Source organism: Sphaerodactylus townsendi, linkage group LG17 (assembly GCF_021028975.2).
Source record: "Sphaerodactylus townsendi isolate TG3544 linkage group LG17, MPM_Stown_v2.3, whole genome shotgun sequence".
Lineage (NCBI taxonomy): Eukaryota > Metazoa > Chordata > Lepidosauria > Squamata > Sphaerodactylidae > Sphaerodactylus > Sphaerodactylus townsendi.
The window spans coordinates 7,955,774-8,097,260 of NC_059441.1; the positions used below are offsets into that span (position 1 = coordinate 7,955,774).

At 54.2% G+C, this 141,487-nt stretch overlaps 2 protein-coding genes across 8 annotated transcripts in view; both read right to left on the reverse strand.

Annotated features, from left to right (window-relative positions):
- Positions 1–3,100: 3,100 nt before the first annotated feature.
- TPM1 (tropomyosin 1) lies at positions 3,101–44,483 on the reverse strand. 7 transcript variants are annotated; one of them, XM_048519646.1, is made up of 10 exons: positions 44,157–44,477; positions 42,727–42,852; positions 42,406–42,531; positions 26,837–26,970; positions 24,522–24,639; positions 23,548–23,618; positions 23,159–23,234; positions 17,986–18,048; positions 16,533–16,602; positions 3,103–4,090 (listed from the first exon to the last, which is right to left on the reverse strand). In XM_048519646.1, the coding sequence occupies exons 1-10, from the start codon at positions 44,268–44,270 to the stop codon at positions 4,008–4,010; spliced, it is 981 nt and encodes a 326-aa protein (XP_048375603.1). In that variant the 5' UTR covers positions 44,271–44,477; the 3' UTR covers positions 3,103–4,007. The 7 variants fall into 7 exon arrangements, with proteins under 7 accessions (XP_048375602.1, XP_048375599.1, XP_048375603.1 ...); XM_048519639.1 differs by lacking the exons at positions 3,103–4,090; positions 42,727–42,852 and adding exons at positions 11,694–12,040; positions 15,383–15,461 and having other exon boundaries at positions 44,157–44,472; XM_048519642.1 differs by lacking the exon at positions 42,406–42,531 and having other exon boundaries at positions 3,102–4,090; positions 44,157–44,483.
- An 84,441-nt stretch (positions 44,484–128,924) lies between these two features.
- Positions 128,925–141,487, reverse strand: part of TLN2 (talin 2) — a 118,248-nt gene continuing 105,685 nt past the window's right edge. The window contains 5 exon segments of the mRNA XM_048519708.1: positions 128,925–130,397; positions 133,404–133,529; positions 135,072–135,254; positions 136,610–136,672; positions 139,751–139,876. Of these exon segments, the coding sequence (XP_048375665.1) occupies positions 130,269–130,397; positions 133,404–133,529; positions 135,072–135,254; positions 136,610–136,672; positions 139,751–139,876 (627 nt within the window). The 3' untranslated portion in view covers positions 128,925–130,268.

Sequence of the window (141,487 nt, forward strand, 5' to 3'; positions counted from 1 at the left end):
CCCGATTGGCGGCTCAAGACTTCAAGGTAGCTGGTTGTTGTGGTTTTCTGGGCTGTGTGGCCGTGGTCTGGTGGATCTTGTTCCTGACGTTTCGCCTGCATCTGTGGCTGGCATCTTCAGAGGTGTATCACAGAGAGAAGTCTGTTATACACTGTGTCCAGTGAGAAGGCAATGTTTAGTGGGGTATATTGTATGTACATTCCCTTCTCACTGGACACAGTGTGTAACACACTTCTCTCTATGATGCACCTGTGAAGATGCCAGCCACAGATGCAGGTGAAACGTTAGGAACAACATTGACCAGACCACGGCCACACAGTCTGGAAAACCCACAACAACCAGTTGAATCCAACCGTGAAAGCCTTCAACAATACTTCAAGGTAAGATCACCTCTGGTTAGTTACCAAGACTGGACCCTTCATGAACAGCAGGAATCAGATGCACTCTATTTTATCTGGTCTTAACCACCTATATCCCATCTTATATGAACACACTCACGGCAACGGTGAAGCTCAGATATAAAGCTAGCAATTTATCCTGCATAAATAGCAGCAACCTACTGCTAACATGGATCAATTGATTAGGGGATCACCCTCAGTTCCAACAGACAAGGTACGCTCAGAGGTGGGATCCAGCAGGTACTCACAGGTTCCCGAGAGTAGGTTACTAATTATTTGTGTGTGCCGAGAGGGGGTTACTAATGGGTGATTTTGCCACGTGGTTTTGGCCTTAGTTACGCCCCTCCTCTCAGCAGTAGCGCGCAGAACTTGGAGCAGTCTAGCAGGAGGTGCACCGGCGTGCGTGGCAGCCTGCGCCTGCGTGCATTCGTTTCCCGCCCAAGGACTGGCGCAGTGGCTGCGTCCTTGCCACAGCCCCGCCCCTGGAATGCCCCGCCCCCATCATGCCCTGCCCACCACCTGTCGTGCCCCACCCAGCCCCATTGGCGCTACACCACAGTTTGAATCCCACCCCCATGGGAACCTGTTACTAAAATTTTTGGATCTCATCACTGGGGACACTTACCCTGCTTTGACTTATACAACTGCCCAAACCACACCTGAGCAGCCTGGCCACAGGGCTGACCAGGTCCAGAAGGAACAGAAGCACGTTCAGACCAAATCTGTTCCCACTGAAGGTTACCCACTTCTAAACTAAGTGTCAACACGTTGCCCAATTTACATTTCTACAGCAGAAGCAGTGGAGGTGTCCCTGTAAAGACTGAAGCGGGATTTAATGAAATATATATATATTTAAAAAATGCTTGGAAGATGTCACTCCAAGCTCAGAGCCAAAAACCTTTTCACTCTTCACGGGTCTCATTTGCAATGCGACTACCAATGCAAATTAAGATGAGATTATTTTCATTTGACTGCACGGCCCGAGTAAATGGCATTTGCATGATATTTGTAAAGGGCTCTCTGCTGTTTTAGAAGACCCTGCAGACAGATTTAAATCAACATATTAATATCAGAACAGGACGAAAGCTTTAGGACTAATTCCTTTGGGTCAAACATGACAAATACAATTTCCCAGCGGCTTAATGGATGACAGTCCTTCTCACAGTGGTGGGATTCAAATAATTTAACCACCGGTTGCGGTGGTGGGATTCAAACAATTTAACAACTGGTTGTTTACAAGCACCATTTTAATAACCGGTTCTGCCGAGGTGGTGCGAACCTGCCGAATCCCACCACTGCCTTCTCAACAAACATTTTAACAGTGTTTTTTTTAGCTGCACAGTGAAAGAAGGCTCTGAATTGGATGGGTTTTCTTTTATACTGAATGATTCTTGTGTAGAAGGGAATTCTGGACTACTTTTTCGCAGCTGCTCCGGAACCAGACAGGAGCGCAGACACCTTGGTTAGTAGCAGAACCGGCCTTTGCCAATACTGCCGCTAAAGTTGTATCTCTAAGAAACGAAGGCTTAGACCCGCTTACACCTCTAATCACTCGATAAATGTGCTATATAAATTATGTATTTCTGTGCACTACATTCTGGGATGTAATGACTGCCGACAGTTGCTTCTCTTATCAGTTTTTTTTTTCCAAAGGGTTGGATACGTTTTATTGATTATTTGCATCATATTTCGCCTTTCTTCCTGAGATTCAGGGCAGACTACCGAGTAATAAATAGGGTGAACATCTAATAAGCAATGCAATAAGATTAAGACTGCACGAATCTGAAATGTGTAAGGAGCACAGGCCTCTCTTTGTTCCTAGCAAACAAGACTTGCGGATTCAAAGGCAGCATGAGAAAGGTGTTCGCAAGCACCAGGGTGCCCACTATGTTGAAGACCCCTGCTCTAGTGAGATACTTTTGATTCAGACTCTTCGGCCAGTTTGTGTAACTGCTTTTGGCAAAGACTCTGCTGTACTTCCATTTCTGACATTATTAAATGCTCTGTTAGTTCAGGGCAGTGCTGAAGTATTTCCAGGGAACAGTGCACCACTACTGGTGTGTGTGTGTGTGTGTGTGTGTGTGTGTGTGTGTGTGTGTGTGTGTGTGTGTGTGTGTGTGTGTGTGAGTGTGTGTGTGTGTGTGTGTGTGTGTGTGAGTGAGTGAGTGAGTGAGTGAGTGAATCCCCTGTATTCCCCCTCCCCACTGACACCACAAATAGCAACGATGCTCGAAGGACTACATCTCACCTTGCATTTTCACCACTATACAGAGAAGTTTTTTTCCCCTCTTTCTCACAGGGGGCATCCATTGAAAATGCTGGGGGGAAGAATTAGGACTAATAAGAGGAAACACTTCTTCACGCAACGTGTGATTGGTGTTTGGAATATGCTGCCACAGGAGGTGGTGATGGCCACTAAATTTAAAAAGGGCTTGGACAGATTGATGGAGGAGAAGTCGATCTATGGCTACCAATCTTGATCCTCCTTGATCTGAGATTGCAAATGCCTTAGCAGACCAGGTGCTCAGGAGCAGCAGCAGCAGAAGGCCCTTGCTTTCACCTCCTGCAGGTGAGCTCCCAAAGGCACCTGGTGGGCCACTGCGAGTAGCAGAGTGCTGAACTAGATGGACTCTGGTCTGATCCAGCTGGCTTGTTCTTATGTTCTTAAGCTGTACACACCAAAATGCCAGAAATAAAAACCAGGAAGCAGCAGGGTTTTTTTTTTTTACAAAAATGTCCTAGGGTGTGTGTTTTATTCCATTATCAATTATACAATGTTTACATACAAGATGATTCTTAAAAACTGTTCAAAACAGAACCAAAAAGAGCGTGTGAAACAAACATGTGGCAAACACCAAACTTAACCGATTCCCTTTTGTTTGAGACAAAGAAACAGAACGCAACCAGAATTCGCCAATGTAAAATATCTCAGCCCCAGCCCCCGCCCCCCAATTGTAGAAGATCTTAAAAACATCAAATGGAATGACCCAAAAATGCGGTCTTACAATTTTTAGCAAGCCGTAACGCCGCGCACGTTCCTGAACTCAAGGGTTAAATTGTGCAAGGCGCGACTTGCAGGTCCGTGTCATTCTTGAACTTAGAAGAAGAGGAAACGGGGAGGCCAAATTTTCACAGCTGGAGGCTCCTCTCCCAAGAAAACCAATTTGCTGTGCTGGACAAGCAGCAGAATAACATCAATACCAGTCAAAGGACCACGCCAAATACCTTCTTAAAGGTCTGCCCACCCCCTCTCTTGGGTTTCAAGCATTCATGCTCGTTTAAAATCTAACTAGCAGCCCTAGAGGAAATCTCTGTGCCCCTGACCAATACAGTCCGCTTGCTGTATCACTGGACTCGAAGCCAGATGAGGTGGTCAGAGGGTATGGCACATCTGGACTAGAGAAAGAGAGAGAGAACTCGCTGTGTGCATCTACATGAAGCTTTCTGACACCTCCCCATTCCTCAGCTCCATGCCTGGGGGTTGAGCAGATGATTTTTTGAACGTGACAACTTGGAAAACACAATAAAAGACACATCGAAGGGGTTTTTTTTCATGGCAAAGCAGGTGCTTAAAAGAAGTGTGGTGGTCACAGCTAAGAAAAGGGAGTTTCACATGTTGTTTAGCTCCAGTAAAGTTTGATCGAGCATCTGGTGCATGTTGAGGTTTTCTTCTTTGGCATGTGCCACTTTCTCTGTGTTGGGAGTAGAAAAAAAAAAACCAAGAGGTGAAAAAAGTCCTTCGCACAGATCTGCTTATTTCAACGACATGGAAGTCAGCAAATGCCGCCACGTAAGGCTATGGGATGCATGTGCCAGGATTTCCCAGCCCTGATCCTTAGACCACCAGTAAACCCCAAAGGCAGCCAAGCAAGCAGTTTTGACTCACCTGCTTCGGAAAGCCATCCCCAGAAAGAACTCTCAGGGGAATGTCCTCTAGCCCACTGATGGCAAACCTATGGCACGGGTGCCAGAGGTGGCACTCACAGCCCTCTCTGTGGGCACGCGCAAACAGAGTTCATCATGTGGGGGGGAAATTGCCCACACACACACACACACACATCTAGGCTGGCCTGGGCCGCTGGGCTCGATTATTAGCATTAAACCTAAGACCTAGTTTTGGGGAAGCAGTGTAGGTAACGCTGTTAAGCGCTGTTAAACCCCACTGATTTTCACGCAAAGAACTAAAGCGCGATCCTTTACCTGGGAGTAAGCTCGGTTGCTGGCAATGGGGCTTGCTTCTGAGTAAACCCTCCTAGGGTCATGATTCACCCGTTCGAAGAGTTGCATGGTTGTTTCAAAGCAAAGCCAACAACTACCACCAAGCTTACTCCCGGGTAACGCACGCCTTGGAGCCAACGTTTTTTTCTAAACTGAAACCTCAGCATTCAGGTTAAATTGCCGTGTTGGCACTTTGCAATAAATAAGTGGGTTTTGGTTTGCAATTTGGGCACTCGGTCTCGAAAAGGTTCGCCATCACTGCTCTAGGGGATGGGCTATAGGGCAGAGGTCATGGGCTATAGGGCAGAGGTCACGGGCAAAGCCCGTTTGTGGAACCAAACTATTTTCTTAATTTGGCACCAAAATGAATGCTGCAAAAACGAGGGCGAGGCAGCAGCAAAGGGTTTTTTTTAATGCATCATGAAAGCCATTAAAACCAACAAAAGTCACAGCCCCTTAAAAACAGACTAGGTTCCACAAAATGCTTCAGACTCCTTCCAGTGGTGGCGAACCTTTGACACTCCAGATGTTATGGACTACAATTCCCATCAGCCCCTGCCAGTATGGCCAATTGGCACTCCAGATGTTATGGACTACAATTCCCATCAGCCCCTGCCAGTATGGCCAATTGGCACTCCAGATGTTATGGACTACAATTCCCATCAGCCCCTGCCAGCATGGCCAATTGGCACTCCAGATGTTATGGACTACAATTCCCATCAGCCCCTGCCAGTATGGCCAATCGGGACTCCAGATGTTATGGACTACAATTCCCATCAGCCCCTGCCAGCATGGCCAATCAGCACTCCAGATGTTATGGACTACAATTCCCATCAGCCCCTGCCAGTATGGCCAATTGGCACTCCAGATGTTATGGACTACAATTCCCATCAGCCCCTGCCAGTATGGCCAATTGGCACTCCAGATGTTATGGACAATTCCCATCAGCCCCTGCCAGTATGGCCAATTGGCACTCCAGATGTTATGGACTACAATTCCCATCAGCCCCTGCCAGTATGGCCAATTGGCACTCCAGATGTTATGGACTACAATTCCCATCAGCCCCTGCCAGTATGGCCAATTGGCCATGCTGGCAGGGGCTTATGGGAATTGTAGCCCATAACATCTGGAGTGCCAAAGGTTCGCCACCACAGCCTTATGCTGTTTCTGAAGGAATCCAGCCAGGCAATCTTTCAACTTCAAAAAAATAGTAACGCACAATACGTCAAACAGTCAATAGCAGAGGAATTCCAGGAGGAGGAAACAGGAACATGTTCTTTAAAATGCAGATTTCAGAAGCAATTCTGCACTCAGGATGTTTTAACAAGCAGGAAAGTGTGTGTGTGTGTGGGGGGGGGGGGGGGACAACATACCAAACCCATTTTAAGTGCTTGGGAAAATCCCCATTGGCTTGTTTGAGCAGCAAAGTGCAAAGGTGAGGAAGGGACCTTTTGCAACAGTTGGCTTTCGGTTAACATGCATACTTTCTTACAAACGACCATGAATGCATGCTGTATACCAAACACAACATTCCGGAACCACAGAGCACCAAAGTGTCACCGACAACTTCACAGGAATGCAAGAGACACCTTCACACCAATCAGAAGTTATCAACAGGACAGGTTTGTCATTCGGGCAGCGGACGTTGTAACCCAACACAAAGCTGACTTTCTGGCAAACTCCAACCAGTAAATTCACACTCCAGGAGTGAGACCGACTGGGAAGCAATTTCAAAGCGAATGTTTGGAACCAAAGTTTGCATTTTCAAAAGTTTGCATTTTCCATCAGCCAATCTAATGGGCAGATTTCAAAAAATCCCACAACATAGGAGACTATGTGTTTGTAACTCAGGGGAAGTGGACTCTGCACTACATATTTTATTGCATTGTGAACTCCATAAAGGGGAAAGGGAGGCTTTAATTCATCCATTGTTTATCCAGTACAGAAATTTAACTAGAGTTAATTCCGATTCAGTTCTTGTGAGAACTTTGCTGGAAGACTGAGTTTCTCTTATATCTCAGCAGGTAGCTAAATTTTGTATGCTGGCATATAGTAAGAGAAGAATCATGTTGGGACCAAGAGCCAGACCACATGAGGGTGACCGTAATAATGCTACAAGCTGATGATATTTTTTGTGTGGATTTCTGTATCGTGGATTTCTGTACAAATTCGATTTTTCTTTTGTTTATTGTTCCTCCTTTTTCTTGTTCTTCTCTACTCTTTTTTGCTGGCCTAATGGCCGTAATAAAACTGAAAACTAAAACTGATTTTCAAAAGGCTTCCCTGGTTGCTTATAAAAAAAACTCTGGAACACTGAGCTACAGGCTGCTTGGTTTGTTTCTAAGCGCACCTGGTGCCGTGGAAGGCATGGAAAAATCTAAACCGTCGGCAACTGATTGGGCAGCTTTGCCAAGCCAGCTTCATGCCAAGAGACAACGGAAGATCCCTCGCGCTCTACACAGAGGCTGCTTCTGCATATTCCCACTGGCAAACGAGTCGTGAAACACATCTGTTAAATGGTCTATCCGTACTAAACGTTAATCTTCATTCAGAGCCAACTTTGGATTCGCGGAAGGTTAGAGGCTACCGGCTCTTTGCTCAAGCTTCGGTAGGTAGAGCGCTGGTCTGTGCGAAGTCAGCCGTTTAGTTACGGGGTTAGAAGAGAAAGGAGAGAGAGAGAGAAAGGCAGAAAGAACACAGGGTTAGCGACAGCAAAGGTAACGGCAGAGTCACAGAATCCAGGAAGGCATTCCAAAGTATGCTTACTGGGTTTTTTTGTCATCTGGCAAGAATCTCCTTTGAAAAGCTTAAGGAAACAAGCATTTAGAAACGCTACCTTGTTGAGGGACAGCACCGCAGAACGGAAGGGGGTGAAAGCACAGTTCCACAACTGGCAACAGATCGAGCATAGAAGAAACACCTTGGAGAATTGCCACTTGTCAGAAGCAAAGCGAGAGAGACAGAGCCAGGCCACGGGGCCCGATTCACCAGGAAGTTTATCTGCACTAGCCCCACTGAAACAAACGAGGACAGCACTGCGATCATGAGGGCAGCCCTGTATTTGGAGCCACGGCTGTTGGACATGATTTCCATACTATTTTCAAAGGAAGGTGCTTCCTGAAGCCGCCAGGTGTGCTCCCTTTGTCCCCACAACTGTCAACCTTGTATTCATCAGGTGAAAAACTCTAGAAGGTATGTGAACCGTCCAAAGCCTCGCCATAACTTTTCGGAGATTTAGGCGTGCCCGTTGCCCATTTGGAGACGACGGTAGACCCTCTGAACCCCCACCTCAATCAGTTCTTCCTTGGGGATTTTGACTGTTCGCTCCCATGTGTATCTTTCCAAGTTCACACGGAAAGGAGAATAGCGGAGGAACACAAAAATGGAGAGAGAACTGTGCCAAAGCCTCTCTCGCTGGCCCCTTCCGCACACGCAGAATAATGCACTTTCAATCCACTTTCAATTAACTTTGAAGCTGGATTTTACTGTGCGGAATAGCAAAATCCACTTGATTCACTTTGCCCTTTGTCCTATTCAAAAGCTTATAGAAAATTAAAAGGTCAACTATTGGATAGAGAGTTCTCTACCCTAATCACCGCAGCCAAGAAAACGTGCTCCCCCCTGTATTTTCCTCTCCCATTTGAACGGGGCCACTTGGCACACTACCTGTATTGCTTAATAAACCCTGCTCAAAGGAGAGCCATAATGCTCGCCAGGTTTAATGTTATGCCTTCTGCCTTGTTACATGGCAGATTTAATAAGCAAGAAAAGGCTAAAAGATTGTGCCCATGTAACGATGGCTCAGTTGAATCTCTGGCCCACCAATTACTACACTGTCTCAGATTCAAGGAAATCAGATCCAAGTATGTGAATCTTACTCCTCTACATTTACCCGATCTCCCCGATTTAATTAGATTACACTACTTGTTGGACAATCCTGATCCTTCTCTCTGTATGATAGTGGCAGACTTTCTCCTGGAAATTACTAAACGCCAGTGGATTTCCTCCAACCTAACATTTATTTCCTGTATATGCTTTTTAATCCGTTTTTTATTATTGTTGTACTGTTGTCTATTATTTATTTATTATTAGTTTTATATACCGCCCTCCCCCTGAGGGCTCAATAAAGGTTTGCCAATAAAGGTTTGCTATGATGCAAAATCCACTTTCAAACAATTGCGAAAGTGCATTAAAAGTGCACTGTTCCTCGTGTGCGGAAGGAGCCACTGTTCTTACGGGGAAGAAGGGGACCGAAGAGTCCTTTGCCCGCCTCCCGACCCCCCGGTCGTATCCCTGCTCTCAACTCCAGAACCCCACAATACCAGCTTGTCCTGGGAGACGGTAGAAATCCTCTGCAGACAGAACTGCAGCGACTGACATTTCCCAGACTTCTGCCCTCAAATACGGGACGTGTTTGGGAAAGACACCCTTTGATTTAATGCAGTTTCTCTTCAAGGAAGTTGTGCACAAGATTAAATCTGCAGTCGGAATCGATCTGCCTCAAAGGTTCTACAGCTCCAGCCCGCTCAACACAAAGGGAGACAGTCGATCTACCCCCTTTCGGATCTTAACAAGTCACTCCCACCGGAGAGGGGCACCCTTTTCCAAAATACGGGCATCGTTCTTTCTCATGTAACTGCAAAGCATCCCAAGAGACCCTCACTCCGGGGACTCCCTTTCTGAAGAGAAAGTGATGGAATCCAATTGGCAAGCAGCCCACTTTATCAATGGGATGGGGTCCAAATATTGGAGCAATAAAAACCTCCGTTTGTGCATGAGAAAGTCAGGCAGGGGCTTTCTGAATAGCAGGACACCGTTAGGGACTTCTGTCCTCACCCACTTACATTAGGAATGAGCCCTCTTTCGGGGAAAAAAACTATTGAGGTTTGTTTGTTTTGACCTTTAAAAATCTATGTGGCTTGGGACCAGGGTGTCCGAAGGACCGTCTTCCCCCACACATCCCTGCCCAGGAATTAAGATCCCTCTTAACCCTCCCATCGATCAAAGAAGCTCGTCCGGGGTGCAGACAAGACCTTTTTAGTGGTGGCCCCATGATTGCAGAACCACCTCCCCAGAGAGATGGGCCTGGTACTCACATTAGAAGGCAGCTAAAAACAGATTGGGGCTGGGCTTAGTTAAACTCGGTAGCAGCACTGAGCGGTGATTTTTTACATTTAGGTTTTATGTTTGTAATGTACTCTGTTCTATGCGGTCTATTTGTGTTTGTGAGCCACCTAGAGCCCTCTGTAGAAGAAAGGCAGATAATAATGGTGGTTTTTAAATAAATAATCTAGGAAAGGGGAAACGTAACACTGCCCCCTCCCTCTATGCCAGTGATGGCGAATCTATGGCACCGGTGCAGAGGTGGCACTCAGAGCCCTCTCTGTGGGCATGCGCAAACAGAGTTCATCATGTGGGGGGGAAATTGCCCCCCCCCCACACACACACATCTAGGCTGGCCTGGGCCGCTGGGCTCGATTATTAGCACTAAACCTAAGACCTAGTTTTGGGGAAGCAGTGTAGGTAATGCTGTTAAGCGCCGTTAAACCCCACTGATTTTCACGCAAAGAACAAAAGCGCAATCCTTTACCTGGGAGTAAGCTTGGTTGCTGGCAATGGGGCTTGCTTCTGAGTAAACCCTCCTAGGGTCATGATTCACCCGTTCGAAGAGTTGCACGTTTGCTTCAAAGCAAAGCCAACAACTACCCCCAAGCTTACTCCCGAGTAACGCACGCCTCGGAGCCAACGGTTATTTCTAAACTGAAACCTCAGTATTCGGGTTAAATTGCCGTGTTGGCACTTGCGATAAATAAGTGGGTTTTGGGTTGCAGTTTGGGCTGCACTCGGTCTCGAAAAGGTTCGCCATCACTGCTCTATGCCTTTATGGATGTTTTGCCTGCAGGGCTCCAATTCAGGAAGAGGGCCAAATTGGAGGAGAGGCACTGAAATTAACATAGCCTTGAAAAATAAAGTGAAGGAAAGGGGAAGGCTTCATTCCCTTTTCCTAGCCCCTGGTTTACCTCAGAGGCATAGCTCCAAGGGGACAGGGGGGCGCACCGCACTGGGCGCGCGCCCCTGTGTGGGCGTGGTGGGGGCGTTCCGGGGTGAAGGACGCACCGGTGCATCGGGTGCTTTTCCAAACCCTTGCTACGCCTCTGGTTTACCTTTTTATGTGTATAACTCCACCAAAGATGCACCATGCCCAGTCCTCCCCAGGTTATATCTAGAGTTCTGATTTCTACTCTGAATTAACCACGCAAAAACCAGGACCCAGCTGACAGAAGACTGTCAGGTTCATCTCAAGATGGCCAACAGGCTTTATCACAAGTTTTTCCTTGTTTCTCCTTGCAGACCTGCGTCTGCCTCGACAGTGTCTGTTGCCAGCCCAAAAATGCCGTGACTAATCTGCACTCACAACAAACACCCTGTGGCATAGGGGGTTAAGAGCTTGTGTATCTAATCTGGAGGAACCGGGTTTGATTCCCAGCTCTGCCACCTGAGCTGTGGAGGCTTATCTGGGGAACTAGGTTAGCCTGTGTACTCCCCCACACGCCAACTGGGTGACCTTGGGCTAGTTACAGTTCTTCGGAGCTCTCTCAGCCCCACCTACCTCACAGGGTGTTTGTTGTGAGGGGGGGAAGGGCAAGGAGATTGTCAGCCCCTTTGAGTCTCCTGCAGGAGAGAAACGGGGGATATAAATCCAAACTCTTTTCTTCTTCTTATGCTGTTCTCTGGTTCAGGACACTGAGTTTTGTTGATTCTTTTGACCGCTTTTACCTCTGACAGGAAGTGAGCGGGGGCAGAATTGTTTTAGACAACTAAATAAAATTTGGCCTTGACCCCAATTCTTGAGAAGCCTCTCTTAACAGCTGTCCTCTGGCTGCTAGAAAACGAAACAGTCAAAAGAAATCACAAAGGCATTTTTTTCCCCATCCAACAACCTGGGCCCTCCGCAGTGGTTTTGCATGACTCGTCAGAAAGCAAACGATTTGCGAAATGGCATGGAGAAGCCGGGAGAAAGAAAGAAAGAGGCGAGGAGAAAAATAAAAATGACAGTGGAAAAAAAGTAAACCTCGATTGGCGAGAAAGCAGATTTATTATTATTATTATTATTCATATTGGAAATGATGGAAATAAATAAAAGGCTGAAGGAATTAGCAGAACAGATAACGGCTTCCGCAGCAGGATTTTTTTAATTTTACACTAAAAGTGGGAGAGTTTCTGTACAGTCCACAGGCACCACGAGAGCGAGCCCCACGTCCCGCGAGAGAGAGCGAGGAGGAGGAGGAGGAAGAGGAAGAAAGGCTTCAAGGGATGCGGGAGGAGGACAGGGCAAGGAACTGAGAAACAGCTGCGAGCTGCAGGAAGATGGAGAGTCCAGCGGCACAAAGGAGTCTTTGGCGAGGTGAAGCAAAGACATTTATCTGCATGAAGATAAAGAGACAGAAAATGAAAATGGCATCATGGAAGGGGGTGGGGGGAGGTGAGAGGAGAGGAGAGGCAGCAAACACAGCAAAATGGAGCGTAGCTGGAAAAAAGGAACCACCACCCCCCCCCCCACTTCACACACACACACAAAACCACAGCCAGGGCTGTCTGCGTGCCCACACTCCAGGCAAACTCAACAATGCCCCACCCCAAAAGCCAATGCTTGCAAATTAGTACAGATTTCTGCCAACCTGCTTGCTTTGCATGCAAATTGCTTAGGCTCATTCCGCACATGCAGAATAATGCACTTTCAAACTGCTTTCAGTGCTCTTTGAAGCTGTGCGGAATAGCAAAATCCACTTGCAAACAGTTGTGAAAGTGGTTTGAAAACACATTATTTTGCATGTGCGGAAGGGGCCTTAGTTTGCTTCGAAGGCCCTCCCTGAGCACCCGCAGATATATGAAAATAGGGAGAGGAAGGAACAGAGCCCCCGTCCCCCGCAAATTGCCAACCCAGACTTCCCTCACCATGAGAAAATAATCAGAGGTCCTCATACTTCCTATACACAGGAAGAATTGCCCAGTGCCTGATGAGTCTATCTTTCATACATTTCTGCGCAAGTTTCTGTTCTGGGGCTGCCAGGAGCGGTGACTCACACAGAGCAGCTGTGGGCAGCAACTTTGAGCTCAAATACATGGTTTGGGGGGGGGGGGTTGTGGGACACCATTTAGAAAGGGCAGAGGGGAAAGATGCAGTGTGCTGGATGGAGGGACCGGCCAGAGGGGCAGAGAGATTAGATTAGATATTTAATTTATATACCGCCCTCCCTCGAAGGGCTCAGATGGCAGTTAAGAAATCACAGGGAAGCTTTTGTTTCCCAAACATCTCCTGCGAATGGGTCTGTGCACATTTTTAAATATATGCACAACTACAAAGACTGGAATTTAACTTTTCATGCCCATATTTGCAGCGTTCAGCAGATAAATTCTACACACTCAAGTTATTATGGGGAGCAGGGACGTAGGTATAGATTTTTATGGGGGGGGTTCGGGGGTGGGGCCACACCCCCACCCGCCCCTAGGGCATGGCCACGCCTCCCCAAGCCCCGCCCCTGGCCTAGCGCTTATAAAAGCAGCTCTCCGAGGTCGGGGATGGCAGACTCCCCTGCCCTGCCCTGCCCTGCCCCTCCCCTCTGGCCAGAGGCATAGAGGGAAAATGGAGCCTGGTGCAAAATCTGAGTTTTGCGCCCCCCCCCCCCTTGGGCAGCCACTGTGATGCTGGAATCCACCCCCAAACAGCATAGCTTTGGACTCCCTGGACCAAACTTCACAAAACCTGGGTAGAATCAATAAGGGACTCTCCTGATAATACATCCCAGGTTTGGTGAAGTTTGGTTCAGGGGGGTCCAAAGTTATGGACCCTCAAAGGTGTAGCCCCCATCTTCTATTAGCTCCCATTGGAAACAATGGAGGATGGGGGCCCCCTCTTTGGGAGTCCATAACTTTGGACCCCCTGAACCAAACCTCACCAAACCTGGGTAGTATCATCAGGAGAGTCCCCCAAACAATCCCTGAAAGTATGGTGCTGCTAGCCCACACATTGCGCCCCCTGCAGGCCAAAAACCAAAAAAGCCCTAAAATGTTTTAAAACCCCACAAACGGTTGGGCGGAGCTTCGGACATGAATGGGGGGGTTCAAACCCGAGAAACCCCCCCTTTACCTACATCCATGATGGGGAGGAAGGCGAAAGGCCCCAGTTCTAGCAAGAGCCTCACTGAGCGATCAGCTGGTATTCGGGGTCAACACTTGTAATGCTGACCCCTTCCAAATTCTTTTTCAACAGGGAGTTGAGCGGGGGTGGGGGAAGGGGGATCCTTCATATCTTCCAGCCATAGAGGACTGGCCCCAGCCAAGTATTTTCAAACTGCATTTCAGCTATGTGCTAATGGCTCATGAGGGTGCCAGGTGATTTGTGTGGAAGTATATAGAATTAAAACTTGGGAAACTGACCTTTTTTGGATTGGAAACAGGAACCCAAAACAAACAAAAACCCAACCTTGCAAAAATATTACGCTCGGGAATATGTTTTGTTTGTAACTGTAACGGAGGAAGGAAATGCACAACAAACAAAACTAAAAGGCACAGGTGATATTTGTTTTTTTTAAAAAAAGACTAACTAAAATTAAAGCTTGGAAATCCACGTCAATATCCAGCTCCGTGATGCAGGAAGAGCCTCCCTGCCTCCGTTTTGGTTCCCCACGATTCAACTTTTCCTTCAAGCCCCGGTTTGGTTATGCTAACGTTACCAAGAATCAGAGCCAAAGTTACTAGAGCAGCAGAGCCGACTCCTCTTTCCGGCTTCTTCAATTATTAGGCCGCACGGGACGAGGGTCCCAATCCCAAGACACACTGGAACATTCAGCATTCTTGTACCCAACACTCGTGCCTTTCACGAGATTAGGCGTAGCTCGGCCAGGTACGTTCTTCAAAGAAAACGTTCCGCCTTTTTCTTCCGATTAAACAAAGGCATTAACACCCTTGCCCGTGTAATTGCACACTTTTAGCAACCGCAGCCTACCAAAACGGGCACTGACTAAGATCCTTGGGCAGAAAAAAACAAAACCCCTCAACTTGACCCATGACCTACAAGGACAGCACGCAGCAAGAGCTTCCCAAACCTAAAAAGGTGCCTACTGACTAGGAAGCCTATCCTTTTAAATACTGACCAAGTTGTTCAGCAAGTAAATGCAGTTAGGGTAGCAACCTCTGAATCAGAAGAAAACTGAAAGAAAATTTAAAAATCTAAAGCATAACCGCGGGACGGGAGGGGGTTGCAGGGATCAGGCGTTTGAAAGCAGAAAATCAGGGGAAAGTGAGTCTTGCAGAATGTTAGAGGAAGTCCAACTCAGCAAGGAAACCTGCCCACTCTTTAAGGGGAGAGAAACGTTCCAAATGCCAGCCCAATTTCCTCTCTGCAGAGTGAGGGGTTGGCTATGTGTTTGGAAAGATCCCAAGCACAAGGACTTTAAAATGCCTTTTAAGCATTTCTGCTCCTTTTTAGAGAGCCAGTGTTAATCAATTTCTCCTTTTAGAGAGCCAGTGTTATCAATTTCTCCTTTTAGAGAGCAAGTGTTAATCAATTTCTCCTTTTAGAGAGCCAGTGTTATCAATTTCTCCTTCTAGAGAGCCAGTGTTATCAATTTCTCCTTTTGGAGAGCCAGTGTTATCAATTTAAGCTCCTCTTCCAGAAAAGGGATGGACACTAAAGAGTGAGCAAGCTTCGTTTGCCATGCTGTTGTTGAGGAGTGACAGGGTAGCCAAGGCAGGAGGCCATTTACATGGAAGTCATGTCGTTGAGGGCGTGGTCCAGCTCTTCGCTGATGGCTTTGTACTTGAGTTTCTGAGCATACAACTCGTCTAAGAGTCACCCGGGGGAAGGCGGAAGTGCAAGTGGTGGGAGGGAACGCCATCCAGAAACCACAAGGGCGCAAAGAGGAAGATGTGCAGAAGGTGGAGGGAAAGTGAGAGAAATCAAACAGAAAATCAACAGCAGGAGTCAAAGCAAATTCAGAAGGAATCCCACAACTGGACTAAGTCACAGGGGTGTGTGGGGGGGGCGGGGAGGGAGATTAATACAGTGTTCGTAGACACACCAGCAAGCAGCTAGAGTGGACGTGAGGAGGGAGCAATTCTCCTTTCCTTTACACCCAAAGGAGCCTTCTTCTAATGGCTCTTTCCCCAAGAGGTTTCCCACATATTGCTTCTTTTAAGGGGGTGGAAAACACACAGACTTGGAGGAGAAAAAGAGGGGAGTTCCAACAAACAGAAAGAAGACCCCCCCCCCCCCCAAACGTATCAACACATCCCTGGATGCCAGGTTTTCACAGTGGACAGGCAAGAGACTCCCTCAAAGTGCTCCCTTCACAAGAGATGCCCTTCCAGCCTATAAATGGCAAAAGCTAAAGGTGAAAGAGACACAGGTTCTTGGGGTGTAGGAGATTAAGAGCTCATGTATCTAATCTGGAGAACCGGGTTTGATTCCCAGCTCTGCCGCCTGAGCTGTGGAGGCTCATCTGGTGAATCAGATTAGCTTGTGCACTCCCACACACGCCATTTGGGTGACCTTGGGCTAGTCACAGCTTCTCGGAGCTCTCTCAGCCCCACCTACCTCACAGGGTGTTTGTTGTGAGGGGGGGAAAGGGAAGGAGATTGTCAGCCCCTTTGAGTCTCCTTCCAGGAGAGGAAGGGGGGATATAAATCCAAACTCTTCTTCTTTTTCTTCTTATGAGCAACACTCAGGTATCACAGCACCTGCCTTTCCACAAGGGCAAAAAGATATGTCCTGCCTCGTGTTCTTAGCAAAAGACAGGCGAACTAGAGCAGGGCGGGGGTGGGTGGTGGTGGGGGGGCATTGCTATTATCTCCAGCTTCTCAAGGAGTCTTCCAAAAGAGACACTGTGCCAAAAAAAGACACCTATGAAAACGTACCTTCTAAGTCATCGATGCTCTTTTCCAGCTTGGTTACGGACCTCTCAGCAAACTCAGCTCGGGTCTCAGCCTACGAGGAAAGCACAGGTGTAAATAAAAGACCGGCACAGAATCTGCGGGGAACGGGCAGCTGCATTTGGGACCGGAAGCAAGGAAAGGGGGCCGGCTGGAGGAAGTGCAACCATCCGAATGCATAAAAATCACACCTCTGCCCCGGAGTCAGATGGACCGACCTTTCATTTGCAGGGGCTTTGAGGAAGGAGAAAGCCGGTAATGGGGAAGGGATACAGGACTAGAAAAACAATGAGGAAGGAGAGGCCGGGATCCCACGATACTCAGAACCGGCTGGCTCTTCCACCCCTGGCTAGCAGTTTCTAGCAGCGAAAGTTAGAAAAAAAAATCCAAACGCAGTTCCCATTTTAAAAGCTAAGCTGTAATATGGCTAGTTTTTGTGTTCCCGTTTTTGGTACACATAATAGGATTCTATGTCAGGTTCTGGTAATCTTAATATTTCGTGGTTTAAATGTTTTAAAGGGTCAAATGTCATTAATTTTAGTTACTGGTAACTGGATTGATCATTATTTTTCTCGTTATAGCGCAGTGGTGGCGAACCTTTGGCACTCCAGATGCCATGGACTACAATTCCCATCAGCCCCTGCCAGCATGGCCAATCCCCATGCTGGCAGGGGCTGATGGGAATTGTAGTCCATGACATCTGGAGTGCCAAAGGTTCGCCACCACAGTTATAGTGGCTAAGTGTGATAAGGCTTTTATAGACCCCTTTTGGTACAGAAATCCAGATTTTACGCCATGTTTGCATAACTATTATTCTACAATTCTTCAGGATTAATGTTTTTAATTAGTCGTAGGTTGTTAAAATTACAAACAGCAATTCTGAACCAACTATCTTAAAAGCACAGTGGCAAACAGTCTTAAGTTTTAATAAGTGTTTATGGATTCTATAGCTTACGCTGTTAAGGTTAAATGTTTCTTTGTGCTATTTATTGATGGTTTATGATTATGTATGCGTATATGGCCTTTGGTTAATAAACATTTATTTACACACTCCCATTGACTAGCAAACTGAAAAGACAGAGAGAGGCCTTTTCGATGACATAGGGGACTTTCAATCCACTTTCAACGCATCTTTCGCAAGCTTTATTTTACCTTCGTAAGCGGAATAGCAAAATCCACTTGCAAACAATTGTGAAAGTGGATTGAAAGTGCATGATTCTGCATGTGCGGAAGGGGCCAGAGAGACTCTGGCTTGGACAGGTAGTGCAATCGCATCGCCAGAGGTTCTCCGCTTTCAGTAAGAAGACTCAGTTCACCTACTCAAAGAAAGGGAAAGTTGCCCCAGAGCAGAGAGCGGGCTTCACACACGCGCCATTCACTTCCCCCTGGAGACGTAGCTTGGTTCCCTTTTTAGGACAAAAAAAGGAGGTCTTCTTACCTCTTTCAGTTTGTCAGTCAGGACCTTAATCTCCTCTTCATACTTGTCTTCCTTTTGCGAATACTGCAAGTCAAAAGCAAAGAAGAGCAACCACAGGCGTCAGTTCCCTCGTTGCAGAGAAAGGGCAAGAACCACGCTGCACCAGAAAGAACATCAGGAGAGCCCTGCGGCATCAGACCGGGTTCCATCTAGTCCAGCATTCTGTTTCACACAACTGCTCTGCAAAGTCAATAAGGTACAGAGGCCTTTCCCTGATGTTGTCTCCCAACTCTGGGATTCGGAGGTGAACTGCCACTGGATGTGGAGGTTCCCTTTAGTCCCCATGACTAGTAACTGCTGATAGACCTAGCCCAGTGAGGGCGAACCTATGGCACGGGTGCCAGAGGTGGCACTCAGAGCCCTCTTTGTGGGCACGCCAAGCGAAAACAGAGTTCAATATGTGGGGAAATTGCCCCAACACAATAATAATACACATCTAGGCTGGCCTGGGCCGCTGGGCTCCATTATTAGCATTAAACTTAAAACCTAGTTTTGGGGAAGCAGTGTAGGTAACCCTGTTAAGCGCTGTTAAACCCCACTGATTTTCACACAAAGAACTAAAGCGCGATCCTTTACCTGCGAGTAAGCTCGGTTGCTGGCAATGGGGCTTGCTTCTGAGTAAACCCTCCTAGGGTCATGATTCACCCGTTGGAAGAGTTGCATGGTGGTTTCAAAGCAAAGCCAACAACTACCACCAAGCTTACTCCCGAGTAATGCACGCCTTGGAGCTAACCGATTTTGCTAAACTGAAACCTCAGTATTCAGTAGTTAAATCGGCCGTGGTTAGCGCTTTCGGCGAAGCATAAATAAAGCTGGTTTTTTTGTTTTGCAATTTGGGCTGCACTCGGTCTCGAAAAGGTTCGCCATCGCTGACCTAGCCTCATGAATCTGTCTAACCCACTTTTAAAGTTGTCCTTGCCTGTGGCCGTCGCCGGTAGCAAAATGCTGACGACCACACCTTTAACAAAGTCCAGATCTGATCGGGCTGAATCAACAGATTACAACAATACGACGACGTGGCCTTTTAAGCTAATTAAAACCACGGGCACCTCTAAAAAGGACCCAGGAGCCTGACACCTAAAGGATCCCAGGTCCAATAGGAGCTCACCCATTAATTAAGATAATTAACAGGCCTTAATGAAGTACCCACACCTTTGGGACCTAGGCAGGTAGCAACTCAAAAGAGGCAACCAGAGTGTGGAATACCTCCTGGGCGCAATCAACACTGCCCGTCACACACCAGGCTAAGTTCACCCTGTCTACCTTTTAATAGCATTTAATATTGAAATAGCTGCACCCTATTATTTACTGCCTTACCTATTGTTTATCTGGGTTAATCTACCTTAATGATTCACTGAGGATACCTGGACACGGAAGTTTTCAGTCTCAATTCCTTGGTAGGATGCGCCTCCGAGGGTGTTTAATTCATAACTGAAACGAGGGATAGCTGAACGGATTAGATCTGGTTGTCAGTGAGCAGGAGAAATTTTACGATAGCAGGGAGAGCTTTTTAAAGCTGTCAGGGAGAGGGAACTTGTTCCAGAGGGCAGGCCAGACTAGTGTGCCTCTTTAGCACAGCTGCTGGGGCAGGGGAAGTATCTCTGAGGGCAAGGCTTGGGTTAGGCAGGGCTGTGCTGGAGCCCCAAGCTGTTATGCACCTGGCCCACAGGTTGAGAGGGCAGAAAGGTGAGAAGATCTTTCTGTGAAGCGACTAGCCTTGGCGTAGAGACTACCAGTGGAAGGGATCTGGAAGGGCTAGGATCAGTGGTGTGGGCAATTATTTTTTTCCATGGGGCCTTTGATAAGAAACAGAAAATATTCGCGAAAGGGCATTGGGCCTGAGGCTTGCCTGAATATAGCCCTGCAGAAGCCGGCAGCCAAGGCAAATCCGGCTTCTGGCGGGTTTTCTCAAAGATGCCCTCGCTTCCCCAGCACGGCAGGGGGGCCAGTCAGGGTCATCCGGCGGGCCGGATAAGGCCCGCGGGCCGTATAATACCCAGGTCTGAGCTAGATCGTGTAGAGATCAGTTCTGGAACAAGTAGCTTTGCAGGATTCTGGGATCTCTTTCTTTCCCACAAAACAGCACGCTTGCAACTGACCTCCGACCGACAAAAACTCAAGGGTAGCCCTTTGAGGGGGGGTCCCCAAGGCTAGTATCACACTTTGGCAGCTGGAGCTACAGTCCACTCTTGAACACACGCATACATACAATGCATACGGTCAGTGCAAACTGGATTAGCTTCCTCCTGCCAGTGATTCTAACTGCTGGTGTTGACTCAAATGTGTAACATACAAGAGATCCCAGTCACCAGCAGAACTGTAGTTTCATCTGGTTCTGGTGGGCTTTCCGGGAGAGTGGACGAATGAGCCTGGTGGATTCATTCCTAACGCTTCTTGCATCTGTGGCCAACATCCTCTGGACACAGCGTGTAACAGACTTCCCTCTGTGATAGACCTCTGAAGATGCCAGCCACAGATGCCTAGGCGAAACGTTAGGAACAAGATCCACCAGACCACGCCATGCAGCCCGAAAACCCATCACAATCCCAGTTGAATCCGGCTGTGAAAGCCTTCGACAATACATTGTGGTTTCATCGTTCGATTGATTCATGGGATCTTTTTTATTGTTTTCACTTCGAGCCACTTCTCAGCAGATGCTAAGTTCAATAGATAGAATTCCTGATTAAAAGGGTCACCGAGACGCAGGTGTTGGGAAAGACCCGTCCCTGCGTGCCGAGAAGAGGGCCCAAATGTCTGCGCTATCGGGCTTAAATAATTTTCCCCGCGATGGCATTGGTGGGGTGGAACAGACAAACCACAGAGTGGTCTCTTTCCAGCTTTGTGCCTTGACAGCCTGCTGCCAGAACAACACACAGTGAGCGATTCAGCGAGTCCTTCTCAAGGCACAGAGGTTTGAGTTTGGGAAAATGGCGGTGGACCCATTTTGCCCGCCGGAGCCCTCTCCCAGCCAAAGAGTCGGTCAGTATTTCTCAGCTACTGGAGCTTCCGAGCGACCTCAGGTTGTTGGTCAAGCAGTTGTGCCTTTCAACTCCTCTTCAAGTTCAGCACACATTTGCTATCATTTTGGGAAAGGGTCGGAGGAAGATCAGTCAAGCGAAAAGGGGAGGGGGGAAAAAAGGAGGAGGGAGGGAAAAGATAGAGAAAAATGAAAACTGAATCTCAGAGCAAAAGGAGGCCGGAAGGGGGGCTGGACCCGTCTGAGACTGGAAGAGGCCATCGGCCGCCATGCCCAAATGCGCACACGGTGAGCTCCGGACCGTGCCGAACCACAGAAACACACCAAAGTGAAAATGAAGAAAAACTCTGTACCAAACAGGCTACAATAATGACTTCAGGGGTGTTGTTCCATTGAGTAGCAATTTCATTTTAAGTGACCAAAATAACTTTTGATATTTGGTCTTAACAATCAGTAACCAAACGTTTTGAAAATGGCTCAGCTTACATTCTTTCTTATTGAGGTTAATATATAGAAAGAACGTTAGAACGCATGCATCGGTAATCGGTAAATAGTAGCCGCCAGATTCTAGATGATAAACCAACTGGCCTCGTAAAACTTCACGGCTGTTAAAGCTGCAGGCTCAGGGTTTTTCAAAATACAATAATGGTCACAATCAGGGAGGACAACGCTGTGCAATTGGTTTGTTCTTATGCCTCTCGAAACGTCTTGAAAAACCCTGACCTGCCTTTAACAGCCGCGGTTTAACGAGGCCAGTTGGTTAATTATCTAGAATCTGGCTAGCTGTTATATTTATATTAGATTACGTTGCCGTGCCGTTCTAACTTATGTTTATATATATTACTCCAAAGGGAGAATGTAAACAATTTTTCCAAAACATTTGGTTCCTGTTTGTAAAATTATAAAATTATTTTGGTTACTTACAAGTAAATTGCTACTCCAGTGGGAGAACTGATTTTTTGACTCCCTCGGAATACAACCAAGTTACAGAGCAAGAGCTAAATATCTCTCATCTCTGTTATCCATTAACCAACGTCGCGGCATTCATGCTAGCACGCCTCAACTATTTTCCTATCAGCGGAAAACCTTCAGGGAGATACCTCCAGATCCCTAAACATCAGAGACTATGCCGCTATGATGGATCTATAGAAACCATAACTCATATTCTTCTGGAATGCTGTCTTCACAGTAATCATCGCGCATGATTTTAATTACACCCTTCGCTACTTCCAAGACTTGAGCACTCCAAGTTCCAGACCACTCTGCTTTCTGCTAAGTGACTGTAATCCATCGATCACCTTGGCAGTGGCTAAATTCTTGGAAAGCATTTTAAAACACCTCGTGATTTAAATGTCTTTAAAAAAGTTTTCTCTTTTAATGTAATATTGTCGAAGGCTTTCATGCGTTGAATCACTTAGGTTGTGGAGTTTCGAAGGGAATACGTATCAGCAGTATTCTCTCCGACGCCGCCACTAAGCATCTGTGGCTGGCATCTTCAGAGATCCACAGATGCAGGCGAAACGTCAGGAGAGAATGCTGCTAGAACACGGCCATACAGCCCGGAAACCACACAGCACCCAAATTTTCTCTTTTAAATGGAAATATGCTAATAATTTATATGCCATTAAAGGTTAAAATGAAAACGAACTAATTTTTTGAAATCAATATTGTAGCCTGTTGGTACAAGTTTTACTTCATTTTCACCAGACCGCAGAAACAAGCATCTCAATTGGTTTTAAACGACTCCAAGGGCTGCTTTAGATCTGCCGGTCTTCTGCGTGTCCCGGAGGACACGTCGCTCTCACGCTCACGTATACCACGAGACACGGATTAAATCCACCCGAGCAACTGGGCGTGACCCCGGGACCCAAATCCGTTCAGAACCAGTCCACGAAAACCTTTTGAAAGCCTCAGACAGCTCAGCTCCCCTTCGGGACTGGATCAGCCGCAAAAGGTTCATCGCACACGCACACCAACACCCAGACACAAGCGCAACGGAAGGCCGAAGGAGAGCCACGCAAGCCCAACGCAAAGTGAAAAGCCACAGGGAGACGACATCACTACTGCCAGAGGGGGCAACGAGCAGGTTAGGGGTGGACAGCTGAGAGGTCGGGGCTACCCCTACGTCGGGCATAAGGTGTTTGCGGGCGCCAGTACCTTCTCCTCCGCGGCCATTAATGCTTTCAGCGTTTGATCCATTATCCTTAACTGTTCCTCCAGCTGTCGGACTTGGCTGTTAGTGGATACATGAAAATGCACAGAGCCATTCACAAAATTCAGTGAGCCAATCACAAGCGTGCAGTGATCACCCCCCCAACCCCTTCCTGCTCTCCCCCTCCCTCCCTCCCTCCCTCCCCCCGCCCGCCCCCCCGGGATACTACCTCTTGACACGCAGCCACCACACACACAGAGACAGACGCCACGGGGATTGGTGCACACCGCCGCCACGTCACAGTGCAGAGCTGGACACCGACAGACTGCCAGATAAACGGTCATGCTCAGCCGCAGCACCCAGGAAAGCTCTACACACAAGGGGTGGCGCTTACCTTTCTGAGAGTTCGGCCCGCTCCTCAGCCCGTTCCAGGTCGCTCTCAATGATCACCAGCTTACGAGCCACCTAGAGCAAGACGGAGAGTAAAAGGGGACTGATGGCAAGTGCAGGCATATTCGAACTAGGAGGAGAGCTCTCCGCCATCTGATGGATCGGCCGCCACAGGCAAAGGAGCCTCTCTCCCCACGGCTGCTGCTCTCTCCCCACGGCCCCGGGTTGACCAGATTTCTCCACCCTCAGGTGCACTCTAATCTGGAGAACCGGGTTTGATCCCCTGCTCTGCCGCTTGAGCTGTGGAGGCTTATCTGGGGAACTAGATTAGCCTGTGCACTCCAACACACGCCTTGGGATAGCCACAGTTCTTCGGAGCTCTCTCAGCCCCACCCACTTCACAGGGGGTTTGTTGTGGGGGGGGAGGGCAAGGAGATTGTCAGCCCCTTTGAGTCTCCTTGAAGGAGAGGAAGGGGGATATAAATCCAACTCTTCTTCTACACTGCCCCTTTCCCAGACGGTCACCCCTCACTCGCCCACTCACAGGTCTACGTCGTTCCCCCCATCCTGATCTCAAGGTCCTGTCTACTCCCCAGCAGCTACGGACAGGGTGGGAGTGGAAGAAGAATGGTCCAAAAGTCTCCAAGAGGAGAGGCCGATTTCACAACCGGGAGTGCACAAATGAAGGATAATTCAGCCTAACGCTGTCGTTTTCTTGGGGAGAGATTTCCAAACTCCTGGAACTGGTTTATTCTTTTCTTGTGGGGACCCCAACATGACTGTGCAGAGGGCCAAGAACCGCTCTTTACAGTCGCCGGGAAAAACATTCTTCCTTTTCAACACCCCACAAGAGCTCCACTAGCACAGCAGTGGTTCTCTCTCAAACAAACTGACTCCCCAAGTCCAGATTTCCTTGGCCCCAGGGAAGGCAAACTGTCCAGAGCCCCCAAGAGGCCTCAGCCGCCCTCAGGAACTGACCTCCTCATACTTGCGGTCGGCGTCCTCAGCAATGTGCTTGGCCTCTTTCAGCTGGATCTCCTGGATCTCCATCTTCTCCTCATCCTTCAGGGCTCTGCTCTCAATGACCTTCATTCCTCTGGGAAAGGCGGGAGAGAGAAGCAAATTGGAACTCTGTCCCCAAGCACTGCAGACTCCGCGCCCTGCAGCGAGATTTGAGTCCAGTAGCACCTTAGAGACCATCCAGCACCTTTGCTGACCCCCACTCAGTGTTCCTAGGAAGGGGATGGGGCCAGGCAGGGGTTTACCACGTTTCCCCGAAAATAACACAGTGTCTTATATTAATTTTTGCTCCCAAAGATGCGCCATGTCTTATTTTCAGGGGATGTCTTATATTTCTGTGTTTTGTTTGTCAGGCATGCTTCCAAACAACAACTTTGCTACGTCTTACTTTTGGGGGATGCCTTATATTTCACACTTTAGCAAAACCTCTACTACGTCTTATCTTCCGGGGATGTCTTATATTCGGGGAAACAGGGTAGTAGTTAAGAGCAGGTAGATTCTAATCTGGAGAACTGGGTTTGATCCCCCACTCCTCCAACTGAGTGGCGGAGGCTTATCTGGTGAACCAGATGTGTTCCCGCACTCCTACGTTCTTGCTGAGTGACCTTGGGCTAGACACAGTTCTCTCAGGACTCTCTCAGCCCCACCTGCCTCACAAGGGGTCTGTTGTTGGGAGAGGAAGAGAAAGGAGCTTGTAAGCCGCCTTATTTATTTGTTTGTTTGTTTGTTTGTTTCATATACCGCCCTCCCCCTGAGGGCTCAGGGCGGTTCACAAGAGGTTAAAACATACATTAAAACATAATTTAAATACCAATTGCATAAAAACAGAACCCATTAAAAAATGTGGACGGCGTCTGGCTACCCCCTCCCCACCCTTGTGCCCACGGGAGGCCAGATGACACGGTAGATGTATTTGTAGATGTAGATGAGTCTCCTTACAGAAGAGAGAGGTGGGGTATAAACCCAAACTCTTCTCTTCGACTTTTGCAGATTTTTGAAGAGATTTGGGCTGCCACCACAGAGCAAGAATTTGAACGGTGTGATTGTGAAGTGAAGGTCTGGCAGTCATGTTGTGGATGGCATTGCCTCCTGTGATTGGTTCTCATCACGTCAAAATTCCAAAGGTGCCCACAGGATCAAAAAGGTTGGGACCCCTGTGCTAATACACCGTGGACTTTTTGGGACCCCTGGGGTGGGGGGGTGGGTGGGGTTACATCTCTCTGAATACACAAATGTAGAATGCAAAGTGTTCCCGTAATATTAACAGGCTCTTTCTCTGCAATGGCATACTCCTGCACAGAGCCCCAACTCCTACACCGAGCTCTTCGGGGGGGAGGGAGGGCTAGAAGACCAATAAATTTAAAAAAAAAATAAGATGAACAGGCATTTTGCCGATTTCTCCGTGAAATCCGGAGTTTCCCCAAATATTGTTGCGGTTAAGAGCAGGTGCACTCTAATCTGGGGAACCGGGCTTGATTCCCCACTCCGCCACTTGAGCTGTGGGGGTTTATCTGGCGAACCAGATTAGCCTGTGTACTCCCACATACACCAGCTGGGTGACCTTGGGCTAGTCACGGTTCTGTCAGGGGCTGATGGGAATTCTAGTCTATGAAAATCTGAAGTGCCGTAGGTTGGTCACTCCAGGGGCATCTTCATTCAGCTATGTGAATTCACAGGTGTCAAACTCGCAGGCCCTCCAGATGCTATGGACTACAGTTCCCATCATCCCCTGCCAGTATGATGCTGGCATGGGGATGATGGGAACTCTAGTCCACAACATCTGGAGGGCCGCGAGTTTGACACCTATGCCGTAGCATAACAGGCTCTTTCTCCGCAATGGCATACTGCGACACAGAGCCACCATCCGGAGAAACCCAGAGTTTCCCCAAATATTGTTGGGGTTAAAAGCAAGTGTACTCTAATCTGGGGAACTGGGCTTGATTCCCCACTCTGCCACTGTGGAGGCTTATCTGGTGAACCAGACTAGCTTGTCCACTCCAACTCATGCCAGCTGGGTGACCTTGGGCGAGTCACAGTTCTTTGGAGCTCTCTCCGCCTCACAAGGTGTTTGTTGTGAGGGGTGGGGAAGGGAGATTGTAAGCTCCTTTGAGTCTCCTTACAGGAGAGAAAGGGGGGATATAGATCCAACTCTTCTTCTCCTTCCCCCATGCACGAAAATATCTCCTGCATCTTGCAATCGACCCTGTGACGTCCATCTTGTGCTCAGCCGGGCCCAGGCTGCCAGGTGAAAAAGGCAACCGGCTCAGCCCTACCTCTCGCTCTCATCGGCCGCCTTCTCGGCCTCCTCCAGTTTCTGCAGGGCGGTTGACAAACGCTCTTGGGCACGGTCCAGCTCTTCCTCTACCAGTTGGATGCGCCTGTTCAGAGAAGCCACGTCGCTCTCCGCCTGCAGGGAGGGAGGGAGGGAGGAAGCAGGTGCATCAGGAAGGGTGCATCGGGCCCTCACTGGCAGTTCAGAGGACTGAAGGGCAGAATTACCGAGGAGCAGAATTACGAAACCAAAAGGTGCCGGAAGGACTTGGAGAAAGAATCTGAGAGGTAGGCAGGGAAGCAAGCCATTCTCAACAGGAAAAGATGCTCTGGAGCACAGGTGTCAAACTCGCAGCCCTCCAGATGTTATGGACTACAGTTCCCATCATCCCCTGCCAGCATCATGCTGGCAGGGGATGATGGAAACTGTAGTCCACATCTGGAGGGCCGCAAGTTTGACACCTATGCGGGAAGGACAGTTTTGGTTTCCACTAATCTTCTCCAGCACCAGATTTCTGGTGATACATCTGAACAGTGGCAAATCTGAAAGAGGACAGTGACGTCACAGAACACCTCACCTGTTTCGAACCCATGCACTAGACTGAACACTGTGTCATGTTGGGGTGGTGCTACCTTTTCAGCACACATGCCGGCAAAACTATGTCTACCTAGAACATCCTGACCCAGGCGAGCCCAATCTTGTCATAACTTGGAAGCTAAGAAGGGTTGCCCCTGGTTAGCCCTTGGATGGGAGAACACCAAGGAAGTCCAGCATCTCTATGCAAAGGCAGGTAATGGCAAACCAGCTCTGTTACTCTGCCCGGACCTGAATGGCCCAGGTTAGCCTGATCCTCGGAACTAAGGAGGGTTGGCCCTGGTTAGTTCTTGGATGGGAGAACACCAAGGAAGTCCAGCATCTCTATGCAAAGGCAGGTAATGGCAAACCAGCTCTGTTACTCTGCCCGGACCTGAATGGCCCAGGTTAGCCTGATCCTCGGAACTAAGGAGGGTTGGCCCTGGTTAGTTCTTGGATGGGAGAACACCAAGGAAGTCCAGCATCTCTATGCAAAGGCAGGTAATGGCAAACCACCTCAGGCAATGGCAAACCACCTCTGTTACTCTGCCCAGACCTGAATGGCCCAGGTTAGCCTGATCCTTGGAATTAAGGAGGGTTGGCCCTGGTTAGTTCTTGGATGGGAGAACACCAAGGAAGTCCAGCATCTCTATGCAAAGGCAGGTAATGGCAAACCACCTCAGGCAATGGCAAACCACCTCTGTTACTCTGCCCAGACCTGAATGGCCCAGGTTAGCCTGGATCCTCGAACTTTTCAAGGAGTGGCTGGCCCTGGTTAGTTCTTGGATGGGAGAACACCAAGGAAGTCCAGCATCTCTATGCAAAGGCAGGTAATGGCAAACCACCTCAGGCAATGGCAAACCACCTCTGTTACTCTGCCCAGACCTGAATGGCCCAGGTTAGCCTGATCCTCGGAACTAAGGAGGGTTGGCCCTGGTTAGTTCTTGGATGGGAGAACACCAAGGAAGTCCAGCATCTCTATGCAAAGGCAGGTAATGGCAAACCACCTCAGGCAATGGCAAACCACCTCTGTTACTCTGCCCAGACCTGAATGGCCCAGGTTAGCCTGATCCTTGGAATTAAGGAGGGTTGGCCCTGGTTAGTTCTTGGGTGGGAGAACACCAAGGAAGTCCAGACTCTCTATGCAAAGGCAGGTAATGGCAAACCACCTCGGGCAACGGCAAACCACCTGTTAGTCTGCCCTGACCTGAATGGCCCAGGTTAGCCTGATCCTCGGAACTAAGGAGGGTTGGCCCTGGTTAGTTCTTGGGTGGGAGAACACCAAGGAAGTCCAGACTCTCTATGCAAAGGCAGGTAATGGCAAACCACCTCGGGCAACGGCAAACCACCTGTTAGTCTGCCCTGACCTGAATGGCCCAGGTTAGCCTGATCCTCGGAACTAAGGAGGGTTGGCCCTGGTTAGTTCTTGGGTGGGAGGTTCACCGGGCGAAGTCCAGACTCTCTATGCAAAGGCAGGTAATGGCAAACCACCTCGGGCAACGGCAAACCACCTGTTAGTCTGCCCTGACCTGAATGGCCCAGGTTAGCCTGATCCTCGGAACTAAGGAGGGTTGGCCCTGGTTAGTTCTTGGATGGCAGCCCACCAAGGAAGTCCAGGGTTGCTATGCAGAGGGTTAGGGCAAACCACCTCTGAATGCCTCTTGCTAAGGTTGTTGTAGCTCCGTTGTGACTTGACAGCACTTTCCACCTACCTATAAAATGTCCACCAAACAGAACGGGGGGGGGGGGGGAAGCAAGTGCTGAAACACTGGAGCAAGCTAAGCCCCCAGAGTGCCCCCAGGACCAGAGGGCCTCCCTTCAGAGACAGCCAGGAGCCGTGAGGGAGGGTCCAGGAAGTGACAGCGGGCACAAGCCACGCCCACTGGCTTCTCCCACGACCCCCAGCCCCATGCGCATGGCGGCCATCTCTGGTTCCTGCCTCAGCAGCCAGGCAGAGCAAAACCGTCAGGGGTGCCCATATGCGCAGGGGTCCAGCTCGCCCTATAACAGTGGTGGCGATCCTTCGGCACTCCAGATGTTATGGACTACAATTCCCATCAGCCCCTGCCAGCATGGCCAATTGGCAGGGGCTGACGGGAATTGTAGTCCACAACATCTGGAGTGCCAAAGGTTCGCCACCATGGCCCTATAACAATGAGGATTTAGCAGTCAGCCAATGGAAAGCCCTTCTTTTCCTCCCAAGGGAAGCAACTCTGCCATGCTCCCTTTGCAGGCGTGAAACTATTAGGTAATTCCCAAGGTAATTCCCACTGGAAAATCAAAACAATTCCAGCTCCTTCTGTGGTGGTCCACGTGGCGCCTGCAGGCGTTTTACTCGAGAGTAACTGGAGCACGCACATTTCTCTTGAATTGACACCAGCAACGAGAATTCCCAAGAAAGACGGGTCTGTTTTAAGGGACACAAGAGGAATATTGTTTTCGTGAAGGAGACGCGGGTCCCTGTTCCCAAAGCGTTCCAACTCACAGGAAGGGCCCCCAGGCAGAAAATCTAGGGAGAGGTCACAGGGGGCAGGAAATGGTCACAGAATCTGCTGAACAAAAGAACATGGCATGTGTTGTTCTTGGGTGTCCTTCCGATGAGACACCTCCCCTCTGCTAAATCCACACTGTAAGCTCTGCGGGGCAGAGATCTCTCCTCTGAGCACGGTACTTCCTTACTACAAATAACAAATTAAAAAGTGCAAATGGCCATTTCCATATCTCGTTGCTCTTATTTTTACACTGCGTAGAAATTTGGCCTTCCGTCTTGCAGTCACTTGGATGCCCGTCAACATCCAAGCATCTGGTTTACCTGGAACATGCCCCAGGTACAATGTGGTACCCAACAGCTCCAGACACTGAGCCTGTGCAGTGGGCAGAGTGTTTGCACAGGTGCTAGGAGACTCAGGTTCCAATCCCCATGCCGTCAGCTTAACCTACCCCAAAGGGTTGTTGTGAGGATGTAAGGAAGAAGGCAAATTATTTAAGCTGCTCAGAGTCTCCACTGGGGAGAAATGCATGGTATAAATGAAGGAAACACTATTGTTTACGTGCTACAGTCAAGGGCACTAGTGGCTTTGACTGGCACAGATTGCCCAAGCGGGGAGACACACAGAAGCAGGACGGAGCCGAGCGTCAGAGAGCTCTGCGCACCCGCCTGGCCCCCAGTTGGCCAAACCAGAGACCAACCATGAGTGGCCGTTGGACTACAATCACATGCGCACACACTGGAATGGCCCCATACAGTTGCCCTACTTTTCCTTGGCTGCCACTTGACAGCGCCAGTCTAGACGGCGGGCCTCGGAGGTGGCTCCACACGTCCAGATGGGCTACGAGGACAGACGGACGAGGTCTCCCGAGCAACCAGAATAGTTGAGGGGGGGGGGGGAAGGGCTGTGGAGGAATGCAAGAGACTCCGCTCCACTGAGAAGCCCTTTCGGGGCCATCTTTCCAGATTTCGATTTGCCGTCGGCCACTCAGATATGCTGGAAATGCAGCTTTTAATAACAAGCCCAACTAATTTGCGAGAGGGCGCGAACGAAGAAGCCACAACTTGGCGCGCTTTTATAGCTGCAGCTCGCGAAATATAGACATCTCCACCTTTCCCAGCCTGTGCAGGGATTTAAGAAAGAAGCCAAGCGTGGCAGCCTCCCAGTGCCCACTTCACCGGGAAATTCCCTTGCACACGCGCGTGGCACAGTCCCAGCAGAAAGTGTTTACACCCACCCTCGGTCAGGACTGCACCGGGGCTTGTGAGGGAATCCGGGGAGATCAGCCCGCCCAGTTCCTCCAATGGAGCAGAAGTCAGATAGTTTGAGGGGTCTGCAACCTGCGGCTCTCCAGGTGCTCATGGACTACAATTCCCATCAGGCCATGCTGGCAGGGGCTGATGGGAATTGTAGTCCATGAGCATCTGGAGAGCCACAGGTTGCAGACCCCTTTCACTTTGCAAAACACACTGTTAAGAACGTTTCAGGCTATAAAAGCTGCTCTTCCGGGAGGGGAGAGCTGGCAAAGAAAAAACGGGGAAAACCATTTAACAGCACGTTAATAATTACATTAGGATCTTTCCCCCACTGCTGCCTCTCTTCCCCAGAACGATTAAAGGTCAGCTCCCAACTTCCTGTTCCCAAAACAGCCACAGGCTCTCACTACCCTATAAGGGGCAAATCACTACTTCTCTGCTGGCTGTTTTTCCACTGTAAAGCAGGGACTTTGCCTTATATGGTAAACAGAAATACCGAAGCCCAACGCCGGGCACTCCCTGGACTCCCGGATAGATACACACCAGCGGCTCCCTTTACGTTTGCTTATTTGCGAGACAGTTTCATAATGACAGAACCCTGAGCGGGTCACAGAAGTTAAGTGTTGCTACCATGAAAGGAAGACAGATTTCCTTCCCAGGTTTAGTAGCAGAAGCCCAGGAAGTGACGGAAAACAGGCCCTCGCTTCAAAAAGATCTGGGGCTCAATTCACAGAAGTGTATTTGGAGAAAAATGCAGCCCGGTGCAAGATCTGAGTTTCCCACCCCCTGTATGGGCGGCTGCCCTCTCCCACCGTCACTAAGCAACTTTTTTTGCACCAGGTCATCTCAAAGGAGGACTCCCTGAATGTGTTGCTCAGTACGTTTTAATCTCATCCTTTCCCCAAGGAGAACGGTTCCCCTCGCTTCTGTGGTATCCTCATATCCACCCTGTGAGGCAGCGGTGGCGAACCTACGGCACGGGTGCCAGAGGTGGCACTCAGAGCCCTTTCTGTGGGCACGCGTGCACAGAGTCCGACATGTGGAGGGGCGGAAAATCACCCCTCACGCACACACACACATCTAGGCTGGTCTGGGTGTGATCGTTTACCTGGGAGTAAGCTCGGTTGCTGGCTATGGGGCTTGCTTCTGAGTAAACCCTCCTAAGGTTGTGATTCACCCATTCGAAGCATTGCATGGCTGCTTCACCAAGCTTAATGCCGAGTAATGCGCCTCTAAACTAAAACGTCAGTATTCAGGTTAAATGGCCGTGTTGGCACTTTGAGATAAATAAGTGGGTTTTGGGTTGCAATTTGGGCTGCACTCGGTCTCGAAAAGGTTCGCCATCACTGCTGTGAGGCATGTTAGGCTGAAGAGAGTGTGTGTGTGTGGGGGGGCCTGCAACAATATTTTGTCGAAGGCTTTCACAGCCGGATTCAACCGGTTCTGGTGGGTTTCCCGGGCTGTGTGGCCGAGGTCTGGTGGACCTTGTTCCTAAACGTGAGGAACAAGATCCACCAGACCACGGCCACACAGATGGGAAAACCCACCAGAACCAACTGCAGCAATATTGTCTCTGACACGTGTCCTGTGGAACACAATGAGCCTTTCCTCCTGAGCAAGGAATTTTATTCCTTCGCACCACAGCCTGAACGGCAACCCAGTTTTAGTTGCAAGCCCCTGATTTCGTCTGACTAGGCCTCAGGGGACAGTTTCTCCTCTCCCTTGCAGTAGCTTGCAGCTGCACCTTGCAGAGAGAAAACAACTAGGCGGGCCACATGCCAACAAGTCAAGCACAGGAGGAAGGGCCAAGTCCGTGCCTCAGGCAGCGTTTCCGCCCCGGCCTCCTTCCAGGACACAAGAGGGTGGCGTGAGTGCGATTTTAAGGCCACGCAAAACCAATCCAGTATCTGTCGTCGCAATCGCGAGGAGGGGCGGGGCGACAGAGTTCTACATTCAAGGTTGGTACGGGCTGGACGCTGACAGCTTTCTCTTTAAACGGAACAAGCTGAGAATTGGGATCCGGTTCTTAGTTCTAGGACAAAGTTCTTCTGAACGCTGGGAAATGGCTTCTGAGTAAAAATGGATAAGACCACAGGTAAACACAAACGGTTAGCAGAGCTCAGACACACCTGGGTGTCAAATCATGCAGAAGCTGTGTTTGTGTGGTACAAAGAAGGTGGGGGAGAAAGATCCCCCCACTCCCAAACTCCTCACCTGCACAAGTCCTGTGAAGTTTGGTCACTGCAGCTTCCTATCAGCTGCCTTCTACTGAGTCCAAGTATGGTCGATAAAGGTTAATCCTGGCTAGACTTCAGTTCCCACAGATTCCCGGCAGCACTCTTCCACGCCACAGACTACCTGGGCCTAGAGGTGCCGCTGACTGAATTTCGAAGGGCCTTTAGCGCAAAGGAAGCGCTCAGCCTCTGGGCCACAGCCCCTTCCCCCTTCTGGATGGATCTCAGAAGCTCAGTGGCGAATGCACGCTTGCCCAATCCAAGCCTCTATCGTGGAAATAGAGAAAACTCACAAGCAGTTTTTAGCCCAGTGGTTCTCAACCTGTGGGTCGCGACCCCTTTGGGGGTGGAACGACCCTTTCCCAGGGGTCGCCTAAGACTCTCTGCATCAGTGTTCTCCATCTGTAAAATGGATAAATGTTAGGGTTGGGGGTTCACCACAACATGAGGAACAGTATTAAAGGGCTGTGGCATTAGGAGGGTTGAGAACCACTGTTTTAGCCAGTGTGATGTTGTGGTTAGAATGTCTGGGACATACAATTCCCATAGGCCCCTGCCAGCATGGCCAAGTGGCCGTGCTGGCAGGGACTGATGGGATTTGTAGTCCATGAACATCTGGAGAGCCGCAGGTTGCAGACCCCTGGACTCTGGGAGATCCAAGTTCCCGGCCCCATATCTGCCATGGAAGCTGGCTGGCCCAGTGACTTGATCCCAGCAGTGATTTTGGATGCGGGTTAAGCCAGCTGCTACCCTCCCAGCCTTGCCTACCTCACAGGATGGTTGTAAGGCTAAAGCGGCGCTCCTCGCATGGGCAGCCAGGCTAAACCCTGAGACAAACATTTGTAGGACCCCTAACTGCTGCTCTGGGATATCCGGATGACCCGCTGTGACAAATCTGTTCCCTGGCACCCCAGAGATAACTCCCCAGGGCCTACTCGGCATCACAAGGGTGCCCACTGCAAACCTGCGCCGCAGGTCCATTAAAACCAGTCAAAGGGGAAACCACACTAAGCTCCAACTGGAGGCCCTCTTCTCGAGGAGAAGGTCAAACTCTTCAGAAAACCATCCCCAGCCCTCAGCCAACTTAACTCCTCAAGCCCTCACCGGAGCTGCCTTCCCAAGCCCTCTGGCCCCCACCTCAGGCCCATTAAAACCAATCAAAGTGGAAACCACACTAAGCTCAGAGTGGAGGCCCTCTTCTGGAGGAGAAGGCCAAACTCTTCAGAAAACCCATCCCCAGCCCTCAGCCAACCTAACTCCGCAAGCCCTCGCTGGAGCCGCCTTCCCAAGCCCTCTGGCCCCAACCTCACCCTGAACCTTTCAGTGCAAACAGATTGTCTTGGTCAAAAGCAGGTCCTGTGCAGGTGCAGGTCAAGGGGGGCGGGGGAAGGCAGGCCCAGGAAGGTCAGCGGGCGCCCCCTCCCCCCCCCCCACCTTTGGCTCTCTGGCTCCAGCCTCTCCCTTTCAGGTTCCTTCCAGGAGAAGGAGCAGGAGGGCAGCCTGGAGCAAGGCAAGGCAAAGGCAAAGGAGGAGGTTTGGCGGCGGCTTTGTTTGCTGGCCTCCTCCTCCTCCTCCTCGGGGCTGGCGAGCCCCGACCCCTCCCTCGCCAAGCCGGGGGGGGGGCCCCTCTGGAGGGCCCCAGCCACGCGCCCCCCCGGGGCCCTCCCCGCCGCCGCCAGCCACCGCCGCCGCAGGAGGCGCGCCACCCAAGCGGTGCGTAAAGGCGCAGAGCCGGGGCGCGCCAGGCTCCTACCTGCTCGCGCAAGGCCCGCTCCTCGTCGAGCTCGCGCTGCAGCCGGCCGGCCCGCTCCTCCGCGCCGTCGGCCTGCTCCTGCAAGCTGCGGATCTTCCTGCGCACCGCCTCCAGCGAGCTCAGCCCCGCCGCCATGGCCCCGGCCCCGCACCCCGGACGCACGCGCGCGCGCACGGCCCCGCAGCAGCCAAGCAAGCGGCGGCGGCGGCGGCGCTCCAAGCCCAGGCGAGCTCCGCCTCCCTCTCCAGCCGCCGGCTCCACCGGGACGCGGCCGCGGACCAGGCCGGGAGACGCCCTCTGCGCGCTTAAAGGCCGGCCGCAGGCGCGCCGCCAGCCCGACCCTCCGACGCCGGAAGCTGCGCGCTTCGCTGCCTGCCCGGGGCCGCCGGGATCGGGGCCGCCGCCCCGCCCCCGGAGCAAGGAGCGGGACACACAACACCCCCGCCCCCGCGTTTCTGCACGGGCTCCCCCGGAACCGCGTCCAAGCCCGGGGCTGCGGATGCCCCCCACGCGCCCACCCCCTTCCCGTTTGCGCTTCCCCGGGCTGCAGAGTTGCACTGCCTCGCCAGGAACTGCTTCAACCCCCCCCCCCGCCCCCCAGGCAGGCAGTGGGGCTGCAGGGCAGAGTGGGCGCCAAGCCCTCGCCGTGCCTGGGGGGGCAACAGTCAGAGACCCCGTAGGTGGGGAGCAGCTGAGCCTGCCCATTCGGGGCACGTTCACACACACAAGCACACCCGTGATTGTGACTGAGAGAACGCCAGGCTGCGAGTCTTCACCCTGAGAGGCTAGATTTCTCCCTGCAAGCCCCCATGGAGGCACAGCCTGTCACCTGAGCATACCTCGAAGTACTTAGTTAAGCTGCATATCTGCAGCCGCAGAGTGGGGGTATGGTACGCTCAGTGGCTTCCCCGCAATGTGGAGGGGAGGGCTGCGCGGCCTCCTTGCCTACTTCATGGGTACCTGGCTCTTCCCCCCTAGTGGGGGCCCAATCTCCCTCTTGTCCTGACAACCACCCTGTGGGGCAGGTTAGACTAAGAGAGCCAGCGTGGTGTAGTGGTTAAGAGCAGGCGGACTAATCTGGAGATCCGGGTTTAATTCCCCACTCCTCCACCCTGAGTGGCAGAGGCTTATCTGGTGAACCAGATGCGTTTCCGCACTCCTACATTCCTGCTGGGTGACCTTGGGCCAGTCACAGTTCTCTCAGGACTCTCTCAGCCCCACCTGCCTCACCAGGTGTGGGGAGAGGAAGGGAAAGGAGTTTGTAAGCCCCCTTGAGTCTCCTTACAGGAGAGAAAGGTGGGGCATAAATCCAAGCTCTTCTTCCTCTTCTTCTTCCCCACTCCCACACACGCCGGCTGGGTGACCTTGGGCTAGTCACAGCTTCTCGGAGCTCTCTCAGCCCCACCTACCTCACAGGGTGTTTGTTGTGAGGGGGGAAGGGCAAGGAGATTGTCAGCCCCCTTGAGTCTCCTTACAGGAGAGAAAGGGGGGATATAAATCCAAGCTCTTCTTCTTCCTCTTCTTCGAAGAGGGTGTGACTGGCTAAAAGTTGCCCAGCAAACTTCTAAGGCAGAGAAAGGGTTGAAATCCACTTCTTTCAGATCCTAATCCCACCACTGACACCACATGGGCTGTAGGTTGCCTCATGTTCCGCTTGCAAACGTGCGGCAGGAACACAAAGGAAATGTTCAATGTGTCGTCGAAGGCTTTCACATCCGGAATCACCGAGGCGTTGTGGGGTTTCTGGGCTGCATGGCCGTGTTCCCGTAGCATTTTCTCCTGACGTTTCTCCTGCATCTGTGGCTGCTGCCAGGCGAAACGTCAGGAGAAAATGCTACTGGAACACGGCCATGCAGCCCGGAAACCCCACAACGCCCCAACAAGGAAATGTTCTGTGGAAGAAGAAGAAGAGGAGTTTGGATTTATATCCCCCCTTTCTCTCCTGCAGGAGACTCAAAGGGGCTGACAATCTCCTTGCCCTTCCCCCCTCACAACAAACACCCTGTGAGGTGGGTGGGGCTGAGAGAGCTCCGAGAAGCTGTGACTAGCCCAAGGTCACCCAGCTGGCGTGTGTGGGAGTGCCCAGGCTAATCTGAATTCCCCAGAGAAGCCTCCACAGCTCAGGCGGCAGAGCGGGGAATCAAACCCGGTTCCTCCAGATTAGATACACGAGCTCTTAACCTCCTACACCGCCTGGCCTCCGTGCCGCACAGGAAGAATGAATGAGCCGGCCTCATTTTAAAGGTACACGGAGGAACTCCTCCCAGAGCCAACTCTTCGTTGGGACCTACACTAAGGAAGACTGGGCTGAACCATTCTAGGCTGCTGCTAAAAATGGGCGGAGGGAGAAGATGTTTACGGGCAAGGCAAGGCCGCCACCTACTGCTCACAACATGCACTACAGTCCAACGCAGGGCATTCATGAAGATAGCCAGTAGGGTTGCCAAGTTACCCTCCCCACCCCTGGGCAGGGCGGCCAGTCCCAGGCTGCGTGAACATCAAGGTTTGCAGACGACTGTATTTAAAACTGCAGATGCCAGGGGGATTTCTTCCAGCTGTGACAACATGCTGACCCATTCGAGAATATCTCCAGCCGAGACAACCGCCCCGACTGCGACTTTTAAATGGGTTTAGGTGCGACACGGTCCATTAAGAGACACCGCCGTTGGAAGCCATCCCCAAAATCAAGCCCACAGACGGGAGGCACGCCCCAGCCAGCCCACAGGCAGGTGAGGATAAAATTCACAAGCAGACTTGCGAGATCCTGGAGTCGCTTCGATGGATGACAACATCAGTCTTTCGCACGTTTACCTGAGAATAAAACCTGTTCCATTCGACTAGTTTCGCCTCTGAGTAAACGTGTTTAGGAGCAAGCTGTCAGACTGCAGTCCTGTTCTCTATTGAACTCTGCAAAGCTCACTTCGGTGTTTCATTGCATTGGCTATAAGGCTGCAATCCTACATACAGTTAGGGCAGGGGTGGCGAACCTATGGCACAGGTGCCAGAGGTGGCACTCAGAGCCCTCTCTATGGGCACGCATGCACAGAGTTCGTCATGTGGGGGTATGGAAAATCCCCACCACCACCCACACACATATCTAAGCTGGCCTGGGCTTCTGAGCACAACATGTAGGTAACCCTGTTAAGTGCTGTTAAACCCCACTGATTTTCATGGGAAGAACTAAAGCACAATCCTTTACTTGGAAGTAAGCTCGGTTGCTGGCAATGGGGCTTGCTTCTAAACCCTCCTAGGGTTGTAATTCAGCCATTCAAAGCATTGCACGATTGCTTCAAAGCAAAGCCAACAACTATCACCAAGCTTACTCCCGAGTAACGCACGCCTTGGAGCCAACGTTTTTTTCTACACTAAAACCTCAGTATTCAGGTTAAATTGCCGTGTTGGCACTTTGTGATAAATAAGTGGGTTTTGGGTTGCAGTTTGGGCTGCGCTCGGCCTCGAAAAGGTTCACCATCACTGAGTTAGGGAGTCAGTTCGGGGAGCGGGGAGGGCAGCCTTGACAGCCTGTAGCAGCACGTGGGGGGGGGGGCACCCTCAATTCCCACACTTCTAGTGGCAGAAGCTTTCACGAATCACTGCCCCCTGACCAGACCCCAGGGCCTGCACCGCAGGGAGCGCCTTCCAGGCCTCGTACACTTCTGCCGAATAAATCTCTACGGTGCCACAAAGGCTGGGGTTTTGTTTATTTTGCTTTTTGCTAGGGACCAAGTCCAACGGAAGATGACAGGGCTTAATTCTCCCTGGCGCGTTTTTATCCTGCCCCTCCGTTCCTCCGTGGAGTTCAGGCCTATGTAGATGGTTTCCCCTCCCCCAAATGCATCTGTGTTCCCCCCCTCCCAAGGCAAAATGGCTGCTGCCCTGTGTGCAAAGCGGAGCACCTCCGGTCAAGGGCTGTCCTTGCCCACAACGGAAAAGAACACATGAAGCTGCCTTATAGCGAAAAAGACCCTCGGGTCCGTCCATGCCAGTATCGTCCACCCAGAGACGCCATGGCTAAGGTCTTTCAACTGGACCGGGGACATTCCGCTGCCAAACAAAAGCTCTGCCACTGAGCCGTGGGGCCTGCCCTATCAGACACGAGCCTGTGAAACTGACTTACAGTAAATCAAACCCTTGGTCCATCAGGGTGAGTATTGTCTACTCCAGGGGTCTGCAACCTGTGGCTCTCCAGATGTTCCTGGACAGCATGCTGGCAGGGGCTGATGGGAATTGTAGTCCGTGAACATCTGGAGAGCCACAGATTGCAGACTCTACTCTGATTGGCCACAGTCCGCCAGCCTCCCCGGCAGAGGTCTTTTGCATCCCCAGTTAATGGAACCAGCGGCCTCCTGCAAACTAAGCAAACGTACCCCAACCAGAGGTGGGATCCAGCCGGTTCTCACAGGTTCCCGAGAGTAGGTTACTAATTATTTGTGTGCGCCGAGAGGGGGTTACTGATTGGTGATTTTGCCACGTGATTTTTGCCGTAGTTACTTCCCTCCTCTCAGCAGTAGCGCGCAGAACTTGAAGCAGTCTAGCAGGAGGTGCACCGGCGTGCGTGGCAGCCTGCGCCTGCGTGCATTCGTTTCCCGCCCAAGGACCGGCGCAGCGGCTGCATCCTTGCCATAGCCCCGCCCAGGAATGCCCGGCCACGCCCCCGTCGTGTCCCGCCCAGCCCCATTGGCGCTACGCCACAGTTTGAATCCCACCCACCATGGGAACCTGATACTAAAATTTTTGGATCCCACCACTGACCCCAACCCCAACGGAAGGGCCTGTACCCCAGACTGGAGATAGTTTAGCGCAAAGAACACACCTGCACAGGAAAGGGTATCTGGGAAGACTCTGCTGCGAAAGGCCTAGGAGCGAACAGGATAAGGGCAGCCAGCTAAGCATTAATCATGAAAATAATTCCGCCCCATTTGAGTCAAACTGGTATCTCAGAGGAAGTGATTAGTGGCTGGATGAAGTTTGTCTTGGCCGTGACTAACGCCAGGCCGACTGGGGTGATTACCCAACGCCGACCTGCAAAGGTGAGCTCATTCCAGAGCTCTGCTCTACCTTCTCCCTCACAAGAGTCATCTGTCTGTCTCTCAAATATCGGTGTCAGCAAGTTGCTTCCTCTGGCTAATACAGACTTCAAGATTCACCCACCCGGGAGTTTCCTTCCTTCCACAACTACCCCCACCCCCCCTCAAAATTAAGGGCGTTTGAACAGGCAAGGAAGCACAGAATTCATGACGACGGCTCTTTGGGAAGGGAGCTACCAAAAGGTGCCCTACGTCCGCCCCCCCCCCCCCCCGCCCCGAGACTATCTGCAAATTAATTTCCCTGCTTCCTAAATGGAAAGCTACAGAAGAAAGGAAGGAAACTCTCTCTCTCTCTCTCTAACCCACCCGCCCGCCCGCCCTCCTGCTCCGGCCGCCTCTCCGAATCCAGTAGCATTTCGCCTTCATCTGAGGCAAGCGGTTTCCAAATAGTCTGCATTCTTTTCCTTATAAGGAATATCTCCCTGGGATCTATATGCGGTTCCTTTGAACAAGTTAAATAAACGCCTGGCAGGAATGCCGACTCCCTTCTATAGAAAGCCTCGTCCCCAGAAAAACACATCTGAACCACATTATGCGCAGCCGGCCTTAGACGGACAGGCGTTCCGTGGTTCTGGAGCTAAAATTAAGTCCAACAGATTCCTTTATCGACAGCAGAAATCTCTTCCCTTCCTCCCCCCCCCCCCATGTTATTCTCTTAAACCAACACAATGAACTCAGTTCAGGGGGGTGGGGGCGGATTTTGTCCTCCAGCTCAAGATGGAATCTCCCTTCCTAAATATTTTTGCTTAAATCTCGCACCCAAAACCAGCGGTCCTGGCTTGACCGCTCTCGCTAGAACCTCTTGCTGGATATATATATATAGGCACAGCTAAACGATGCCGTCCGTCTGGGAAAGACATCACTCCCCCTAATTGTTGGGAGAAGCCTGTACTCGGAAAGAATTTCTGTTGCACCGTAATGGATGTGTGGGGCTGAGAATGCTTGGGAGTTGCATGCATGGAACTATTTAATACTCGTCAGGGGCCGGACAGGTGGGTGGGACGAGAGACCGCACTATACCATATAAAGTACTGAGCTATATATAACCGTGTGCTTATTCTGTGGATCTCTGTCCCGCAGACTGCAAACCCAAGCAGGTATCATCTTCCGGGCCTCACTTTCAGACGGCATTTCCCTCGACTAGCAACTCGCCGGTCTTCGCTCCCTCCTGAACTCTTCGGAGCCTGAAGGAGATCCCGAAAGGATGGATCCTCGTCCACCTTTTGGGACCTCTGGTGGGCGCTCGCACGCGGCTCGGGAGACTCGGCTCCGCAGAGGAACGGAAGCAAGCCCGAGTTTGCGGGACAAAAGTTTTTAAATCCCCAAAGCAGGATGGGTCTTGCCTCGGTGGGAGAAAGGGCCATCAAGTTTGACCTGGTAGAACTTCCAAGGCAAGACGTTCAGAGTAGGGACCCTGGACTTCCTTTGCGTCCAGCCTTCGAAACACCAGCGTGGGCCGAACCTGTCTTAGCTTCTGACATCTGATAAGATCAGGATCTTCCAGGTCAGGCCAAGTTCAGCTGTAGGTGCCCATGATTGTCTTGCAAGAGATCTAGACCAGCCAGAATTCTGAACGCCATATAGGCCCTTTACGCCTTAAGAACATAAGAAAGAGCCTGCTGGATCAGACCAGAGTCCATCTAGTCCAGCACTCTGCTCCTCGCAGTGGCCCACCAGGTGCCTTTGGGAGCTCACCTGCAGGATGTGAAAGCAATGGCCTTAAGAACATAAGAATGAGCCTGCTGGATCAGACCAGAGTCCATCTAGTCCAGCACTCTGCTCCTCGCAGTGGCCCACCAGGTGCCTTTGGGAGCTCACCTGCAGGATGTGAAAGCAATGGCCTTCTGCGGCTGTTGCTCCTGAGCACCTGGTCTGCTAAGGCCTTTGCAATCTCAGATCAAGAAGGATCAAGGACCAAGCCTTGCCTATACAGTCAGCTCTAAGAGACTTCCCTCTTGTCCACGCTACACCTTGAGAGGGCAGAGCTACCCCAAATACAAAACTCCTCTCTCTTTGCTCTCTGGGGTTGGCAACAGCCCTGCTAGGAAACCAGTGGCCCCCTGTCCACCCCATGGGTGGGGCGCAGGGCCACAGAGGTTGTGTGGATAGTTGGCAGAAAGAAGGCAAGCGTGTGTGTGCGTGCGGACGCAGGGGACGGTGGCAGGGGCCCTTACTTACGTCCGTGGCCTTTTTCTCCGCCAACTCCAGCTTTTCCTGGGCATCTTTCAGGGATTCTGAGTATTTGTCCAGCTCATCCTCAGTGCTCTTGAGCTTCTTTTGCAGAGACACCAGCTCATCCTCCAGCTGGCCCCGTGGAAGGAGTGGTGGCGGGGGGGGGGGAATGGAAGTGGTGGCGGCGGGGGGGACGTGGAAGGGGGTGCGGCAGGCAACCACGAGATGGTGCAGAGCAGAGGTGAGGGTGCAGAAAGACAGACGACGACAGAGAGAGAGAGAGAGAGAGAAAAAGAGAGAGAAGTTAGCGTCCTCTTGGAACGATACCTTGGTGGCCTTCTCGTCGGCCGCGAGCAGGCTTTCCTCAGAGGTATGCTGCTCTTCCAAAACCCGGTCCCTCTCATCCTCCGCGACCCGCAGCTGCTTTTCCAGCTGCGCTATTTCGTCCTCCAACTAGCCACGCAGGAGGCAAGAAGGGGAAGGAAACAACAGGTTGTAGCGGGCTTCCGAGTAGGCCTTTCACTCTCACACAGACACACACACACACACACACCCGTCAAATCCCTCCAGCCCCACTTTGGTGACAATATTGGCCAGACATTCTGGACCAGGGGCCTGCAACCTGCGGCTCTCCAGATGTTCCTGGACTACAAGTCCCATCAGCCCCTGCCAGCATGGCCAATGGGCTGGCAGGGACTGGTGGGATTTGTAGTCCACGAACATCCGGAGAGCCGCAGGTTGCAGGCCCCTGTTAAATCTGGACGCAGGGTACAGAAGGCAGGCACGAAACCGGCAAAAGAAGACAACCGGAGGCTCTCAGGAGCTGTGGGCGCAGCCGGATCCACAAGTCAGCACTCGGGTTTGAACTCGCCGGCCCTCCCTCACCTAGTCAGAGTGAGTCACGGCTGGGTTCATTTCAGCGAAGAAACCCGCTGGAAAGAGGGATTTGCCTCCAAGTTTGGCGTCCTCGTTTTTTTTCCACGGTGACTTTGCGGAGACTAACTTTTATTATATGCCATTAAAGGTTTTGTATTTGTATTTGTATTTGACTAACTTTTAGCCGGCTCGGACTTGGAGCCAAGACCTCGCCCCGCCGCAGGGGAAAGTGTCGGGGGGGGGGGCTTTGCCCCTGTGCAAATGCTCGCGGGGGGGGGGGGTGGCAGGGCTGCTCCGCGTGATCCTCCGCACCGGTTTGGCTCCGGGTGGGCTGATGTCCGAGTCAAATAGGCTGGGGAGGGGGCCCCCCCCGTGGAGGAAAATGCTGGCTCGCTTCATTCCAGGTCCCCTGAGCGTCTCTTCGGTGCTGGCCTCGGCCCTGCTGCCTGTTCCCCCCCCCCCCCAGGTTTTCACAACCCCTAAGAAACGTTTGCCTTCCAACGGCAGCACACACACACACACACACACACCCCGGGCCACCTCCAGAATGACTCAGGCAAACTGTGCCCCTCGACCCCCCCCCCCCTTCCCCCTCCCCCCAGCTTCTCCAGGGCGAACCGAGAGAGTCCCGGACGGCGTCCGACGCCACGGAGTGTCCAGTGGGCTCCAGACGCCCAGCCGCGGGCCGGAGAGGGGCTGAAGCGGCCGCGACACGAGCCAGAGGGTCCGCTCGGGGGGTCAGCCCCGCCGAGCGCAGGCGGGCTTCCTCGCGAGTAAGCAGATCCCCCCCGGAGCAGCCTGGCGCGGAGGAAGGGGGCGCTCCCGGGGCCCGCGGGCGAGGGGCGCGGGGGGCTCCTGGTGGCGGGGGGGGGGGGTCGCACCTGCTTGCTGCGGTCCTCGGCCGCCTTCTTGTCGGACTCGGCCTGCTCGGCCCGGTCCAGGGCGTTCTCCTTGTCCAGCTTGAGCATCTGCATCTTCTTCTTGATGGCGTCCATGGCGGCGGCGGAGGGAGCCCGGACGGGGCGCGCAGGCTAGGCGGGCGGGCGGGCGGGCGGAGGGGCTCTGCCTGGCTGGCTGGCTTCCCTGTGGGCGCTGCGCGGGTGCGGAGTGCGAGCGGGGCGAGGCGGCAGATATGTAGCGGGCCCGGGGGCTGCGTGCATTCCTCAAGACGGCCAATACTTTTTTGGGCACCGGCGCGCTCCTGCCCCCGCCCCCCGACGGCGCCTTGCCCCGCCCCCCCTCGCCTCTGCCCGGACAGCTGCCGCCGCCGCCCCGCCCAGCCCCGCCCCGCCGGGGACCGTCCAGGCAGGGCGCGCCCCGGGAGCCAGGCGCCCCAAGCACCGCGCGCGCGGCCGCCCCTTCCTGGCGCGCCCCGGAGAGTTTGCACAGATCTGGCGGCGGCCGCAGCAGCCAGCCAGCGGGTCCTCGCCCTACAGCCCCCAGGGGACGCTGGAGGAACAACTGGAAAAGGCCAAGAGGATGATGATGATGATGATGATGATGATGATGATGATGATGATGATGATGATGATGATGGTGATGATGATGATGGTGGTGGTGGTGGTGGTGGTGGTGGTAGATTTCACAGCTGCCAGATCTTTAGCTGGTTGTTGGCCTTCATTACAATCCGAGCCTCACTCAGAGGCCTAGGAAATGGCAACCTCTCAGCGCAGTATTCGTGCAGATCTATTATTATTATTATTATTTTATTATTATTATTTTATTATTATTATTATTAAACACTTATACACAGCAAACAAGATCAATACGCTGGATTTTGTATTACGTCACACGTCGGACACTTCCCAAGCATCTAGGACTGTGTGATGTATCGACGAATAATGCGTGATGTATCGACGAATTGTTGTTGTTGTTGTTGTTGTTGTTGTAGATCTTTAGCTGGTTGTTGCCCTTCATTACAATCCGAGCCTCACCCAGAGGCCTAGGAAGTTGTAATGTATCGGGCGTAGTATTCGTGCGGATCCCAGCAGGGCTGTCTTCTGAATTTGACAGATGTTAATTTTGTCAATTCGAAGTTGTTTCAAGCGCTGCCCTAGTGTTTTCGGGATGGCGCTAGGGCAGCACTTGAAATTATCATCATCATCATCATCATCATCATCATCATCATCATCATCATCATCATCATCATCATCATCAGTATTAGTAGCATTATTATTAGTATTAGTATTAGTATTATTATTTAAATTTAATAGACCGCCCACCCCCCAAAGGGCTCTTCCGCAAGACGCCGAGGCCCCTTCCGCGCATGCAAAATAATGCACTTTCACTCCGCTTTCACAACTGTCTGAAATGTTGCTATTCCTCACAGCTGCAAAGTGCATTGATTTTGCTATTCCGCACAGCACTGATTTTGCTACTCCGCACAGCTGCAAAGTGCATTGGAAGTGGATTGAAAGTGCATTATTCCGCATGTGCGGAAGGGGCCTTAGAAAGCTGCATCTGTGGCGGCACACTCCCCCGCTCCAGCACGCTTGTAAAAGTTCTCTTAAATACGCATAATATAACCCCCTAAGAAAGCCAACAACCGGCTCTCACCGTTAGCGCTCGATCACAGCATTTCCTATCACAATTCACACTGAACAGCAATTAAAATGTACAGCATATCAAAAGTGCAACTCCAGATTTGCGACTCTTTCGGTTTCGCCAATATAAGGAAACCGCGTGCCAATAATATCCCGGGACATACATCCCAGCTGGCACCAGCTCAAAGGATCCCGAGACGATTTCTCTCCCGCCTTTCAACCCAAGGAATTCATTACGTTAAAAGAAACGTGCCAAAAGCAACTGAAGAACCGCTGCCAGTTGGAGACATTCAAAGAAGAGGAACGTCAATCACAACTGGGCTGTTTCTTCTACCCAAAAAGGGACACTTCGGTTTCTTTGCACATCCCCAACTAAAACTGTATCCCACAACAGTGTGCTCCAACGATTAAAACTGGCCATTCCTGAAGCAAATGATGTTAGTTGATTAATCAGCTAATTCTATGCGGGGCGGGGGGGTGTCAGCAATGCCCCCATCCAAACTTCCCCTCTGCCGCAGAGAGTCTGGCTTTAGGCAAGCCGGGCCCACAATCCTTTTCCTGCCCTCCTCACAACACCTGCAGTTATATTGCCCTTCCTCACAGGGTCGTCTGAGAAGCACTCCGGACACAGGAACTGGAATAAAAATGCTGATAAACATGACAGCCCTGTCTTTAAACACAAAGACGTGTTTCCGGGGGAGGGGGGGTTCTCTTGCCCACCCTTTCGACAGCCCCGTAAAGAGGTTCTCTTTATCGCTTGATTACATGTAGGCAGAGGTGGGATCCAGCAGGTTCTCACAGGTTCCCGAGAGTAGGTTACTAATGATTTGTGTGTGCCAAGAGGGGGTTTCTAATTGGTGATTTTGCCACGTGATTTTTGCCTTAGTTGCGCCCCTCCTCTCAGCAGTAGCGCGCAGAACTTGAAGCAATCTAGCAGGAGGTGCACCGGCGTGCGTGGCAGCCTGCGCCTGCGTGCATTAGTTTCCCGCCCAAGGACCACAACCTTGCCACAACCCCGCCCAGGAATGCCCCGCCCCCAGAATGCCCGGCCACGCCCCCGTCATGCCCCGCCCAGCCCCATTGGCACTACGCCACAGTTTGATTCCCACCACCATGGGAACCTGTTACTAAAATTTTTGGATCCCACCACTGCATGTAGGCCGCTGGGACTCCTGGAGCGGTTGAGAGTCTAGTGGGGGCAGGATTTGAGCTGGGGACAGCACCCAGCTAGAGCTCAAAGGCTTTGCTGCAGAGGGTGGGGTCCCCTTCCGGATTTTTGTAGGGATGAGTACATCCTCAGGGATGGATTCGATGGGCCTTGCAGTTGAGAAAGCCTGCTTCGGACAGCATCGCGCTTTACAGAGCTCCACCAGCTCCACATGACTCAGCCAAGTGATTGTTTGGGGGTGGGAAATGTTTAACCCCTCCCTCCCTCCCTCCCTCCCTCTCCCTCTCTCTCTCTCACACACACGCACACACACACACAGCAATGCCTGGTCTAAGCAGTCTGATCTTGAATTCCTTGCAATATCACAAGGGATGCTGGTTACAACTCACACTCCAGAATCTCCCCGTCTCATTCTTCGTGAAATCCCAGGAAGTCCGGGGTGCGGGGGGTGGGGGGGGGCACGTTCAGCTGCTCCAGCACAGTGGGGCAAAGGGGAGGAATGTCTTGAGCAGCTAGAACGTTTGCAGACCCCCCTCCCCACCCTTTGGCAGGGTTGAAAGCCCCAGAATTTTCAAAATCAACACAGATGTGAGATCCGCTCCCGGGAGCTTTTTTCTAATTCTGCTCTTTGCCTAGTCAAGGGAGGGCAGATTTTTTGGAACTGCAGCCCGGCTGGATCAGATTCTCACATGTCATTACATTTCTAATAGGAACAACACATGTGGGACCCAAATGGGGGATGACGTCCACAAAGGCAGGGATTAGGTTTGGACCATCTAAAACTGGGGGGGTATAAAAATATTTAAGCGGCGAGTCGCACAACAAGAGCTCTCGGCCTGCACTTCCACACTGACAAAATGGTTGACGTTTTTGCTTAATTTTACTTCCATATTAACCCATTTGTCTTAGCCCCTGAGTGGTACAGACTGTTGTCACTATTTACCGTATTAAAAATGTACATCACATTAAATTGAGAGCCAGCAAGTTGTAGCGGTTAGGAGAGGTGGACTCTAATCTGGAGAACTGGGTTTGATTCCCTGCTCCTGCACATGAAGCCTGCAGGGGTGACCTTTGGCTAATCCAGGGGTCTGCAACCTTTGGCTCTCCAGATGTTCCTGGACTACAATTCCCATCAGTCACTGATAGCATGGCCAATTGACTTTCTCCCTACAGGGGAGAAAGGCAGGATAGAAATCCAAACTTCTCCTCCCCTATACTGCCTCGTCTGTCTGTCCGTCATTGTTCATCCTCAACTGGCCTCCTCCCCTGGCCCTCCTCCTCCTCCCTCCCTCCCTTCCTTTTCCCTTCCTTTTCCTTTTTCCCTTCCCTCCTCCTCCTCCCCTCCTTTTCCCCTTCCTTCCTCCCCTCCCTCCTCCCTCCCCCCCTCCCCTCCCTCCTCTCCTTCTCCCTTCCTTTTTCCTTTTTCCTCTTTTCCTTTTCTTCCTCCCTCCCTCCCCCTCCTTCCCTCCCTCCTCCCCTCCCTCCCCTCCTTCCCTCCTTCTTTCCTTCCTTCCTTCCTTCCTTCCTTCCTTCCTTCCTTCCTTCCTTCCCTTCTTCCTTCCTTCCTTCCTTCCTTCCTTCCTTCCTCCCTCCCTCCCTCCCTCCCTCCCTCCCTCCCTCCCTCCTTCCTTCCTTCCTCCTTCCTCCTTCCTTCCTTCCTTCCTTCCTTCCCTCCTTCCCTCCTTCCTTCCCTCCCCCTTCCTTCCTTCCCTCCTTCCCTCCTTCCTTCCCTCCCTCCCTCCCTCCCTTCCCTCCTCCCTTCCCTCCCTCCTTCCTTCCTTCCTTCCCTCCTTCCTTCCCTCCCTCCCTTCCCTCCTTCCCTCCCTCCCTCCTCCCTTCCCTCCCTCCCCTCCTTCCCTCCCTCCCTCCCTCCCCTCCCTCCCCTCCCTCCCTCCCTCCCCTCCCTCCTCCCTCCCCCCCTCCCTTCCTTCCTTCCTTCCCTCCTTCCTTCCTTCCTTCCTTCCTTCCTTCCTTCCTTCCTTCCTTCCTTCCTTCCTTCCTTCCTTCCTTCCTTCCTTCCTTCCTTCCTCCTCTTGTCATGGTTCCAGGCAGCTTGCAATAACAGTTTTAAAACAAAATCCGTTAAAACCAACAATAAAACAGTGAGCCAGAAATTTGTTAGCCCCTCTTGCTTCTTGGTAGATGCTATTTAAACCCCACGAAAACCCTGGAGAAAAAGAGAGCCCTTGCAGCACCTCCTGAAGATCTCCGAGGATGAGGTGGGGGGCCCACATCCTGAGCCATGCTGGAAAAGGCCCTGGCTCCGCTGGATGCCAATCGGGCCACCCTAAGTGGTGGGACAGCCAACAGATGGCTACCTGATGACCACAGTTAGCACACATGGATACAGGGAAGGAGACATCTGCAAGGAGATGCCAACTCTGTCTACCTCAGTGGGAAATAAAAAGTGCTGGATTTTTAGGGGGTGGGCGGAGTCCGATCCAGTGGATCCCTGCCTCAGAGCAAGTTGCAAGCCTTGGGGCAAAAGAGTCGCTGTAAGCGGAGGGGGGATCCAGCAGGTTCCCTACCTAGTTCCCTAGGAGTGAGGCTACTACTCATTTGTGTGTGTCGTAAGAGGGGGTTACTAACTGGGTCCGCTTTTCCGTTAGAAATCCCATTAGGTCCAAAAATCATGAAGTCCTGTTGTTTCCTATTCCTGGCTGGTTAGCGAAGGTAGAAAACGGGATCATTCTCCCTGTTGGGCTGTTTTTAAAAACATGTTTCAGAAATAGGGTAAAGTTCCTTGTTTAAGGAAAGTCTCCTTCTTTTGATTTCTAGAAACAAAATTAAGTATTTGAAAGTATTAAGTATTTGACAGGCAGTCAATTGAGGAGAAGTGAAGTTGTTCTTGTTGGTAGCAGACGACAGGGACTTTGCTAAAATGAGTTTAAATTATGGACAGAAAGATACCATTGGAAATTAGGAATTTTTTTTTACAGTAAGAGTTTTTTACAGTAACAGAGAAATTATTAATGCCCCGCTCTCGAATGCTCCGCCACGCCCTCGAATGCCCATGTTTGCCCAGCCCTACTATGCTAATACCACTGTTTGAATCCCATCACCATGGGAACCTGTTACTAAAATTTTTGGATCCCACCACTGCCTGTAAGGCCAAGTGCTGTTTACTGCACACACCCAAACCCACGACAACCCTACAGTTGAACAGTAAATGCATCTCTCGTTTACGCTGCTGCACAGTGACCTCGGTTTCAATGCATTTGCGAAAGCACCACACTTTCTGTCCTTGTCCTGCGTTAGGTCAGCTACTTCAACCCCTTGCCAAAAACTAGAACTTCCATGGCCAGGGTATCTGCTACGCCACCAATAAAGATTTGATTTTGAAATGCACACTGTGTGGTTCAAGCAGCAACTCCCTGGGTTAAAAAGGAAACAAAGGCTCATTCCGCACATGCAGAATAATGTACTTTCACACTGCTTTCAATGCTCTTTGAAGCTGGGCGGAATGGCAAAATCCACTTGCAAACAGTTGTGAAAGTGGTTTGAAAATGCATTATTTTGCGTGTGCGGAAGGGGCCAAAGTGCCGGGAGTGATCGTGATGGCCAGATTACCTGGCAAGAGCCTCTGGGAGAAAGGGAACTTCTCGCAACATTAAACAGCCCTGTGTTTGGTTATTTGCTAAGTGCAAACGGGACACACCTCCTTGCCGGTTTCCTCTTCACAGAGAGGATGTTAGATGTGGTCTAGGAGCCCCAGGCAGGAGAAGGAATGAAGGGCCCAGCCAGGTGCGCAATCCTCCTTTTACCTGCCTGCTAAGAAAACAGAATTGCGCCAGCCTTCGTGTTTTATTCCGGCAGTTCAACCTCTGAATAGTTTTCCTGTTTGCATCGAGGGAATCCGAATTCCCGGGGTGCTGGATCCGAAAGCAATTTAACTTGCTCGTCTTGTACCAGCCAAGGAAAGACATGTGTGGGCAAGCATTTTCAGCCTTCGGAGTTGTTGCTGTTGAAACTGCTCTCGAGGAAGCAATTCACTCAAGGGAGCACATACAAGATCCCTCCCCCCCTTCTTTGGACACCATGACGGCAGACACACAGGCAACAGGCCCGCAGGGGGGTTGTGACTTAGCGTTTCCTGGCGTTTGTGGTCCACAGGGAATTCTGAACTTCTATTGCAGCGATGGCGAACCTTTTCGAGACCGAGTGCCCAAACTGCAACCCAAAACCCACTTATTTATGGCAAAGTGCCAACACGGCAATTTTACCTGAATACTGAGGTTTCAGTTTAGAAAAAAACCATTGGCTCCAAGGCGTGCGTTACTCAGGAGTAACCTTGGTGGTAGTCAGTGGCTTTGCTTTGAAGCAACCATGCAACTCTTCCAATGGATGAATCATGACCCTAGGAGGGTTTACTCAGAAACAAGCCCCATTGCCAGCAACTGTGTTTACTCCCAGGTAAAGGATCACACTTTAGTTCTTCCCATGAAAATCAGTGGGGTTTAACAGCATTTAACTGGGTTACCTACACTGCTTCCCCAAAACTAGGTGTTAGGTTTAATGCTAATAATGGAGCCCAGGCTAGCCTAGATGGGGGGGGCACTCTGTTTGCGTGTGCCCACAGAGAGGGCTCTGAGTGCCACCTCTGGCACCCGTGCCAAAAGTTCGCCACCACTGTTCTATTGTATTTGAGAGCCCCCCACCCCCACCCCATGGGCTGCCTGCACAGACTTGTTAACAGTGGGGTGGGGGGTGGGAACAGGAGAATGTCTCTTTTATGCCAGAGTCTAGCCAAGGAATGTTTCTGCTTCAACTATCAGTGGGTCTTTAGGATGTCATAAGGTTCCCTTTTGTTTTGGCTGCAGGAAGATCCCGCTGGCGTCTGGATTCCAAGGTACATGAGGATTTTTTCCAAATAATTTTTTTCCCCAAATAAAACACATATCCAGTGACACCTTACACACTAGCATCTTTTATCACAGCCTGAGTCCGAGCAGACTTCTTTAGGTTTTTCTACCCTTTCGCAGCTGAGTAACCCTGCGGCATGGCCCGTTGGCCTCAGATTCTGCACCGGGCTACATTTTCCCTAAATACGCCTCTGCAACTTCCACAGGCTGCGTTGCATTTTTTGAAGTCAGAGGAAGAATACGGTTGTTCTTAAAGACCCGAGCAGGAAAGGCTCAAGTGTAGCTTGGCTCTGTGTGTGTGTGTGTGTGTGTGTGTGTGTGTGTGTGAGAGAGAGAGAGAGAGAGAGAGAGAGAGAGAGAGAGAGGCCCTCACCTTTCCCCTGTTGGATAACTACTTTCTGTGCCGCTTATGGAATAACAGCCTGATAGTGGCAGGGAGGGGCCCGGTTACGCCAGTTTTGAGCAAACTGTTTTTCAACTGAGTAAGCATCTGTGGAGGATGGCTAAAAGGAGTTCACGCACGGCTGCGATTCAACCATGACGTCTGATCGTTATCAGCTGTCGAAAAAGGCAGTTTCAAGTAGATCCCAACGTATGGTTAGAGATATTGGCAACTAATAAGTCCGTGGAATTAGAACAGCAAATATTTTGCTGTCATGTAGCATCAGGACTTTGTTTCCAGGAACTGCATCGCTCAGGGCTCAACCTCCAAAATCACACTGGCTAAGGCAATTTTAGGATTGGGCCTCCTCCTCCTCCGGTGGGGGCTGGGGTAAGGTTGCCAGACCCAGGCTGGGAAACTTCTGAATATTTGGGGACAGACTCTGAGGAGCACAGGGACATCCGTGGGGTACAATACTGTAGCGTCCACCCTCCAGGGTGCTAGCGTGGTATAGTAGTTAAGAGCAGGCGAACTCTAATCTGGAGAACTGGGTTTGATTCCTTGCTCTGCCACTTGAGCTGTGGAGGCTTATCTAAGGAACTAGATTAGCTTGTGCACTCCCAACACACGCCAGCTGGGTGACCTTTTGGGCGAAATACAGCACAGTTTTTCGGAGCTCTTTGTCTCCCACCCTCACAGGGTGTTTGTTGTGGGGGGGAGGGAAAGGAGATTGTCAGCCCCTTTGAGTCTCCTTACAGGAGAGAAAGGGGGATAGTCGCTAATGGCTGCCTCCGCTGTCATCTCCGCTCCTTGGCTCGCCATCTCCACTTCTCTCCTAACCTGTTAGGGGACTGCGAACAAGCTGATGTGCTTTCTTCCCTTCCCTCTGTACAAAAATTCTTTCACCTTTTCTCTTTTCAAAGCCAACCACAGTGGACAACTGGACCTCTCATGACTCTGGACTGCTTTTCAATACTCCACCCCTCTTCTTCCATCGCCTCCTGCACTTCCTATTTGCTGCAGACTTCCTTGTTTCTTTCACACAATCACCCCTTCTTTACCGGGCCTTTAGCCTACCGTGCTCCTTTTTAGAATCTGTGCCACCGTCGATGCCAGACAGTCACTCTCTGAATTAGGGCTTGGAGCTCTTGCAGAATTAAAACCATACAGAGACCAGTTCTCCTGGAGGGTGGACTTCATGGCAACGTATTCTGCTGAGGTCTCTTGCTCTCCCAACTCCACCCTCCCCCTTCATGACCCCCACATCTCCGAAATTTCCCCCTGCAGAGTTGGCAACCTGAGTTCGACAAGGATCCCCACAGCCCTACAATATAATATTTAGGAAAAAAGAGAGGCTGGATTTCTCCAGTGCTGCACGAATGGAAGACAAAAGCGTGTCTCGAGCTCTGGCAGGCAAATTGGCCAGGGTGGGATCGCCCATCGCCCGGGGCCTGCCTCCCCGAGAGCAATGCTCTGGCCACTGTTGGAGACTACAGAGTGCTGGACAAGGGGAACATTTTATCTGATCCAGCACACGGCAGTTCAATTTATGTGCTATATGTGGCAGGACTTGAAATAGATCTCGGGGTCTGGTTTCTCCTCCTCCTCACTCTCCACTGCGGCCTCCTCGACGGGTGTTTGAATCAGGGCTGAATGCAGCGGCCGAAAGTGCAATGGACATTCTTGTGTATATTTACTTGAACGCAGACGAATGCACCTCTATTTACCACTGAGAAGGAGGGTGGGGGCAGGTGTACCAACAGATGTGTGTGCGCTACAAGATGCACACCCATACACACGCGCACACAGAGCCTGGTGCTTCAGGACTATATCATGCTGTATTTGCTCCTCCCATGAGTCAAGCTGTCATTCAGAAAGGGCCCTCCTTGCTCCTTGCTAGGTTCTTAAGGGTGAGAGTATTTATAGTGCCGCGCTCTGCACCTGCCCGGGGTTTGTAACTTTAGAGTCCGGGCTCAGATACCACACCAAATGTTGGGGGCTGGAGGCCGTGAGCTCATGACTTGAAATATCTCTGAGGAGGAGGAGAAACCTTCATGAGAAGTTCCTTAATTCAAAAAAGGCAGGAGTGTGTGTGTTTGTGTGTATACAGGCGCTGCCACAAGAGAACCTAGGGACTAGCAGGCAAGCCTCAACCTGTGGGTCGCGACCCCTTTGGGGGTTGAACGACCCTTTCACAGGGGTCGCCGAAGACCATCGGAAAACACATACCGTATATACCGGGCGATAAGACGCACTCACGAGCAAGGCACTAATCTCCCACTTTTCCAGTTAAAATATAGAGTTTGGGATATACTCTGTTACATAAGAGTACCCCGGCGATAAGACTTCCACTCCCACGCTTTGTGCATAGATGATTTCCTGTGGTTCAAAAAAAGTAGTCTTATACTTGCCAGTACATCCAGTATTTCCAATGGTCTTAGGAACCGAGACACAAATAATTTTATGGTCGGGGTCACCACAACATGAGGAACTGTATTAAAGGGTCGCGGCATTAGGGAAGGTTGAGAACCACTGGACTTAGACCTTTCTAGTTGAGTTTAGGTCTCAGAGAACTTGCATCTATCCAGGATAAAGCAGGGACTCCACTTCATCAGCCCCTGCCAGCATGGCCAACTGGCAGGCTGGATTTGGAATTGTAGTCCAGCCTAACATCTGAGTGCTGCAAAGGTTCACCACCACTGCACTAGGTATTGGGCCCTCAATCACTTCTCTTTCACCCAGTGCTTGCTCTCAAAAAATCACCTTTGCTAGTTCTCCATAATGCCACAGGCGCCTGCCTGGTGGCTGTTCTCTTATTTGTCAATATTTCTCTTGAAATCTTGAAAAATAATCAATAAGTCCAGAATTGGCTCTGCTGTAATAAAAAACTGTGGTGTTTCTGAAGAATGATGGTTACGTATTTAAGTTACTGGCTCTGACCCCGGAAAGGCTTTCGTGTTTTATTCTGTTCGTATATTTCAAATTCCAGTATATTTTCCCCTGCCCTTCCTCCCAGCATTCAACATGGTCAAGAGGAGTTGCCATATACCCACTGAAGGCGGGAGAACTCTATGGTAAAGTCACAGAGTTTCCCAGCAATTCCTAGAGTGGACTGCTGTCACTTTCTAGCTTCCCTGGAAATCACATCGCACCATCACCCCATCTTCCCACCCAACCTGGCAACCTTAGAGCTTGTAGTTTAACTCCTGTCCCCATTTTATCCTCACAACGATATTGCGATAGACTTCCTTTCTCAAGTATGTAACCCCTATGCTCAGAATGGGTTGACCCAGTAAGGGGTGGAGACTCAAAGCAGCAAGAGGCTGCAGACCTCATGTAGTTTGAGGAGACAAGGCTACCAGACTCCTCGACCTTGGTTTCCAGGTTCGGAAAGGAGTCAGAGGAGTGCTTTGATTACCTCCAGGATGCCATGGACTACAATTCCCATCAGCCCCCTGCCAGTGCATGGCCTGCTAATTGTAGTCCATAACATCTGGAGTGCTAAAGGTTCGGCCATCACTGGTGTAAGCCCCTTGCACACTCTAGTGTCTCGTGTGCTTGTGATTACTTTGTGATTATTGTGATTACAAGATGGGCACATCCTAATTGCTGCAAGGGGGGAAAACATGTAAAATAACATTCAGCCACAAGCAGAAGGCAAAAAAAAAATCTCAAATGAAGCCCCTCTGTTGGGTAGGGGCCAAACAAAGATTATAGGTGGACGTGTAACCCCCATGCTCAGAATGGGTTGACCCAGAAAGGGGTGGAGACTCAAAGCAGCAAAAGAGGGCTGCAGAGCTCCATGTAGTTTGGAGGAGACGCAGGCTACCAGACTCCTGACCTTGATTGGTATATAGTTTCTCCTTAACACCTTGTTAAGGTAACTGCAATGTTGTTGGGAATTAGTGCTGGCAGTTGTTTGTTTTGCTATGCTGTAAAATGTTGGAGCTTTATTGTTCTTCAGGGTTTCTGCTCTGTGTGGTTGTAGCTGTAAGTGAGAGTTCCCTCCTGGAACCTTCATCATGTTGAATCCCGTTCACCAAGCTTCTCCTTTGAGTCTCTAGGAGCCAAACTCCACTCTGCAAAGCAAGAATTGACTTTGGCAAAATATCAGTAGGACTGTAACTAGAAGGGACTTTGAAAATGCAACCTGAACAGGACCTTTGAAGTGTGATGTTAAATGTTGATGTTATATGTTAAGAAAGTAAACCATTTTTGTTTTTAAAAAATTTGTTGTTGCCAACTCATTCCAAGTTCTGCCCCACAGAACCCACAAGCTGAGGTTACAAGTACACTTTTGAACCCAGATCTTCCTAAATCCCAGCCCAGCTTGCTAACCGCTACACCACAGTCAGCTTCCAAGCTCGGAGCTTCTCGGTTCACCAGGAATCACAGTGAATCCACTAAGGGCAGGTTCTGTGGCTCTCCCAGGATGCTGGATCCCCTGGGAAGCCAGTGACACTTTCTTACCTTTACGCAAACAAAGAACCCCGTGACCCTCTCACAGTTAAGTGTCTGCTGACACGCCCTGTCAGGCAATTTCCCTAAGTGCTTCTTCATGCTCCTTTCCACCTTTTTAAGATCAGCATCGACTGGGAAGGATTCCAGTAAATTTCATGCAGCTCGTGTATCTAATCTGGAGGAATCGGGTTTGATTCCCAGCCTCTGCTGCCTGGGATGTGGGAGGCTTCTCTGGGGAATTCAGGGATTAGCCCAGTGTGACTCCCACACAATTTTCCAGCTGGGTGACCTTTCCACAATAGCCACAGCTCTAGGAGCAGCAGTGGCGAGGGAGGGTTGGCAGAGCCTGGTATCCTTAATCTGAGGGAACCGGTTTGATTCCCCAGCTCTGCCGGGCCTCTGAGCTCGTGGGAGGCTTATCTGGGGGGAATCTCAGATTAGCCTGGTGCACTCCCACACACGCCTAGCTGGGTGACCTGGGCTACAGCTGTTCTAGGAGCAGCAGGCGAGGAGGTTAAGCAAGCTCGTGTATCTAATCTGGGAGGAACCGGTTTGATTCCCAGCCTCTGGCCTGAGCTGTGGAGGCTTATTCTGGGTGAATTCAGATTAGCCTGTGCACTCCCCCACACACTTGCTGGGCCAAGGACCTTGGCTAGGTCACAGCCTCTAGGAGGCAGTGGCGAGGGAGGTTAAGTATTCGTGTATCTAATCTGGAGGAACTGGTTTTGATTCCCCAGCTCTGGGCTACTTGAGCTGTGGGAGGCTTATTGGGGAATTTAGATTAGCCTGTGCACTCCCAACACACGCCAGCTGGGTGACCTTTAATAAGGTCACAGCTCTAGGAGCAGCAGTGGCGTAGGAGGTTGGAGAGAGCCTGGGCATCTAATCTTGGAGGAACTGGTTTGACTTTCAGTCTGCCGCCTGAGCTGCTGGGAGGCTTCTTCTGGGGAATCTAGATTAGCCTGTGTGACTCCCACACACGCCAGCTGGGTGACCTTGGCCAGGCTCAAGCAGCCTCCCAGGGAGCAGCAGGTGGCTTAGGAGGCCAAGAGAGCCCTGCATCTAATCTGGGAGGAACTGGTTTGACTTCCTCAGCTCTGCCTGGCCTGAGCTGTGGGAGGCTTCTGTGGGGAATTCTTGTGGATTAGCCTTGGCATTCTCCTGACCAACACGCCCAGCTGGGTGACCTTGGGCTAGCCTCGGCTACAGCTCTCCCCAGGAGCAGCAGTGGCTTAGTGAGGTTAAGAGCCTCCCGCGGCATCTAATCTGGGAGGGAAACCGGTTGCCTGGATTTCTCAGCTCTGGCTGCCTGAGCTGTGGAGGCTCTGGGAATTCAGATTGGCCTGTGCACTCCCACACACCTAGCCAAGCTGGGTGACCTTGGGCTAGCTCTCACAGCCTTGGAGTGCTCCTCTCAGCCCCACCTACCTCACAGGGTGTTTGTTGTGAGGGGGGAAGGGCAAGGAGATTGTCAGCCCCTTTGAGTCTCCCTGCAAGAGAGAAAGGGGATATAAATCCAAACAGTGGGTGGAGGTGTTAAGAGTTTGTTCAGCAGTGGTTAAGAGCTTGGGAGCAGCAGTGGCGCAGGAGGTTAAGAGCTCGTGGTATCTAATCTGGAGGAGAACTGGGTTTGGATTCTCAGCTCTGCTGCCTGGAGCTGTGGAGGCTCTCTGGGGAATCTTAGATTAGCCTGTGCATTCCTCCTAACACACACGCCAGGCTGGGTGACCTTGGGCTAGCTTTCAGCTCTAGGAGCAGCAGTGGGCGAGGGAGGTTGGCTAAGAGCTCGTGTGTATCTAATCTGGAGGAACTGGCTTTGATTCTCAGCTCTGTCAGTCTGCCTGAGCTGTGGGAGGCTTCTCTTGGGAATTCAGGGATTAGCCTGTGCACTCCTTAACATTGATGCCAGCTGGGTGACCTTGGGCTAAAGGTCAAGCAAGCTTCTTGAGCCTTCCAGCTTCTGTTCCACTTACAGGGTGTTTGTTGTGGGGTGGGGAAGGGCAAGGGAGGTTGTAAGCTCCTTTGAGTCTCCTGCAGGAGAGAAGGTGATATAAATCCAAACTCCTCCTCCCTCCTCCCTCCTCCTCCTCCTCCCTCCTCCTCCCTCCTCCTCCTCCTCCTCCCTCCTCCCTCCCTCCTCCTCTCTTCTTCTTCTTCTTCTCTTCTTCTCTCTTCTTCTTCTTCTCTCTTCTTCTTCTTCTTCCTTCTTCTTCTTCTTCTTCTTCTTCTTCTTCTTCTTCTTCTTCTTCTTCTTCTCCCAGCTCACACCAGAACCATTTGAATCCCTTCTCCTTCAAAATGCAAGACAGGAAGAAGCCAATCATCTCAATCTGTGCAGAAGAAGTCTTTGTCCGGCACTGGAGAGACTCCTGATCAACTGTCACTTTTCTGTTCTTAAAACGGTCTCTTCCTCCCAGAGGGGCTTAGGTGCAACTTGAAGCCGCCAACCCCACACCATCGAAGTCAAATTCGGTTCGCTGCCAAGGCCTCTGCTGAAGATGCGGGCTAGAAGCCAAAAACGTCTTCCATCCCTACTAACCCTCCCACGCTACAATACACACACATTTTGGAAAAAAGTCTCGATATCTGTGTTCTTGAGAACTCTAAAAAGATTTCGGGTACTACCAAGTCACCGTGATTTTGGATTGGTCTCCTAAAGCACCGCCCAAGAACAACCTTTCTGGGGATGTTTTAAATTCCTTTGCTGGGAAGGGTGGAAGGCACTGACAATCAGGGTCCTCAAATATTATGTCTGGTGGCCTCTAAGTAGCACTCCACCAGGCTCTTTGAGAACATGAATGGGGATCTCAACGCAGTAAGGATTTACCACTGGGTATTTGATTGGCTGGGCAGGTTTTTTTTGTTCACTCATGGGCTTTGGCAACAGCCACAGCACAGCACAACAATCTTTAAGCCAGCTGTATGTTTTATTTTAGAGTTATTTCCGCTTCCTTGAGGGAAGCTTACCCTCCTTTGACGTGCCATTTTAGAAGTTGCACTCACCCACGCTGTGGTAGAATCTCCACCTCTAAAGGTGCTTGCAGGCTCAAAGTATTTGGGGACCCCGAGTATGTGAAAGTATGGGGAAAAGCACCCGTGTGTAATTGGTGTGTTCTCCACCTCTCAGGAATGCATGCTCGCGTATCAATGCACTTCTCTCTCCCTTGAGCTAATGCCTGGGGTCCCCTGCCTACACTTACACGGGCCACTGTAAGTGTATTGACATCTTTGCTCTGCGGGCTAGGAGCAGTGGTCTCAAACCTTCCTAGTGCTGCACTCCAATACAGTTCCTCATGCTGTGGGTGGGGACCCCAACCCTCTACCATTTATCCATCTTTACAGATGGAGAATACCCAAGAGGGTCGCGACCCACAAGTTGAGAACCACCAGTGTTAGAGTGGATCAAAGCAGGTATGACTCTGTACGGCGGCACTCTTCTCACAGTAGATGAAAATTAAGCCCATGGGCACGACACTGAAGCTTAACGCTTATCGCCAACAATTCGGGACAGACCTGGATCTTGGATTTGCCAGTTGCAGAATGGGTTTCTGACTTGCTGGCCGGGCCGGGCATTCTTGCTCGTAGGAATGAGATCTATAAATAATAAATAATGCTCTTGTGCAGCATACCATCTCTAAACATCAGTTTATTTTATGGGAGTCATGGCCAAGAGTTTCTTTGAACTTCCAAAATTAGCATTTCCGTGCAGCCCATGGCCTCCGAATCTCTCCTGCCTAAGCTGCTAAACAATGGTCATTGGAAATAGTAGCCCCTCCGCCAAGCAATTCACAGGCTCTGCAAGCGCTGCAGGTGCTTCCGAAATGTTTGACATCCATCCCAAATCCATCCAGGGATCCCTTCGGGGACCTGTTAATCAAGTGGCAAACGAAAAGCTGGCTGCTGGGAAAAGGTATTAACTACAAGGAGGAGAGAGGGCAGGACAGGGAGCCAGTCAAAAAGATCCTGCTTTTTCCAGGGAGAGCTATTTGAGGCGAGCCAGGACAATGAGAGAACAATGGCTTTCCCCACCGCTGCCTTTGGCCAGAGCCATACCTCAAGGATCAGTTCCAGCAGGCATTGCCATGGGGACACAAAGTCAACCTCTCTGTCAATCGCCAGGTGGCCGGGGCCAAGTACACGCAAGCTAAGGGCAGGTGCCAGCTTGAAACAGGGTGGAGATAGGGCCCAGCTTGAGACGGGCTGCATGCCACGCACCTGGAATTAGGTACCGGGTTCGCTGATTGATCCGCCAGTCCCAGTAGCATTTTAGTAGACCAAGTTAAGATTTTCTGCATAAACGCTCGAGATCTCAAATTTCCCTTCATCAGATACATGCAAGTTGGAAATGAGATCCTAGGATAACCCGGTGGCCCTTTCCCCACTTACCTTAAGCCCTTCCGGGCCACTCTCTAAAGGGTAGCATGGGTCCAGCTGCACTCTCCCAATTTCAGGGTGGCGCATGAACGCAGGGCCACCCCGAGGCTGCCTTATGCCCCTTCCCACAAGACGCACTTCCCTGGCTTTTCCTTTCAAATGCATGCCTTTGATGACTGGCAATGGGGAAGCCGAGGTGGTGCCAGGAATTGCGCGCGCTGTGAATTGCCCGCAGCAACTTTCCAACGAGGGTAAGTGGGGAAAGGGCCCCAGTCAGAAGGCTAGGATTGTTATTGGGCTAGCATTATTGTTGTTTTCTGTTAAATAATTGTGCAATATTTATTGACGTTTGCTGATATTTTGTTGGGTATATTGTTATGATTGTTGTTATCTTGTGGATTGTTATGATTGTTGTTATGATTGTTGTTATCTTGTGGATATTATTGTTATGATTGTTATTATCTTGTGGATATTATTATATGGCACCCTATTGTGTTATGCCTATTGATGTTTTTCCATTTATTGATGGTACATTATGATGATTTGTATGTTGTGTTGTATGTTGTGATGTCTGCTATTTGCTGACTTTAGTGCCCAACTTACTGATGCTAACTATTTATTGTAATGTATCGAAAGCCGCATTGTTATTATGTCAACGATACTCTGAGCCCTTCATGGAGGCTGGATATTACAAACCAATTAAATCACAAATCAAATCAATTTCCAGTGCAAAGTAAAGAGTGAGTCAGGACGGCCAATGAGATGCTCTAGTGGTGGAGCCACACCGGGGCTTAAAGTGTAGATCTCAGTCCCCTCCCTCCTTCCGCTCTGGCAACCTAGTGAGCTGGATATGAACTGGACACAGGCTAGGGAAGTTCTTAATTCAACCAGTCCCTCTGTTTCCAGTGGAGTGAATCTCTATCTCAGGAAATGTGCTAACTCATATCCACTCTCTGGCCTCGCTCCACCCTGCAAGATCTGCTCTAGAACAGGGTTGAACTGATTAGAAAAGCTTTGTATTATTACTGTTGCCTGTGTTGATTTCTTGGACGAACCTGGAGTTTCTGAAAGGTTGTCCGGGATAGCTGAAACAAGGAGAAACAGAGAATTCCTAGGAATCCTGATAAGTCTCGTTTCTTTGCAGGTTTCTTTGTAAAGCCGTTGCTAGCTACTTTGAAAAAAAGGAGAATCTGCAGCAAAGATTGTTCCAAAAGGACTGAGGGGCACTCAGAGCTGGGTCAGTAGTACCTGCAGCAACAGACTTTTATTTTGAGAGGGTAAGGAGATCATCCCTCACACATTCTAACTCCTCTGATTGGATGAAAAGAAGGCCGGTCATGGCAGTAAAGCAAAAATTCTACTCACTCCAGGACAAAGAATTTGGCCAAGCTCTCGGTAACTTTTGCAAACGACGCGTAAGAGTTCTCGCTGTGAAAATCCAGCCAGCGGGCGGTTTTACAGCTCCATTCTTTACTGGAGAAAATAACAATTTTATTCCTTCTTCAGATATGAGAATTCCGCTGGGACCAGCCGGGAAAATGTCAGGAGCGCACAAGAAAAAAAATGTTGATGCAATAAATCTGCTTGGGAAAGTCACAAAAGGGCACTGGAGGAAATCACACACAGATTCCTGAAAGTTATTTGTACTTGTCAAAATGTCCCTTTCCCTGAAGCACCACCAGCAGCAACGTAGCCCTAAAACCACCACGGAACCTGCCTCCTTAGGCCACGTTCTGTCCACTTTTGTGCTTTGATATGTGAACAATGCTGTCCTAAGCAAAGTTACAGCCTTCTGAGTTCACTGAAGTCACTTGACTTGGACAGGTATACCACACACCTCCTCCCAAGTCAGGAAATAAGATCTCAAGCAGATTGACAGGTCAGTAGAGACCCTTCTGTTACTGGACAGCCTCCCTTGGCCCTCCAATAATAATAATAATAATAATAATAATAATAATAATAATAATAATAATAATAATAATAATAATAATAATAATAATAAATAACAACAACAACAACAACAATAACTAAATAATAATAAACAACTATTGTTGTTGTTGTTATTTATTATTATTATTATTATTTTATTATTATTATTATTTATCTCGAGTTTGATAAACTGCCTCTTACCTCGGCGGGCTCCAGGGCGTGTACAATAGCAAAATGACAAGCAACACAATAAAACAAACTGAATTCACCCCACTTAAAAACAACAATACAAACCTGTAAAACTATAGCAGCAGGAACCTAGCAAAAAATGAATAATAATAATAAAAAGGCGCTTTCAGATCAAAACCCCAGTGGACAAACCCTGGGAGGGAGGGGGTGGTAGGCAGGTGGTCGGGCATATAGCCAGTGCGCAGGGCAGCAAAAGAGGGCGTGGCTCAGCGGCCGCTCCCCCAAAAGCCCGTGGAACAACCCAGTTTCCAGGCCCCATGCGAACTCCAAGGTCCCATTAGGCCCTAACTGCTGGAGGAAGAAGCTGCCCACCATGGGCAGGGGCCAGTGCAGGCAAAATGCCCTGGCCCAATGGGAGGCCAGCCAAGCATCATGTGGAGGGGCCGGGACCACTAGCAGATCTCACAGCCCTGAGCCGGAGGGACGCTGCACTCGGATCGACGTAAGGGGGTGAGGCGGTCCCAGAGGGTATGCAAACAGGGCCCCCCTGGCTGTAAAGGGCCTTAAAGTTGTCAGAACTAACACTCTTGAAGACGCATCCGCCGAATTCCCACTGGGAGCCAACAATGCAGGCGTACAACATTAGGGGTGATATGGTCTCTCTAACCGAGACCCTCGTGAGAAGGCGAAAATGCTAGCTTTGGACCAGGCTCAGGTTTCCGGATCAGTCATAAGCGGGAAGGCTCCGCAGAGCTTTAATTACAATACAATTCGCAGCCTTTGCCCCACTTCCAAAATTAATTCACACTTTTACATGCACCCATTGATTTGGAATTACACAGGAGGAGACCAGCGGCATCTTAAAGACGAACAAAAGGCATTTCCAGTGTGAGATTTTCTAAAGCAGAGGATCACTTCTCAAACGTATGCATCTACACGCCAAGCATGCAATGGCTGTCTCTACACTGAATCAAAATCTTGGTCCACTAAGGACGGTATTCTCTACTCCTAATCACTGCAGCCAAGAAAACATGCTCCCCCCTGTATTTTTTTCTGTCCTGCTTTGAACAGGGCCACTCTGGCACACTTCACCTGTACCGCTTAATAAACCCTCGCTGGCTCAAAGGAGAGCTTCATAACCTCCTTTCTGTGAGTTTTCCGGCTGTGTACGTGGGTTCAGGATCTTGTTCCTAACGCTTTCACTTGCATCTGTGGCTGGTATCTTCAGAGCGTGTATCACAGAGGGAAGTCTGTTATACACTCGTGATACACCTCTTGAAGATGCCAGCCACAGATGCAGGCTAGCGTAAACGCTAGGGAACAAGATCCACTGCAGACTCTCACGGGCCACAATAAGTCCGAAAAAAAAAACCCAATAACAACCAGTTGAATCCTCGCGGAAAGCCTTCGACAATACACAGAGTCGTAACACTTTTCTTTGCCAGGTTTAATAAGTTATGCCTTCTTGCTCAGTTTACATGGCAGATTTTAACAAGCAAGAAAAGTCTAAAAGATAGTGCCCATGTAATGCTAGCCTTCAGTTAAATCTCTGGCTCCACCAATGTTTCATACACTGTTCCAGATTTAAGGGAAATCAGATTCAAGTAATTGCACGCGAATCTTGAAGTTCCTTTTACACTTCACCCGACTTCCCTCAATTCATTTAGATTACACTCACTTGCTGCTGGACAATCCTGATCCTCTGTATATGATAGCGGGTAGACTTTCTCCTCCGGAAATCTACTACATGCCAGTAGATTTTCACTTAACATTTATTTCCTGTATTGCATTATAAGCATTCATATTTTTTTTAATCGGGTTTTTTAACTATTGTTGTGGTATTGTCGGGTTGGCTTCTACCGGCCGAATCACTTGGGTGCTGTGTGGTTTCTGGGCTGTATGGCCGTGTTCTAGCAGCATTCTCTCCTGACGTTTCGCCTGCATCTGTGGCTGGCAGCATCTTCAGAGGATCTGAAGATATTCAGAGGATCTGAAGATACAATATTGTTTGCTGAAGTTTAATAACCTAAGCTTTGGGGCACGTCATCTCCACACTTTTCTCTACACGTTTCCTCACCCCATTGCTCCGAAACATCTGGAGCCGCCTGCTAAAGCATCCCAGCATACCAGGAGAGAGAAGGCGCAGCTCTCAGACCACTGGCGGCCAGAAGCTGCATTGGCCTTGCCAGTGTCTGGGTCAAGTACAGGTTCTCTATCAGATGCAGACGTAGCCTGGGCTTCCTTGAGCACACTCAAATGTTCTGCAAAAGGGCCACCGGCCCCTCTGGGTGGGAACTGAGTCGTTCAGAGGGATGGTTCTTCAAATCCTCCATAATTAAAAGCAGGCTTTAGGCTTTGAAATGTTGAAAAAGGTACATCTCCATAATGGCCAAGCCTCAAAACAGAGAGAGAGAGAGAGAGAAAGTGAGAGAGTTAAACAGAGGTGATCCAGCCGGTTGCCTCACAGGTTCCCGAGTAAGAGTAGGTTACTAATTACTCTGTGTGTGCCGGAAGAGGGGCTACTAATGGGTGATTTTGCCACGTTGATTTTTTGCCCTAGTTACGCCTCCTCTCAGCAGTAGCGCCAAGTAGAACTGGAAGCAGTCTAGCAAGTGGAGGTGCACTGCGCGTATGCAGGCAGCCTGGGCGCCTGCATCTGCTTCCCGCCCAAGGCGACTGAGCAGCGGCTGCTGCCCCTTGCTACAGCCCTGCCCAGGAATGCTCCTCACTGGGAATGCCCGCTGCCACGCTGCCCCCGTCATGGGCCCTTCAGCTCCCATTGGCGCTTACGCCACAGTTTGAATCCTACCACCGTGGGGACTCTGTTACACAAAAAAATTTTGGATCCCCCACCGCACTGGAGTTAAACATTACCTTTTATAAAACACACAAAATTACTAAGGAAAGTGTAGCTTCCAGTGGCAAGATAGCAGCTGCCATCCACCAAGAAGTTCTGCGTAATGTCTCTCCACTGGGGTACCATTCCCGGAGTCCTGGCAGAAGGAAAGCAACTAGTAGCCCTGTCCCTCCGGCAAGACAAATACAGTGAATTATTTCATTTTACATTATTTATAGTCTGCCCTTTCTCTAGTAGGGACTTCAGGTAGTGGAGCATTAACAGAATAAATCGACACCATCAACAGCCGTGAGGGGTATCTAAGCCAGGACAATGCAGCTGAGGATGGAATTATTCATGATTAGTTAGCCATAACTAAGTGGTTCCTCCATGTTCAGGGACAGTGTACCTCTGAATACCAGTTGCTGTGGATTTGGACACCTCGGCCTGCTAATATTCCTTCCGCGGCATCTGGTCTGAATAGTCCAGAGGTCTGCAACCTGCAGCTCTCCATATGTGCATGGACTACAAATCCCATCAGTCCCTTTAGTCCATGAACATCTAGAGAGCCGCAGGTTGCAGACCCCTGGACTAGTCTGAGTGGAAAACAAGAAGCTGGACTAGATGGAATATTAATGTAGGGATTATGCATGCTTTGTGTTCCCAAGAGAGAGTCTCACCAGCTGTACCTATAGCTCTGATGGGGTCTGCTTCCTGTGGTGGCCACGCTTGGCAGGGGCATTGATGTGGAATTGTAGGAAACCATGAACGTCTGAGAGTCAGAGGGTTGCAGACCCCTGGGCTAGTCTGAGTGGAAAACAAGAAGCTGGACTAGATGGAATATTAATGTAGGATTGTGGCATGCTTTGTGCTCCCAAGAGAGAGTTCACACTGTACCCATAGCTCTGGACGGGTCTGCTTTCCTGGTGGTGGCCAATGCTGGCAGGGGCTGGGATGGGAATTGTAGTCCAGTGAACATCTGGAGAGCCGCAGGGTTGGGTAGACCCCTGGACTAGTCTGGAGTGGGAAAACCAAGAAGCTGGACTAGATGGAATATTATTAATGTAGGATTGTGGGTACGCTTTGTGTTCCTAAGAGAGAGAGTCTACAGCTGTACCCATACCTCTCTTGATGGGTCTGCTCTGTGGTGGCCACGCTTGGCAGGGGCTTGGATGGGACTAAAGTCCATGAACATCTGAGAGTTTCGCAGGTTGCAGACATCTGGCCAGTCTGAGGGAAAAACAAGAAGCTGGACTCAGATGGAATATTGCAATGTAGGATTGTGGCATGCTTTGTGTTCCTAAGAGAGTTCAAGCAGCTGTACCCATACCTCTGATGGGCCCGTTTCCTGTGGGTGGCCACTGGCAGGGCTGATGGGAATTCAGTCCATGAACATCTGGAGAGCTGCAGTTTGCAGGACATCTGGGCTAGTCTGGAGTGGAAACAAGAAGCCAATTAGATGGAATATTAATGTAGGATCAGTGGCATGCTTTTGTGTTCCCAAGAGAGAGAGTTCTCACAGCTGTACCTATTAGGGGCCTGATGGGCCCAAGCTCCTGTGGTGGGCTGGCAGGCTGGATGGGAATTGTGGTCCATGAACATCTGAGCAGCAGGTTGCAGACCCCTGGACTAGTCTGAGTGAAAAACAAGAAGCTGGACTAGATGGAATATTAATGTAGGATTGTGGCATGCTTTTGTGTTCCCAAGAGGTAGCCCGCCAGCTGTACCCATAGGTCTACGGGCCTGCCTCCCCGTGTGGTGGCCACTGGCAGGGCTGATGGGAATTGTAGTCCATGAACATCTGGAGAGCTGCAGGTTGCAGGCATCTGGACTAGTCTGAGTGGAAAACAAGAAGCTGGACTAGATGGAATATTAATGTAGGATTGTGGCATGCTTTTGTGTTCCCAAGAGAGAGTTCACAGCTGTACCCATAGCTCTGATGGGCCGTTTCCTGTGGTGTCACCCCTACTGAAACCCAGTATCTGCCCGTTGTGGCAACCAACACACTGTGCCCCAGAAAGATATCAAATAACCCGCTTTGGCAAGCGGAGATGCAACGGGCAGGCTTAGAAATGCGAAGGAATTTCCCACCAGGCTGCAGCAGGGAACGGCCACATCTGGTCCAAGGCTAAACCCGGCAGCGGACCTCTCACACACCCAGTGCTAAAGGCAATCTCTTAATCCTCCTCTCAGCGCCAAGCGAAGAGCGCTCAGGATCAAAACACAGCCTCCGGCATGACCTCACCTTGTTCCCACAGCCCGCTGCCCCCGTCTGAGGTCAGAAACACCCGCCTGCCTGCTCTACAGCTCCCCTCTCGCCCTGCGTTTTGACTTGCTTCAAGGTCTGTCTAGGCTCCAGGAATGCAGCTTTTTTCTTCTCTGTGTGGAGAGAGGCAGGCATGCAGACACGGCTGGGGGGGATGCTGCAATTCTGCAGGAACGCACGTCAGAAGAAGGATGTGGTCTTGATTTACAAAAAATACCAGTTCCTGGAAATCTCAGGTCTCTCTTTCTCTCAGCTCTCTCTTTCTCTTTCAAGAGAGAAAGACCAAAGCTTTGACTCTTGAATGCTCATACCCAGAGTTGGGATCCAGCAGGTTCTCGCAGGTTCCCGAGAGTAGGTTACTAACTATTTGTGTGTGCCGAGAGGGGGTTACTTACCTGGTGATTTTGTATATGTGATTTTTTGGCTCCTAGTTGCCTCCCTTCCTCAAAGCAGTAGCAGAACTGGGAGCAGTCTAGCAGGAGGTGCACCGGGCGCTATGCATGCCCGGGCGCTCATGCGGCATTCGCTTCTGCCCAAGGACCGCAGCAGCAGCTGCCCTGCCACAGCTCCCCGCCCAGGAATGCCCGCCACGCCTCGGGCAAAGTGTCTCCGCCCCAGCCCCATTGGCGCTTACGCCACAGTTTGAATCCCACCTCACCATGGGGAACTCGTTACTAAAATTCTTTGGATCCCCCCACCACCGTTCAAGTACCCCAAGTGCAAATCTCGTTAGTCCCTATATAAGTAAATCTAGGCTTGAATTTAGCCTTTCACCAGACCACCCCACCTGGAAATTTCAACCCATAGTGTATTTGCATTTGCTAGTATGGCATTAATCATTGTCAGTTGGGCTCTACTGCCGGAATTACTAGTTCAACCGCCAGATGTTCATAGTTAGTTCTTCTGCCCGCATGGCCACTGGGCGCGGCAGGGGCTGATGGGAATTGTAGTCCATGAACATCTGGAGAGCCGCAGGTTGCAGACCCCTGCACTAGGGCAGTGGTGGCGAACCAATGGCACGCTCTGTGGGCACACGCAAACAGAGTTCATCATGGGGGGAGCGGAAAATCACCCTCCCACACACACACATATCTAAGCTGGCCTTGCTTCTGAGTAAACCTTCCTAGGATCATGATTCACCCATCTCGAAGTGCTGTACAGTTGCTTCACCAAGCTACTCCCATAACATGCTTCGGAGCCAACCGCTTTTTCTAAAACTAAAACCCTTGTATTCAGGTTAAATCTGCCGCGGTTGGCACTTCTATGCATAAAATAAGCGGGCTCTCGGGTTGCAATTTGGGCACCTCGGTCTCGTGCGTTCTCATCGGGATGACAGTGCTGTGGGTTTTCCAGTTGGGTGGCTAAAACCCCGGCATCATTCTCCTGATAAATGCCGCCCTGGAATGCCAGCCAAGCAGATGGTACAAGTTCCGGCCAGGAGAAAATGCTAATGGAACACGGCCATACAGCCCAGAAACCACACAACACCCATGGCATTTATTGTTTGGCACTTATAGCTACGGTGACCAGATCGTCTTCGCTTTTAAGGACAGTCCCGCCTTTAAGATTAATTTGTTCCCATTCCATGGGTTTCATGTCTCGATTTTTAAAGGCTGTCAGACTGCCTTCTCTGGGGCCCCCCGCTTCCTCTGTAAATCAATGTAAGAATAATAAGTGAACATTTTCTGCCTGGTATTCTCAGAGCATAGAGAATTAAATAACCACAATGCTAATAATAACCGGACTGCTGGAAACGGGTACGCCTGTGACAGTGCCCCTTAGAAGGCAGTAGTACAAGGGTAACAGAGAGGGGAGATTCCCTCTCTAAAGCCCTACTACTTCACCGTCCATCGCTTTACAAAGGTGACCATCTAGTCACCTTACTATTAGCATTATTAGTTATTTAATTCTCTGTGAACTGCTTTGAGAGCCCTTACTGGGGCAGAAATGTTTTGCTTAATGCTACAGCTCTGTTTTAACTATTACAGGCTACTCCTGGGAATTCTCCCTCCCCAGCCCAGAGTTGGCAACCTTATTGTGGCTGGATTTTTTTAGTTTAGTCATTAAGGCCCACCAGCAACCTGAGACTGAAAAGAACCAGGAGGGGAAGTCTGTGGGGCACGTCTGGCTTTCCCATTGTAAATCCTGACTCTCTTTTTTTGTGCCTAGCTGTTCTTGCAGGCCAGAAAGTAAAGTGGGTAAATGCCTCCGGGGTGTATGCCCATCAGGAATGCTTTTGTAACTCCAAGTGGTAGCTTGAAGAATGCCTGGAGCTCTGCCTGGGATCTCCATAAATCCACAGGGCTATTTTATTGAAGTTTCTCCTGATAGCCGCCCAGGTATCATGCCATCAATACGGCACACCGGAAGGAAGGCTAGCCACGTTTCTAAAGGCAGCGGAGGCGAGCCGTCCAGTGGTGGGATTAAAAAAAATTAGTAACAGGTTCCCATGGTGGTGGATTCCAACCGTGGGCGAGCGCCAATGGGGCTGGGCGGGCACAACGGGCGGGCCGGGCATTCCGGGCGGGGCTGTGGTAAGGACGTGCCGCCATGCTACCGTCCTTGCTGGGAACGTAATGCACGCAGGCGCAGGCTGCCACGCACACTGGTGCACTCCTCTTTGCTAGACTTCTTCAAGTCTCTGTAATGCTTACTGTTGGAGGAGAGGAGGGGCGAATCTGAGGCAAAAAAATCACGTGGGCAAAAAAATCACTCACTAGTAACCCTCTCGGCACACACAAATAGTTAGGTAAATCCTACTCCTCGGAACTAGTGAGAACCTTTTTTTTTGCTGGTCCCACCTCTGGAGTGGTCCCATCATGAATACAGGATGCTAGGCAGAGACCAGGGCTTGGTCATGGCCGGGCGTGGCTTTTCAAACACAGCCACAATAACAAAGGAGAACTGACTAGTACAGGATGGACAGCCACGGCCCTACGGATGGGATGGGGATGTACTCACACTGTGTTCCCAAGTGTGAAACTTGAAAAATGGATCTGTAGTCATGGGATGACTTGCCCTGCAAATTCATGGAGATCAAGCATCTGGAGGATTATCAGGCTGAGTGCCGTTTGTTCCGCAAGGCCTGTGACTCTGAGGCAGAAGAACAAGGCTTCAAATATATATATATACTTGTTAAGAAAAACTGATTTCTAGCCACAGTGCTAAACGATGAGAAATGTGTTGCGTCATGCCTACTAGGGAAGTGCAGGTTGAACCAAATAAAAAATCACCGTAACTGTAGGTTAGAGTATGACACAAAAGGTTTATATAACCAGTAACTTCTACAGCAGGGATACCCAAAGTAATACCAGTGGGAGCCACGGCACATGCTGATCCTGTTCCTGGTGGGGCTACTGGCTGTTGGAGCCCTCTAAAACATTTCTTTGGAAGCACAAGCAGCAGTGGGGTAGGAGGTTAAAAAGCCTCGCGGTATCCAATCCTGGAGGAACCGGCTCTGATTCCCCTGCTCTGTCAGCCTGAGCTGTGGAGGCAGCCTATCCTGGGGAATTCAGATTAGCCTGGGCACTCCCACACACGCCAGCTGGGTGACTTTGCTAGTCACAGCTTCTTGAGCTCTCTCAGCCCCACCTACCTCACAGGGTGTTTGTTGTAAGGGGGGAAGGGCAAGGAGATTGTCAGCCCCTTTGAGTCTCCTGCAGGAGAGAAAGGGGGGATATAAATCCAAACTCTTCTTCTCTCTTCTACTATCATGGTATGACTGAATTTAATCAATGACCACTATCTCTAAGAGTGCAATGTCAACACTATTCCACAATCTCAGTAATACGCACGTTAGCTCTGGCTGCATCCACTCCAGCAGTTGATCTTACATAGTATTCACTGTCTTAACATCTCGAGTTTCTATTTAGAGCATATTTCCTCCTGTCTTAAAGATACAGTATGTCTTCCAACACTGCAGGAATTGAATGGACTAAGTGTTTAGTTAAAGTGTTGGAGGACATACTGTATCTTTAAGAACTTTGTCAGAGACTTGGAGGAAATGTAAATATAAATAGAAGTGTTAAGTTGATTAATTATATGTAAGATCAATATATAAGACTGGATACAGCCAGAGTGCAACGTGTGTATTGCTGAGATTATGACTGAATTTAAGCCATGGCAGCCATTTTGTTTTATGTGTATCTTTTAAGAACTTTTGTTAGAGACTTGGAGGAAATGTAAATATAAAATAGAAGTGTTAAGTTGATTAATTTGTAAGGTGGGTGATCAAATATATAAGACTGGATACAGCTAGAGTGCAACGGTAGTAATGGCTGGAGATTATGACCGAATTCTTAAGCCATGGCAAGCTTACTTTGTTTTATGTATCTTTAAGAACTTTGTCAGAGACTCTTGGAGGAAATGTAAATATAAATAGAAGTGCTAAGCTGGATTAATTATATGTAAGATCACATATAAGACTGGATATACAGCCAGAGTGCAACGCGGTAGTAATATTGAGATTTTGACTGAATTTCTAAGCCATGGCAGCCATTTTGTTTTATGTATCTTTAAGAACTTTGTCAGAGACTTGGAGGAAATGTAAATATAAATAGAAGTGTTAAGTTGATTAATTATATGTAAGATCAATATATAAGACTGGATACAGCCAGAGTGCAACGTGTGTATTGCTGAGATTATGACTGAATTTAAGCCACGGCAGCCATTTTGTTTGCCTTGTTCTGTCTCCTGAGGCAGCCATTTTGTGACACAGCCCACCACACCGTTAGAACCCCCAAAGGAGCCTCCCCTAGGCCAGTGGTGGCTTAACCTTTGGCTAATCTAGATGTTATGGACTACAATTCCCATCAGGCCCTTGCCAGTTTGGCACAATTGGAGTGCCAAAGCTGTTCCGCCACCACTGGCCTAAGCTCTCAAAAAAAGGCTAGGGACTCTGGATCTGCAGGAATTACACTTTATCAGTGCCACTTGCCAAGGTGGAGTGCTTCATGAACAATCACACTCAGCTGATCCATTATTTAAATATTCCATGGAAGTATTTCAAATCCAGAAACACTGGCGTTACAGTTGAAATCACCCTTTTTTTTTAAACCTCCTGCAAAGTTAAATGAACAGACTGAGAAACATTTAAGATAAAGACAACCGGAACAAACCCAAAATAATACGCAAAAAGCAAAAACGGTTCCCAAAGCAACTTGACGCAATTTAGCCCCATGGAATCAAAACATAAATTCCTTTTGATGCAGCTAATCTGTTGGGAGAGAGCCAGCCTAGCTTTCATATTTTTTTTGGTAAAAAATAATTTAAACATTACATATCTTGGACCCACACTTTAAAATACTGGAATAAGTATTCAAACTGGAACAATTCCCTTCTGCTTGTGAGATACAAAGGCAGGCACATCCAAGATAAACGGGGTCCCTCAGGAGTTAATACTAACTCTATTACTGGAAATATTGTTATCCTGCCCATCTACTGTTTCCTTCCAAGATGCCTCGAAACTGCACACGCCTCTTTCCTGTTATTCTCATAACAACAACCCTGTGAGGTGAGTTTAAATTTCGAACGGGTGGCTAGTTGTAAGACCTCACCTAGTGAACTCTTTGAGGAGTTTCGAACCCATTTCTCTTGCTCCCTAGTTTGGCACACACACTGGGGACCCTTCCACAGTCCCTCCCTTCCGCTTCCCTGACTGCCAGCTGCAGTAGGCCTGGCTCAGTTCAAACTGCTCCCTCTCCGTTCTCCACCTATCAGCCTCCACCTAGGGTGTGTGCCCACATTCCAAACACACACAGACCTCACTCTCTCCCTTAATCAGCATTCAAGAGTTTATAGCCAAACTGCTAAGAGGAACAACATTACAGAGCAAAGGTCAGCCACCCAATCAAGCTTTTAATCGATCCATCATATGTATGCTAAGTTCATTCACATCAGCTTACGCTTGTACATGAATGAAAACAGGGTTCCCGAACAGGAAAAGCACAGGTAATAAACACACCTGTCAGATCCGCCCACCCAATGTGGATTTGGGGAGACTTTGCATTAAAAACAATTCAAAATAAGAACATAAGAACATAAGAACAAGCCAGCTGGATCAGACCAGAGTCCATCTAGTCCAGCTCTCTGCTACTGTGAGTGGCTCCACCAGGGTGCCTTTGGGAGCTCACATGCAGGATGTGAAAGCAATGGCCTTCTGCGGCTAAGTTGCTCCCATCACCTGGTCTGCTAAGGCATTTGCAATCCTCAGATCAAGGAGGATCTGGGAAGATTGGGAGCCATAACCCGATTCTCTCCATCATCAATCTGCCTAAGCCCCTTTTAAAAGCTATCCAGGTGAGTGGCCATCACCCCTCCTGTGGTAGCATATTCCAAACACCAATCACACGCTATGGAGAAGTGTTTCCTTTATTAGTCCCACTTCTTCCCCCCCAGCATTTTCTACCGGATGCCCCCCCCTGGTTCTAGTGTATTGTGGAGAGAGAGGAAAAATGTCTGTCAACATTTTCACCCCATGTATAATTTTGTAGATCTCTAACTCTATCCCCCCCCTCAGACGCCTTCCAAATTGGAAGAGTCCCAAACGCTGCAGCCCTCTCCCTCATAGGAAGGTGCTCCAGTCCCTCAATCATCCCTGTTGTCCCTTCTCTCTGCACTTTTTTCTATCTCTCCTACATTTATGTCCAGTTCAATTAGGGGCACCAGTTCCCACAATTTTGTAGCCTCTCTACTGGCGGTGAAGGGCTCTGGCGCTTAGCTGGGCAGAGCAGGAGGGTAGAAACCCAACCAAAATGCATGAAATGCATTCATCCTGTCTGGATAATGGGCATGCTAACGGCGAAATATTAACATTTAATAGTAGAGAAGGGGGAAAGGATCCTGGTTTAAGGACCTACATTCGAAGCAATGTCGATCTTTGTGAGAATTAAAAATATTTGAGGGGGGGGGGTATGGGCTGACAAAGGAGTTTGTAGAGGTGGGATTCAGTGAGAAATTACCAGGTTCTCGAGAGCAGGTGACTAATTATTTGTAAAAGCCGCAGAGGGGTTGATTATGGGTGATTTTGCCATCGCGGATCTTTGCCTCAGTTACGCTCTCCTCAGCATAGCGCCCCAGAGCTTCAGAAGCAGTTCAGCAGGAGGTGCACCGGCGGGCGTGGCAGCTCATGCTGCCAAGATTCGCTTCCCCGCCTATGACCGGCCGCGGCCTTGCCACAGCCCCGCCCCAGGAATGCCCCCGCTTCTCCCGGAATGCCTGGCCACTCTATCGCGGCTCCTACTTCCAGTCCTACTGGCTTACCGCCACAGCTCTGGAATCCCACCACCATGGGAACCTGTTACAAGGCAAAAAAAAAAATTTGATCCCCACCTCACTGGAGCCTGGACACTCTAAAAAAAGCCATACCCCAAATTCATGTTCCTGGTGTTCCTGGTCCGGAATCCAGCTCTTCTTACTCTAGACCAACGTGACTACTCCCTCTGAAATTAAGCAGGACTGCTTCTCCCTTCCTACTTTGTGCAGTATTTCCTTGAAAGCTGCAGTATGCATGGCTCGCCCTCTTCTGCACGCAGGAACTCGCTTGTGTATTAGAGAAACCAACCCTGCTGGGAACTGTTGACTTAGGTGGAGGTGATGGTGCTACTGGTGACAGTTTAACGTGGGCAAAACCCGAGCTGTGGCACGTGACTTTTCTAAGTGGCTGAAAAATCTCCTTTGAAGAGGAATCGAGGGGAGGATATGGGTGTGTGTTCTGAACGCACAAGTTCATCTTGGATACCTGCCCAGGTAATAACAATTCTGACCTTCCAAGGGTGTACTGAGTTGCATGCAGGTGCTTATTTAGGAATGGGTGCAATACACACACATGGGTGCAATACACACAGACATAAAACTCTCACACGCCAACAGCTGAAAGGTTTGGAGAAGCTGCTGGGTGGGATCCTTCATGACTCCTGCAGGAGCTCTGCAGAGAAAAAGAAGTAGAGGGAGAGCTAAAGGTTCTCCACCATTTGCAGGAAAGGTAGCAGAATCTGTGTGTTCAAGCTTTCAAAGGACGGTTCAGCGGCCATAAGCAACATTAGAACTGATCTACCTACAGGCTCCAGAATCTCATGTATGGTCAATCTCAGTGAGTCTCAAGCCTACTATAGAACACCTAGACTGGAGATGCACCTTCAAACAGGCCCAATTTGTTGTGAAATCCAGAGGCTGCAGGTGGGTGGTTTAGTTAACAACAAAGTTAGCTCCTTTCCCATTAACCAGCTGGAGTAAAACCCTGGATTACCGGAAAGAAACAAACCCGGCGTTAAGGCAACCTGCTTTGATGTCGCGATTAAGTGGACTTTGCTGAAGATTTGAAAGAGGCTGGCTGGAATCTGCCGACATACTCTGCTCTGGAGTTTGCAGTATCTTATTTCCCTTTGGGTTGACACTTTTCCCTGGTGTTTAATTGAGCAGATACCAAGGAAAGGAGACCCCAAAGCAGAAAGGGAATGACCAACGGCTTGACCAAACTGGACATACCCTCTGAAGGAATTCTATTTGTTTTTTACATCCCTTAGACACAGTGGTGGGATCCAAAATTTTAGCAACAAGGGTTCCCATGGTGGTGGGGCTCAAACTGTGGCATAGCCAATGGGGTTGGGTGGGCACCACGGGCGTAATCAGGCATTCTGGGGCGGGCATTCTGGCATGGCTGGGGCAAGGACGAAAGGCCAAGGCCGTCCCAAGGCGGAAAACGAATGCACACAGGCGCAGGCTCACACGCGACGCCGGGTGCACCTCCTGCTAGACTGCTTCAAGTTCTGTGGCGCCACTGCTGAGAGGAGGGGTGTCACTAAGGCAAAAATCTCACGGCAAAATCATCAGTCAAATTCCCCTCTCGCACACACACAAATAATTAGTCACCTACTGGAACCTAGAGAACTCTGCTGGATCCCACCTCTGCTTAGGATGACCTTTCTGAACTCTTGGCAAGCAGCTGCATCTCATTCCACCACCACTGGTCAACCCTGGCTAAAGATCCCAAGCAAACGATTCGACCAACGCCAACTGGAATAGTTGTTTGCCAAACCTACCATTCCTGCCCTCACCCCTGTGAGGTCCTACGCTACTATTGCCACTGGGTAATTAATCAATGGAAAGAACATGGGTTGTTAATTTTAGTGTAGAACCCAGAGGTTATCCATGGGATGGTTCCTGATCTCTCTCGGGCAAAGCAACAGAAGGCAAGAAGTTAACATGTAAGCAAGTACATGTTAGCTGACTTGTGGAATAACATAAAACATTAAAAACACACCTCCTCTTATATGTTAAGACACCCTACTTACGTCCTTTGGGCCGAATTCCCATTGAAAATTTAATCTAGATACAACCAAGTTTCAAAAGAATCGGCACCTTTTCATCCAGGTTCCAACATCCTCACTGCAGCATGTTTCTAGTGAAGACGTCTAGGCCTGCCGCTTGGGTGTGTGTGTGTGTCTGTGTGTGTGTGCGCACGCGCCTGCTGCTAGGGGTGCAATTGTTAAGCTAGCAGCACCAACATTTCAGAGTATCTTTAGGAGACTCTCCAGATCAGGAACTCATGGCTCTCCAGGATGTTTTCAGGAACTATACTTCCTATCAAAGCTTCTCTACCAGCATGGCCAATTGGCCATGCTGACAGAGGCTGATGGGAATTGTAGTTCCTGAACATCTGGAAAGCCGCAGGTTCCCTACCCCTGCTCCAGATGACACCACCCAGGTTTGGTGAAGTTTGGTTCATGGGGGCCAAAGTTATGGACCCTCAAATGTGTAGCCCCATCTCCTATTAGCTCCCATTGGAGTGTTTTTTTCCAAAAAGGTGCATATACAAGCAGATCCAGGAAAAATCCCATGATCAATTATGCAGGACAAGTTTCTGACTATCTCGACTGGACATGTACGGAAGAGCTTTGCAGCATTAGACTAAGCTGGGTTTCGAAAAGGACCCAGAAGTTTCATAAGGCAGGTAAATCAAACGATGGAAGCTAAGTTACACCAGGGTGCCCCTCATATTGAGGGGCCTGCCGTCCCTCCTTCTTGGGGTAGGTTTTAAATGGGGTTTTTTTGGACGCCTCTTGCTTATTTATCTATTTAATTATTAGCCGCTGTTTTATATGAAGTTTTAGGATGTTTTATTGATTATCAATTGGATGGAGCCTATGTGTTTGTTTATTGCGTTGTATGATTTGCTCCTTGTTCAATACTGTTTTAATTTTATGTTGTTCATCGCCTGGAGCCCTTCAGGGATCGGGCAGTATAGAAATTTAATAAACAGACAGACAGACAGACAGACAGACAGACAGATAGATAAAGTGTTGCATTTGCCTCCCAAATATTGATAGATAGACAGATAGATAGACAGATAGATAGACAGACAGACAGACAGACAGACAGACAGACAGACAGACAGACAGATAGATAGATAGATAAATAAGTGTTGCATTTGCCTCCCAAATCCTGCGATTTCTTCTTAAAGTCAGTAGGTGCAGCAAATGTGCCAGCTGTTTCTTGGGTAACAGCTCCTTAACTTGTCTTATTTTTCCTGTGTTTTCAAGAGCCTCTACACAGATTATCAAAAGACAAAACGTTCAGTCCCAGATAGGTTCATGGATTGCAGAATTAACTCTTTTGGTGCGGTGGGAGGGGAACGGGCAAAGATTTGCTGCACGGTCGGTCAGCCGTGATGGCTGCCATCCAAACAGCTGCTATTATCAACAATGCCAACTTTTGAAGTACTTAATTTCGGCTGCTTGAAATAATGATGGCCTTTGAACACACACTAGAGCCCAGAGACTTACCTCAGCATTGTTAATAAAGCTGACTAGGCAGACGACATACGCTTGAAGGGAAATGGTACCATCTCTGAAGGGTGCTTCGTTTCCCAGTCCCTGCTACCATCCTACAGGGCAGAATTCATGGCCAATAGATTTAAGCGCTGCACAGAATAGGTTTCCTGTACTGGGGGATTAAATGATGAATATTTCCCCTCCTTGGGTTGTGGCACACTCATTTTCAGCTCCCCAGCCCTGTAGGATGGTTGCAATGTTGCAATGTCAGTCACAGACCAAGAAAGGGATTTGGACGTCTTAGTTGATAGTTCCATGGGAATGTCAACTCAATGCATGGCAGCTGTGCAAAAGGCAAACTCTATGCTGGGGATCATTAGGAAAGGAATTGAGAATAAAACTGCAAAGATTGTCATGCCCTTCTATAAAGCCGCAATGGTAATGACTGCATTCTGGAGTACTGTGTCCAAAGTCTCTTGGTCGCCGTTTTCTAACTCAAAAAAAAAAGGGATATTGAGGAGATAGAAAAAGTTCAGAGAAGGACAACAAGGATGATTGAGAGACTGGAGCACCTTCCCTATGAGGAGAGGCTGCAGCGTTTGGGACTCTTTAGTTTGGAGAGGAGACAGGTGAGGGGGGATAGGATTGAAGTCTATAAAATTATGCATGGGATAGAAAATGTTGACAGAGAGAAATTTTTCTCTCTTTCTCACAATACGAGAACCAGGGGGCATCCATTGAAAATGCTGGGGGGAAGAATTAGGAATAATAAAAGGAAACACTTCTTCACGCAACGTGTGATTGGTGTTTGGAATATGCTGCCACAGGAGGTGGTGATGGCCACTAACCTGGATAGCTTTAAAAAGGGCTTGGACAGATTTATGGAGGAGAAGTCAATTTATGGCTACCAATCTTGATCCTCCTTGATCTGAGGTTGCAAATGCCTTAACAGACCAGGTGCTCGGGAGCAACAGCCGCAGAAGGCCATTGCTTCCACCTCCTGCATGTGAGCTCCCAAAGGCACCTGGTGGGCCACTGCGAGTAGCAGAGAGCTGGACTAGATGGACTCTGGTCTGATCCAGCTGGCTTGTTCTTATGTTCTTATGTTCTTATGTTCTTATGTTCTTAATGTTTTGGTTCATTTGACGGTTGCAATTCCTTGTGGCCCATCTTGGGGGGGTTCCCAGATACCCCCATGATATTTTTTTTAAACATTGGTATACTTTGGCTGACGTGTGCATCATATTCCAACTATCTAAGTGGTGCAGAAATACTATATTCATTTCTGGGGTACACTTGGAGTGTCCATTTCATGAAGGAAATATACAAATATTGCCTGTTCTAGGAATCAAAGTGCCATGGAATGTATGTGCACCATTTTCATCTTTGCAGGCTGTGTGGAAATTTCTTTATTGGAAAGGGAGGGGGGTGCTATCTGGTCATCTACTTTAAAAGAGGAAAAGTATTAATATTGCCCTTTCTTTGTAATCGTTAAAGAACCTGTAAAATAAACCAAAAGGATGAAGCAAAATTTTAAGACACCATAAAATGGTCAGGGCACAGGGCGGAAGCAGCATCTGTCTCCAATAGTTACGGTTGGTGCTGGTGCTTTCCTTGATCATGATTGTTGGAAACGTGGGTTCAAGACCCCTTTGGAGAAAAACTTGGACCAAGTTGGTGAAGCACATGATTATTAGAGTTTTTATTTTAGTATACAACTCCTAACAGGCAGAGGTGGGATCCAGCAGGTTCTCACAGGTTCCTGAGAGTAGGTGACTAATTATTCGTGTGTGCCGAGAGGGGGTTACTAATTGGTGATTTTGCCACGTGATTTTTGCCTTAGTTGCGCCCCTCCTCTCAGCAGTAGCGTGCAGAACTGGAAGCAGTCTAGCAGGAGGTGCTCCGGCATGCGTGGCAGCCTGCGTCTGCGTGCATTCGTTTCCCGCCCAAGGACCAGCACTGCGGCTGCGTCCTTGCCACAGCCCCGCCCAGGAATGCCCCGCCCCCGGAATGCCCGGTCACACCCCCGTCGTGCCCCGCCCCGCCCCATTGGCGCTACGCCACAGTTTGAATCCCACCACCATGGGAACCTGTTACTAAAATTTATGGATCCCATCACTGCTAACAGGTTATATTACTGTAAAAGCAACATTATTTTATATCTCACAATGATTAAAGCGAGGGGGTAGTGGGAGAAAGGGAAGGCATCTTTGAATTCAGAGCAGTTCAGAGAGCACCCCAGTGTTATATCTCCCTGGGGTTCTAGGCTGCAAATCTTGCGTGAGCTTACTCAGAAGTTCCACTGAACAAAGTGTGACTTTCTTTGGAGTAAGTGGGAATCGGAAAGTCCTTGTGGATCCACCACCCTGCTCTTCAGAGACACTAAGCAGATATAAATAGCTGGGGTTGGCTCCACCGCTCTTTCCAGAAAGAGGTTAAACTCGGCAGCGGAGAATTAATTTATGGCCACGAGTGAAAGGTGTCTGTAACCTCACCCAAGCAAAAGTTGAGAATCCTGGCATCTGTTGGGACCGCAGAGGAATTTTGCATGTAAGGAGGAGAGAAGGATGGGTCTTGAAAGGAGAAGCAACTACATCTTTATCTTGCACACTAACAGTGACATAGCATCAACAACTCCATCTGGATTTACGTCTCTCCGGAATCCACTGGGCTAGGAAAGCCGCCTGCTCTGACCAGTGGAAAATCTGAGTCTTGCTGGGGTGCCTGGATTGTTCTTAAAAGCTGTTTCACCTGAACAGCGTTTTCACAAAGCGACACAGAACACAAACGGATCTTCTCTGGACTCCAAGAGCTGGCCCAGTTTCATTGGGTGGCATAGCTGGGCACTTGCAGAGGCCCACAGGTTTGTGCAGAAGAGCTTATCAGGAGAAGCGCACCCCTATGTCCATGAACAGGAGGGTGGCGTAGGAGGTTAAGAGCTGGTGTATCTAATCTGGAGGAACCGGGTTTGATTCCCAGCTCTGCCACCTGAGCTGTGGAGGCTTATCTGGGGAATTCAGATTAGCCTGGGCACTCCCACACATGCCAGCTGGGGGACCTTGGGCTAGTCTCAGCTTCTCAGAGCTCTCTCAGCCCCACCTACCTCACAGGGTGTTTGTTGTGAGGGGGGAAGGGCAAGGAGATTGTCAGCCCCTTTGAGTCTCCTGCAGGAGAGAAAGGGGGGGATATAAATCCAAACTCTTCTCTTCTTCTTCATCTCCAGAACCCAATGCTCTGGGGCAGTGGTGGCGAACCTTTGGCACTCCAGATGTTATGAACTACAATTCCCATCTGCCCCAATTGGCCATGCTGGCAGGGGCTGATGGGAATTGTAGTCCATAACAGCTGGAGTGCCAAAGGTTCGCCACCACGGCTCTGGGGTCTCTCTTCCCAGGCTGCCTTGCCAACCACCAGGTTATATAATCCACTGAGGCACAAAAGCTTTTCACGTTTCTGCACCAAAAAGTCCCTCGAGAAACCTCTCTCCAGCGCAAAAATACCAACAAGTTGATTTGCAGCCTGTTTCTCCGCAATGTGGGCTTGGAAGTCCGTCCTGTTGACTTCAGGGAAATTTCACCTTTATCTAAGCGACTTTCAAGTTTGCAGCCTTAATCCTCATTTATATGCGACACCCCCCAGCAGCCGACTGACAGGCCGCAACTCTTCCGCAGAGCCGCATTTTCCAAGGAATATTTCCAATGCCAGCCTCTTAGCAGATTAGAGCCTGAGAGAGACCAGGATCCTATTAAAGTTACCTCCAGCTTAAGGCCTGAGCAACTGACAAGTATTTTGCAATGCAGATCCGGTGCACGTGAAGCGACGCAACTGCAAACTCTGCCAGCCCAGTCCCAATTTATTGATGGCCAATCAAACACTCAAACAGTGGAGGGCTCTGAAATGAAGACCCAAACCTTCGCTAAGAACACGCAGGGAGCAAAGCGGCTCTCTCTCAAGCTTGGATTTTAAGTCTCCCACCCAACCCTAACTCCTGGTAATTTCATCTCTTTTGCTTTTGTCACACGCCGATTCCCTTCGTTTCCTTTCCCACACTCGGCTTCCTTCCCCCATTGTGACAATGAGCGTTTTGGGCATTCTTTGCTCTCCCAAACAGATTTAGCGGGACTGCTTTCCGAGGCTCGTGGGGTGAAGAGTCAGAGGTCTTGTATTGCAATCCACGGGCAGATGGATTTGGTCAAAAAGAGGCCGCGATGGCTTCTTCCACCTCAACACCCAGAACCAAACCGACCCTTCCCACTGAATGGAGGAAGGAAGAGGAAGAGGAGGAGGAGGAGGAGTAGTTTGGATTTATATCCCCCCTTTCTCTCCTGTAAGAACTCAAAGGGGCCTACAATCTCCTTTCCCTTCCTTTCCCCACAACAGACACCTTGTGAGGTAGGTGGGGCTGAGACAGCTCCCAAGAACTGTGACTAGTCCAAGGTCACCCAGCTGGCATGTGTTGGAGTGCACAAGCTAATCTGGTTCACCAGAGAAGCCTCCACAGCTCAAGTGGCAGAGCGGGGAATCTGCCGATTACTGAAACTGATTATTACCGATTATTATCGATACCAAAACCGATTATTACCAATTACTGAAATTATTTATTACTGATTATTACCCATTTTTACCAATTACTGAAACCGAGTAACACCAATGATTACGGATACTGAAACGGATGATTACTGATATGGAAACCGATTATTACCAATTATAACCGAATATCAAAAACGATGGTTGCCAATTACTAAATCCGATTATTATCGATTACCAAAACTGATTATTACCGATTACTGAAACAGAAGTTAACTGATTATTACCAATGCCAAAAATGATTATTACCAATTATTGAAATTGATTATTAATGATTACTGAAACCGATTATTACCAATTATTATTGATACCAAAACCAACTATTACCGATCATTACTGATTACCGAAACCGATTATTATGATACCAAAGCCAATTATTACTGATTATCACCTATTACTGAAACCGATTATTACCGATTACTGAAACCAATTATTACCAATGATTACGGATACCGAAACCGATTATTACGGATGATTACAGATACTGAAACAGATGATTACCAATATGGAGACCTATTATAACCAATTACCAAAGCCAATTATTACCGATTACTAAAACCAATTATTACCAATAATCAAAACTGAATATTACCAATTACTGAAACAGAAGATAACCGATTATTACTGATACTAAAACTGATTATTACCAATTGTTGAAACTGATTATTACCGATTATTACTGATTACCTAAACCTATTATTACCGATTACTGAAACCAATTATTACCGATTATTACCAATTACTGAAACCAATTATTACTGATTATTACCGATTACTGAAACCAATTATTACTGATTATTATCGATTACTGAAACTGATTATTACTGATACCAAAACCTATTATTACCAATAACGTGAATGGATTATTACCAATTATTAACAATACTGAAATCTATTATTACTGACTACTGAAACTGATTATTACCGATCACTGAAAGTGATTATTACCAATTATTATCATTAAAACCTATTATTACTGATTACTGAAACTAATTATTACCGATTATTACCGATTTTTACCGATTACTGGAACCGATTATTACTGATACCAAAACCAATTATAACCAATTATGACCGATTACCAAAACCAAATATGACTGATTAATGAAACTGATTATTACCAATTATTACCAGTTACCAAAAGCGATTAATACAGATTGTTACTGATACAAAACTGATCGTTACCGATTATTACCGATTACCGAAACCAATTATTATTGATTACTGAAACCAATTTTTATCGATTAATACCGGTACTGAAACCGATTATTACCAATTACTGAAACTGATTATTATTGATTATTACCGATAACTGATACTGATTGTTACAGATTATTACCGACTACCCAAACTGATTATTACCGATCACTGCAAACTGATTATTACCGATTATTACCGATTACCGAAATCGATTACTACCGATTATTGCCGATTACTGAAACCGATTATTACTGATTATTACCGATTACCGAAACCGATTATTACCGATTACTGAAACCAATTATTACCAATTATTACCAATTGCTGAAACCGATTATTACTGATTATTACTGATTACTGAAACTGATTATTACTGATTATTACCAATCACTGAAACCGATTATTACCGATTATTACCGAAATTGATTACTACCGATTACCGAAACACGATGGAATGTTCGCTCAAAGGGAAGGAGGAGACCACACGTGCATAAATGACCTGAAGCTTTAAAAGCTGAAAAAGGGGTTTGAAGACAGGTTCTTTCCCCCATATTTCTCTTTTCTTCTTTCTCTCCTACCCTCTAAACTGTCTAAGCTGGAAATCACCATCGTCCTGGGCACAGCAATCCAAAGCTTTGACCAACGCCAGATTTCCCAACTGCCACCAGTCTGTTTCAAGATGGGTGGAGGGTGGGTCACGCCAAACATTATATTTTTCTTGTGTTTGTCAGGTGATGATTCATGGAGGAAATGGTGGTGCTGGAAACCGGGAGCGGTGTGGATTTGTGCTGAAGCCGTCCCCACTAATAAAGATTTCTGGATTGACCTCTTTGAAACTGAAATGCATGAACAGCGGAGGAGGGACAATCGTAACACTGATTAATACAGGGGAAAAAATATTTACCAGCTACCTTGCGCGCTCACACACACACACACACACACACACACACACACACACACACACACACACACACACACACACACACACACACAGGTGACCAAGGGCCTTTCCCCACTTTTCCCTCGGCCGCCGTTGCTGCGCGCAATTCCCAGCGCACGGCATCCCTGGCGCGCGCCCGGGCATCCCCACAACCGTGGGGTCATCAAAAGGTGCCCTTTGCAAGAGCGCCAGAGATGCCTCGCGCTGAGGGGGCACGACAGCGGCAGCGTTGGGGCAGCTGCGCTGTCGCCGCCCCTCTCATGGGGAGTGCCGGGGGACCCCGAGCTACTCTCCTCAAGTAGCGCGGGGCTTAAGGTAAGTGGGGAAAGGCTGCTAGTCAGCCGGAGCAAATGTTCTGTTCCTCTAGAGGTGCAGCTCGGCCAAGAAGATTCCACTTTCAGAGCGGCAGGTAGATTCGGTTCTAATATCCTGCTAAAGAACAGGCCCAGCCCATAAGAAAGAAAAGAGCGGAGACCAACCGTCTGTAATGCAACTGGACAAATGCACCCTTCCCCCCTTCTTATCTATGAAGAATGAATCCGGGCTCAAATGCACCCCTTCCGTGCAAACAAACCATCCAGCCCCCTCTCTTCATTTGCTCAGGACGTTTGCCTTGCTTCCAGGCTGGCTACGATTTGTCAGTTGGAGAGAACCAGCAGCTGCCAGCAAGAGGACAATGAAAACAATCTTCACTGACCGTATCACTACCCACAGATCCAGGTGCAAATATCTGGAGTAATTCAAACCCGTTCATACTCCGAACAGGAAATTGAGGTCTAAGAAGAGACCGCATCGTCTCTGACACCGAATCCCGAGCCGCAAACACTGAAATCGCAGCAGGTGAAGTCATTCGTCCTCTCTCATTTGGGGGTCTCTGCAGGACGCCAATTCCACAAACACAAGCTTGGGGCCCACAAGGAATAGGGAGGGGGAGGAAGAAGTGATTTGGAAATTCCTTCTGCCTAATACAAATATCCCTCTTCTTTAACCTGATTCCCTACCTTCTTCCCCCCTTTCTACTTCCTACAAACCTGTTGGCGTACATTGAAAATGCTGGGGGGAAGAATTAGGACTAATAAAAGGAAACATTTCTTCACGCAACGTGTGATTGGTGTTTGGAATATGTTGCCACAGGAGGTGGTGATGGCCACTCACCTGGATAGCTTCAAAAGGGGCTTGGGCAGATTTATGGAGAAGTCGATCTATGGCTACCAATCTTGATCCTCCTTGATCTGAGGTGGCAAATGCCTTAGCAGACCAGGTGCTCGGGAGCAGCAGCAGCAGCAGAAGGCCATTGCTTTCACATCCTGCCAGTGAGCTCCCCAAGGCACCTGGTGGGCCACTGCGAGTAGCAGAGAGCTGGACTAGATGGACTCTGGTCTGATCCAGCAGGCTCTTTCTTATGTTCTTATACTTCTTTTAGCATACCAAGCCCTTGTGAGAGGTTTATTTACAAAGTTGTATCTCCAAGATTGTGGAAACCCCCACTCCGCCGTGAGTGATTCCATTGTGATGGTTTGATGAGCGACATGAACTACCTACGTACTATTTGATAACTACCTGGTGATACTACCTGGTCAAAGGTGTCTGCTTCTGCCAGCACTGCCCCAAAATGGCCCCAGAGAGCAGTCCGTAGCCAACAAGCTCTTCATAAGAACATAAGAACTAGCCTGCTGGGTCAGACCAGAGTCCATCTAGTCCAGCTCTCTGCTACTCGCAGTGGCCCACCAGGTGCCTTTGGGAGCTCACAGGCAGGATGTGGAAGCAATGGCCTTCTGCTGCTGCTGCTGCTCCTGAGCACCTGAACGCAAGGGCTTTCTGCTGCTGCTGCTCCTGAGCACCTGGTCTGCTAAGGCATTTGCAATCTGAGATCAAGGAGGATCAAGATTGGTAGCCATAGATCAACTTCTCCTCCATAAATCTGCCCAAGCCCTTTTTAAAGCTATCCAGGTGAGTGGCCATCACCACCTCCTGTGGCAGCATATTCCACCAACCTACACGCTTCTATGCGAAGAAGTGTTTCCTTTGTTAGTCCTAATTCTTCCCCCCAGCATTTTCAGATGAATGCCCCCCTGGTTCTAGATATTGTGAGAAAGCAGAGAAAAATTCTGGACCACTCTGACCAACACTTTCTACCCCATGCATAATTTTGTAGACTTCAACTCATACCCCTCAGCCTTCCAAACTAAAGAGCCCCAAACGCTAGCAGCCAGCTCCTCATAAGGAAGGTGCTCCAATCCTTTCAATAGACAGAACCTCGTTGCCTCTTCTCTGCACTTTTTTTTCTATCTCTTTCGATATCCTTTTTAAGATGTTTGGCTAATACTCAGAGACTGAACACAGTGACTCCAAGTCAGTACGCACAAACTAATGGGATGACTTTTATATAAGGGCATGACAATCCTTGCCGTTTTATTATCCTTTCCTAATGATCCCCAGCGTAGAGTTTGCCTTTTTCACAGCTGCCATGCATTGAGTTGACATTCCCATGGAACTATCCACTAAGACGCCTAAATCCCTTTCCTGGTCTGCGACTGATAGCACTGACCCCTGTAGCGTATTCAGATGCCCTCACTTATTGACCTGGCTGTCTTCTTTGTTACTCACAGACAATGTTTCTTCACCCACCCTGGACACTCCAACAGGTATATATACTCCACTTGCTTTCCCAACATCAGATCCTCTGAAGAGGCCAGCCACAGATACAGGCGAAACGTCAAGAGAGAATGCTGCTAGAACACGGCCAGACAGCCCGGGGACCACACAGCACCCCAAATTTTAAGATTTTGTTTGGAGAACCAAAGCACAAAGGACCAAAGACGAACTTATCACAGGGAACAGCTGCAGAGCCAAGTTGTAAAGCTAACCTAGGTCCAAGTCAGGGTGACCTTGGCCAACTGCAGCAAAGGTCCCTGAGTTCTCCGGTTTGCCGCCAACAACCGCCTTGGCAGCCTTTCTCCTGTGCCCATTCGCCGCTGGGAAATTCCTGCTTTGATCCATTTCGGAACAAAGGCTGCACAGCAAATTGCCCTCAGGTGTGTCCTTTGCCTCCTCAAGATTTTGAGCCTGGCCAAACACATGGGTGACCGTCACCTAGCCCCGTCATTGAACATTACTAGAATGCCTTGGGCATGGTGTTTGGAAAAGCCTTTAGATAGAAATCAAAATGAGCAGCAAATCATTTTTTTTAAAGGAAAGGAAAGATTTATTCAGAAGCAAGCCTTTATTGGCATAGACAGCAGTACAACGATAATAAAAACAGATTAAAAAGCATATACAATACAGGATTTACATGTTAGGACGAAGGAAATCTACTGGCATTTAGTAATTTCCAGGAGAAAGTCTGCCACTATCATACAGAGAGAAGGATCAGGGTTGTCCAACTAGTAGTGTAATCTAAATAAATCGGGGAGATCAGGTAAATGTAAAGGAGTGAGATTCACATAGTTGGATCTGATTTCCTTGAATCTGAGACAGTGAAGTAATTGGTGGGCCACAGATTCAACTGAGCCATCGTTACATGGGCACAATCTTTTAGCCTTTTCTTGCTTATTAAATCTGCCATGTAACAAGGCAGAAGTCATAACATTGAACCTGGCGAGCATTATGGCTCTCAAGGAAAGGAAAGGTTATCCTGATGCTCTTTTCCCTGTCTTGTCTCCCTGCAATAGAGTTGGCAACTTCTGGGTCGGGAAATTCCTGGATATTTCAGGGTAGAATCTGGGGAGGGGTCTCAGCTGGGTATAAGGCCATAGAAGGGTCTACTCTCCAAAGCAGATATTTTCTTCAGGCGAGCCGATCTCTGCAGTCTGAAGATCAGATGCCCCTTTCCGCACATGCCGAATAATGCACTTTCAATCCACTTTCACAAGTGGATTTTGCTATTTCGCACAGTAAAGTCCAGCTGCAAAGTGCATTGAAAGTGCATTATTCTTCATGTGCGGAAGGGGGCCAGATGTAATTCCAGGAGATCTTTGGGCCTCATCTGCAGTGGAGGTTGGCAACCCTAGTCTGAGACAGGAAGATGTGGTGTAGTGGTGAAGAGCAGGTGCACTCTAATCTGGAGAACTGGGTTTGATTCCCCGTTCTGCCACTTGAGCTGTGGAGGCTTATCTGGTGGACCAGATCAGCGTGTGCACACTCCAACACATGCCAGCTGGGTGACCTTGGGCTAGTCACGGTTCTTCGGAGCAGCAGTGGCGTAGGAGGTTAAGAGCTCGGGTATCTAATCTGGAGGAACTGGGTTTGATTCCCAGCTCTGCCGCCTGAGCTGTGGAGGCTTATCTGGGGAATTCAGATTAGCCTGTGCACTCCCACACATGCCAGCTGGGTGACCTTGGGCTAGTCACAGCTCTACGGAGCTCTCTCAGCCCCACCCACCTCACAGGGTGTTTGTTGTGAGGGGGGAAGGGCAAGGAGATTGTCAGCCCCTTTGAGTCTCCTACAGGAGAGAAAGGGGGGATAGAAATCCAAAACTCTTCTTCTTCTTCTTCTCTCTCAGCCCCACCCATCTCACAGGGTGATTGTTGTTGGGGGGGAGGAAAAGGAGATTGAAAGCTGCCTCCTCCTCCTCCTCCTCCTCTTCTTCCTCTTCCTCCTCCTTCTCATCATCATCACAGGGCAACAAATCCATTTGCCAAAAAAGGCACTGAACGCTTTAAAATACCATTATTCCATCCATTATGTAAAAACAAAAATGAAATCTGACAATTCTCCCGACAGGGCAAAACTGGCCAGCTGGAAAACTTATCAGGGCATCGCCTCAGGTACCTGAGTGAATGAGTAAGTTGATTCACAACAAGGACGGAAAACCAGTCTCTGGGTCCATTTAAATTGCAAAACCAAACCTGCCACTTGTTACGATGACTTGCCTACGTGCCGTACGGCAAAGCAATCAACATAATCTTTTTTTAATTATGCAAAAGCGTTTGCAGGTATACGAGCCGATGTAATTGTTTTTAAAAACAGCAAGCTAGCCCGAGAGGGAAGCCCTGAAGGAGACCTCAGGACTGTATGGAGACGAGAGCGATAGGCAGAGCCCTGCTGTATAAATTGACGCAGTTCCTCAAGCAAAGAGCATCTCGGCCGACTAAACGGGGCGCTCTCAAGGAAGGCGCCTGTCTGCTGAGGCCTGAGTATAATTAGAGTGTCAGACTAGGACACAGAGACAGTTGGAGCTGATCTCCGGGGTCATCTAGTACAACTCTCAGGACAATGCAGGAAATTCACCACTACCCCCCCCCTCACACCCTCAGTGACCCCTGCCCCGTGCCCAGAAGATGAAAGAGAAAAACCCTCCAGGATCTCTGGTCAAGCTGACCTGGAAGGAAATTCCTTCCTGACCCCAAAGTGGCAATCAGCATTTAAGAAAGGGCTACAAGAGCCAAGCATTGACCAATGTTCTGTTCTCCTTCTCATGATCTGCTTAGGTTCACTGAGTACACAGACCAACGAGGGCATCCACTTGATACTCTGTCCCCAGCCCTCTCATTCGCACATTACATATGGAGTCCCCAGAATTACACTGGCTACTTCAGATGGTGAACTGTAGGACATTACCCTGGAAGAAGAAGAAGAAGAAGAAGAAGAAGAAGAAGAAGAAGAAGAAGAAGAAGAAGAAGAAGAGGAGGAGGAGGAGGAGGAGGAGGAGGAGGAGTTTGGATTTATGATCTGCTTTCTCTCCTGTAAGAAGAAGAAGAGTTTGGATTTATATCTCCCCTTTCTCTCCTGTAGGAGACTCAAAGGGGCTGACAATCTCCTTGCCCTTCCCCCCTCACAACAAACACCCTGTGAGGTGGGTGGGGCTGAGAGAGCTCCGAGAAGCTGTGACTAGCCCAAGGTCACCCAGCTGGCGTGTGTGGGAGTGCACAGGCTAACCTGAATTCCCCAGATAAGCCTCCACAGCTCAGGCGGCAGAGCTGGGAATCAAACCCGGTTCCTCCAGATTAGATACACAAGCTCTTAACCTCCTACGCCACTGCTGCTCCTTTGAGTAAGGATACTCAAAGGGGCTTACAATCTCCTTTCCCTTCCCCACCCCCACAACAAACACCCTGTTGGGTAGGTGGGGCTGAGAGAGCTCCAAAGAACTATGACTAGCCCAAGGTCACCCAGCTGGCATGTGTTGGAATGCACAAGCTAATCTGGTCCACCAAATAAGCCTCCACAGCTCAAGTGGCCGAGCAGGGAATCAAACCTCGTTCTCCAGATCAGAGTGCACCTGCTCTTAACCACGACACCACGCTGGCTCTTTCCCCTTTCCCCTGTTGAGATTCCACCCTCCAGGTCTTCAGGAATTTTCCAGGTCAGTTGGCAACCCTAAATGTAGCCAAACAACATAATGTGTGAATTAACCCTAACCTGTGAGACTGTGCGTGTGGTGTAGGGTTGGAGGGTTCAGACTGGCACAATGTGGGTTCAAATTCCTGCTCCGTCGTGACGTGACCAAGTGCTTGTTTCTTAGCCCAACCTTATTGTGAAGATCAAAAGGCAGCCAGGTGGGATAAAACTGTGACGGATCGTCCTAGAAGCAAATTCAGACGCTGAGCGGCAAACCATAGAACAGTGGTGGCGAACCTATGGCACGCATGCCAAAGGTGGCACTCAGAGCCCTCTCTGTGGGCACGCGTGCACAAGTTCATCATGTAGGGGGAGCAAAAAATCACACACACACCCTCACACACATATCTAAGCTGGCCTTGCTTCTGAGTAAACCCTCCTAGGGTAAGGTGACCAGATGGTCACCTTTGTGAACCAGGACGGGCGCGCAGCTGCAGGAGCGCATGGCCTTCTGGGGCGCTCCCGTTTCCGCTTTCTCTCCTGTAAGGATACTAAAGGGGCTTACAATCTCCTTTCCCTTCCCCACCCCCACAACAAACACCCTGTGAGGTGAGGAACTGTGACAGGGCGGGAAACGGGAGCGCCCCAGAAGGCCGTGCGCTCCTGCGGCCGCACGCGCGGGAGGTTGCCGCACTGCCTTGCACCCCAGAAGGCCGTGCGGCAGCCTTCCAAAAATCGGGACACTTGACAAAACCCGCGGGACACGGGACAAATTGTTTTAAGGCGGGACTGTCCCGCCAAAAGCAGGACGTCTGGTCAGCCTATCCTAGGGTCATGATTCACCCATTCGAAGTATTGCATGGTTGCTTCACCAAGCTTACTCCTGAGTAACATGCGCCTCGGAGCCAACCGTTTTTTTCTAAACTAAAACCTCAGTATTCAGGTTAAATGGCCGTGTTGGCACTTGGCGACAAATAAGTGGGTTTTGCGTTGCAGTTTGGGCTGCACTCGGTCTCGAAAAGGTTCGCCATCACTGCCATAGTAGACATGCACCCCATCCTCATGTGTGGAGAAGACAACTGTCTCCCCCACAATTCCAAAGCAGGCTTCGCCTCCAGAAGAAACTGCTGTGTTCAAAGGACACGACTATTTCCCTTTTAAAGGCATGTTTCCCTGTTGGAGAGATCTCTTGCAGAGGGCGGCTGGGACTTGTGCAGAGAGAGATAATAGCCTCGATTACAAACCACTGCAGAACTCGCTAGCTGGCATTCCTGATCCCACACCAAACAGAAACGAGCCTCTTTTGCGCCCCGCGCAGAAGAGTCGTCATTTTGGACGAAATCCTTCATGTGGCCCCGGGGTGGTTTTGAAAAGAAACACGATCCCCAGAAAGCAAAATCAAAACTCGAAACAGCTTCCCAAGCCAGGTTACATCAAAGGAGGAGACGTTTTTCTTGGGAAGGCAAAGTCCACAAGGAATCTGCGGGCGTTCCTTTGCTGCAGTGTGATTTGATCTGACGGGCGTGAATCATAACAATAAATAATTCTTTGCACATGATCTAACAGCCCTTTTTATGAACTGCTGATTAACAACGAGGAGAGCATCACCATTAAATCGGACGGCATCCGGGCCCTCGGCAGCCATGTCTAACACCACAATCCTATGAATGAGCTTAGACGGGAGTAACTCTCCTTGAAGTTGTATGGTAAGCCATGTGCATGACACAGGATGCGGCCCCGGCCAACAGCATGAGCCGCTTAAGGCGTTCAAAGCAAAGTTGTGGGTTCAAATCTCATGTCAAGCAAGTGTGATCATTATGAAGGAAAAATATCAAAGAATTCAGAGCCATTTACTTTCAGCTTTCCCACATTTAAAATCATCACTTATCCCATGATGAAAATTAACGCTGTCCCTTCATAAGAACATAAGAACTAGCCTGCTGGATCAGACCAGAGTCCATCTAGTCCAGCACTCTGCTACTCACAGTGGCCCACCAGGTGCCTTTGGGAGCTCACACGCAGGATGTGAAAGCAATGGCCTTAAGAACGTAAGAACTAGCCTGCTGGATCAGACCAGAGTCCATCTAGTCCAGCACTCTGCTACTCGCAGTGGCCCACCAGGTGCCTGGGGGGGGGGGGCTGGGGGTGGGGGGGGTGGGCGGGGGGGGGGGGGGGGGGGGGGGGGGGGGGGGGGGGGGGGGGTGGGGGGGGGTGGTGGTGGGTGGGGGGGGGGGGGGGGGGGGGGTGGGTGTGGGGGGGGGGGGGGTGGGGGGGGGGGGGGGTTTGGGGGGGGGGGGGGGGGGGGGGGGGGGGTGGGGGGGGTGGGGGTTGGGGGGGTGGGGGGGTGGGGGGGGGGGGGGGTGGGGGGGGGGGGGGGTGGGGGGGGGGGGGGGTGGGGGGGGGGGGGGGTGGGGGGGGGGGGGGGTGGGGGGGGGGGGGGGTGGGGGGGGGGGGGGGTGGGGGGGGGGGGGGGTGGGGGGGGGGGGGGGTGGGGGGGGGGGGGGGTGGGGGGGGGGGGGGGTGGGGGGGGGGGGGGGTGGGGGGGGGGGGGGGTGGGGGGGGGGGGGGGTGGGGGGGGGGGGGGGTGGGGGGGGGGGGGGGTGGGGGGGGGGGGGGGTGGGGGGGGGGGGGGGTGGGGGGGGGGGGGGGTGGGGGGGGGGGGGGGTGGGGGGGGGGGGGGGTGGGGGGGGGGGGGGGTGGGGGGGGGGGGGGGTGGGGGGGGGGGGGGGTGGGGGGGGGGGGGGGTGGGGGGGGGGGGGGGTGGGGGGGGGGGGGGGTGGGGGGGGGGGGGGGTGGGGGGGGGGGGGGGTGGGGGGGGGGGGGGGTGGGGGGGGGGGGGGGTGGGGGGGGGGGGGGGTGGGGGGGGGGGGGGGTGGGGGGGGGGGGGGGTGGGGGGGGGGGGGGGTGGGGGGGGGGGGGGGTGGGGGGGGGGGGGGGTGGGGGGGGGGGGGGGTGGGGGGGGGGGGGGGTGGGGGGGGGGGGGGGTGGGGGGGGGGGGGGGTGGGGGGGGGGGGGGGTGGGGGGGGGGGGGGGTGGGGGGGGGGGGGGGTGGGGGGGGGGGGGGGTGGGGGGGGGGGGGGGTGGGGGGGGGGGGGGGTGGGGGGGGGGGGGGGTGGGGGGGGGGGGGGGTGGGGGGGGGGGGGGGTGGGGGGGGGGGGGGGTGGGGGGGGGGGGGGGTGGGGGGGGGGGGGGGTGGGGGGGGGGGGGGGTGGGGGGGGGGGGGGGTGGGGGGGGGGGGGGGTGGGGGGGGGGGGGGGTGGGGGGGGGGGGGGGTGGGGGGGGGGGGGGGTGGGGGGGGGGGGGGGTGGGGGGGGGGGGGGGTGGGGGGGGGGGGGGGTGGGGGGGGGGGGGGGTGGGGGGGGGGGGGGGTGGGGGGGGGGGGGGGTGGGGGGGGGGGGGGGTGGGGGGGGGGGGGGGTGGGGGGGGGGGGGGGTGGGGGGGGGGGGGGGTGGGGGGGGGGGGGGGTGGGGGGGGGGGGGGGTGGGGGGGGGGGGGGGTGGGGGGGGGGGGGGGTGGGGGGGGGGGGGGGTGGGGGGGGGGGGGGGTGGGGGGGGGGGGGGGTGGGGGGGGGGGGGGGTGGGGGGGGGGGGGGGTGGGGGGGGGGGGGGGTGGGGGGGGGGGGGGGTGGGGGGGGGGGGGGGTGGGGGGGGGGGGGGGTGGGGGGGGGGGGGGGTGGGGGGGGGGGGGGGTGGGGGGGGGGGGGGGTGGGGGGGGGGGGGGGTGGGGGGGGGGGGGGGTGGGGGGGGGGGGGGGTGGGGGGGGGGGGGGGTGGGGGGGGGGGGGGGTGGGGGGGGGGGGGGGTGGGGGGGGGGGGGGGTGGGGGGGGGGGGGGGTGGGGGGGGGGGGGGGTGGGGGGGGGGGGGGGTGGGGGGGGGGGGGGGTGGGGGGGGGGGGGGGTGGGGGGGGGGGGGGGTGGGGGGGGGGGGGGGTGGGGGGGGGGGGGGGTGGGGGGGGGGGGGGGTGGGGGGGGGGGGGGGTGGGGGGGGGGGGGGGTGGGGGGGGGGGGGGGTGGGGGGGGGGGGGGGTGGGGGGGGGGGGGGGTGGGGGGGGGGGGGGGTGGGGGGGGGGGGGGGTGGGGGGGGGGGGGGGTGGGGGGGGGGGGGGGTGGGGGGGGGGGGGGGTGGGGGGGGGGGGGGGTGGGGGGGGGGGGGGGTGGGGGGGGGGGGGGGTGGGGGGGGGGGGGGGTGGGGGGGGGGGGGGGTGGGGGGGGGGGGGGGTGGGGGGGGGGGGGGGTGGGGGGGGGGGGGGGTGGGGGGGGGGGGGGGTGGGGGGGGGGGGGGGTGGGGGGGGGGGGGGGTGGGGGGGGGGGGGGGTGGGGGGGGGGGGGGGTGGGGGGGGGGGGGGGTGGGGGGGGGGGGGGGTGGGGGGGGGGGGGGGTGGGGGGGGGGGGGGGTGGGGGGGGGGGGGGGTGGGGGGGGGGGGGGGTGGGGGGGGGGGGGGGTGGGGGGGGGGGGGGGTGGGGGGGGGGGGGGGTGGGGGGGGGGGGGGGTGGGGGGGGGGGGGGGTGGGGGGGGGGGGGGGTGGGGGGGGGGGGGGGTGGGGGGGGGGGGGGGTGGGGGGGGGGGGGGGTGGGGGGGGGGGGGGGTGGGGGGGGGGGGGGGTGGGGGGGGGGGGGGGTGGGGGGGGGGGGGGGTGGGGGGGGGGGGGGGTGGGGGGGGGGGGGGGTGGGGGGGGGGGGGGGTGGGGGGGGGGGGGGGTGGGGGGGGGGGGGGGTGGGGGGGGGGGGGGGTGGGGGGGGGGGGGGGTGGGGGGGGGGGGGGGTGGGGGGGGGGGGGGGTGGGGGGGGGGGGGGGTGGGGGGGGGGGGGGGTGGGGGGGGGGGGGGGTGGGGGGGGGGGGGGGTGGGGGGGGGGGGGGGTGGGGGGGGGGGGGGGTGGGGGGGGGGGGGGGTGGGGGGGGGGGGGGGTGGGGGGGGGGGGGGGTGGGGGGGGGGGGGGGTGGGGGGGGGGGGGGGTGGGGGGGGGGGGGGGTGGGGGGGGGGGGGGGTGGGGGGGGGGGGGGGTGGGGGGGGGGGGGGGTGGGGGGGGGGGGGGGTGGGGGGGGGGGGGGGTGGGGGGGGGGGGGGGTGGGGGGGGGGGGGGGTGGGGGGGGGGGGGGGTGGGGGGGGGGGGGGGTGGGGGGGGGGGGGGGTGGGGGGGGGGGGGGGTGGGGGGGGGGGGGGGTGGGGGGGGGGGGGGGTGGGGGGGGGGGGGGGTGGGGGGGGGGGGGGGTGGGGGGGGGGGGGGGTGGGGGGGGGGGGGGGTGGGGGGGGGGGGGGGTGGGGGGGGGGGGGGGTGGGGGGGGGGGGGGGTGGGGGGGGGGGGGGGTGGGGGGGGGGGGGGGTGGGGGGGGGGGGGGGTGGGGGGGGGGGGGGGTGGGGGGGGGGGGGGGTGGGGGGGGGGGGGGGTGGGGGGGGGGGGGGGTGGGGGGGGGGGGGGGTGGGGGGGGGGGGGGGTGGGGGGGGGGGGGGGTGGGGGGGGGGGGGGGTGGGGGGGGGGGGGGGTGGGGGGGGGGGGGGGTGGGGGGGGGGGGGGGTGGGGGGGGGGGGGGGTGGGGGGGGGGGGGGGTGGGGGGGGGGGGGGGTGGGGGGGGGGGGGGGTGGGGGGGGGGGGGGGTGGGGGGGGGGGGGGGTGGGGGGGGGGGGGGGTGGGGGGGGGGGGGGGTGGGGGGGGGGGGGGGTGGGGGGGGGGGGGGGTGGGGGGGGGGGGGGGTGGGGGGGGGGGGGGGTGGGGGGGGGGGGGGGTGGGGGGGGGGGGGGGTGGGGGGGGGGGGGGGTGGGGGGGGGGGGGGGTGGGGGGGGGGGGGGGTGGGGGGGGGGGGGGGTGGGGGGGGGGGGGGGTGGGGGGGGGGGGGGGTGGGGGGGGGGGGGGGTGGGGGGGGGGGGGGGTGGGGGGGGGGGGGGGTGGGGGGGGGGGGGGGTGGGGGGGGGGGGGGGTGGGGGGGGGGGGGGGTGGGGGGGGGGGGGGGTGGGGGGGGGGGGGGGTGGGGGGGGGGGGGGGTGGGGGGGGGGGGGGGTGGGGGGGGGGGGGGGTGGGGGGGGGGGGGGGTGGGGGGGGGGGGGGGTGGGGGGGGGGGGGGGTGGGGGGGGGGGGGGGTGGGGGGGGGGGGGGGTGGGGGGGGGGGGGGGTGGGGGGGGGGGGGGGTGGGGGGGGGGGGGGGTGGGGGGGGGGGGGGGTGGGGGGGGGGGGGGGTGGGGGGGGGGGGGGGTGGGGGGGGGGGGGGGTGGGGGGGGGGGGGGGTGGGGGGGGGGGGGGGTGGGGGGGGGGGGGGGTGGGGGGGGGGGGGGGTGGGGGGGGGGGGGGGTGGGGGGGGGGGGGGGTGGGGGGGGGGGGGGGTGGGGGGGGGGGGGGGTGGGGGGGGGGGGGGGTGGGGGGGGGGGGGGGTGGGGGGGGGGGGGGGTGGGGGGGGGGGGGGGTGGGGGGGGGGGGGGGTGGGGGGGGGGGGGGGTGGGGGGGGGGGGGGGTGGGGGGGGGGGGGGGTGGGGGGGGGGGGGGGTGGGGGGGGGGGGGGGTGGGGGGGGGGGGGGGTGGGGGGGGGGGGGGGTGGGGGGGGGGGGGGGTGGGGGGGGGGGGGGGTGGGGGGGGGGGGGGGTGGGGGGGGGGGGGGGTGGGGGGGGGGGGGGGTGGGGGGGGGGGGGGGTGGGGGGGGGGGGGGGTGGGGGGGGGGGGGGGTGGGGGGGGGGGGGGGTGGGGGGGGGGGGGGGTGGGGGGGGGGGGGGGTGGGGGGGGGGGGGGGTGGGGGGGGGGGGGGGTGGGGGGGGGGGGGGGTGGGGGGGGGGGGGGGTGGGGGGGGGGGGGGGTGGGGGGGGGGGGGGGTGGGGGGGGGGGGGGGTGGGGGGGGGGGGGGGTGGGGGGGGGGGGGGGTGGGGGGGGGGGGGGGTGGGGGGGGGGGGGGGTGGGGGGGGGGGGGGGTGGGGGGGGGGGGGGGTGGGGGGGGGGGGGGGTGGGGGGGGGGGGGGGTGGGGGGGGGGGGGGGTGGGGGGGGGGGGGGGTGGGGGGGGGGGGGGGTGGGGGGGGGGGGGGGTGGGGGGGGGGGGGGGTGGGGGGGGGGGGGGGTGGGGGGGGGGGGGGGTGGGGGGGGGGGGGGGTGGGGGGGGGGGGGGGTGGGGGGGGGGGGGGGTGGGGGGGGGGGGGGGTGGGGGGGGGGGGGGGTGGGGGGGGGGGGGGGTGGGGGGGGGGGGGGGTGGGGGGGGGGGGGGGTGGGGGGGGGGGGGGGTGGGGGGGGGGGGGGGTGGGGGGGGGGGGGGGTGGGGGGGGGGGGGGGTGGGGGGGGGGGGGGGTGGGGGGGGGGGGGGGTGGGGGGGGGGGGGGGTGGGGGGGGGGGGGGGTGGGGGGGGGGGGGGGTGGGGGGGGGGGGGGGTGGGGGGGGGGGGGGGTGGGGGGGGGGGGGGGTGGGGGGGGGGGGGGGTGGGGGGGGGGGGGGGTGGGGGGGGGGGGGGGTGGGGGGGGGGGGGGGTGGGGGGGGGGGGGGGTGGGGGGGGGGGGGGGTGGGGGGGGGGGGGGGTGGGGGGGGGGGGGGGTGGGGGGGGGGGGGGGTGGGGGGGGGGGGGGGTGGGGGGGGGGGGGGGTGGGGGGGGGGGGGGGTGGGGGGGGGGGGGGGTGGGGGGGGGGGGGGGTGGGGGGGGGGGGGGGTGGGGGGGGGGGGGGGTGGGGGGGGGGGGGGGTGGGGGGGGGGGGGGGTGGGGGGGGGGGGGGGTGGGGGGGGGGGGGGGTGGGGGGGGGGGGGGGTGGGGGGGGGGGGGGGTGGGGGGGGGGGGGGGTGGGGGGGGGGGGGGGTGGGGGGGGGGGGGGGTGGGGGGGGGGGGGGGTGGGGGGGGGGGGGGGTGGGGGGGGGGGGGGGTGGGGGGGGGGGGGGGTGGGGGGGGGGGGGGGTGGGGGGGGGGGGGGGTGGGGGGGGGGGGGGGTGGGGGGGGGGGGGGGTGGGGGGGGGGGGGGGTGGGGGGGGGGGGGGGTGGGGGGGGGGGGGGGTGGGGGGGGGGGGGGGTGGGGGGGGGGGGGGGTGGGGGGGGGGGGGGGTGGGGGGGGGGGGGGGTGGGGGGGGGGGGGGGTGGGGGGGGGGGGGGGTGGGGGGGGGGGGGGGTGGGGGGGGGGGGGGGTGGGGGGGGGGGGGGGTGGGGGGGGGGGGGGGTGGGGGGGGGGGGGGGTGGGGGGGGGGGGGGGTGGGGGGGGGGGGGGGTGGGGGGGGGGGGGGGTGGGGGGGGGGGGGGGTGGGGGGGGGGGGGGGTGGGGGGGGGGGGGGGTGGGGGGGGGGGGGGGTGGGGGGGGGGGGGGGTGGGGGGGGGGGGGGGTGGGGGGGGGGGGGGGTGGGGGGGGGGGGGGGTGGGGGGGGGGGGGGGTGGGGGGGGGGGGGGGTGGGGGGGGGGGGGGGTGGGGGGGGGGGGGGGTGGGGGGGGGGGGGGGTGGGGGGGGGGGGGGGTGGGGGGGGGGGGGGGTGGGGGGGGGGGGGGGTGGGGGGGGGGGGGGGTGGGGGGGGGGGGGGGTGGGGGGGGGGGGGGGTGGGGGGGGGGGGGGGTGGGGGGGGGGGGGGGTGGGGGGGGGGGGGGGTGGGGGGGGGGGGGGGTGGGGGGGGGGGGGGGTGGGGGGGGGGGGGGGTGGGGGGGGGGGGGGGTGGGGGGGGGGGGGGGTGGGGGGGGGGGGGGGTGGGGGGGGGGGGGGGTGGGGGGGGGGGGGGGTGGGGGGGGGGGGGGGTGGGGGGGGGGGGGGGTGGGGGGGGGGGGGGGTGGGGGGGGGGGGGGGTGGGGGGGGGGGGGGGTGGGGGGGGGGGGGGGTGGGGGGGGGGGGGGGTGGGGGGGGGGGGGGGTGGGGGGGGGGGGGGGTGGGGGGGGGGGGGGGTGGGGGGGGGGGGGGGTGGGGGGGGGGGGGGGTGGGGGGGGGGGGGGGTGGGGGGGGGGGGGGGTGGGGGGGGGGGGGGGTGGGGGGGGGGGGGGGTGGGGGGGGGGGGGGGTGGGGGGGGGGGGGGGTGGGGGGGGGGGGGGGTGGGGGGGGGGGGGGGTGGGGGGGGGGGGGGGTGGGGGGGGGGGGGGGTGGGGGGGGGGGGGGGTGGGGGGGGGGGGGGGTGGGGGGGGGGGGGGGTGGGGGGGGGGGGGGGTGGGGGGGGGGGGGGGTGGGGGGGGGGGGGGGTGGGGGGGGGGGGGGGTGGGGGGGGGGGGGGGTGGGGGGGGGGGGGGGTGGGGGGGGGGGGGGGTGGGGGGGGGGGGGGGTGGGGGGGGGGGGGGGTGGGGGGGGGGGGGGGTGGGGGGGGGGGGGGGTGGGGGGGGGGGGGGGTGGGGGGGGGGGGGGGTGGGGGGGGGGGGGGGTGGGGGGGGGGGGGGGTGGGGGGGGGGGGGGGTGGGGGGGGGGGGGGGTGGGGGGGGGGGGGGGTGGGGGGGGGGGGGGGTGGGGGGGGGGGGGGGTGGGGGGGGGGGGGGGTGGGGGGGGGGGGGGGTGGGGGGGGGGGGGGGTGGGGGGGGGGGGGGGTGGGGGGGGGGGGGGGTGGGGGGGGGGGGGGGTGGGGGGGGGGGGGGGTGGGGGGGGGGGGGGGTGGGGGGGGGGGGGGGTGGGGGGGGGGGGGGGTGGGGGGGGGGGGGGGTGGGGGGGGGGGGGGGTGGGGGGGGGGGGGGGTGGGGGGGGGGGGGGGTGGGGGGGGGGGGGGGTGGGGGGGGGGGGGGGTGGGGGGGGGGGGGGGTGGGGGGGGGGGGGGGTGGGGGGGGGGGGGGGTGGGGGGGGGGGGGGGTGGGGGGGGGGGGGGGTGGGGGGGGGGGGGGGTGGGGGGGGGGGGGGGTGGGGGGGGGGGGGGGTGGGGGGGGGGGGGGGTGGGGGGGGGGGGGGGTGGGGGGGGGGGGGGGTGGGGGGGGGGGGGGGTGGGGGGGGGGGGGGGTGGGGGGGGGGGGGGGTGGGGGGGGGGGGGGGTGGGGGGGGGGGGGGGTGGGGGGGGGGGGGGGTGGGGGGGGGGGGGGGTGGGGGGGGGGGGGGGTGGGGGGGGGGGGGGGTGGGGGGGGGGGGGGGTGGGGGGGGGGGGGGGTGGGGGGGGGGGGGGGTGGGGGGGGGGGGGGGTGGGGGGGGGGGGGGGTGGGGGGGGGGGGGGGTGGGGGGGGGGGGGGGTGGGGGGGGGGGGGGGTGGGGGGGGGGGGGGGTGGGGGGGGGGGGGGGTGGGGGGGGGGGGGGGTGGGGGGGGGGGGGGGTGGGGGGGGGGGGGGGTGGGGGGGGGGGGGGGTGGGGGGGGGGGGGGGTGGGGGGGGGGGGGGGTGGGGGGGGGGGGGGGTGGGGGGGGGGGGGGGTGGGGGGGGGGGGGGGTGGGGGGGGGGGGGGGTGGGGGGGGGGGGGGGTGGGGGGGGGGGGGGGTGGGGGGGGGGGGGGGTGGGGGGGGGGGGGGGTGGGGGGGGGGGGGGGTGGGGGGGGGGGGGGGTGGGGGGGGGGGGGGGTGGGGGGGGGGGGGGGTGGGGGGGGGGGGGGGTGGGGGGGGGGGGGGGTGGGGGGGGGGGGGGGTGGGGGGGGGGGGGGGTGGGGGGGGGGGGGGGTGGGGGGGGGGGGGGGTGGGGGGGGGGGGGGGTGGGGGGGGGGGGGGGTGGGGGGGGGGGGGGGTGGGGGGGGGGGGGGGTGGGGGGGGGGGGGGGTGGGGGGGGGGGGGGGTGGGGGGGGGGGGGGGTGGGGGGGGGGGGGGGTGGGGGGGGGGGGGGGTGGGGGGGGGGGGGGGTGGGGGGGGGGGGGGGTGGGGGGGGGGGGGGGTGGGGGGGGGGGGGGGTGGGGGGGGGGGGGGGTGGGGGGGGGGGGGGGTGGGGGGGGGGGGGGGTGGGGGGGGGGGGGGGTGGGGGGGGGGGGGGGTGGGGGGGGGGGGGGGTGGGGGGGGGGGGGGGTGGGGGGGGGGGGGGGTGGGGGGGGGGGGGGGTGGGGGGGGGGGGGGGTGGGGGGGGGGGGGGGTGGGGGGGGGGGGGGGTGGGGGGGGGGGGGGGTGGGGGGGGGGGGGGGTGGGGGGGGGGGGGGGTGGGGGGGGGGGGGGGTGGGGGGGGGGGGGGGTGGGGGGGGGGGGGGGTGGGGGGGGGGGGGGGTGGGGGGGGGGGGGGGTGGGGGGGGGGGGGGGTGGGGGGGGGGGGGGGTGGGGGGGGGGGGGGGTGGGGGGGGGGGGGGGTGGGGGGGGGGGGGGGTGGGGGGGGGGGGGGGTGGGGGGGGGGGGGGGTGGGGGGGGGGGGGGGTGGGGGGGGGGGGGGGTGGGGGGGGGGGGGGGTGGGGGGGGGGGGGGGTGGGGGGGGGGGGGGGTGGGGGGGGGGGGGGGTGGGGGGGGGGGGGGGTGGGGGGGGGGGGGGGTGGGGGGGGGGGGGGGTGGGGGGGGGGGGGGGTGGGGGGGGGGGGGGGTGGGGGGGGGGGGGGGTGGGGGGGGGGGGGGGTGGGGGGGGGGGGGGGTGGGGGGGGGGGGGGGTGGGGGGGGGGGGGGGTGGGGGGGGGGGGGGGTGGGGGGGGGGGGGGGTGGGGGGGGGGGGGGGTGGGGGGGGGGGGGGGTGGGGGGGGGGGGGGGTGGGGGGGGGGGGGGGTGGGGGGGGGGGGGGGTGGGGGGGGGGGGGGGTGGGGGGGGGGGGGGGTGGGGGGGGGGGGGGGTGGGGGGGGGGGGGGGTGGGGGGGGGGGGGGGTGGGGGGGGGGGGGGGTGGGGGGGGGGGGGGGTGGGGGGGGGGGGGGGTGGGGGGGGGGGGGGGTGGGGGGGGGGGGGGGTGGGGGGGGGGGGGGGTGGGGGGGGGGGGGGGTGGGGGGGGGGGGGGGTGGGGGGGGGGGGGGGTGGGGGGGGGGGGGGGTGGGGGGGGGGGGGGGTGGGGGGGGGGGGGGGTGGGGGGGGGGGGGGGTGGGGGGGGGGGGGGGTGGGGGGGGGGGGGGGTGGGGGGGGGGGGGGGTGGGGGGGGGGGGGGGTGGGGGGGGGGGGGGGTGGGGGGGGGGGGGGGTGGGGGGGGGGGGGGGTGGGGGGGGGGGGGGGTGGGGGGGGGGGGGGGTGGGGGGGGGGGGGGGTGGGGGGGGGGGGGGGTGGGGGGGGGGGGGGGTGGGGGGGGGGGGGGGTGGGGGGGGGGGGGGGTGGGGGGGGGGGGGGGTGGGGGGGGGGGGGGGTGGGGGGGGGGGGGGGTGGGGGGGGGGGGGGGTGGGGGGGGGGGGGGGTGGGGGGGGGGGGGGGTGGGGGGGGGGGGGGGTGGGGGGGGGGGGGGGTGGGGGGGGGGGGGGGTGGGGGGGGGGGGGGGTGGGGGGGGGGGGGGGTGGGGGGGGGGGGGGGTGGGGGGGGGGGGGGGTGGGGGGGGGGGGGGGTGGGGGGGGGGGGGGGTGGGGGGGGGGGGGGGTGGGGGGGGGGGGGGGTGGGGGGGGGGGGGGGTGGGGGGGGGGGGGGGTGGGGGGGGGGGGGGGTGGGGGGGGGGGGGGGTGGGGGGGGGGGGGGGTGGGGGGGGGGGGGGGTGGGGGGGGGGGGGGGTGGGGGGGGGGGGGGGTGGGGGGGGGGGGGGGTGGGGGGGGGGGGGGGTGGGGGGGGGGGGGGGTGGGGGGGGGGGGGGGTGGGGGGGGGGGGGGGTGGGGGGGGGGGGGGGTGGGGGGGGGGGGGGGTGGGGGGGGGGGGGGGTGGGGGGGGGGGGGGGTGGGGGGGGGGGGGGGTGGGGGGGGGGGGGGGTGGGGGGGGGGGGGGGTGGGGGGGGGGGGGGGTGGGGGGGGGGGGGGGTGGGGGGGGGGGGGGGTGGGGGGGGGGGGGGGTGGGGGGGGGGGGGGGTGGGGGGGGGGGGGGGTGGGGGGGGGGGGGGGTGGGGGGGGGGGGGGGTGGGGGGGGGGGGGGGTGGGGGGGGGGGGGGGTGGGGGGGGGGGGGGGTGGGGGGGGGGGGGGGTGGGGGGGGGGGGGGGTGGGGGGGGGGGGGGGTGGGGGGGGGGGGGGGTGGGGGGGGGGGGGGGTGGGGGGGGGGGGGGGTGGGGGGGGGGGGGGGTGGGGGGGGGGGGGGGTGGGGGGGGGGGGGGGTGGGGGGGGGGGGGGGTGGGGGGGGGGGGGGGTGGGGGGGGGGGGGGGTGGGGGGGGGGGGGGGTGGGGGGGGGGGGGGGTGGGGGGGGGGGGGGGTGGGGGGGGGGGGGGGTGGGGGGGGGGGGGGGTGGGGGGGGGGGGGGGTGGGGGGGGGGGGGGGTGGGGGGGGGGGGGGGTGGGGGGGGGGGGGGGTGGGGGGGGGGGGGGGTGGGGGGGGGGGGGGGTGGGGGGGGGGGGGGGTGGGGGGGGGGGGGGGTGGGGGGGGGGGGGGGTGGGGGGGGGGGGGGGTGGGGGGGGGGGGGGGTGGGGGGGGGGGGGGGTGGGGGGGGGGGGGGGTGGGGGGGGGGGGGGGTGGGGGGGGGGGGGGGTGGGGGGGGGGGGGGGTGGGGGGGGGGGGGGGTGGGGGGGGGGGGGGGTGGGGGGGGGGGGGGGTGGGGGGGGGGGGGGGTGGGGGGGGGGGGGGGTGGGGGGGGGGGGGGGTGGGGGGGGGGGGGGGTGGGGGGGGGGGGGGGTGGGGGGGGGGGGGGGTGGGGGGGGGGGGGGGTGGGGGGGGGGGGGGGTGGGGGGGGGGGGGGGTGGGGGGGGGGGGGGGTGGGGGGGGGGGGGGGTGGGGGGGGGGGGGGGTGGGGGGGGGGGGGGGTGGGGGGGGGGGGGGGTGGGGGGGGGGGGGGGTGGGGGGGGGGGGGGGTGGGGGGGGGGGGGGGTGGGGGGGGGGGGGGGTGGGGGGGGGGGGGGGTGGGGGGGGGGGGGGGTGGGGGGGGGGGGGGGTGGGGGGGGGGGGGGGTGGGGGGGGGGGGGGGTGGGGGGGGGGGGGGGTGGGGGGGGGGGGGGGTGGGGGGGGGGGGGGGTGGGGGGGGGGGGGGGTGGGGGGGGGGGGGGGTGGGGGGGGGGGGGGGTGGGGGGGGGGGGGGGTGGGGGGGGGGGGGGGTGGGGGGGGGGGGGGGTGGGGGGGGGGGGGGGTGGGGGGGGGGGGGGGTGGGGGGGGGGGGGGGTGGGGGGGGGGGGGGGTGGGGGGGGGGGGGGGTGGGGGGGGGGGGGGGTGGGGGGGGGGGGGGGTGGGGGGGGGGGGGGGTGGGGGGGGGGGGGGGTGGGGGGGGGGGGGGGTGGGGGGGGGGGGGGGTGGGGGGGGGGGGGGGTGGGGGGGGGGGGGGGTGGGGGGGGGGGGGGGTGGGGGGGGGGGGGGGTGGGGGGGGGGGGGGGTGGGGGGGGGGGGGGGTGGGGGGGGGGGGGGGTGGGGGGGGGGGGGGGTGGGGGGGGGGGGGGGTGGGGGGGGGGGGGGGTGGGGGGGGGGGGGGGTGGGGGGGGGGGGGGGTGGGGGGGGGGGGGGGTGGGGGGGGGGGGGGGTGGGGGGGGGGGGGGGTGGGGGGGGGGGGGGGTGGGGGGGGGGGGGGGTGGGGGGGGGGGGGGGTGGGGGGGGGGGGGGGTGGGGGGGGGGGGGGGTGGGGGGGGGGGGGGGTGGGGGGGGGGGGGGGTGGGGGGGGGGGGGGGTGGGGGGGGGGGGGGGTGGGGGGGGGGGGGGGTGGGGGGGGGGGGGGGTGGGGGGGGGGGGGGGTGGGGGGGGGGGGGGGTGGGGGGGGGGGGGGGTGGGGGGGGGGGGGGGTGGGGGGGGGGGGGGGTGGGGGGGGGGGGGGGTGGGGGGGGGGGGGGGTGGGGGGGGGGGGGGGTGGGGGGGGGGGGGGGTGGGGGGGGGGGGGGGTGGGGGGGGGGGGGGGTGGGGGGGGGGGGGGGTGGGGGGGGGGGGGGGTGGGGGGGGGGGGGGGTGGGGGGGGGGGGGGGTGGGGGGGGGGGGGGGTGGGGGGGGGGGGGGGTGGGGGGGGGGGGGGGTGGGGGGGGGGGGGGGTGGGGGGGGGGGGGGGTGGGGGGGGGGGGGGGTGGGGGGGGGGGGGGGTGGGGGGGGGGGGGGGTGGGGGGGGGGGGGGGTGGGGGGGGGGGGGGGTGGGGGGGGGGGGGGGTGGGGGGGGGGGGGGGTGGGGGGGGGGGGGGGTGGGGGGGGGGGGGGGTGGGGGGGGGGGGGGGTGGGGGGGGGGGGGGGTGGGGGGGGGGGGGGGTGGGGGGGGGGGGGGGTGGGGGGGGGGGGGGGTGGGGGGGGGGGGGGGTGGGGGGGGGGGGGGGTGGGGGGGGGGGGGGGTGGGGGGGGGGGGGGGTGGGGGGGGGGGGGGGTGGGGGGGGGGGGGGGTGGGGGGGGGGGGGGGTGGGGGGGGGGGGGGGTGGGGGGGGGGGGGGGTGGGGGGGGGGGGGGGTGGGGGGGGGGGGGGGTGGGGGGGGGGGGGGGTGGGGGGGGGGGGGGGTGGGGGGGGGGGGGGGTGGGGGGGGGGGGGGGTGGGGGGGGGGGGGGGTGGGGGGGGGGGGGGGTGGGGGGGGGGGGGGGTGGGGGGGGGGGGGGGTGGGGGGGGGGGGGGGTGGGGGGGGGGGGGGGTGGGGGGGGGGGGGGGTGGGGGGGGGGGGGGGTGGGGGGGGGGGGGGGTGGGGGGGGGGGGGGGTGGGGGGGGGGGGGGGTGGGGGGGGGGGGGGGTGGGGGGGGGGGGGGGTGGGGGGGGGGGGGGGTGGGGGGGGGGGGGGGTGGGGGGGGGGGGGGGTGGGGGGGGGGGGGGGTGGGGGGGGGGGGGGGTGGGGGGGGGGGGGGGTGGGGGGGGGGGGGGGTGGGGGGGGGGGGGGGTGGGGGGGGGGGGGGGTGGGGGGGGGGGGGGGTGGGGGGGGGGGGGGGTGGGGGGGGGGGGGGGTGGGGGGGGGGGGGGGTGGGGGGGGGGGGGGGTGGGGGGGGGGGGGGGTGGGGGGGGGGGGGGGTGGGGGGGGGGGGGGGTGGGGGGGGGGGGGGGTGGGGGGGGGGGGGGGTGGGGGGGGGGGGGGGTGGGGGGGGGGGGGGGTGGGGGGGGGGGGGGGTGGGGGGGGGGGGGGGTGGGGGGGGGGGGGGGTGGGGGGGGGGGGGGGTGGGGGGGGGGGGGGGTGGGGGGGGGGGGGGGTGGGGGGGGGGGGGGGTGGGGGGGGGGGGGGGTGGGGGGGGGGGGGGGTGGGGGGGGGGGGGGGTGGGGGGGGGGGGGGGTGGGGGGGGGGGGGGGTGGGGGGGGGGGGGGGTGGGGGGGGGGGGGGGTGGGGGGGGGGGGGGGTGGGGGGGGGGGGGGGTGGGGGGGGGGGGGGGTGGGGGGGGGGGGGGGTGGGGGGGGGGGGGGGTGGGGGGGGGGGGGGGTGGGGGGGGGGGGGGGTGGGGGGGGGGGGGGGTGGGGGGGGGGGGGGGTGGGGGGGGGGGGGGGTGGGGGGGGGGGGGGGTGGGGGGGGGGGGGGGTGGGGGGGGGGGGGGGTGGGGGGGGGGGGGGGTGGGGGGGGGGGGGGGTGGGGGGGGGGGGGGGTGGGGGGGGGGGGGGGTGGGGGGGGGGGGGGGTGGGGGGGGGGGGGGGTGGGGGGGGGGGGGGGTGGGGGGGGGGGGGGGTGGGGGGGGGGGGGGGTGGGGGGGGGGGGGGGTGGGGGGGGGGGGGGGTGGGGGGGGGGGGGGGTGGGGGGGGGGGGGGGTGGGGGGGGGGGGGGGTGGGGGGGGGGGGGGGTGGGGGGGGGGGGGGGTGGGGGGGGGGGGGGGTGGGGGGGGGGGGGGGTGGGGGGGGGGGGGGGTGGGGGGGGGGGGGGGTGGGGGGGGGGGGGGGTGGGGGGGGGGGGGGGTGGGGGGGGGGGGGGGTGGGGGGGGGGGGGGGTGGGGGGGGGGGGGGGTGGGGGGGGGGGGGGGTGGGGGGGGGGGGGGGTGGGGGGGGGGGGGGGTGGGGGGGGGGGGGGGTGGGGGGGGGGGGGGGTGGGGGGGGGGGGGGGTGGGGGGGGGGGGGGGTGGGGGGGGGGGGGGGTGGGGGGGGGGGGGGGTGGGGGGGGGGGGGGGTGGGGGGGGGGGGGGGTGGGGGGGGGGGGGGGTGGGGGGGGGGGGGGGTGGGGGGGGGGGGGGGTGGGGGGGGGGGGGGGTGGGGGGGGGGGGGGGTGGGGGGGGGGGGGGGTGGGGGGGGGGGGGGGTGGGGGGGGGGGGGGGGGGGGGGGGGGGGGGGTGGGGGGGGGGGGGGGAGGGTGGGGTGGAGGGGGGGGGGGGGGGGGGGGGGGTGGGGGGGGGGGGGGGTGGGGGGGGGGGGGGGGGGGTGGGGGGGGGGGGGGGGGGGGGGGGGGGGGGGGGGGGGAGGGGGGGGAGGGGGGGGGGGGGGGGGGGGGGGGGAGGGGGGGGGGGGGGGGGGGGGAAAGAGTTCTGAGAGAACTGTGACTAGCCAAAGGTCACCCAGCAGGAATGGAAGAGTGCAGAAACGCATCTGGTTCTGAGGCAGGTGATAAATCTTACCTTCCGTGCACTGAAAAGCTGATCCCTGCACAATCCATCTGTGTTTACAGCAGGCAAGGTTGCTTTATTTTTCTGGGATCTTTATTGGTAGTTCAAACTTCTCGGTGGCTCAAGTCAGCGTCCCAATTCAACGACCCCGGGACTGCGTTTTCAGCACAAGAGCAGAACACAGGAGGGCTGCAAGTTTCCTCCAAACCCAACTTGTTTTAATAGGTTGTCTTTATAACAGAACATTCATATACCCTGAACTAAACATGCATATGTACCAGGGGTCTGCAACCTGTGGCTCTCCAGATGTTCACGGACTACAATTCCCATCAGCCCCTGCCACTATGGCCGATGGGAATTGTAGTCCATGAACAGCTGGAGAGCCGCAGGTAGCAGACCCCTGGTATATACAAAGCTTCCTTTTACTGAACCAGTTCCTTGGTCAATTGAGGTCAGTCTTGTCTGGAAACAGCTCTCCAGCGTCTCAGGTGGAGATCTTTCACGGCGCTGCCTACCTGGTCCTTTGATCTGGAGATGCTGGGAATGGCACCTGCACGTCAGATGCGGTACCTTTGAGGCTTGGCCCCTCAGTGCTTTAAGAAACAAAACAAGTAAGCAGTGACGCCAGCTATATCGCTGGAGAGCCAGCGTGGTGTGGTGGTTAAGAGCAGGTGGATTCTAATCTGGAGAACAGGATTTAATTCCTCACTTCTCCACCTGAGTGGCAGAGGCTTATCTGGTGAACCAGATCGGTTTCCGCACTCCTACATTCCTGCTGGGTGACCTTGGGCTACTCACGGTTCACTCAGAGCTCTCTCAGCCCCACCTATCTCACCAGGTGTCTGTTGTGGGGAGAGGAAGGGAAAGGAGCTTGTAAGCCACCTTGAGTCTCCTTACAGGAGAGAAAAGGTGGGGTATAAGAAGAAGAAGAGTTTGGATTTATATCCCCCCTTTCTCTCCTGCAGGAGACTCAAAGGGGTTTACAATCTCCTTTCCCTTCCCCCCTCACAACAAACACCCTGTGAGGTGGGTGGGGCTGAGAGAGCTCCAAAAAGCCGTGACTAGCCCAAGGTCACCCAGCTGGTGTGTGTGGGAGTGTACAGGCTAATCTGAATTCCCCAGAGAAGCCTCCACAGCTCAAGCAGCAGAGCTGGGAATCAAACCCGGTTCCTCCAGATTAGATACACGAGCTCTTAACCTCCTACGCCACTTCTCCAAACTCTTCACTCTATAGCAAATTCTGCACCCCAGATTCTATGGTGGATTTTCCAGTTTCATGAACGCAGATAGTTCTGCCCATAGTCCAGAATTTATCTGCCTATTTGAAAAATTCTCCACGCTTTTATTAGGTCATTTCTCTGCCATGACCCTTCCTAGTAAACTGTGAACTGTGATGGAAAATAAAATGTGAAGCGTTCCTGTCGTAATATCCTGGCGTGCTCCGCAGATTCTGCACTGAATAAACAAAAGGCTAAAGTTTGCCTTTTATAGATTCAGGCTGCCCCATCGTGCCAAAGGAACAACAGTAGCCCTTGCCAAGTTTCACTGCAAACTCGGAATTCAGAAGCAAATTTAGTTAAAGTTTATGGAGGGGAGAAAACATTCGGCATTGAAGTATTCCGGTTTGGAGGGGCTGCCACACAGCTCTTCACGCTGAGCACTGGATGACACTGGGGTTTTGTGCACGCTTGCATCCCATAAAGCAGCGTTTAGGGCAACTTCTAAATTTGCTCGGCCTTCTTAAGAACATAAGAGCTAGCCTGCTGGATCAGACCAGAGTCCATCTAGTCCAGCACTCTGCTACTCGCAGTGGCCCACCAGGTGCCTTTGGGAGCTCACAGGCAGGAGGTGAAAGCAATGGCCTTCTGTGGCTGTTGCTCCTGATCACCTGGTCTGCTAAGGCATTTGCAATCTCAGATCAAGGAGGATCAAGATTGGTAGCCACAGATCAACTTCTCCTCCATCAATCTGTCCAAGCCCCTTATAAGAACATAAGAACATAAGAAAGAGCCTGCTAGATCAGACCAGAGTCCATCTAGTCCAGCTCTCTGCTACTCACAGTGGCCCACCAGGTGCCTTTGGGAGCTCTCACGGGCAGAATGGGGAAAGCACGGCCTTTCTGCTCTGGAGCACCTGGTCTGGCTAAGGCATTTTGCAATCTCAGGATCAAGGCATGGATCGTAAGGTTGGGAGCCATAGATCGACTTCTCCTCCATAAATCTGTCCAAGCCCTTTAAAGTTCATCCAGGTGGAGTGGCCATCACCACCTCCTTCTGTGGCAGCATATTCCAAACACCAATCACACGTTGTGTGAAGAAGTGTTTCCTTTTATGAGTCCTAATAATCTTCCCCCCCAGCATTTTCAATGGATGCCCCCTGGTTCTAGTATTGTGAGAAAGAGAGAAAAATTTTTCTCTGTCAACATTTTCTACCCCATGCATAATTTTATAGACTTCAATCATATCCCCCCTCAGACGTCTCCTCTCCAAACTAAAGAGTCCCAAACGCTGCAGCCTCTCCTCATATAAGGAAGGTGTGCTCCAGCCCCTCAATCATCCCTTCGCGTCTCTTCTCTCTGCACTTTTTCTCTCTCTTCGATATCCTTTTTGAGATGTGGCGACCAGAACTGAACACAGTGCTCCAAGTGCGGTCTTCTTATCACGTATTGAATGTTTTCAGCATGTTTTAACTATAAACTGACTTATGTCGTGTATTTAGAATGTAACTTAAACATGCGAGTCTCCCTGAGTCCAATCTTGGCTCGGGAGGACGGCGTATTAAATCAAATCAAATAAAAAAATAAATGTTTAGAAAGGAAAGAACACCAAGTCACCCTCATTTCAAAACCTCGACCAACACATACCTCATGGTCCAACCAGACCCACCCCTCTGCAGTCAATTTGAATCTGTTTCTGATATTTTTATCAGGAGCAGCAGTGGCGTAGGAGGTTAAGAGCTCATGTATCTAATCTGGAGGAACCGGGTTTGATTCCCAGCTCTGCCGCCTGAGCTGTGGAGGGTTATCTGGAGAATTCAGATTAGCCTGTGCACTCCCACACACGCCAGCTGGGTGACCTTGGGCTAGTCACAGCTCTTCGGAGCTCTCTCAGCCCCACCCACCTCACAGGGTGTTTGTTGTGAGGGGGGAAGGGCAAGGAGATTGTAAGCCCCTTTGAGTCTCCTGCAGGAGAGAGAGGGGGGATATAAATCCAAACTACTACTCCTCATCTCATCCTTCTGCATGCATCAAAAGGCTGCAGCATCAGAGGTAACAGCAATTACCATAACTAGCGATAGCCACAGGAAAAGCCAGCTGCCTTCCACATTAACCAAACCATGTCTAGTTGCTGTCTTTTGACGCCGCGGCTGGATGTAGGTGGCAACCGTATTCCTTCTGAGTTCTGCACTTCTATCTGTGTCCATTTGTGTTTTGCATGTTATGCCAATAAAGGTTTTGTATTGTTGTTATTGTAGTTGCTGTCTGTGTAAGCAGAGATTTGCACTTCAAGAAGGAATGAGCCTTGAGTTCCGGCCGGATTATCTGTCGCTTTAAAACGCCTGAACTAAACCTTCACAAATCGCAACAACACATTTCAGGATGTGTTGTTTGCCTTTTATTTTAGGCTGTGGTTGTTTGCACATTTCTGTCCGGAAAAAAAATTCCACCACAAAGCAAGGGGGGTTTCCAAACTGAAATTTAAAAGGAACTGGGAAGATATTGTGACGGGAGCAGCAATATGTGTGGGTGCAGCTCAGTTAAAGATAGGCTGAACAGCCGTCCCGCTTTTAGCGGGACCGTCACGCTTTTGGCGGGACCGTCACGCCTTTAAACAATTTGTCCCGCGTCCCGCGGGTTCTACAAATTGTCCCGATGTTTGGGAGGCTGCTGCACTGCCTTCTGGGGTACAAGGCAGTGCGGCAGCCTCCCGTGCGCCCGGCCGCAGGAGCGCATGGCCTTCTGGGGCTCGCCGTTTGCCCACTCACCCTGATCCCCCCTATGCCGCGCGCTGCTCCTGCGGCCGCGTGCACGGGCTTCTGGGGCTCGCCGTTTGCCGCAACGGCAACCCCCAGAAGCCCGTGCGCGCGCGGCCGCTTCCCCGTCCCGGATCACAAAGGTGACCATCTGGTCACCTTAGTTAAAGAGCCTCTACTTTGCATGCAAAAAGTTCCGGGTGCAAAGCACTGGTCGCTCCAGTTAGAAGGACCTGGTAGCAGGTGATGTCACTCTGCTGTCTTGTGCCTTTAAAACCCTACAACAGTGGTGGCGAACCTTTTTGAGGCCGAGTGCCCAAACTGCAACCCAAACCCCACTTATGTATCGCAAAGTGCCAACACGGCAATTTAACCTGAATACTAAGGTTTTAATTTAGAAAAACCAGTTGGCTCCAAGGCACACATTACTCGGGAGTAAGCTTGGTGGTAGTTGGTGGCTTTGCTTTGAAGCAACCGTGCAAAGCTTCGAATGGGTGAATCATAACCCTAGGAGGGTTTAGAAGCAAGCCCCATTGCCAGCAATCAATCTTACTCCCAGGTAAAGGATTGCGCTTCAGTTCTTCCCATGAAAATCAGTGGGGTTTAACAGCACTTAACAGGGTTACCTACATGTCGTGCCCAGCGGCCCAGGCCAGCCTAGATGTGGGGGGCGATTTTCCAAAAAACACACCCCACATGATGAACTCTGTGCTGCGCAAGTGCTCCAGCCAGTAGAGGTGGCTTTTCCTGAGTGCCACCTCTGGCACGCGCACCATAGGTTCGCCACCACGGCCCTACAAGGTCATCCTGAATTGGTGGCGACTTGGTAGGAGAAAGAGATACAGCAAGTGGAGGTTAAAAGACAATGGTTGTCTAATATCACTTGGCGGTTGTGGTGGGGACTGAATGAGAGACTGTCCTTGGAGATCTTCTAGAGATCTTCTTCTGGAAGCCAATCCATGGTCCAGAGTTACTGGAATAACAATACCTGTCCGGGGGCCGAGGCAGATGCAAACAGCCACCCTTGGACTTAGCCTTCGCATTATTGGCACGTCTTGACCTCCCCTCCCTTTGACCAGGAGCAGCAGTGGCGTAGGAGGTTAAGATCTCGTGTATCTAATCTGGAGGAACCGGGTTTGATTCCCCGCTCTGCCGCCTGAGCTGTGGAGGCTTATCTGGGGGATTCAGATTAGCCTGGGCACTCCCACACACGCCAGCTGGGTGACCTTGGGCGAGTCACAGCTTCTCGGAGCTCTCTCAGCCCCACCCACCTCACAGGGTGTTTGTTGTGAAGGGGGAAGGGCAAGGAGATTGTCAGCCCCTTTGAGTCTCCTGCAGGAGAGAAAGGGGGGGGATAGAAATCCAAAACTCTTCTTCTCACACTCCTGATTTTGCAAGGAAGGATTTCGGTTCCAGAAATGGCAATAAAATAAGGGGAAGTGGTTATAAAGAATGTAGCTACCAGCAAAACCATCCAGACCCCAGATAACAGTGTGTGTGTGTGGGGGCGGGGGAGCAGAAGAAACTCACCTCCCTTTTAAAGGGAATAGAAAAAATCAAAGCCATTTGCATTTCCTGTAAACACAGCTTCGAATCACTAAACGTGAAGGAAAAAAGAACAGAAGGAAAAAAGGATGCACCGCTTTACCATGCGGGAAATGTTGTTTACGTTCTGGATTTCTTCTCAGGAAAAAAAAAAGATTGCTATTTCTTTAACAGTCTGGAAGATGGAAAGCAGGACACTCCAAATGTACACCTCCACCGCCACTTCTGTCAGGCGTTCTTGAGGCAAACCCAATTCTACGATCAGTCAAGGAACGTGAAGAAACGCAACCTAATATGGAGCTGTTCGGGGGATCCAAAAGGCCTGCTCCCAAGATGCTTTCCTGCAGCCACAGGAGTGAAGGTAGCCAAAGCCATTCACCCCAAACATACCAAAGCAAACCAGAGAGACAGCCGTGTCGTCCGGTGGCCGAAGGTCCACTCAGATTGATAGCGGAGCCAGAAGTGATTTTATTCCATTTCTGGTCTTGTTTTGAATAAAGATGGAACAATGGTTTATTCCTGTATAAGTTAGGTGGGAACAAACTGTATTAGATAGAAAGTAGGAATTATAGCTATCTGTTGTATTTGCGTCTGCACGGGACCTCCTTGGCTCAAGGCAGGAATCCACCCCTGCTCCACCTGGGCATGTCCCTTTCATTTGTAAAAACCCTGAATGGACGTTGACAAAAGGGACCCCGGAAGAAGCGCCTCCAGCGGCCTTAATCCCACCAGCAGGCAGATAAGGGTGCCGTCGTCGTTAGGTTTCGTTTCCTGGCCCCAAGCACCCAAAGGACTCTTTTGTGTTTTTCCCGCCAGTGTCTACATCATCGCCTCGCCCTGCCGCGAAATTCAAGAAGGGGCTGCCCACTGGACTCTGATTGGTTCCCACGTATTGTAGCTGTATGATTGGTTGTCATGTATTTTGTGAATGAATGGTTGTAGGCTGTCCTGTATTCCCCCGGACTCCCGGGCGAGAGAAAGTGTATTTAAGTTGTTGTAAAGCTGCTAGGCAGTTGCAGTTGCCGTGGTCCGGAGGTGCTGACACGTAGGTCAGCATCTCAATAAAACCTTTTATTATTTCACTATACTCGCTGTGTTGGGTCTGTTCCCCTGCTCTGCCGAGAGCTGGTTGGTCTGGAACAGTGGTAGGGAACCTTTAACACTCAAAGAGCCATTTGGACCCGTTTTCCACGGGAAAAGAAAACACTTGGAGCCGCAAATAATTTTTGACATTTAAAATAAAGATAACACAATATATATAGGGTTTTTTTAAACCTTTTACTCCGCTCATTCTGAGAAGCGCATGGATGCGCCTGCCCTGCTGCCTGCAGGGTGGGCAAAGATGAATGCCAAGGCGTTGGATTCCCTCGGCTGGCCGCTTCGGGAAAGCTCCCGCCAGCTTCCAACAGAGGCGGGCAAGAGGGGAAGCCACATGGGCGCCCAGCCGACTGTGGGCGGACAAGGATGGGAGCTACAGCCCGAAGCTCGGCTCGTTAGGGATTATTGCCACAGGTACAAAGGGAGCACAGAAGAACCGCATGCGGCTCTCGAGCCGCAGGTTCCCTACCCCTGGTCTGGAGCTATTAAAAGTTACCAGGCAGCGCGGCAACAAGATGATCATGCTTATGGTGGCCTGTTTGTCCTTTGCAGGCATTCCCAGCTCAGAGTGTGAAACACCTTGAACGCATCCACTCAAACAGGGGGGGCCTTATTAGGAAGCAAGTGCCGGAGGTGGCACAATTTTGGCACCGTTAAAAGACAGCAGAGCTAGAGATGGAGAAAATTTGCTCTGTAGAGTCCATAAGAACGTAAGAACAAGCCAGCTGGATCAGACCAGAGTCCATCTAGTCCAGCTCTCTGCTACTTGCAGTGGCCCCCAGGTGCCTTTGGGAGCTCACCTGCAGGAGGTGAAAGCAATGGCCTTCTGTGGCTGTTGCTCCCGAGCACCTGGTCTGCTAAGGCATTTGCAATCTCAGATCAAGGAGGATCAAGATTGGTAGCCATAAATCGACTTCTCCATCAATCTGTCCAAGCCCCTTTTAAAGCTATCCAGGTGAGTGGCCATCACCACCTCCTGTGGCAGCATATTCCAAACACCAATCACATACCAAATAGCAAAACCCAATACCAAAACCCAGAAACAGCGGCAAAGAGCACAACCCTGCAGGCGAACTACAGTCATCAGTCAGCTATTTGATGGCTAGCCCGTTGCTTAGAGGGCTCCATCTGGCATCGACCAGAGCCGGGGCCTTTTCCAGGATGGCTCCAGCTCTGAGGAACGGGCCATCTGGAAGAGATGAGGGAGCCCCCTCTCCTTGGAGATTGTAAGGAGGTTCTGCCTGTTGGCCAGGGCTTTTGAAGGGCTCTGAGTGGCAGGAGCATCTATTAAAGCAGGGGACAGATGGGGTCAGACGGACTTGGAGTTGGCTATTTTATTTTTTAGTTGATACTGGGAACTTATAGTAAGTTCCCTTGAGCCATGAAGAAAGGCAGGCTATGTTTTATGCAGGCTATTTCATTTTTGGTTGATCCTGGAAATGTTTTAACCACTAGTAGTAACAAGCCTTTATTGGCATAAAATAAACATACAAAACAAGCATACAAAACCTGCCCACCATTGCTCACAGTCATAGACTCTGGTACTAAAATATATACATGGTCCTTCTGTAACTATAGGACATTCTTTCAGCTAAGTTGACTCACTTAAATGTCATCGGATACTGACAGAAGCTAGAAAAATTACTGCTGGCTATATGTGGTCATAATACATAGACATTGATTGGTATTCATCTAGACCAGTGGTGGCGAACCTATGGCACGGGTGCCAGAGGTAGCACTCAGAGCCCTCTCTGTGGGCACGCGCAGAGTCGCCCCCCTCCCCCACACATCTAGGCTGGCCTGGGCCGCTGGGATTGATTATTATTAGCATTAGAAGCTTAAGACCCTGGTAGTTTTGGGGAAGCAGTGTAGGTAACCCTTGTTAGCAAGTGCTGTTAAACCCCACTGAAATTTCATGCACAAAGAATCCTAAAAGCTTGATCCTTTTACCTGGGGAGTAAGCTTTCGGTTGCTGGGTCCAATGGGAGCTTTGCCTCTCTCTTGAGTAAACCCTCCTAGGGTCTTGATTCACCCATTGGAAGAGTTGCATGGTTGCTTCAAAGCAAAGCCACAGACTACCACCAATCTTACTCCCGAGTAATGCACGCCTCGGAGCCAACCGTTTTTTTTCTAAACTGAAACCTCAGTATTCAGGTTAAATTGCCATGTTGGCACTTCGCGATAAATAAGTGGGTTTTGGGTTGCAATTTGGGCACTTGGTCTCGAAAAGGTTCACCATCACTGATCTAGACTTACGTCTATTATCGTTAGCAGAAATTTTGCTACATTCTCGCACACTGTGGGATCCATGTTGTTCAAAAGCACAGGTATCTTAAGAGCATCAGTTAGATTGTTATACAGAAATGGGATAAGTGCAGATTGCGACATTCTGATGTTTTAACCACTACAGTAAGTCCCCTCGAGCCACGAAGGAAGGCAGGATATGTTTCAATAAACAAACAAACATACAAACAATCGCTTCCTCGCCGAAAATGCACTGAAACGGCAGCGGAGTCCTTTCCTGGTTATGGCTGTCCCCAGATGAGCCCCTAACCGACACCGGAAAAGCCCTTTTGCTTAATTCACTGTGGGCGATTCCGCACACGAGTAAAATAGGTTCAACCCAGTTCCCTGAGAAGGGTACTGACCTAGGTCGAAGCCATTGTTGTTCCCCACTGCAACCAGCTTGATCCCAGCTCGGGGGGCGGAATCATCCTGTGCCTCTTCGCTGCTCCGTTCCGATTGGCTGCTGTTCTACAGCCATGTTCCGTCTATCCCCACACAGGTTATTTAAAAAAACTGCCACAGGAATGGAGGGACGAAGGTGGCATTTTTTGATTGGCCAGCTATACGCATGCCCGAAACCCTCAGCTGTGATTGGCTGAATGGGGGACTCCTGGCACCAGAGATTCCGCACTTTACTGGAATCGAGCTGAGTTCGAGCGTGGCTCCCTGAAAAAGTAGTCGTTCCCAACTGGAGTCGGAAATTTGAGCGTTACACGGGGCGAAGCTGGTACAAAACCACGTCAATCCCAGTGGCTGTGCGGAGCACCTAGGTCGGACGCAGCTCCAACTTAGGTCGATAACCCAAGTGCGGAATCGACCTGTAACTGAGAGGGGCAGCAATAAATGGCTGCCATTCACTTCTATCACCTCCCTGCTTTTCTGTTACATGGCAGGCACCTCAAAGGCGACATTCATTTCCCAGGGCGGACCAAGAAGCGGAGCCCGGGGCGCAAGGGAAGCAAGCCTCCCATCGACTTGTCTGCCTGACTGGGAGCCAGGCACCCCAATTGCTGGGGCGAGCACGGCCAGCAGAAGCAGCCACTGCAAGGTCGGCGCTTGTGGGGAGGGCAGGAAGAAGAGGCCGGGCTCCCCGCGAGAAGAAGCATGCAATTACGGAAGAGAACGTGTCTCAGAACGAGTGCGTTGCCCTGCGTCTGCTCCCAGCATCTGAAGCCGCTGGTTCAGCCCAAAGCCACGCTCTTCCCTCCCTCGGGGCCGACCGTTGTGGCTTGCTGTGATTTCCCAAAAGGGCTCTCCCTTCTAGCCAGACCGGGGATGTGGCTTCCTCGTCGCTGTGAAGATGCCACTTAAATGAAGCTAAGCTGTCCCTGAGCAACAGATTTTGTCAAGAAATGGCGAGGGTTCTAGGCACAGAAGAAGAGTGGTTTGGGCCTCGCTCAGAGCCAATTATATTTCCCACCAATCCCTGGCTTGGGGAACTAGATGTGCAACGCCTCAAGCCCAGGAACAACCTATGCTTCTTGCTGATGATTTCTACTCCTAAGCCTACAGAGATGCTCTGGATCCTGCATCCCTCACCTTTAGCGAGGCCAGGGGTCTCCGACTTTTTTGAGCCGCAAAACTGGCGACACAAAATGGCTGCTGGAGACAGACCCAGCCACAAAATGGCAGCTGCAGCTTACCTTCAGTCGCACAGTGGAGATCCTTGGATTGCAGCGGGGACTCCTGCCAAAGCAACATTTGAAAAAAATTCTGCACAGCCAATCAAATCTCCAATAGTTAATCTGCCTGTTGCTAGGCAAAAGTCCCCCCCTGCCCATTTTTTTAGCAACATCTAAGAAAGGTGTAGGCGGGTGCTGTGGTGCAGAGGCGTTCCTCCCATTGGGCAAAGTGGGCAGTTGCCCCGGGCACCCCCTTGTGGGGGGGCGCAAAAACTGCAGGTTGGTTTGTGGGATTTTTTTGTATTTTCAGTGTTTTTCCGTTTTTGGCCTGCAGAGCGCGCAGGTTTTAGGCTAGCAGCACCAAAATCTCAGGGATTTTTCGGGAGACTCTCCTGATAATATCACCCAGGTTTGGTGAGGTTTGGTTCAGGGAGTCCAAAGTTATGGACTCCCAAAGGGAGTGCCCCCATGCCCCATTGTTTCCAATGGGAGCTATTAGGAGATGGGGGCTACAAACTCAGGTTTTGCCCAGGGCTCCAGTTTGCCTAGGTACGCCTAGGTACGACTCAGCCCATTTTCTATCCTTGTTTTCGTAAAGAAAGATGCTTATTGCAAGGCAGAAGATATTTGTGCATTCTGCAGGTATGACACACAACAATCCAATTTTAAAAGAAGAAGAGTTTGGGTTTATATCCCCCCTTTCTCTCCTGCAGGAGACTCAAAGGGGCTTTCAATCTCCTTGCCCTTCCCCCCTCACAACAAACACCCTGTGAGGTAGGTGGGGCTGAGAGAGCTCCGAGAAGCTGTGACTAGCCCAAGGTCACCCAGCTGGCGTGTGTGGGAGTGCACAGGCTAATCTGAATTCCCCAGAGAAGCCTCCACAGCTCAGGCGGCAGAGCGGGGAATCAAACCCGGTTCCTCCAGATTAGATACACGAGCTCTTAACCTTCACTACGCCACTGCTGCTCTCTGTGGAAATGGAAATGAAAGTCCCAGTTTTAGTGGCAGATTCAGTCGATGTCTCAGCTGACAAACACGTCTGTCTGTGAAACTATTCTTTAAATTGCCAAAAGAAAGTGGCAAACACACACACACACACGCACATGCACATCACAGAGAAATGATAGGTGAGTCAGACACACACATTCTTTTCTGTTCAAGGACCCAAACTTGGAAGACAGCAGACGCTGCAGGCATTTCAGGAATGCCATTTCGTCAATGAACAAAGGACAATATCAAGCATTATCTGAATTCCTGCAGCCTCTGGGGGGCCCGTGGACAAGGAATTATTTTTGTTTGGTCTGTTCAGCTGTCCAGGTTCTGAGCAGCGAATGCAAGGAATCCACTCTCCCTCGGTTTCGGTTTGCTCTTCCTTGGATCATCTGACAAGGCCTTAAAAATGCAAACAAACTCGATCACCTTCAGTCTGCACATCCTGTCCAAAGGAAGAGAGTCTGTGGGGGAAAAAAACAACCTGAAACCGCTTCGAAAAAAACAACCCTTGTTTCTGTGCCAAAATTAAGCTATTTCCAATCAGCCGTGTACCCTTTTTACCTTACAGAAATTTACAGCATGGGAACCTGGCAGTGAAAAATATGGACAAATAAGGTTTGTCACCAGGACGCACAGACTGAAATCGAGCGCTTCTATAACTCTGGCCAGGAAAGGGATCGGCCACATAAGAACATAAGAACTAGCCTGCTGGATCAGACCGGAGTCCATCTAGTCCAGCACTCTGCTACTCGCAGTGGCCCACCAGGTGCCTTTGGGAGCTCCCGTGCAGGAGGTGAAAGCAAGGGCCTTCTGTGGCTGCTGTTGCTCCTGAGCACCTGGTCTGCTAAGGCATTTGCAAACAAAGAGGATCAAGATTGGTAGCCATAGGTCGACTTCTCCTCCATCAATCTGTGCAAGCCCCTTTTAAAGCTATCCAGGTGAGTGGCCATCACCACCTCCTGTGGCAGCATATTCCAAACACCAATCACACGTTGCGTGAAGAAGTGTTTCCTTTTATTATTCCTAATTCTTCCCCCCAGCATTTCCAATGGATGCCCCCTGGTTCTAGCTAGAATAGCTAGAATAGTAAAAGTTGCTAAGGGCCAGTCTGTTGAGACATCCTCAGATGCAGAGGAAACGGGGGGAGTCAGGCTGAGAACAGAGGAACAGCCGTAGAAGAGGTCCCACCAGGTCTGCAACCTTCCACCTCAAGGGCTCCAGCTGTGCCTGAAACCCAGAAACAATCAACATCACCACAGGGGACACCCGAGCCTCTGGAGCAGGCTCTCCAGATGTTCATGGACTACAAATCCCATCAGCCCATGCCAGCATGGCCAATTGGCAGGGCTGATGGGAATTGTAGTCCATGAACATCCCAGAGCCTCTGGAGCAGGGGTCTGCAACCTGCGGCTCTCCATATGTCCATGGACTACAAATCCCATCAGCCCATGCCAGCATGGCCAATTGGCAGGGCTGATGGGAATTGTAGTCCATGAACATCCCAGAGCCTCTGGAGCAGGGGTCTGCAACCTGCGGCTCTCCATATGTCCATGGACTACAAATCCCATCAGCCCCTGCCAGAATGGCCAATTGGCAGGGATGATGGGAATTGTAGTCCATGAAAATCTGGAGAGCTGCAGGTTGCAGACCCCTGCTCTGGGGCAAAGGAGAAAGCACAGAGGAGAAATGCAAGACAGACGTGGGAGTGTTTGGCTGCGAGCCCAGCGGAGATCAGCACCGAGGCAGAGGAAGGCTGAGGAAGGCCACCTGGCTTGGAAAATGCCGAAAGAATCTAATCAGCAACAGCTGGCTCTGCTAGCCCAGCGAGTAAAGCGGTCCATTGGAGTTGGCCAGAGGTCTTCAAACTATGGCCCTCCAGATGTTCATGGACTACAATTCCCATCAGCCCCTGCCAGCATGGCCAAGTGGTAGGGCTCATGGGAATTGTAGTCTATGAACATCTGGAGGGCCATAGTGTGAAGATCAAACGCGCTGCGTCAACCGCTACTTTATCAATTGCGCTAAGCCCACATATAAAGTGCAATACATAAAGTGCAACCAGTGAAAAGGGCAAACAACATCAGAGCCTAGACTCTTACAATACTACACATATCACATCACCCTACAATATACAATATGTCAAGGTAACTAAACGATGTCTTCTTCACTCGGTCCTATGTCTTCATCCGTATAGGTACTTGGACGGGACCTCTTCTTTGAAGATAATCAATCACTTATCAATAGCTGCATATACTGCATTCCAGTCAGTAAAAGTAGGTCTATATGGCAATACAGACCGGTTTGAGCCAAGTCCGTCAACTAAATATCCAATAATAAACGGGTTGCGCTACTGTAACCGTTTTCGATAGATTCTTCTTCAGATTACAATTCTTCAATCTTAATCGGGATAATTACTCAAGGTGACTTCCTCACATCCATTCCCTTGAGAAGGGAAACTGAATACCGACCAAGAAGTCGTTGTATGAACTGCCACACTCTTGACGCGAGATGCAGGCGTGAAAACCCTCCATAATTCAGAGCAGTCTAGCCTTTGCGAAGAGTTTCTCCCCTCCTGCCCTGGCTTTTACAGAGTTAGGGACATAGGTATAGATTTTTATGGGGGGGGGGTTCAGGGGAGGGGCCACATCCCCACCCGCCCCTAGGGCATGGCCACGCCTCCCCAAGCCCCACCCCTGGCTTAGCGCTTATAAAAGCAGCTCTCCGAGGCCGGGGATGGCAGACTCCCCTGCCCTCCACTAGGTGGGCTCCCAGCCGGCAGTTCCTTCTGCCCTCCCCTCTGGGCAGAGGCATAGAGGGAAAACGGAGCCCGGTGCAAAATCTGAGTTTTTGCGCCCCCACCCCCACCCCCGGGCAGCCGCTGTGATGCTGGAATCCTCCCCCAAACAGCACCACTTCTGATGGTGTTTAAACTAGAGAGCCCAAATTCTCCTTTTAAATCCACCTTTACTTACACCCACACACTTCTAAAACTAGACAAAGCTCAGCCTGGAGAGGATTTAGCCTCGCTCCATACAGCTGCGCTGGTCTGTGCAGATGCCAAGTTCTGGCAGGCCTGTTTCGTTCTACCGCCCAAGTTAATGAGTAGCTTGCCGTCGTACCACCAGAGTTTGCTTTGGCTTTCTCTGACAGATGAGAATCCCAACCATATTATTTCAGGCTATTTCCTGCTACTGCATTTTGCAACGCTGTAAAAAAAAGCCCTTTGTTGAGTTTGCATTAGACCGTGTTGAAAACTTTACAAGTTCAACGAGACATTTCTTCACGGGGAAACCTTCTCTTCCAGGGTGAAACAGAGAGAGAAGGTGAACGTATGAACTGGCATTATATGGGGACAGATCCTAGCTCAGGGGTAGGGAACCTTTAACACTCAAAGAGCCATTTGGACCCGTTTTCCATGGGAAAAGAAAGCACTTGGAGCCGCAAATAATTTTTGACATTTAAAATAAAGATAACACTGTATATATTGGGTTTTTTAACCTTTTACTCCACTCATTCTGAGAAGCGCATGGATGCACCCACCCTGCTGCCGGCAGGGCGGGCAAGGATGAAGCCGGCGGCTCGGCCTCACCGGCCGCCGGGAAAGCGCCCACCCCACTCCAACGGGGCGGGCGAGAGGGGAAGCCCACGGCATGGCTGGCCACGGGCAATTGGTGCGCCCACCCTGCTGCATGCAGGTTGGGCAAGGATGAAGCCGGCGGCTCGGCTCGTGGAGCCGCAGTGCAAGGGCAGAAGAGCCGCATGCGGCTCTTGAGCCGCAGGTTCCCTACCCCTGTCCTAGCTGATTCCGGCACAGCTTACTTCGACTGTCGTCGGCACCTCTCAAACATCTCAGAGAGGGAGACTTTCCTGACCAGTTTCTGCCTTACCAACAGGCCGGCCAAGTACAACAGCAGTGCCAAAAAAAGAGAGGCCAAATTAAGCAAATGAAATAAAGCAATAAAGCAGACCACCATAGAAAAACATCCAGATGTTCCAGGCAGGTAATTAGTCATCGCCTCTCACCCTAATTCTGTGTTTACTTATTTCAAAAGCGCTCCCAACAAACTTTCTCGACGGGCAGTGAAACCAAACCACATTCTGCGTTTTGCACAGTTGTGGCTCTGCTTAATGGCAAAGAGAGACTCTAACCTGGAGAACTGGGTTTGATTCCCTGCTCTGCTACTTGAGCTGTGAAGGCTTACCTGGGGAACTAGGTTAGCCTGTGCGCTCCAACACACGCCAGCTGGGTGAACTTGGGCTAGGCACAGTTCTTCGGAGCTTCTCTCAGCTCTACCCACCTCACAGGGTGTTTGTTGTGGTGGGAGGGAAGGGAAGGGAAGGGAAAGGAGAGAAAGGGGGGATGTAAATCCAAACTCTTCTCTTCTTCTAAAAACTCACTTGGCAGCCTGAGGCAAGCCATTCTCTCAGAATCAGGACTTGCCTACCCCCTGGGGCTGCTGGTCAGGACTGCAACAAGGCAAGGCAGTGTGTGTGCTTTCTCACACTCAAAAGCACAACGACAACGCTAATTACGATTACCTGAGAGTCGGGTGCAGCCCTCTTGAAGTAGAGCCCCTCCCCAACGACCAACAGATCATCTCACGGAAACAGAAACATGCAGACAAAGAGGACCGTTCTTTCAAAAGTTTTATTTATGGTAAATACAAAACATTTTCGCGGGCCAGATAAATAGCATACATACAGTGTAACATCGAGATCCGAACATACTCCGCTCTCCTGCTTTTCTTGAAGACACTCGGCCTCTGAACGGCAGCAGTGCCAGTGAGAACTCTGATCACACAAAAGAGCCTGCCTCATTCAGAAGGTCCTTCAGCTGCGAAGTTCAAGTGTCCAATGCACACAACGTGACAGAGTCCATAGTGGTTTTGTTGGAGGAAAGAAAGCAACCAAGAAACCAAGCAGTCCTGACTGTTCATAACCGAGACACTGGCTATTCTGCAAAATGGACCGAAAGAGGTGGGCTAGGGGCGCAGGCGGCCTCCTCGTTCATGCAAGGGTGGGCACGTGAGAAAATAAAAGGCAAATGACCGTCAAGAGGCACTGAAATCCTCTTAGGAGCCCCAAAGCCCCAAGGGGAACCTGAGACGGCTTCGGGGTCGCCAGTTCCCAGATTTCTCTTCCTCCCTCCTCCAAGGGACAAAGCAAGCAAAGAAACCTTCACAATCGCTTCGTCAATCTAGTCCCTTTTTAGCTGGAACAAAACGTTTTGGAGCAAATCTGTCTGGAAGTTCTCCTGTGCGGTCCCTGTTGAAATGAATTAGGACGGCACAAATACACGAATTAAAGCTGCACGAACCCAGTGACACACAAGAGGGGCTACGTAAATGTACTACTTCCAGCCCCAAAACCAGGTTGGCTAATTTTTCTAAAAGAGGACCACGCAGTCGGAGGTTGAGAGATGAAAACCCAACATTGCGTTGGCTGCGGTCGTCTCTCCATTTTGCCCGTGGGAAAGATAAACAAGCCATGTGTACGTTCGACAAAGAAATCTATAAAGGCTGCTTTGTCAAAAAAAAAAAATATCTTGTCTACTCAAGCAAGAGTTTGTCGCCAGGGCTCTCTGGCCGCCTCGTCCACAGGAGTGGTGTAACCCGCCCACAGTTACGCACCGGTTCTGCCCCTTATAAAGCAGGTTGGGATTTTTCACTTCTACTGGGGCAATTGAGTAGTAAGAGGAGAATGCAGCCGGGTGTGTGTGTGTGTGAACGTGCAGGCCATGCTTTTGGGAGGGAGGGCAATACAGCTGCAGAAGGTGAAAGTGACCGCAGTATATTCCGTTTCCTGAGAATCGCTTTCTTTTTCTTTTCTTTTTTAAAAAAGTCTAGCCCTTAGATGAGGCAAAGATATGCTTGAAAACAGAAGTTCAGAATCCAGAGGGGTAGCTGGGAGGAACCTTCCAGTGGGTTTGTATGTGTGTGTGTGTGGGGGGGGGGGGAGTTCAGTGCCTTGCAGCTCTTACTTTCCACAAGAAGCAAAAAGTCAGCTAAATTATGCCCAAAACTAAATTAAATGCGCTATGCAGGAGGAGCTGGACAAAGAAGGGGGGAATTGGACCAGTCTTCAGAATGTGGAGACGTGTATGCAGTTTGGCCTGTTCGGGTGATCTCGGCTCAATAGTCTGATTGCTTCAGCGCAGCGAAAACATAGCCCTTCGGAACACATCAAACAGACGTCTGAACTGACCCAACATCAAAACAGGTTTGCCAATCTTTCTTTCCCCCCTGCATTTGTCAGAGTTTGCAACCTGACTGCCTCTGAATTGCTTGAGCATCAGAGAGGGGAGAGAGAAACGTACGAAGAAGTGCAGAGACGCCGAGGTTTATTTGCAGCGAAAAAAGATTATGTTGGATAGATGGCAGATCGGCTCCTAGGATTCATGCAAGGATGTGCAAATGTAACCCTCATGCCCAGAATGGGTTGGCCCAGAATGGGTTGACCCAGAAAGGGGTGGAGTCTGAAGGGAAGCAGAATGCTGCAGAACTCAGAGCTCTTTGGAGAAGACAAGGGTACCAGACTCGGACCTTGATTTCTATAAGCCCTTGACACCTTGTTAAGGTAATTTGCAATATTGTTGGGAACTACTGGGAAGGTAGTTGTTGTTTTGCTGTGTTGTAAATGTTGGAGTTTATTGTTTCAGGGTTTTCTTTTTTGTGTATGTAAATAGTGAGAGTTTTCTGGGAACCTTCATCATCTTGAATCCCGTTCACCAAGCCTTTGAAGTCTTCAAAACCAACCACCAGCAAAGAAGAATTGGACTTGGAAATATCAGTAGACTGTAAATATAAGGACTTGAAATGCAAACCTGAACAGGACCTTGAATTGTAAATGTTAAATGTTGATGTTTAATGTTATTTGTAAAGAGAAGTAAACTGTTTTGTTTAAATTTGGTTCTTTGCAACTCCTTCCAAGTACTGCCCCACAGAACCCACAAGCTGAGGTTACACAAACAGCACGGCTGCACTCAAAAAGGAAATCCCCACCTCTGGCCACAATCTATCATTCCCACTTGGAATGGACTAGGCCACGGATTTGGCAGGGGCTTTGGAATGAGGTTGCAATTCCAATTCTTCTGAATAATACCAACCCTGAGATTGTGGCAAACTTTCTCCTTGAAATAATTGAATGCAAATAATCCAGCAATGGGTCTAAGTATGTTTAGAGCATAAGTAATTAACTTCTCCCTTCCTTATCACGCCACCTTACTTTAATATTTTATTGCTATACTACAATATATTAACCTGGGAATTTAGCATGTCTCTGCAGCAGCTCTGAAATGTTTATCTGTGGTATTAATTTTAGATTTAATATGTGTTTCAATTTCTGTCTCTTGCTAATAGTAATCATAACAAACATGGCCAGTATGATGCAGACAGAATTGGCTTGTTGTTGGGTGGTTCGGGCCCAGTGGAATGAGAACTGGGGGGCCTTCTTTTTGTTGAAGATGTGAACATGGATAGATGTGTCATGCGGGTTTGCATTGGATGTGTTTTGCTGTATTGGTTTGTTTTGTAGCTATTGTGTTTTTTTAATATGCCAATAAAGGCTTTCTGTTCCATTTGGAATGAGGAAAGAGTTCCAAGATGAACTTTCTTTCTGGTTTATGGGGAAGACAGACCCCACTTAACGCATTTAAACGGCCAGTTTTGCTACCTTGCATGAACTGGGCCATAATGGTTGCCGATCAAAGAGGCTGGGGCAAAGAGTTTGTAGCTCCTTGCCGAGGTTATAGCTGCGGATTCTCACTATGAGCAGGCCGGCTTCAGCCGGAGCTCTGCATGTTAGCTGAGGCATTGTAGATTTTTTCAGTGGGTAAGGATTTGTGCTGCTGTAACCAAGATCACAGAGCTGGGACACACGTGAACGCAATTTGGCGCGGACTTCCCGGCATTCAAAGGGACGTCGGAAGCAGAAGCAATTTCCTGCTAACAGAATGAGAGGACTTCTGCTACAGTCTGTTGGATACTTATGAAGATTTGGACAGTCAGGCGATCTATCGCCTGTTACTCAATAGTTTCCACAGTTTTGAGACAAAAGGAACACAGACTGCCTTTGTGTACGAAACAATATCCTTGGCCTGAAGATCTACGCCGTATCAGAAGAAGAAAAAAATATTACAGTACCTTTGGAACGGCATATTTTTTATTTTCTAGAAGCTGCCCTTTAGATACAAATGTAATGACTCTGTACCAGAAACCACTATTTTGGGTGGGTGGTTGCAATTTCCAAACATTTTCCTTCACAGTTCACAAAAAACAGCTTCTTATTTCCCCTGCTTGGCCTACAAATGTATAAAGAGAGTGAAATGAAGCCACAGAGAGAATAAATGCAGATAAACGCTAACAAGTCCTCTTGGTATCCTAATGTTCCACCGAAACACAGCACAAATTCAGGAGCGGCTCAACTATCCAGACAATTCAAATTTCTGCTTTGGGCAATTTTGGCTTGAACAGTATAGATCATAGGTGTCAAACTTGCAGCCCTCCAGATGTTATGGACTACAGTTCCCATCATCCCCTGCCAGCACGATGCGGCATGATGCAGCCAAGTATCTTGTTTGGGTCTGTACCACTCCCACAACACAAACCAGTCTTCACATAAACAAGAGAGGGAAGTAAATGCGTTTTAATGCTGAGAATTTGCTTTTTGGATCATTTTGGAGAGGTATATAAAACAAAAAGGCATTTTCCTTCAAGAGCCTGGAGTTTTAACACCACACACAGACGATTTCCTCTTCCTTGAGTTATTCGTTCTCCAAAAAAGGGCGGCTCCCCATAATCCTTCACGGGCCAGAAACCCAACACCCCCCCCCCCAAAAAAAACACCCCACTGTACAAAAGCAGGAGAATAGTGACCACGGACACTGTGCTGAAATGAAACTTCTAGTGCAAACAGGTACCGAGAAGGGTCCTCCGATTCGAGAGGGACCCCCGTCACCAGAACGCTCTCGGCGAGACCACACATTCATACGTCAGGTTCTTGCAAACACCACAGCTGCCGTAGCCTTGGTCTTGGGAGGAAAGAGAGAGGAAGTTACCTCCCCAGCCCTCGTGTCGCCTGGGTAGCTTATTGGAGACGCTGACTTCTTAACACTGGGTTCCTATGTATTATATAATACCAAAGTCCTTAAACACAGGTCAAATAGAGTAATAAATAGGTCAAACTTCAGGTTATGAGATAATACTGACTTTATAACCCCTTTGTAGAAAAGCGAGGCGTTCTCTCTCTCTCTCTCCTGAGATACACCAAAGAGAGGAAGGAGGAGGGCGACCTCAATACTGTACCATCATCGCTGCTGGAGGTATCTCAATGCACCGAAGCGGCGCGAAGAGCCTCCAGAACTGCCTCGCGGCAGCCGCGCTCTGTCGCGAGACCCCTGCAAACTCCACTCTCAGGCCAGTGCTGGGCAGAGTTCCTCCACAGCGTGCCCCTTTGGCTCATTTCCCCAAAGAAAACGTCCTTGGCGCCTTAGCCCTCGTCTTCCCGCAGTTCGGTCGGGAGGAACTTGTACTGCTGCTGGCGGATCTGGGCCAGCCTCTTCCGCGCTTCTTCCAGCTCGCGTTCCTTCTTGAGCATCTCTTCCTGCGCCGCGATGATCTGGAAAAGCCAACAGCACGTGACACTGACGCTGCCGTGTGAATGGGTGAAAAGGGAGGCAGGTTAAGCGTGTCGCGGTGGGCGGAGCATGCACGGAACCGAACGCCCGGGGATTTCGGAACGCAATCCGGGATTTCATCTCTCAGCCCAGGAGAAGCAAGTTCTGAACGCACAAACGCGCAAAGCTGCCTTATACTAAATGTGGCAGGAACAAAAACAGGCTGGCCGCATCACCTCCTGGGAAGATCGCCTAACAACAAAAAATAGTTCATTTTTTTTTCAATATCTTCTAGGGATAATTCTCATTCCATATAGAAAAGAAGTCTCTTCGAGAAAAATCGGGCCCCAGCTTACATTAGAACTTGACAATAAGTTTGAAGAAACTGATAAGGAACTTACTACTTGGAGTCCTGTGTTCAGTTCTGGTCGCCACATCTCAAAAAGGATATTGAAGAGATGGAAAAAGTGCAGAGAAGGGCAACGAGGATGATTGAGGGACTGGAGAACCTTCCTTATGAGGAGAGGCTGCAGCGTTTGGGACTCTTTAGTTTGGGAGGGAGTAAGGCGCTCCGAGGGGGGATAAGGGATTGGAAGTCTATAAAATTATGCATGGGGTAGAAAATGTCGACAGGGAGAAATTTTTCTCTCTTTCTCACAATACTAGAACCAGGGGGCATTCATTGAAAATGCTGGGGGGAAGAATTAGGACTAATAAAAGGAAACACTTCTTCACTAACGCGGTGATTGGTGTTTGGAATATGCTGCCACACAGGAGGTGGTGAGGGCACACTAACCTGGATAACTTTAAAAGGGGCTTGGACAGATTTATGGAGGAGAAGTCGATCTATGGCTACCAATCTTGATCCTCTTTGATCTGAGGTTGCAAATGCCTTAACAGTCCAGGTGCTCGTGAGCAACAGCCGCAGAAGGCCATTGCTTTCACATCCTGCAGGTGAGCTCCCAAAGGCACCTGGTGGGCCACTGCGAGTAGCAGAGAGCTGGACTAGATGGACTCTGGTCTGATCCAGCTGGCTTGTTCTTATGTACTTTTAAAGGGCAAATGAATGAATAATTTTCCTGAAAGAATTGCTTCTCCTGGCAAGTGAAGACTACAGCTATGAAAACGCATTTCTATAAACGCCACCAGTCGCTTCTTCAAAAAGTACTTTCTATATGGAATAGAATTCTCTTAAAGATACTGAAAAAATGAACTATTTTTGTTCAGTAGATAGTGAAGATATGGATTGTATATCTCAAAAATGAACTTTTATTGTTGAAAAAACTGGATGTACAATCATTGGATTCAGTAACTGGACAATTATAAAATATACATAAATACATTTATTGAATATATTGATCCTCTGTCTTCAGTGTGTGACACGCTGTTTTGTTCCTCTGTCATATACGTTATACTGAATGTGGCCATTGGCCCCTCAAGATCAGCAGTGCCGCAGTGGTTAAGAGCAGGGGCACTCTAATCTGGGGGGACCGGGTTTGATTCCCCGCTCTGCCACCTGAGCTGTGGAGGCTTATCTGGGGAATTCAGATTAGCCTGTGCACTCCCACACACACGCCAGCTGGGTGACCTCGGGCTAGTCACAGCTTCTCGGAGCTCTCTCAGCCCCACCTACCTCACAGGGTGTTTGTTGTGAGGGGGGAAGGGCAAGGAGATTGTCAGCCCCTTTGAGTCTCCTTTAGGAGAGAAAGAGGGGGATATAAATCCAACTCTTCTTCTTCAGACTGGCACTGAAGTTGAGGCCCTTCACATCACTCACAACAAACACCCTGTGATCTTTACACCTAGAGAAGCTGGGACTTTCTGCATGCAACGCAGAGGCTGTTCCTCTGAGCCGTAGCCTTTTCCCCAAACTCCTCTGCATCTTGAATGCACCAGGAATGGGGGCCTCCTTCTTCTTCTCTTCAATGGAGAAATATGCTTATAAACTGCCTGGTTACCTGCATTGTACGAAATTCAGGCGCGACCGGAGCCGGCTCCCCTCTCCCCTAACAAACTGAGATTCCATGACTCCAAAGTTTTGGAGGAAAAACGTTAACTCTGCTTAAATTGCACCTGTATGCCCTGGAGTGACCAAAGGTAGCTCCGAACTGAATGGACCACGTAGCTCGATCTTGTCAGCTAAGCAAGGTCGGTTAAGCAGGAGGTTGGTACTTGGAAGGGAGACCTCTTAGGACAGTGATGGCGAACCTTTTCGAGACCGAGTGCCCAAATTGCAACCCAAAACCCACTTATTTATCGCCAAGTGCCAACACGGCAATTTAACCTAAATACTGAGGTTTTAGTTTAGAAAAAACAGTTAGCTCCGAGGCGTGCGTTACTCGGGAGTAAGCTCAGTGGTAGTCGGTGGCTTTGCTTTGAAGCAACAATTCAAGTCTTCCAATGGGTGAATCACGACCCAAGAAGGGTTTACTCAGAAGCAAGCCCCATTGCCACAGCAACCGAAGCTTTTACTCCCCAGGTAAAGGATTGGCGCTTTTAGTTCTTTCATGCGGAAAAAATCAAAGTGGGGTTTAACAGCTGCTTAGCAGTAGGTTACTCTCCTACACTGCTTCCCCAAAACTAGGTCTTAGGTTTAATGCTAATAATCGAGCCCAGCGGCCCAGGCCAGCCTAGATGGGGGGGGGGGGGCACTCTGTTTGTGCGTGCCCACAGAGAGGGCTCTGAGTGCCACCTCTGGCACCCGTGCCATAGGTTCGCCACCACTGTCCTAAGAAGTCCAAGGTCTAGGAAGAGGCAAAGCAATGGCAAACCACCTCTGTCCATATCTTGTTTTGAAAACCACACGAGGGGTTTCCATAAGTTGGCTGTGATTTGACAGCACTTTCCACCACTGGTAGCTTCTAACTGGGGTTTTGTGCACAAGAAAGGAACAGAAAGGAAGAAGACACATGCGCGAAACTAGCATCCAGCTGGGTCCGTGTAGCCCCAGCTGAACTTCACAGACAAACTTCAACCAAGCATCAGACAAGGCAGAGATTCTCACTGACCTGTGCGATGCCGCCCACAAACTTGGTTTTGACCACCACGTCATCATCGTCGGCTTTACCAAATGCCGCTTTCTGGGCCGCCCTGACCAAGTTGTCGGACGCTCGCTTGACGGCGTTGCCTGCAGCCTAGAGAGGGCCAAGAAAGCCAGAAGAAACGTCTCCATAAGAGCTAGCTAGGAACCCACTGCGATTCACAGACAGGGGTGCCCTCTGCCTTCTGGGCTACTGATCGGCTGCCAGCCCCTTCATCGTGGTGCCCTGAGCACTTTCCCTGGTGGCTTCGCAGAAGAACTGACCCTAAGCCAATGCACCCTTCCCTGTTCTGTGGGCATCGTGAAACAGAGTGGCATGCCATGCATACCATTGTATTATAACCTCTCCACTCCTTTTTCTGGGAAGTTATTACTCACATAAACTGTATCAGAATGTTCACTGATATCCATCCATCCATCCATCCATCCATCCATCCATCCATCCATCCATCCATCCATCCATCCATCCATCCATCCATCCATCCATCCATCCATCCATCCATCCATCCATCCATCCATCCATCCATCCATCCATCCATCCAGCCATCCATCCAGCCATCCAGCCACCCACCCACCCACCCACCCAGCCACCCAGCCACCCACCCACCCAGCCACCCACCCAGCCACCCACCCACCCACCCACCCAGCCACCCATCCATCCATCCATCCATCCATCCATCCATCCATCCATCCAGCCACCCATCCAGCCACCCATCCAGCCACCCATCCAGCCACCCACCCACCCACCCACCCTCCACCCACCCACCCACCCACCCATCCATCCATCCATCCATCCATCCATCCATCCATCCATCCATCCATCCATCCATCCATCCATCCATCCATCCATCCATCCATCCATCCATCCATCCATCCATCCATCCATCCATCCATCCATCCATCCATCCATCCATCCATCCATCCATCCATCCATCCATCCATCCATCCATCCATCCATCCATCCATCCATCTATCTATCTATCTATCTATCTATCTATCTATCTATCTATCTAAATTTTTATACCGCCCCATCCCCGAGGGGCTCTGGGTGGCGTACAACATAAAATCTCAGTACCATCAAACCAGCACAGTCTTAAAAATAATTGCTGAAACCTTTAAAAACAGCGATAAGAACAATAAGAGGCGTCCACAAAACCCCATATTTAAAATCCTCCCCAAGAGGGAGGGACGGCAAGTCCCATTAGATAAAGGGGGGCCCAGATGTAAAGAGCCAAAAGAGGGGGGGGGCGGGCTTTTTGAGTGCGTTTATGTACTTTTAAAACTATCTGCCTGCCTCTTGGAGGCTAACCAAAGGTCAGTGGAAATGGACCCTCCTGTACATCAATGGACTGAAGGCCTTGCCTCTTTGTTGATATCTGAAGATGTGGCATGACAGAAGGTTATGTGCAGATCTCTCACCACCACTGTTGTATTTTTACTTCCACTCTCTCTCTGTGGCTCATTCCGCACATGAAGAATAAAGCACTTTCAAACTGCTTTCAGTGCTCTTTGAAGCTGTGCGGAATAGCAAAATCCACTTTCAAACAGTTGTGAAAGTGGTTTGAAAATGCATTATTTTGCGTGTGCGGAAAGGGTCTATATGTGGCTGCTGAATCAAAGCATGGGACGTTCTTACCTGGAGCCGCCTCATCGCCTCCGAGTCCTGATCGGCCTTCACTTTGCAAGCCACCAGCAGTTGGGCGGTGGAGGCGGCGACTTGTTTGGCCGAGGAGATCAGCTTCTCCTCGCTGGCGTGGCCTTGGACCGAAGCGTTGGCTGCTTCACACAGGTTGCTGGTTGCGGCTGCTACCATTCGAGCCTGGGAGGAGGTCACAGCAGAAGATAAGCACGAGCCAGGATGAGGGCGCATTGGTCCCAATCAGTGACGCCCAATCAGGGACCTCACTCTGGCACGGAACTGCCAGATAACACTCAACTCCACTACCCTTTTTGATGGATTGAATTTTTTTTTGGGGGGGGGGGGAGAACAGTGGCATTTGTGTGCAGGAGTTTGGAATTCATAACAAATAGGAGGAGGGTTAATAAACCAAAGCTGATGTTCAAAAGAAGAAGAGTTTGGATTTATACCCCACCTTTCTCTCCTGTAAGGAGACTCAAGGTGACCTACAAGCTCCTTTCCCTTCCTCTTCCCACAACAGTCACCTTGTGAGGCAGGTGGGGCTGAGAGAGTTCCCAAGAACTGTGACTAGCCCAAGGTCACCCAGCAGGAATGTAGGAGTGTGGAAACACACCTGGTTCACCAGATAAGCCTCTGCCACTCAGGTGGAGGAGTGGGGAATCGAACCTGGTTCTCCAGGTTAGAATCCACCTGCTCTCAACCACTGCACCAAACTGGTTCTCAAGAGGTGAGCGAAGGACTGTTGGGTGAGACCCCTGGCTCAGATCTGCCTGTTTCCTCCTTTGTAGCCTTTTAGGACCTCAGGTTGCCCACCAAGTATGCCCACCTTGCCCAGCACTGGTCATCCGCAAAGATTTTACATGCCGAGTGCCCACCCAGAAATATCACCTGGAAATGCATCTGATGAAGCGAGCTTTGATTCTCAAAAGCTTATATCCCCCCAAACCAGTGGTTGGATCCAAAAATGTTAGTAACAGATTCTCATGGTGGTGGGATTCAAACTGGGGCTGGGCGGGGCACAACGGGGGCGTGGCCGGGCATTCCGGGGCGGGGCATTCCTGGGCGGGGCTGTGGCAAGGATGCAGCCGCTGCACCGGTCCTTAGGCGGGAAACGAATGCACGCAGGCGCAGGCTGCCACGCACGCCGGAGCACCTCCTGCTAGACTGCTTCAAGTTCTGCGCGCTGCTGCTGAGAGGAGGGGCGTAACTAAGGCAAAAATCACGTGGCAAAATCACCCATTAGTAACCCCCTCTCGGCACACAAATAATGAGTAACCTACTCTCGGGAACCTGTGAGAACCTGCTGGATCCCACCTCTGCCCCAAACCTTTGCTGGTTGCTAAGGTGCTACTGGACTCGAGTTAAGCTTGTCTACTGCAGACCGACACAGCTAACCTCTGAGACCAGAAGTGACTGAACCTAGAACTTTGTGCCTGCACAGCCCATGATCCGTGCCAGCAAATGGTGGATCCAGACAGAATCCTGCCTTGGGGCCCCAGAGTGGCTGAGCCTACAGCAGAAACGGCGTTACTCACTGCGGAAATGAGTCCTTGAGACCACTGCCCGTCGTCAGCAGCGTTGGCAGGGATTGCCCCGACCTAGAAACACAGTTCAGACAAATTTCAAGGCATGATCCTTTATAGATTGTTATACTTCTATATCCCACCCCTTCTTCCAAGGACCCCAGACATGTGTCTGTGCGTGCCACCCCATTTTAATTCTCTCTTCCACCTTGTGAGGTAGGTTCAGCTGAGTTGCAAATACCAGCCCAAGCCGCTGAAATAGCAGAGCAGAGGGATTGGCTGTCCCTTTTGCCCAGTCCTTTGTACCTGTGACTCCTAGGGTGCCATTTCAGTTCTCAGTTGAGGGGAGGAGGGAAAGGGGTTTAAGTCAGGTGTGTATGGCGGGGACAAGGTTTACATTCAGCCTTGTTCTGGACAATCAACGTTAAGTTGAAACAATAGTGGAAAATAAGTAGTATTGTCAAAGGCTTTCATGGCCGGATTCAAATGGTTGTGGTGGGATTTAAGAACATAACAACGTAAGAACTAGCCTGCTGGATCAGACCAGAGTCCATCTAGTCCAGCACCCTGCTACTCGCAGTGGCCCACCAGGTGCCTTTGGGAGCTCACCTGCAGGAGGTGAAAGCAAGGGCCTTCTGCTGCTGCTGCTCCTGAGCACCTGGTCTGCTAAGGCATTTGCCATCTCAGATCGAGGAGGATCAAGATTGGGAGTCATACATCAACTTCTCCTCCATAAATCTGTCCAAGCCCCTTTTAAAGCTATCCAGGTTAGTGGCCATCACCACCTCCTGTGGCAGCATATTCCAAACACCACGTTGCGTGAAGAAGTGTTTCCTTTTATTAGTCCTAATTCTTCCCCCCAGCATTTTCAGTGAATGCCCCCTGGTTCTAGTATTGTGAGAAAGAGAGAAAAATGTCTCTCTGTCAACATTTTCTACCCCATGCATAATTTTATAGACTTCAATCATATCCCCCCTCAGCCATCTCCTCTCCAAACTAAAGAGCCCCAAACACTGCAGCCTCTCTTCGTAAGGAAGGTGCTCCAATCCCTCAATCATCCTCGTTGCCCTTCTCTGTACTTTTTATATCTCTTCGATATCCTTTATGAGATGTGGCAACCAGAACTGAACACAGTACTCCAAGTGCGGTCGCACCACGGCTTTATATAAGGGCATGACAATCCTTGCAGTTTTATTATCAACTCCTTTCCTAATTATCCCCAGCATAGAATTTGCCTTTTTCACAGCTGCCATGCATTGAGTTGACATTCCCATGGAACTATCAACTAAGATGCCCAAATCCCTTTCCTGGTCTGTGACTGATAGCACTGACCCCTGTAGCGTGTATGTGAAGTTTGTGGCTGTGGTCTGGTGGATCTTGTTCCTAACGTTTCGCCTGCAGCTGTGGCTGGCATCTTCAGAGGTGGATCACAGAGGGAAGTCTGTTACACACTGTGTCAAAATAAGTAGTGTCCATGTTGTGATTACTTCGTGATTGTCAGACATAAGATGGGCACATCTCAGGGTCACACACATATGGGGGGGGGGACTCCCCCACAACCTTTCCTAATTGTTGCAAGGGGGGAAAACATGTAAAATAACATTCAGCCACAAGCAGAAGGCCAAAAAAAAAATCTCAAATGAAGCCCGTCCGTTGGGTAGGGGCCAAACAAGGATCATAGGTGGACGTGTAACCCCCATGCTCAGAATGGGTTGACCCAGAAAGGGGTGGAGACTCAAAGCAGCAAGAGGCTGCAGAGCTCATGTAGTTTGGAGGAGACGAGGCTACCAGACTCGGACCTTGGTTTGTATAAGCCCTTAACACCTTGTTAAGGTAACTGCAATGTTGTTGGGAATTAGTGGGAAGGTAGTTGTTTGTTTTTGCTATGTTGTAAATGTTGGAGTTTATTGTTTCAGGGTTTCTTTTTTGTGGTTGTAATGGGTGAGAGTTCTCCTGGAAACCTTCATCCTGTGGAATCCTGTTCACCAAGCCCTTGGAGCCTTCAGGAGCCAACCCACTTGCAAAGAAGAATTGGACTTGGCAGTATCCGTAGACTGTAACTAGAAGGACTTGAAATGAAACCTGAACAGGACCTTGAAGTGTGGTGTTAAATGTTGATGTTATATGTTATTTGTTAAGAAAGTAAACCATTTTGTTGTTTTTTTAAATTTGTTGTTGCAAACTCATTCCAAGTTCTGCCCCACAGAACCCACAGACAGAGGTTACAGACGCAGCACCCCAAAGGGCTCCAAACTCAGCCTGAGTTTAGGGAAAGATAATGTCCGGAGCCGCTTTTCAGTTTGGAGCACCCAACTGAGAAAACACTCCGGGGTTTCAGCTGCATCCATGGTGTATTCTTCCTTCTCCAAGACCTCCTCGGACGATCTGCTTTGTTCCAATGTGTTCACGTAGAATTAACATGCCCCAAGCAAAGAACAAAAGTTTCCTTGAAAATTACAAGAGGGTGGTGTAGAATGGTACTTAGAAAATAATTACCGTTCGCCAACATGGATGTAAAAATAACACACGTATCATTCAAGAAATGCAAAGGGGCTGATGTGATTTCCAAACTCCGAATACAGAGACAGCAATACTTTCTGGTTGTGGTGGGTTTTTTGGGGGGCTATGTGGCCATACGTGGTCTGGTGGATCTTGTTAAGAGCTCGTGTATCTAATCTGGAGGAACCGGGTTTGATTCCCAGCTCTGCCGCCTGAGCTGTGGAGGCTGATCTGGGGAATTCAGATTAGCCTGTGCACTCCCACACAGGCCAGCTGGGTGACCTTGGGCTAGTCACAGCTTCTCAGAGCTCTCTCAGCCCCACCCACCTCCCAGGGTGTTTGTTGTGAGGGGGGAAGGGCAAGGAGATTGTCAGCCCCTTTGAGTCTCCTGCAGGAGAGAAAGGGGGGATATACATCCAAACTCTTCTTCTTCTTCATCTGTGGCCGGCATCTTCAGAGGTGTATCACAGAGGGAAGTCTGTTACACAGTGTGTCATACACAGTGATACAGCTCTGAAGATGCCGGCCACAGATGCAGGCGAAACGTTAGGAACAAGATCCACCAGACCACGGCCACACAGCCAGGAAAGCCCACCACAACCAGTTGAGTCCGGCCGTGAAAGCCTTCGACAAGCAATACTTTCGTTTACTGACCTTTCCCTGAGCCACCAACTCCCGCTGAGCGGCGGATGCTGACTTGACGAGGGCACTGGTGGCGGCTGCGATGGATTTGGCGGCTTCGAGGATCTGTTCTTCAAAGTCCAGAGTCTCGTCCGCCTGCTGGAACCAGAAGAGAAGACCGTCACCAACTGGTCTCCCAAAAAAAAATCTTCCTTCGGCAATTCCCTTTTTGCAACTCCCCACCTCAAACACACGAGCTACACCAGAGGCTCTGTGGCCTCCTGGACAAGAGAACGACGAGGCAGTCGGGGTTACTTTGAAAGAAAGGACCCAGTGAAATGCCCTCATATGAAAAGGTTCCCGCTGATCCGCAAGGCCTAATTGCACTGCTTAAGGGGCCAACCAACACTTGCTGTGTTCCCATTCACGACAGTGGTGGTGAACCTTTGGCACTCCAGATGTTATGGACTACAATTCCCATCAGCCCCTGCTGGCCATGCTGGCAGGGGCTGATGGGAGTTGTAGTCCTTAACATCTGGAGTGCCAAAGGTTCGCCACCACGGAGTTAGGATATAAGGGATTTGCTGCGGTTGATGGCGATTGGCTGAGGTTGCTCTGACGTTCGGCAGGCAGGAGGGCCCAGGAAATGGGGAAAGCAGCAATACAGGCCTGGGTTTAAAAATGCAAAAGTCCGTGGGAAGCAAAGGAAAGTGAGGGTTGGGAGAGACAACGGGCCAGAAGAAGGGGACTGAAGGAAACTGGTGCAGAGAAGGCTGGAGCGTGAACGGCAGAGGATAGAAACTGAGCTGAAATAGCCAGTCAGTTTTAGCTGCATAGTCATTGTTCCGGACTAAGAGGCGTGGACACGGACCAAGCTAATTCAGCCGTTTTTAAACAAACTTTGCAATCCAAGGAACACAGTAGGTTAGCCCTTGTCATAGATCACAGGTGTCAAACTCGCGGCCCTCCAGATGTTATGGACTACAGTTCCCATCATCCCCTGTCAGCATGATGCTGGCAGGGGATGATGGGTACTGTAGTCCATAACATCTGGAGGGCTGTGAGTTTGACACCTGTGTCATAGATGAACCAACTCGCTTCCAACAAGGAGATGCTGAAAACGGACAAGCACAGGAGAACGCTGCATATAGTCCATCACCTAACAAGTTTATCTGCAAGATCAGCTGCCTTGTGTGCAAAGCTGGACAGCATCAGAACCTCAGCACGGCTGAAATGGATCAGACCAAACAGCCATCTAGTCCTGCATCCTGTTACCAAAGTCAGCCAGCTCCCAGACATAAGAACATAAGAAAGAGCCTTGCTGGATCAGACCAGAGTCCATCTAGCCCAGCACTCTGCTACTCGCAGTGGCCCACCAGGTGCCTTTGGGAGCTCACCTGCAGGAGGTGAAAGCAAGGGCCTGCTGCTGCTGCTGCTCCCGAGCACCTGGTCTGCTAAGGCATTTGCAACCTCAGATCAAGGAGGACCAAGATTGGTAGCCATAGATCAACTTCTCCTCCATCAATCTGTCCAAGCCCCTTATAAGAACATAAGAACGAGCCTGCTGGATCAGACCAGAGTCCATCTAGTCCAGCTCTCTGCTACTCGCAGTGGCCCACCAGGTGCCTTTGGGAGCTCACGTGCAGGAGGTGAAAGCAAGGGCCTGCTGCTGCTGCTGCTCCCGAGCACCTGGTCTGCTGAGGCATTTGCAACCTCAGATCAAGGAGGATCAAGATTGGTAGCCAGAGATCGACTTCTCCTCCATAAATC

Bases quoted from the DNA above. Each gene is read 5' to 3' on its own strand.
- TPM1 (XM_048519646.1), bottom strand. From the start codon at position 44,270: ATGGACGCCATCAAGAAGAAGATGCAGATGCTCAAGCTGGACAAGGAG. The intron at 23,619-24,521 runs GTCAGTTCCTGA...GTCTTGCTCTAG, and splicing joins CCGACCGCAAGTATGAGGAG to GTGGCTCGTAAGCTGGTGAT. The intron at 4,091-16,532 runs GTACGTTTTCAT...CTCCCAACACAG, and splicing joins GAGCATCGATGACTTAGAAG to AGAAAGTGGCACATGCCAAA.